The sequence below is a fragment of the Rhamphochromis longiceps genome, linkage group LG6 (genome assembly GCF_057381845.1).
Source record: "Rhamphochromis longiceps isolate RC_006_pf linkage group LG6, R_longiceps_female_GT1.1, whole genome shotgun sequence".
In the NCBI taxonomy this organism is placed as follows: domain Eukaryota; kingdom Metazoa; phylum Chordata; class Actinopteri; order Cichliformes; family Cichlidae; genus Rhamphochromis; species Rhamphochromis longiceps.
The window spans coordinates 25,169,712-25,313,890 of NC_140562.1; the positions used below are offsets into that span (position 1 = coordinate 25,169,712).

At 40.0% G+C, this 144,179-nt stretch overlaps 4 protein-coding genes and 1 long non-coding RNA gene across 5 annotated transcripts in view; 2 read left to right on the plus strand and 3 right to left on the minus strand.

Moving 5' to 3' along the window:
• Positions 1 to 8,979: 8,979 nt before the first annotated feature.
• LOC146668060 (uncharacterized) lies at positions 8,980 to 10,651 on the minus strand. Its single transcript, XR_014911982.1, has 3 exons — positions 10,490 to 10,651; positions 9,322 to 9,571; positions 8,980 to 9,245 (listed from the first exon to the last, which is right to left on the minus strand). It is a non-coding gene; the product is annotated as an uncharacterized LOC146668060 (long non-coding RNA).
• A 31,276-nt stretch (positions 10,652 to 41,927) lies between these two features.
• ugt8 (UDP glycosyltransferase 8) lies at positions 41,928 to 64,308 on the minus strand. The gene is made up of 6 exons (XM_085409854.1): positions 64,152 to 64,308; positions 58,814 to 59,646; positions 54,627 to 54,769; positions 48,434 to 48,510; positions 47,177 to 47,396; positions 41,928 to 46,106 (listed from the first exon to the last, which is right to left on the minus strand). Exons 2-6 carry the CDS (start codon positions 59,642 to 59,644, stop codon positions 45,728 to 45,730), a joined length of 1,650 nt encoding a protein of 549 aa, XP_085265980.1. The 5' UTR covers positions 59,645 to 59,646; positions 64,152 to 64,308; the 3' UTR covers positions 41,928 to 45,727.
• Positions 64,309 to 75,528: 11,220 nt separating this feature from the next.
• spock3 (SPARC (osteonectin), cwcv and kazal like domains proteoglycan 3) lies at positions 75,529 to 93,817 on the plus strand. Its single transcript, XM_085409855.1, has 11 exons — positions 75,529 to 75,666; positions 75,837 to 75,959; positions 85,482 to 85,521; positions 87,235 to 87,343; positions 88,062 to 88,170; positions 88,311 to 88,419; positions 88,648 to 88,761; positions 88,852 to 89,073; positions 89,884 to 89,946; positions 90,031 to 90,168; positions 91,204 to 93,817. The coding sequence occupies exons 2-11, from the start codon at positions 75,837 to 75,839 to the stop codon at positions 91,356 to 91,358; spliced, it is 1,182 nt and encodes a 393-aa protein (XP_085265981.1). The 5' UTR covers positions 75,529 to 75,666; the 3' UTR covers positions 91,359 to 93,817.
• Positions 93,818 to 101,746: 7,929 nt separating this feature from the next.
• On the minus strand, positions 101,747 to 113,601 carry slc44a1a (solute carrier family 44 member 1a). The gene is made up of 16 exons (XM_085409856.1): positions 113,362 to 113,601; positions 113,020 to 113,106; positions 112,121 to 112,263; positions 110,033 to 110,169; positions 109,816 to 109,912; positions 109,441 to 109,610; positions 107,778 to 107,867; positions 107,529 to 107,671; positions 105,560 to 105,746; positions 104,185 to 104,353; positions 103,927 to 104,083; positions 103,732 to 103,815; positions 103,506 to 103,643; positions 103,093 to 103,329; positions 102,325 to 102,399; positions 101,747 to 102,192 (listed from the first exon to the last, which is right to left on the minus strand). The coding sequence occupies exons 1-16, from the start codon at positions 113,383 to 113,385 to the stop codon at positions 102,172 to 102,174; spliced, it is 1,959 nt and encodes a 652-aa protein (XP_085265982.1). The 5' UTR covers positions 113,386 to 113,601; the 3' UTR covers positions 101,747 to 102,171.
• A 9,449-nt stretch (positions 113,602 to 123,050) lies between these two features.
• The window catches only part of dlc1 (DLC1 Rho GTPase activating protein), an 86,605-nt gene continuing 65,476 nt past the window's right edge, over positions 123,051 to 144,179 (plus strand). Inside the window, exons 1-4 of the mRNA XM_085409857.1 lie at positions 123,051 to 123,443; positions 124,374 to 126,291; positions 131,673 to 131,807; positions 131,925 to 132,053. Of these exons, the coding sequence (XP_085265983.1) occupies positions 124,438 to 126,291; positions 131,673 to 131,807; positions 131,925 to 132,053 (2,118 nt within the window). The 5' untranslated portion in view covers positions 123,051 to 123,443; positions 124,374 to 124,437. The remainder of the gene's footprint in view (positions 123,444 to 124,373; positions 126,292 to 131,672; positions 131,808 to 131,924; positions 132,054 to 144,179) is intronic.

The following is a 144,179-nucleotide window of genomic DNA, read 5'->3' on the forward strand; positions in this document are numbered from 1 at the left end:
AGGAATTTTGTCCCACTCTTCTTTCAATCAGGTTGAGGTCTGAGCCACTGCAGCTGCTTGGGATCATTATTCTGTTGCATCAGAGGCTGTAGCTGAAACTTAAGCTGTGCTGTCATATTCCTTGTAGAGAGAAGAGGCTTTTTCCTGGAAACCCTTCCAAACAAGCCAGATGTGTTTGTTCTTTTTTCTAATTATATTATCATGAACTTTAACATTGAATATGCTAACTGCAGCTTGTGGAGTGTGAGATGCAGCTCTTGTGTTTTTTGCCGCTTCTCTGAGCATTGCACGCTCTGACCTTAGCATGAATTTACCAGGACGTTCACTCCTGGGAAAACTTTAGAGTTCTGTTAAGACACACCTGAATGCTCCAGACCAACAATCTGCCAAAACCTCTGCTTTTACAGAGGTGTTTACACTTACTCGTGATTAATTAATAAAGTGCATTCGACTATCATTGGCTGGCTGGTGCTTAATTCCTATGGAAGCAGTAAAGCTGTACTTGGTTTTTCAAGGTTTAAGCCGATGTGCCATCTATTTTGGTTTGTCACTTTCTGAACTACACACTTTAAAGTGGTCTCAGCTTTCTGTTATATTAGTGTCAGGGTGTCCCTGCAGATGAGTTGTGTAACACATCTGGCCCATGGAAAATAGAGACTACTGAACAGAACTGGAAACTGGGTTGAAACATGCATGAAAAGAAGCGCTATGTCATACAGTGATGGAGCGAGTTCACCATGTGTTTAGCCTGTTTTAGGTGGTGTAAGTCACCTTAAACGTGAGTAGACAAAAATAAGCAACAGCTTTTATAGAGTTTTCAAAGTTGTCTGCTTCTTCATCTGAATTTCCAAGTGTTTTAGAAGCTACACAATGGCAGATTATGTTGTTTGTGTGTGTCCTCAGAGGAGTAAGATGGATTAGCCCCCAGTTTAGCCCATCCCGACGAAAACACAACCTGACAGCACGGCTCCCCGAGAGGAAGGAAGAGAAGAAGCCAGCTGGAGTTGAGCTGTATTATTGAAATCATATCTCATCTTAATATTGAAATTGTATCTACATTCTGAAAGCCATCATCTTCCATCTCTTCCCTCTTTGTCTCCCTCCCCCCTTTTCACCTTTTGGTTTCCCCAAAAACAGACTCAACAGATGAGCTAGAGCAGACGGTAAAGCATTTAGCGTTATGGTGGACGAGTCAAAGAAGTTAAGATGGAATGTAGGGAAAAAACTAGAGGGGGTGGAAGTGAAAATGAAATGAAATGAAGACCGAAATATGAAGAGCGAGGAGGAAAATCGCGCAAGTCTTTCTGCTCATCAGTCTCTGTGTATTCCACTCCTCGCCGCCCTCACGCCTCCCTCTTCGGTCCCTTTATTCTTCCCTTCCTTCTGAAGTGAGAAATCTCTAAGGAAGCTTGCTCATAAGGCCTAATTTATTTACCACTGCCACCCCAGCTCCATCACTTTGTCATTAATTTACCAGAGTCATATTTATGTGAGCAGTTGGACACCAGTCCATGCCATGCTGCAGCTACACAGAGCATACAGCACATGCAGAAAACCTCATCCATAAACATGCACTCTATTATTACTATTCCCTGCAGAGTTAAGGCACTTGGAATGAACCACTAATGAGCCCCGATCTGACCTATATATTTAAATCATTGATGTACTTCTACTATCAGCCATTCTAATGAATCTGTCTTGTTTTGCTTTTACACCCCTGCATGGGACAAATAGTTTTTTCCCCCCATTTGTTCAGCAGCTAACTAAGAACACTTTCCAGGGAATTTAAAAAACTAAAAATATAATCCTTAATGTGCTAGACTTTTTACAGTTTAAGTTTGCATTCTAAAAATGTACACAACTGCGAAGACCAGATTCAATCGCAGCGACCTTCGTGTCCTGAAAGTTATGTATGGAGACCCTGACAGCAACTGTGAGTGTAGGGGAGAGGGAAATGGAAAATGGGTATTTGAGAGGGCGGTTTTTAAATCTTCACAGCTCACGTTCCTGCTCAATATTCAGACTAGTATTACATTGATTTTGCATCACTTGAATATAGAAGTAAATTCTAATTAATTAAGCTACATCAAACACACAGATTTATGGTGAAAAAATGTATTAAAAACATGATGGATATGTTTCAATAATACAATGGCATAATGAAGCAATAGTTTTAAAGTCAGAAGGGCCCTCTACAAAATGTCAGAAGAACTTAATTTATTAATCAATAACCATGCAAAATTCATTCCTGGCTCCTTGCCTTGTTTTTGTAGAAGCAGAGGAGGAACACTCTGCCTGATTCTTAAAGAGGATTATGGAAGGGAGGAAAGTCACAGGGAAAAAGAACACAAAATGTGGCCGTGTAAGCGTAGTCAACAGGGATTAATGAGGTGAAACTGAAATAGCTTGTTGGCCCATTTCTGATGTAATAAGATATGCCTTGTGGACATTTGATATCTTAAAGTTGGACATGCATTTGATCTGCAGAAGTCAGTTTATGTTGTCTTATCAGGCTTGATGAGCTCATATGGTCTACTGATTATTTATTTTATCTATTTTTTATTTACATGCAGTACGTACTTGTAACATATTTATTAGACTGCTACCCAGTGCAAGGTTTATGCGACAGCTGCCCTAAATTAACAATACTGGTAATTACCAAAATCTTTTTTTAATGTTTCTGTAATGGTTAACACACCAGTATGCAAGTTCTTTCATTTCAAGTATAATTTTAATGCTTCTTTATAATTATTATTATTATCCATGCATTTTAAAATGTACTGTTTTACAAGAAGTAGAAAAAACAGTAAAGCACCTTATTGTTTTGTGAGTAGTAGTCACTGACTTGCATTTCTGAACCGAAGAAATCGTTCTAGTCGCAGAATTCAGTTTTCATTTTAATATTTCTGTTTCTTGGTTTTCTGACAGCTGTTCAAACAAATTTGTTTAGGCTGTTTCTTTTTTGCTTTTCACTTTTCTTTAAAAAAAAAAAGTCTCATTGGTTGGCTGGTACAGATGCCCTCTTTAAGCTTGGCTCCTCTGCAGAGACTTGTAAGCGGTATCTTAGCTGGTCCCAGGACTGCACTCATCTGGAGAGAGGTCTTGGATTAGCTTCTATTAATACTCGGTCCACATCTGTTCTGGTTGCCAGCTGCTGGTATTTGTCAGTCTTCTTTTGCTCCTTCTGTCTGATTTCACTGTCAGCTCTGATTGCCACATCTATTGCAACTGCCATCTTCTGCTCCTTGTCAACCAGCCTTGTGTCTGATAGGTTAACCAGAAGCCGTCTGTCTGTGCGCATCTTCAAGTCCCACAGTGTTTTATCCTGTTTGTTCTCAACAATTTTCAGTGATCAACCATCAGGACTTCTAATCCATACATAGTACAGTTCCTGTATTCCTTTCAGTGTATAGCGCCCCAAATTCTTATATCTATGTACCATGCAGTGGACTGTCTCAGGGGCACCTTTGTACAGCCTGTACCTTGGATCCTGTCTTCTGTGGTAGACTCCTGACTTTATGAATCTTAGGTCCTTTTTGCCACCATGATCAGAACCTCTGTGCTGTTCTTCAGGGGGAGGAATACTTGATATCTCCTCTGCCAGCTGATGACACATCCTATAGAGGGGCTTGGTCTTCCACAATACTTCCTTCTCTACACCATCTGTTTAAAACTGCCTAAGGCACGAAACAGTTGATCCCTGGTGTCCATTTCACTGATGTGTTCATGGATCCTCCTTGTTTCCTGGATGTTTCTGTTGCTCATAGAGTTTCAGGATGCTACACTTTGGGTCAAACCTTTAATGCCATCTATCTACTCCTAAACCACCAGGGTATATGAGCACTTTCAGGTCAACCATTTTGATGGTTTAGCACTTATTCCTACCTCTGGCTTCTCAGCACCTGTTTTACGATCTATGGCAACATATGGCCAGACTTATCAAGTCTGAGCAACTTTCAGATGGCCTGTGCAGAAAAGTCGTGGCGTAGTCCATAACCTTGGCATTTGCTGCACTTGATGGTAACTAGTGTGGAGACCTTGAAATTGGCTTCCGGTGTTTTTTCCCATTGCTGGACCGAGTTCTTGTTGCAGGTAACCATTGCATTGTTAGCCCTGTACAGTGTCAGGAAACCCAGTATTCTTGTGTAGGGTTGTGAGGGCTGGACTTGCAGACATATTACCATGACGCTGGTAACCCCATGCACTTTTTATGAGACATTTTCTTGATCTTAGTGTCCAATGCTTGTTTAACAGTGCACATACAAAAACATGCATGACAGTGCAACCTCGTAGTCTTTGTCTTCATATAACATACTTGATTTTTATTTACCATTTGTTGAAAATGTATTTACTGATTTCCAGTGGATACAATGAAAGCCTTAAAACTTTGGTCATTGACACTAGAGGCTAAGTCATCAGATGATAGATCAATGGAGTGTCACCTAATTAAGTTTGACATTATAAGCCAAATCCTCCTTAAGTTCTTGGGGGGGGGGGGGGGAACAAGTATGCAAACCAGAGCATGGTTAATGTTACTTCATTGTAAGGTTACAATGAAGTGCAGCATCCAGGCACCGAAGACAAAGACAATTAGTAACCTGGCTTGCTGGCATCTGAAAATAATTTGCAATGCTATGACTAAAGTAGCACAAAAAAGATGAAATGAAGATAAAATACTGAAAAGTTTTAACCCTGTAAAGCCTGGAACATGAAAAATAATATTTTTTTAAATATAGCGTTTATTGAACCTTCTTACAAATTAAAAATAAATATATTAGATATATGTGCCTTTTAATTTATATCAAATATGCTACATCTGACACTTAAAGGGCCCTTTCTGTGCCTACGGTCTTTCAGGGAAGATCACAGCGATGATGTACGGGTCCCATAAATTAATGTGTCACACATGACGCATACAGGGTTAACATACTCAGATCGGTTGATGAGGGATGCCACTCTGCATGACATCACATCTCTTTTTAGTTTTAGATCAACTGATACTTGTTTCAGTTCGCGTCGCCCTTGGAGGTCCAAGGGCTGTCATTTTTAAATGAAAATGATAAATACTCAAGTTACTGATAAGCAAACTCAAGTTAACTATTCAGTTACTATTCAGCTTAGTGCATAGCAGCAATCACAGTAACAAGCACGACTGAGAAGGACACTAATTTTGGAATACTTGAGCTTATGCAAGGTAGACTTTAGGAAATACCCCTTGTGTCATTCGTGAGCTGGTGCACGAATGGAAATGTGTTGAAGACCCCACTGTCCTAGTGTGGTGAGTTTGTCGATCCACTTGTCTCTAATGCTTTGTACACGCCACAATCTAAGACACATATTTTTACACCTTAATAAGTGTGGATACATTTTTTGGTGAACATAGTTTGGGTGCGTGGTTGTAATTATGCAAATTATGATGTTTTAAAGTATGTTATTAAAGAGTGAATGTGTAGTGTATAGATGTATTACTTCATAGGAATGCCTTCACCGGCTTTACTCTTGGAAATGTAAAGGTAACAGGGCTTATGATGCAATTTTGCTTATAATGTGGTCATAGCATGTCTGAGTGGAAGCACAACGACATTTAATCGACATGCAAATGTGCTCTCTTCTTTTCTTCTTTTTTTGTTGCAGCTCATGCTGGGATGGTGATCCTATTGTCAGTATTTATTTCTCAGTGTGTTATCTCTTAAAAATATATAAAAATTAAAGTAGTTCAGTTCAGTTCATTTTTATTTCAAACATTTCAAACATGTGCCTTCACAATCATTACAAAATATCATTCCATTATTTGTTTGAAAAGGAGTAGGCTGAAGTATTTACTTATTTGTCCCGACCCCCTCAAGTTTTACCTCTCATTCATTTAATTTTTTTTTTGTCTTAAATTAAACAAACAACATATGAAACATATAAACATATGAAGTAAAACAAAACATAACATACATAAATCAAAAACAAGAAATTAGCAAGCCCCACCACAGTATAGTTTCTTTCATATGAAAAATACAGAATGTGTATATTTGCAGATACACAAGTTATGGAAAAACAACAAAACAAAACAAAACAAAAAAACAAAAAAACAACCAAAAAAGAACCGCAACACCATTACCAGCAACATTACCATCCTGGGTTAACCCCGTTTTCTTCATTCTTATACTTATTTAAAATTAGGTTTTTATATTTTACTTTAAACTGTTTTATGTTTTGACTGTCTTTTATTTCTTCTGTTAGACTGTTCCATAATTTAACTCCTGCAATTGAGATTGACATAGTTCTTAAAGTTGTTCTAGCACTTTGTATTTTTAAATTCCATTTCCCTCTTAAGTTATACCCACCTTCTCTTTCTATGAACAATTTACAGATTTCTTTGGGAAGCAATTTATTTCTGACTTTATACATTATTTGCGCTGTTTTAAGCTTCACCAAGTCTTGGAATTTAATAGCTTGCATTTTGACAAAGAGTGCATTTGTATGGTCCCTGTACCCTACATTATTTATTAATCTAATGGCCCTTTTCTGTATTATAGTTATTGTTTGTGTGTTACTTTTGTATGTGTTTCCCCAGACCTCTACACAGTAGCTCATATATGGCAGTAGTAAAGCACAGTATAAAATGTGCAGTGCTTTCTGATCCAACATATGCTTTGCTTTTCCCAGGACGGCAATGCCCCGTGCCAATTTCCCCCGAACATAAGTAATGTGTGGCTTCCAACAGAGCTTGTGGTCAATGATCACCCCAAGAAATAAAATTTCTTGGGGTGTATATGTATGTGTGTGTGTGTGTGTGTGTGTGTGTGTGTGTGTGTGTGTGTGTGTGTGTGTGTGTGTGTGTATAAAGGTGAGGTATCACTTTGATATTCCATTACAAAATTACTTGGATTATTGCATTTACTTCACTTTAATGAGCTCACAACTGGGACCAGTGGAATTTATGAAGTAATAGCTGTGCAGCTTATTACATTAAAACAGAAAAGTGGCTTAGAGCGGACTTAGATGTTTAGTGGGTGCTTTTTAAAGAAAGGGGAAGAGAATGTGCTTTTGAGAGCAAGATGGGAGGGGTTAAATATTTCATTATTCTTACTATCCCCTGCAGTAAAGACCCTCTATTATGCATTACACTAGACGTTTGCAGTTTGTGCATGTTCATGTGTGAGGGTGGTATAAAGAAATATACCTGCTTATATTTTTTGCACTTGATTCTTGTATTAAATAAGCCAAAAAAAATACACACTCTGTTTTGTGTAGAGTGCCTAAAGGTATTTGATGTGTGATGTGACTCGAGGACAAAAAACCTCTCTTTGCTTTCCTGGATATCCTCATGCATGCCACACCTTTTAAGACTCCTTGCTAGTGTAGTCTAAGACTAATTAGACCACTGCAAAGGCACAGGTTTCATTCAGATGCCTGCCTGTTACTTGGATAGTCACAAATACAGTATGACAGTTTATTTGAAAGTTTATGCGCCTTTATTCCCAAGTTTATTAGAGGTCGCAAATGTTTTTGTGCTACAGTGGTTCTGTATTAAAAGCTCAACTGTAAAGGGAATGCTATCACTTCAGCCTGTTGTATTCACATCGTTTCGTATGCCTGTGGTGGTTCTCCTTGTCTTCGAGAACACTTTTTTTCCTGTTTTGTTTTTTTTTTTCTTTCTGTCTAATCTCAGGACAGTTCCCTTTCATTTGCCACTGTTAATTAATTCATTGTATCACTGTCCAAAGTAGACATTATAAATTGCCAGAGAGAATTTCCTGAAATACAACCCACTCAACTGCCTCAGGCTTTCCAAGTAAGACACCAGTCAATACAGCTGAGCGAGTGTTTGTGTGTCACCGAGGTGAAAATCTACATTTATACCAGAGAAGTGATTTTTAAGTGATGGTGAAGAAATGCCAAAAGCATTAACGCTGACAGTACACACGTATAAACAGAGAGCAAGTTTAAGCGCGCACACAACAAAATGCGTTTTATATTAAAATAATGCATTAAATTCGACCAGCAAATTCTTGCTTTCACCTTAATAAAATGTACACAGTGTTACTTAAGCTGGTTTAGTGTGAGTAATGCAGTGTGCCTGCTGACTTTTTTTGTTTGTGTATGTGTGTCTGTATATGTGTGGGCACTGATGTCACAGCAGCAGGCGGGGAGGTGTTGATAACTTATTTGGCATTTTGACAGCGATAAAGGACATTTGTTGCCCTTAGCAATGCAGAAAAAACACACACAGACATGCAAATACACATTCATGGCTAAATTTATGGCAGCCAGCTTTTAGAAAAAGTAGAGTGATACAAAAATATGTGAATAGTAACAAAAAGACAGTTTCTACCTCGCCCACGTCTCCGTGGTATATAATTTCAGTGGACACACAGCTCCATGACAGGCAGCAGCTACAGTTTGGACAATGAAGTAAAACCCCCCAAAAGCAACATTTTTTTCTCAGACTTGACTTTGTGGACTACAATAGCTTTTCTCTCTTCTTAGACGGGCTCATTTTGTACAAATACACCCATCCCCACAAATATTGACATGCACAAAGATAACCACTTAGGCATGTTGTAGCATGCATTATTACATCCTCGAGCCAACGCAACGATTAGACAGAAGGAAACGCTTCATAGATCACAGTTGTTCCTGTAGGGCTAAAAGATGGATGCAAATGAAGCTTTCCGGCATTGGGACGACATTTGTGTACATATTTGGGTGTCACTGTGAGCAAAAAGAAGGAATTAAAGTCTGTAGCTTCAAAGCATTAGGCGGCATGAAAAGCTGCACGCCCAGATGAAAGTGACATTGGTGACAATTGCACCACGGGGCACACAAATACACTATCTCACAGCCCACACAAAAACTGTACGTGTAACCTGGCGCATGTAATAAGAGTTTTTCATAGGCGGGGAGGGAATGTCTAAAACGCAAAGGAAATGTGGGACTGAGTATTAAAGGAAAGGATTAATAATAAAGAAAACATTAAATTAAATGTTAAATGCCACTCAAGAGCATGCAAAGAAATGGATATCAAAAGCAGTGGGAGTATTAAAACACCAGTCCCAAAATATTTACCCTCATCTCGGTGTTGGCCTGTTCCAGCAAAGACTGGTTCATTTCATTCTTGTTTGTTTTTATCGGGGCGAGCATTTCTCATTTCAGGCATTTCGGTGGGTTTGCTGTCCCACTTGTAGAGAATTATCACAGAGGGGGGACTGCTTAGTCAGATGCACACACACGAGGGCTCATTTTGTCCTTATCTGAAATGTCATACACAGGGTAAGCCCCCTCACGTTGAGTGTATTTTAGAAAAAGTCAAATGAATTATTCACTTACCATACGACAAGCAACATCAGCTTTGTTTTTTGTTTGGTTTTTGTCGCAGTCCTTGTGCACACATTTTTCGTGTTCTTGTTTTTTTTGTCTATTTCTTCTCCATCTTGCTTTTGATGGTTGGCTGCGAGCACGGTCCCTTATCCACACCCCTGTTGATTCTGATCTAAGATGAACCTTTATCCAATTGGATCTTTCTTGCTCCCAGGGGAGGGTCTGGAAATAGGCTTATCCTCTGATTGGATCGTTAGCCCTGAGGCAAGGGTACAAGAGAGGTCAAAAAGGAGGCATGTTATCTTTTGGCTAGGCCACACAGGGGTTCTGCATTAACACACACACTTTTGTACACACACATTAAACACTTCAAATGTCCAGGAAGATTACTGTGACATTTGGTGACCCCAAAGAGAGTATTGGAAAGACATAAGAGTGTAGCCCTCCACAGACACACCAAACCCGTTGGCCTCAACATGTTACCAGAAAAAAGTAACTAGCTAGGACTTATGAAGATCACTGAGCACCGTTCTGTATCAGAGACACTAAAGAAAGATACAGGACCTGCGACCCAGTATATGTTTTTTTGTTTGGTTTTATTTTGGTCACTTACACTTTCTAGGATTTTGCTCTTTTTTTTCTCTCAAAAGCAGCAACAGTGGTGTTAAACCTAGTTTCATGGTCATGTTAGGAACTGGGGATCACATAAATGGCAAGATGTGTATATTTTGTTATCATGTTTTAGTTTAATCCTTCATGTAACCCTGTTCACATTCAGCTGTGGCTGGACGCTCTGGATTTCCCCACAATGCCTTGACTATACGTCATTGTGGACATGGACAACGACAGCCTAAGATCTGACAATCTGTTTTACTTCTTTAAACTCATCTTGAACTCTGGAGAGATTTCCCAGTTGATGCATTGTAATGTAAATTGGACAAAATGTTTGTCACTGTCACTAGTGGACAGTTTAAATGGGAAATTATAGTTAAGCAGGGGTAGTGTGTAGGCAGTCCATGGGCAGCTTTGGACCACTCATCTTTCTGCAGAGATCATCTGCAGATGGGGCAGTGTCAAAAATATGTGCTGCAACCGGCCTGTTGGCTACTCTTACTGGTACTATTGTTGTGCTTCTCATGCTGTAGTCCTGATGTTTGATTGAGCTTTTTTTCCTCACCCATTCCTGGTGAACTCCACTGTTGCTTTCTTTCCTGTTCCGGCACACTTGGCAACCAATCATCATTTGACTGATGGTATCATTCATGTTCAGCACTATGCAGTTGGGATTTTGGAGGACTGCCTGGGAGCATGTTTGCAGTGGTTGAAAATGCCTCCCCATAGGCCTCTGCACACAGACACAACCACAGTAGCATTAATTATGCATAATTGACACGTAATGGCCGTGGACTGGGAAGTTTCTACTATTGTTAATGAAAAAAACAAAACATATTTCCTCTCTATATTTTAATGAATTTGAATCATATCAACACGTGGCAAGAAATGACGAATAAGGATGTGTCAGTTAAATATTTTAAGATATTTTGCCTTTTTTTTTTTTTACCTCAGCTGTTGTGTGAAAGGAGTTCAATGTGGCTTGATGAGTCAGTGAAGCTCACTTCAGGTGAGTTGTTGAGAATATCCTGAACTAAGGTGTTAGCTGCTGTTTGCTGGTGTTACTGAAATTGGATCTAACATTGTTAGAGTTGGCAATTAGCGAATTAACTCACTTACAGCATGAGAATGTGATCAAACGTCCTCAGAGGGAAAGTGTAATATGTAGTACATACACTTGGTCCTAAAATTATTTGGCAACATTAGCATACAAATACGTATAGAGTAGAGCTGGGCGATAGAACGATAACGATATGTATCGCGATATAACTTTTACTCGATAGAGAAATTAAGCTATCGCGATAGACCTCGCCGCTCTTGTCCTCAAAAAAAAAAAAAAAAAGGTCAGCCAATCCAAATTAAGTAGCGCAGAGCCGAACCAATCACAGCCGCAGCGTCACGTCGCGTGACTTGTTACGTACAGCACAAGTGCCAAGCCGCACGTGTGTTTGTTTGGGAAGCAGCCAGCGGGTAATGGAGCCAGCGCGTAATGGAGGAAATGAGTGTGCCGACTAGAAAAATCAACCGAGCGTGACCGAAAAGAAAACAGATGACGGTTCCAATGTCGGAGAGATTGTCGAACGGAAGAGCCATAGAAGTTCCGTAGTGTGAAGGTATTTCGGCTATTTCAAGTCTGACAAAAAACAGAGTAGCGCGCACTGTAAATTGTGCCGAAAGCAAGTCTGGAAATACAATAAACTGGAGCATGCGTCACACTGTGCGCCACGTTATTGTTTCGGTGAAATGGATTTCTACAATACTGTTACTGTTAATTCTACTCTCTGCAGTGTTTAAATGCTTACATATACACACAGTTACTGTCCCTCCACACATACGACTCTGTTCTGCTTCTATGCCGCAGCTTTGTTTACTTTTTCCCACCGAGGCTTCTAGACTTCTGATTGGCCAACATTTCTGCACGGTTAGGAATCTAGCGCCACCTGCTGCTTTGGCATGTTCATAGCAGCGTTTTCCTTCATTTCTGCCTTTATGTGTGGACAGGATTATTTTTTTAAAACGTAAACGGAAAATCTCCGTTTTCAAAAATACCCGTGTACGTGTGGACGTAGCCTCAGTCTTTGACTGGAAGCGCTAATTCGTCATTCGGCTTTTATCAGACTAAAGTAACTGTTAAAACTGTTTGAAAAGCTCAGCTATACAACAAGGAGAGATTGAGAATTTCCTTTTAGTTCTCAGTTTATTTGATACTGACAAAAGTTAGTCAGTTTTGTCTGTTCTTCTGTAAAACAAACTAAGATTTATTTTTAGAATTAATATTTTGTTTCTAAGTGGAATTGACAATTTAGTCTGTTTTGTTTGTTCTATTTTGAAACTTAAACGCTTTAGCGGCTGCCTTTTGTGTAGTTTGCAATATTTGTCTTTATTTATCTGAAAAAGTCTCATGTTCCTTAAGTACATCTACCCTGTTGAACTTATTATGGGAAATAAATATTTAAATAAAAACAAGCTGCTGATTATTTCACATTTTACTTGTGAGCAACGGCACATTTAAATCTTACAAATATAGTTATTTGGCTTATATCGTGATAGATATCGTTATCGCCTGAAATGAAAAAAACATATCGTGATATGAAAAAATCTCATATCGCCCAGCTCTAGTATAGAGAGAGAGCAAGACAAAGAGAGAGAGAGAGTAGGTTATCTATTAATTAGAAGATGTCTGATTCCATCCCTGGCTCCTCCAAACTGCATGTTAAAGTATCCTTGGCTAAGAACACTGTGTTGCATCAGTGTGTGACCGTTAGACTAAAGGCCTTTACACACCAAGCGCGTTGCTTCTTCCTCAAGAAACACACAGTGAAAGCACTCAAGTTGGCATCAAGTGACAATGAGCTAGTTCTGATGTTTCTAAACAAGAAAAGGAACAAACGGAGAGAGGAAGCAGCAGCAGAGAGAATTTCATGGTTTGATCCAGGACTTGAAGCTGTATCATGACTACTTTCGTACATATTTCAGGAGGTCAGTGGAGCAGTCTGAGTTCCTCTTGGCAGAGTAGGGACCACATCTGAGGAGGCAGAGAAACATTTTCAGACAGTTGATTGACCTGGAGCCGGTGAATGTTTTGAGCTACGACCACACTGGTAGATAAATGCAGCGGTATGATTGGGCCGACCTGATCTAAAAAAAAACAAAGAAAACAAAACGCTTGATCTGAAAAATTATACGGGGCTAATGGACATGCAGATTTCAGTCCACAAAAACATTTATCTGTATAATATTTACTCATGGAAAACAATATATTCTAATTTCAGTTCTATATACTGAACATGAAAGATACTGGTAATAGGGAACATCTAATGTAAGAGCAATCAATCTTAAATAACAATTTTTTTTTTAAAAAATACAAACTTCTGTGATAATTTTTGTTTTTTCACGATAACCTTTTACAATATACTGAACACAGTCACTTGGTACATTAAAATAAAGATTAAAGCATCTCTAAAGCAGTAGGGCTGTATAATATAAGTCTTGGAAATTGCTCATTTGATAATAAGAGAGTAATGGTTGCTTTTGCTATAATAAAATATACTTATATACTCGCTGGTAAGAAAACAAAAGTAGCAGGCTGGGGAATACATGCAGACACGAAGCGCTTCCAGCAGCTCAGATGGATACTTGTTAAAGCCATAGGTCAGTCTTCCTCCAACTAAGTATAGTTCTCACAATCATTAACAACAGGTCGCAAAAATACCTGAGGAACTTTATCTGCAGGACTCATGAATATTGGAGAAGAGCTGCAATTGCTGACCCCTCTCTTGCCCACACTGAAGGCCAGTATGGATAAACACGATGGGCTACTCTGGAGCTAAACTCTTGGGAAAAAACACAAGCCTTCTGAGTATCACAGGGTTATATAATCATAGCCTTAAATAATCTTAAATAGTTATTAAGTAGGGTTTTTTTCCTAATTTACATCTGATGGTGTCAGATGTGTCAGTTGTATGCATTGTTTTTATCTTGTGGCTTCATCTTCATATCAAAAATCTAAAATTAAATGAAATCTAAAGTTTCAGTAAATTTTTATAGAAACTAGCAATTCATAACAGTCAGCTCAAGCCAATTAACAGTGTAATGTGAAATGCTGGGCTATGTTAATTTGAACACTGTTGGTCAAGTTTAGACTAACCAGCTGTTGAGCACCAGCACATCTGCACAAATATCACAATTTTTTCCACACACATGTACAACTGGTGTATATGTAACACATGTCCACGAGGGGATAGAAATAGATCAAACCATGGCTTGTCATAGCGGCAGTTATTCTTAATAATAAGAGGTGTTAGAGCTGGAAGAGACGACAGGTGTAGAAGAGAGGCGACTACAGGAGAGGTATAAAAAACGCATAAGGGTTGTGACAGAGCATGTGGGAGGAACACGTTAAAAGATAAAGTCAAGAAACTTGGAGAAGAACTCGTTTGGCTCTGAGTGGAAAAATGAACTGAAGAACAGACAGCACTGAGCAGGAGAGAATTATGGTATATGATATATTTTTGTACGGCTTGAAAAGCGATGGATAATTGGTAGTTAAAATAAAATAAAATAAATGAATAAACAGATCATGCACATGCATGCATATTTGGAAAGGGTTTATATTTATTTGTTGGTTTGTTTCTAATTTATAATGATAGCGGAGTACCTGCAAAGATTGGACTGAATCTATGGACCCATCTATCTAGAGCAGGGGTGGGTAATCCATTTTCCCAATGGGGCCACATGAGAAACTGGGACTGTTGTGGAGGACCGCACCAGTAAGTTGAACTCAATTCTGCTCTATATTAATTTTACCTCTTTATAAGCTTGTGGCCCCTTGGGAAAATTAGCTGCCCACTACAATCTACAGAGATAGACAGACAGTGTAGTTGCTGATGCTTCAGACCAGTGCTGGATTCAGATGTTCTGGTTTGGTGGCAGTTTATAGATCTGTTCTGCTAATTAAGACTGTTAGCTAAAACTAGCATGGGTGCCCTAATCCTAAGTTATGTTACCGCTGCCTTTGTGCTGGCCTCAAGTCACAAACGCACCTAAGTCATATAATTAAAATGAAGGAACACATGGGCATGTAGAACATAACCTAACACATCTTCTTCCAAGGTTTCTTTTAAATGCAAGAAAGAAAAAAATGGCATGCATGCTTGTTAGCTAGTAAAGCTAGTAGTATTTTTTTAATGATTTAGATTTTTAAAAAAAACAGTGAATTTATTGCCACAGAGCTTTAAGTTTTAACCCAATTTTTTTAAATGAAAAAACTTCATCCCCAAACCCAGCAGACAACTTTTCAAGCTGATTTGCCTAGTCAGTTTGTTTACTTTGGGCTTTCTGTTCTCTTGCAAAATGTCTGCAGAGGATGTGTCAAGAAAGCCCCGGGCAGGCTGCCAGCTTACCTGCAGAAACTGTCTTCTTTTCCATAGAAATAAAAATAAATAGCCACCATGTCCACGTAAATGCATTGGTTTTGTGATGGATATCTCCCCCAGCTCCACTCTGTCGACCTTCGCACTTAACCTTAGCTTCTTCTGCTTTTTAGCATCCCAGCAAGAAAACCCATGCCAAGCTCAGCCACGCATATCAGCAACATTACAAACACACAGGCAAGGTGAACACACATGCACACTGTGGAAGCGCACGGGCATATGCATAAAAGACACACAGGAAACAAAGGTAGCCAAGCATGACAGATGCGCGACGACGGGTCTGACTTGATTTCTCTCTCTTGGACATGAAGCACTATATGGCACTGAAAAAAGAAACAGATACATGAATGTATTTAATAAGTTACACAGCCTTGTCTGACAACATCACGGCTGAAGGGAGGCAAAGAGGAACCACAACTGTTGAATATTTCACAAAGCAAAGTGTAAAAGTCAAAAAAGATAAAGACACGCCCAGCGAAGATTGGCATGACAGCAGAGTCTTGTATTTTTGAAATCGGTTAACTAAGCAAAATAGGGAGAGCAAATGAAAGACAGAGGGATGCGAGGCAGAGGGAGCTAGCACACGCTATTTGCTAACTTGGTGAAACAAAAGTCCACTTTTCAGGCCGATGACAGGAAATCGATGAGGAGAACAGGAGAAAATATGATAACATGACAGAACACAAAGAGAGCACATACTGAGGCTGGACACAGAGGTAATGAAATACACAAACACTTACATGGACACACAAACAGGCGCAGGCACACACACAAACACAGATTTTAAAGGTCATCAGCAAGTCTGACTACCCAGAAGACAGCTGACAATCAATAAAAGAAAAAAAGACAATGAAGCAATAAGCAAGAAGGCTGTTATTTGAATTCTCCCCCCCCCCCCCCCCCCCCCCCCCCCTTTTTTGGAGTATTTTGTTCCCTTAGAGACGAGAAAACTTGGTGGTTTCAGCTGACCTTCAAATGGCATCAACAGTACAAGTAAAATTGGATTGGAAGACATTTCATTACACTTTTTTTCATCTTTTGGTGCAAGCATGAAAGGATTGTCACAATGACATTAAAAGTATAAACTATCAGCACGGGAATCATAATTTTTTGCTTTGGATTTTCAAGTTTTGCACACTCGCGCGCCCCCCCCCCCCCCCCCCCCCCCCGAAATCCTGTAAAAATTGCATTTGGCATTATCTCCAGCTTCCCGTCGTCTGATCTAAGATTTTATCCCGAGTCCTGCAGCTGTGCTGACTTCTGAAGAACATTTAAATCTATTTGTCCTGAAGAAGATGTATCTCTCTCCACCGACGCTACTGTCAGCCTGAGAAATACCCAGAGTGTTTGTGCACGTGTGTGCTACTCTCCATGTTAAAGAGGCATTCATATCAAGTCTGGCAGCGCTCCGTGAAATGAGAGCTCTCATCCATTCTGAGTGATACTTAATGAAAGTAAAATGGGTTTACACAAGTGTGTGTTTTCCCATGAAAGTGTCTCTGTATGGGATTATGTACATGCGGGGATCAGCTGCTGTCACTAAACCCTAAACAGTGTATGTTCCCGTCGAATTAATGGGGTTTGCAGTTTGTAGTGTTTTGATGTGGTAATTTTGCTGGGCTGAACACACCTTTAATGCTTCCAAGATACAAAAAGGCCAAGAGGTATCCTGGGGAGTCTCTCAAGGACGCATCTCAAGGAAGCAGCACAGAAATATTATTAGTATGTAGCTGATATTTCACCCTGAGCGGCGAGGATAATGTAGGTATCTCCGAGGGATTAGAACCTTCTGCTACAGCTGGTGGCAAACTCTTTTCTACCTCAGGGCGAGAGGAAGACGACTTTGCAGGTGCCGGCAACGTCTTGTGCGTTTGGGGAATAAACGTGGCGAATGCTCGAAAGCGTGGTTTTATCTAATTGTATTCACACAGTTTACACAAACGCATACGCGTGTGTACGCGTAAAGAAAATAATAAATGAGTGTGCTTAACCTCTGCATTTCTGGGAACACATCCTCAGCCTCCTCGTCGAGGGTAGGCAACACAAACGATGGTGGCTCTAGTAGTCAAGCAGAAAATCACGCAGTTACTGGGGTGTCATAGTTATGTGCGCGCACACGCACACACACAGAGGAAGCAGGCTTTCTCTAGGGACAGTCACGTCTCTCCGCTTGTTAATCTATCTCCATTAGCCACAAGTGATAGGTTCTGATTAATAGGGCCACAGTCTATAAACGCACACACAAACAAACACTTGGAAATACTGACATAAAGTCTTATTAGCTCAGCGATGCCATCAACATTACAATCACGATGATGTATTATTGTTCTGTGACAAACTAAAATACTGTGTGTACAATATAGGTATGCGCTCATTATTATCATTACTACCTTTTTATCCCTGCAGTCACGTTTCGGTTGAATGAGAAGAAAAGTGAATTTACTGTAATTTTTTAAGGCATTTTATTCATTTTTTAATTTCTTTCATAATCTTTCCTGGAGCATTAAATAAATACAATTTATAAGTGGCGTGTAGATGCTTTTTGTGATTTTTAAACATTTTTTAGTTTTATTGAGCTCGTGTCTTACTGTTGCAGTCGATATACTATCATGAGCCCTCTTTTTTATAACAAATAACTAAATAAAAGTAAATGAATGACCAGGTGTGTAACACTATGTGACGGAACTGTGTGAGACAGCAATTTTAAGGTTGTTTACAACCCACGGGATAACTTGAAAAGAAACTCAAAACCCCTGATTGACTGCAAAAGACCTTCAGGAAGATATATCAGACTCTGTTCTTCTGTGCTGCAGCACTTGCACAAGCATAACCTTCAGGGGAGAATCATTAGAAGAAAACTTCACTGTGTCCTCAACACAAAATTCAGCCTTAGAGCAAATGAACATCTAAAATCACCCAATGCAACGCAGAAACAAGCTCTGTGAATGGATTAAAAGAAAACTGAAGTAAAAGAAAAACAAACTTTTGGTTTTTTGGTCACATTGAGCAAAGGCACAGTAGGTTTGGAGTAAAAAAAAAAAAGGGTGCACATTTTAATAAAAGAACACTTGTCCATCTGTTAAGCATGGGGGTGGATCGACCGTGGCTCGGACTTGCTTTGCAGCCAACGGCTCAGAGAACATTGCAGTGGTGGAGGAAATATTTAATTCAGTTAAATAGCACCAAATTTTTCAAGCAAACATCATATCAAAGATTTAAAAATAATAATAAAAGAAGAAGAAGAAGCGGAGAGGCTTCTTCAGCAGGATAAAGATCCAAAACACGCCTCAAAATCAACAATGGACTACTTCAATAGGTGGGAGCTAAAAGGCTTGCCCGTAGCCGTAACCGTCTTCTGACCTAAACTTCATTGAAAATCTGTGGATAGACTTCAAAAGAGCAGCGCACACAAGACAGCCCGAGAATCTCAGAGAACTAGAAACCTTCTGCAGGAGGAAAAATTGGTGAAATTCACCCAAACGAGAACTCAACGACTCTTAGATGACTACAAAAAATGCTTACAAGCTGTGATAGCTGTCAAATGCAGCGCTGACTTTTTTTTGCTGAGAGCACTTTTCTGTCTTTTTTTTATTATTATTTTGAAACTGTAAAAGATGTAAATTTTTAAAAAAAAAGGAGTCTTGCTTAAAATATTAAAGCAATGTGTCATCTTTAACATTTTGCCTTTTGGAAATCAGGTCATCTGTTACTCGCTTACCTATTCAGATTTTTCCATCTGGGGCACCATTGTGTACAGTGCGTGCATTTAAAAAAAAGTCACTTATAAATAATTACAAATATTCTACATCATGAGTTATGTTGACATAAGCAGGCCATGTGCTGTGACTATCTATCTATCTATCTATCTATCTATCTATCTATCTATCTATCTATCTATCTATCTATCTATCTATCTATCTATCTATCTATCTATCTATCTATCTATCTATCTATCTATCTATCTATCTATCTATCTATCTATCTATCTATCTATCTATCTATCTATCTATCTATCTATCTATCTATCCACTTCCCCCATCTCTCTCTCTTGCCCATATACTCAACAGCAGATCCAGCTAAGCCTGTCTCAGTCCACCTTTCATTATATAACCAGAAATAGATTTGAGTCAAGAGTTTTTCACTCAGAGAGCCCACAAACCGAGCTTCTCCACTCACTGTGACACAGCCTCAAGAAACAGCAATTTCCTTTCTGCTCATGTCCAGTTCCATTTAATCCACATTTGTTCCCCCAGTTGACTTGCATGTGCTATCCTATATGTGGCATGTGTTCGCACACGCGCTCAAGGACACAGATGGATGCGCAGGGACTAGCGCACCTACATGAGACATCAGCGTATCATTTCCCTCATGATTTTGAATGGCAGGGTTGAGTAGGAACATTGAACCAGATGCTCTTTAATCCTGTAATGAGAAAACCAGCCAACCACACATGCAGCAGGCATACACACGCATGCATACACACGCACGCGCAGAGTCAATAATCTGTTAGACACAATGCTGCTCTTTTAATCCCGATCCCTCTTTCCCGCATAACGACGATACCGAGACTCCCTCTCCTCTGTTGCATTTAATCATTTATCTGTTTATCTGACTACTCACACTGAGAAACACAGATTGCTTTGTGTAGCCGTCTGTTCCGTTCTAACAGGCCGAGAGCAGCACTGACAGGCTGGCGAGCAGAGAGACAGACAGATGTGCAGAAAGATGGAAGCGCACCAATCAGTGAGTCCAGTCATACTTAGCAGACAGGATTAAGTTTGGTTGAGGACATTTTACATTATGTGCATGTTTTTTTTTTTTAATTAAAAAAACAAAACACATGTACATCCTTACATGTATGGGTGTGTCTGCAACTGTAACCAAGAAAACTGCAACCTGACAAACAAACAGACTCTGGTAACCAGGCAACTGATTCACTTCTAAATCTTTTAAAACCTCAGACACCATTGTCGTTGTTTTAGAAAGTGCACACACACAAACACACACACACACACGTGTGGATGCACACTGACACACACACACACAAAGTGTGCAGTATACTTAGAATATAAACACACGTTTTCTGAGCCGCACAAACTTTGAAACGTATTCTTCCGAGATGTGCTGGCATCCAGAAATAGATGACAGCGAGAGCACATCACACGCTTTGTTTAGGCCTAACGATTGAGACGGGTGAGGCAGTGGAAGGATAGATAGATGGATAGACAGATACCGTGTATATTCTAAGCAAATGGGGGGACAGGGGGACAGAGGAAGGGGGTGAGAAAAGGGAGGTAATCACAGTTCCACCCAAACAGATCTTTTCTGTAACTGTGCCTCGGCTAAAAATCGATAGCTCTTCTGCTTCTCTCTCGCTCTCTGTCACCAGAGCTGCCCAGAACAAACTTCAACACGCATATACTTGCAAATTGTTGACAGAGACAGATAAGGCACACACACACATGCGTACACTGCAGATGATGCACAGATCACATTAACATGCTCACACACAGTCATGCCTGTGGGCCAGCCAACTGCCACCAGATAATATTAATAATATTAGTGTTTAAACCCGCCACACACTATCTTCTGGTTTCTTTTTTGTTTCCCCATCTTTTCCCCATCCTAAACACACACACATATAAACATTTATCATACATGTCTAAGGCTCACACATGCTTAGTTGTTCTGTTTGCACATGAATGCTTCACATCCAGAGGCAGTGGAGGGAGCCACTATGAAAATGAGTCATTTTGTTTTATGTTTCCCTAAACAATCATTTTTTATACACATTTATCAAAAAACAAAAAAAATGCACCTCTGTCTGTCTCTAGCTATTCCTTTGGACATACTCCAATGTGTATGTGTTGTGTATATGCGACAGGATAATGGCTTGTTTGTTTATTTGCCGTTTGACACCGGTCCGCCCTCTCCTATTGATTAGTGCTCCTGCCTCTCTCTTTAGATCTCCTCCCAGTTGGCTGGTTATGAAAACACTATTGTTGGAGAGACAAGTACTTTGCCTAAAGGCTTCAGATGCTCTGTGCTGTGATTTCACAGGTGGACATAGCAAGGCATATCCTATATCCACGGGTGGAATCGACCACTAAGCACCAATTGTGCCTCCGCTGAACCAGTGGTTAATGCCTCTTTGTCGCTAACATTAGCGAGCACTTTTTTAGTCTTTTATTGATGTGTCTGTTTCATTTTCATTCCCTTTATGTACGCGTTCCCATGTACATCCTGACAACCACTCAGAGAGATGTGGTGTTAAGTCTGATGTCTGTAGCCTGGTTGAGTAAGTGATATATTGCAACTTGTCTCATGAGTCTAAAACAAAGTACCCCCAGCGCTGCCAATAAATCTATGGAAACCATTAGCTGGTGGCTTGGGACTCAACCTCATCATTTTGAGACGTGCATACACTCTCTTTCTTCACGCGCTTTCTCCACACGCACACACACAAACACACACTTTCAACCCTGTACCGATTCCAGATTCTTCCATTGTACCTTATGTTACTCAAAGCCCTTGCTTTCAGCAATAGATTCTGGCTAATCTCTTTACAGCCTTAACTCTTTTTTATCTGTGCCCACCATATAAACCCAGGTATTCACACAGTGGAGCAGGTGAATCACAAATTTGGGAGATATTTATCCACCTTGTGTGTTACTTATTACTTCTATCTAGATGAAAATTTGAATGTAAATCTAATGAGAAATGCTGGATAAACAAGTCTTTACTTTCCTGTTTCATCCATTCACTCCTCCTTAATTCTATTTGCCCTCCACCCTAGCCTCTTCCAGTCTATAGCTGCTCTTGTTCTCTCACTCCTATCAGACACCCTTCCATCTATTTCCTCACAGCCCTTACCTCTCTAGTCCTGCTGCCTCCCTTCATCCATTGAGGAGAAAGATCCTATCTGTTCACCCCACCCCACCCCTGCATCCCTGTCCTCTTGACCCACGTGAAGGACAAAGCAGGCCAAGCCAGCAAACTTGGCTAAGGCCTAAATGCTTAAAAATAATCCCCTTTTGTTCTTTGTCCTTCCTTGAAACATGCCTGCACTAGACATTTTTTCCTGTCGCCTAAACTCTTTGTGCACCTCTGGGGTCTCATTTTTGCGAGTCATTAACATGTATTACTGTCTCCTTTGCCTCTAGCGTCTAGTCAAACTCATCCCCTGAACTCTATATCTATCTATCACAGCTCCATAAAAAAAAAAAAAAACAGCATCGTCAAACACTCTGCAGAGGGTCACTTTAACATAAAATGAGAGGGTAAAAATAAGTCCAAAGCTCACTAATTTTTGTGAGAGGAATAGGAAAAGGGATGAGGTAATGAGTGGAACAAGAGCAGTCATGACTGCAATTGGTGGAAACCAGCACTGATTGCATAGCTGGTAATGTTTTTACCTTGTGAATCTGTCTGTCTGTGTCACTGTGGAAAAATGTGTTGCACAAATCTACTATAGTTAGAACTGCAGCAAAGGCAGTTTTGAGTAGTTTGGTACAAATGTATCTATCTGTCATTGTCTGGATGGATTTTGCCAAGAGAACTGCACGACCACCGTGCAAGATTACAGTAATCATGTAGACCATTACAAAGGCTAAATTCAAACATGCATGTGTCTAAATCAAGTGGAAATCCTTGGGGCTGAAAAATTGAGCTAATGAGCAAGTTTCAAAAACTGCGGTTCCTCAAGTGGCCACTTGAGGCTGGCTCTAAAAGCGACCCAGTCCCCACAGAAACCCCATGCAGAGCAGAAATGAACAGCTTATCAAGCCAGGACAAAATTTGTTTGGGTCTCTGTGGCAAATGGTTTACTTTGCAACAACTGTACAGAGGTTTAAACTCTTTAGATCTAAATTATTTAAATTTCAAGACTTCTTAACATCTGTATCAGTGTGTGGTTGCCAGGTGAGTACAACTAGGCCAGTGGTTATCTGGGCACCTCAACTAATTCAAGTCAGTGAAGCAGAACTCTTGACTTAGTTTTGGAAGTTTGTGCAGTTTAATGAAATTATCTGATGAAAAATATGGCTCGCATTGTGGTTAATTGTAATCATAAATGAAACAATAGGTTTGTGCTCCATTTTTGTTTTTATTATTTGAATCTAAAGTACTGCAAAAAGTCTTGAGCCATGCGTCATGTTTTATTTCTGAGCTACCAGATAGTCTTGTAAATGTTTAAAATGATCTTAAGCAATACTTCTCCAGGATTTTTGGAGATTTCTTTGGGCACTGGCTGCTTTTTCACTCTTTCTACTGTACTTGAGCATTTACAGAGGAAACTTTTGTGTTTGTTTGTAAAGCCACTGATTTATGAATCATTCAAGTATAAAAAGGGCGGATAACTCAAGGGATGAACCAATGTTGTGTCAACACATAACAAACAACGCAGCAAATAAACAGTTTTGTCTTTAGGCACTTTGTTCTTTAGTTGAATCTAAAAAGTAATTTCTTTTTTCATTAACAAGGCTCTGAAAACGTGGCACACACCAGTGTGGTGTCCAGAATGTGCTTAGAAAAATGGCATTAAACTGGAAAAATGGAGGAAAAAGGAAGCTTTCTACCGCAGTTTAACCCTCTGGGGTCCAGGGTATAATTGGCCGTTTTTGACAACTTTTGATTTTACCTCTATATTTCACCTTTAAAATATGTTTTTCTTGCCTTGTTTGGTATCATTATTTTCAGCACAACCTCAAATATCTGAAATTTGAGTTATTTTTTCATTTTGGTATACTATATTAGCACAGTTGATCTAAATTCAGACAAAAAATTCAAAACCCGAGTAGAAAAAAGTTATATTTTTTACTGTAAAACCCACAAGCATGTTTAACGAATCATTTTCATAACTTGAAATGCAAATAGAAATTGTACATTTCTAAAAATTATGCACAAGTTTTGCAAACAACAAAGTTATATGGTACTATTTACCTAAAAATGCACCGGGGCTTCAGGTGTTTTTTATATAACCGTTTAAATCTATTTACAAAACAATCAGGTGTGCTGCATCAAATAAGAAGGCACACAAATTATTTGTGCCAGTCCAAAAAATTTAGTTTGTGTTCAGTATAAGACAGAGGAGAACACCACAGGCCTAAACCCTGCAGGTCTGACAGCAGGAGGTGCATGAGTCCAGTTTTCCATGTGGGAACAGCGTTTACACTGGAATCTGCCTTTGACGGCTTTTTTTGGAGAAAATGTGAAATTCAGCAGTCTAACTGGCACACAATACAAGACAATAACCACACAACCCACTAACTACAGCCTCCAAACACGCTAAACGTCACTAATGTCTCACATATGAAAACTCGCTCTCTCTCTCTCTGTCGCTCGCCCGCTTTCTGTCGCAGGTGTCACTCCTAAAAACTTCCCCTTCTCCCTAAACAACCAAATGTCACATGTTGCCATATCATTCTTTTTCATTGGCTGACATGGTAAAACCTAACACCAATAGGGAAGGGGTGTTTTTTCTTTTTCTTTTTTCACTCGCAAGCGGAGAGTGTTTGCTAGCGCTGTCTGTAGAAAACGCAGTTTTTCCCGTTCTTCCCACTGTAAACACCGGTGTTTTGTTCAGAAAAAAACATTGCGTGTATTTTTTATCATAACTCTGGTTTTACGTAGCCCATCGACACAATTCACAAACTGGTATATAGTCTGAAGTCTGCACTTTCGACCCAATTTGAAATGGAGAGTCTGACTTACTGCATCTTGTAGCTGTGTCGTCTTAAATTGGTCATGTGATTTTGACGCGCCGGCACGTCCGGCGACCCCAGAGGGCTAATAAGGAGAAATTATTTGGAAGAATTTGAATATGATTTATTGAGGTGGAGAAATTTATGTATTTATTGATTAGATGGCAGAATCCCAGAGGTAAATGAATTTGAGTCTAGACACTGGTAGTGGTGAAGATGAAGACTGAGGTTTGGATGGAGCTCTGACTGAGGTGTCTTTGAGGTGGAGATGCAGAGGAGGTGGGGAGTCTGAAAGGGAGAATGATGTGGAGGCTTATTGGCCCAAAGAAAGCAGGCAATAAGATGACTGGACTAGAGTAATGTTGACAGTATTGAGATTGACAGCGTGGGAAAGAGGTAGTGATGTAGAGAACAGAAAAGCAGCACTCAAGAAAGCAGGCAGATGAGTGATTACAGAGCTCCCTTACTGAACTTGCGCATAAGCTTGATATGAACAGTATCTGAAAGCTCTGATACAGGACCCGAGAGATGCATCTAGCCCTTCAGTTTATCCATGTGTTGCTCACTGAAGTTGCATCAGAAATGGGTGGCTCTCAAGAAGCCATTTTTAAGGAAGGGAAACGGTGAGAAAGGGCTGATTATTCCAAATTACACAAGAACTGGACTGAAAATAAGTGGGAACAGGTCTGATGGAATGAAGAATCCAAATTTGAAAATTTTTGGTTCAAATTGTTGTTAGTATATCATGAGAGGATGGTTTCCGGTTGACGGCATGTCGGAATAGTCGCTCTTCGCAGGGCTCCTACTTTTATCACAACTACTTAATAATTTTCTCACTACCTGCTACAAAGTGGGGACTTATATTGGTGGTATTGTTTGTCTGGTGTCATAATCTGCCAAGATGACCAGTAGAAACACCAGGAACCAGGAGCAAAAAAGAAATGAGCTCGGTGCAGCTAATGAGGCTATCATGGCTATGCTAAAGACCACGCTGGATGAGCACAAAGCCTCGCTTTCGGCAGAATTCAAGACATCCGTTCAGCGACTTGAAAACAAGCTGGACAGCATCCAAACAACTCTCAACAGCCATGACCAACGGATTACGGCTTTGGAAACCACGGCCACAGCTACAAATGCGGAGCTCCAGGATGTGGTGGCTAAGTTAGCGGTAGTGGTAGAGGATAGCGATAAGCTGAGAGCTAGGCTAATCGACATTGAAAGCAGAAGCCGCCGCAACAACATTCACCTCTTGGGGGTCCCTGAAAATATTGAGTGGCCCAGGCCAACTGTGTTCTTTTCTCAGATGCTTGTGGACATATTTGGAGTGGACGTTTTGAAAACGGCCCCGGAGTTGGATCGAGCCCACCAGGCGCTGGTAGCAAGACCAGGCCCCAACGTGAAACCTCGAGCGGTTGTTGTCTATTTCCATAGCGATCAGACCCATCAGCTCGTTGTGTGCAAAGCTCGGGAAATGCGGGGTAAACTGAAATATAAGGGCACCCCCATCCATATTGTCGAGGACTATTGCCCTGCGGTGCTGGAACAATGGTCCGCTTACCGCAGAGTTATGAAGGAGTTGTATGATCTTGGACTCAAGCCTCAGCTTCGCTACCTGGCCAAACTGCTCATTATGACTGACGAAGGGAACCGGAAGCGACTGGCGTCACCAGGCGACGCTCGGAGCTACATCGCCTCACACCAACCTCTGAGTTCTAACATTCTGGAGACCTGATCTGAAAACATGGTCATGGTTGGATCCTGCCACTTCCGTAGAAGGGCTCTTGACATTTTAGTTTGATGTTTGGTATCTAGAAGACAGCATGGTATGAGTGATTCTAACCTCATTCTTTTTCACTGTTCTTCTCTCATTTTCATTTACAATACCCCTGTTTATACTATTGTTCTAATGCCACTGTTGGCATGCTCACTAGTCTGCTACATACACATATATGTATATACTGTTTTACTTTATATAAACACATATTCTTTTATTATTATTACCTCTCCTACAGTTTGATTCCTGCCATGTACAAATGGAGGACAACAATACCTCAGCCTGCCCTTTGTTGTGCTTTTCTTCTGTCCATTTTTGTATAGTAAGATACATCCTAGTTCCTCAATTTTTCTAGACGAATATAGACAAGGTATATTTTCATAGTGAGACCTTGCCGCCAAAGGGAAGCCATTTGATAGAGTTGTGATGGCAAAGTCTTCGCAGGGGAATGTTTATACCCTGCTGTGCAATGGACACTTGCAAGTTTTGTTTTCAGGAGTTTCCAGGTCCAATTTATGTTGTTCAACGTGCATGTATGTATTGTCCTGTTTTATGTTTTTTCTGTTTTGTTTTTTTTCCCCTTTCCTGTTCACAGCCTATTACCTCAAGTACAGACACCAGTCTTCCCCTGGCCACTGTCAACTTGTCAAATCAAAGACCTGTCTGAATACAGTAAGGTATGTTGAACACAATCAGCGGTCTTAGAATTGTCTCCTGGAACGTGAGAGGTGTGAGGAATGCAACCAAAATTAACAAAGTTGTGGCGCATTTACAGCAGCTTAAAGGAAATGTGTTTTTTCTTCAAGAGACGCATCTCTGCAACAAAGAAGTGAGGCGACTCAAGAGAAACTGGATCGGCAATATATATCATTCCAAATTTAACGCCAAGGCTAGAGGGACAGCCATACTTATTCGTAATAATATTCTGTTTGAGTAACATAAAGTTATTGCTGATCCAGATGGCCGTTTCACATTTGTGTCAGGAAACTTGCAGGGCTCACTTGTAATACTGGCTAGCGTGTACGGGCCGAATTGGGACGATGACTCTTTTATAGCTAAACTTTTCTCTTCACTTCCAAATTTGGAAAACTATCATCTTATTATTGGAGGGGACTTTAACTTGGTTCAGGACACTCTGGTGGATAGATCGTCAACTAAGGCCTGTTCCTTAAGTAAATCTGCTAAAACCCTAGAATTTTTCAAAACTCAGCTGGGGATTGTGGATCTATGGCGACATGCAAATCCTACTACTAAGGCATTTTCTTTTTTCTCTCATCCCCACCATACATATACACGTATAGACTTTTTTCTTATCGATATTAGGTTTCTGTAAAATTAGCCATTGTGAGTATCATGTTATCGCCATTTCAGATCACTCACCAGTTTCTTTTGATGTGGTATTAGCGACCCCCTCTCGACCCATTAAACATTGGAGATTTAACTCTAGCCTGTTGATAAGGGATGACTACACAAAATTTTTGAGATCACAGTTCTCACTTTTCCTTGAATTGAATAACTCTACTGAAGTGTCAAGAGGTGTACTATGGGAAAGCCTACATGAGAGGCCAGCTTATAGGCTTTGTGTCAAATTTAAAGAAGGAAGAGCTATCTTACACGACCAGTTTATTGAATAAGATCAAAGATCTAGATGGCAGATATGCATCAAACCCAGATCCTAACCTCTATACAGAACATGTGAAAGATCAAGCCAGTCTCAATTTAACCACCACCGCAACAGCTATGGTTCAATTAATTGAGACAAAGCAACGCTTTTTTGAATCCGGTGATAAGGCAGGGGAACTTCTGGCCTATCAAGCCCGTGCCGAAGCAACCTCCAAACTAATTCCAAAGGTCAAGTCTGCTGCTGGTGACATAATATCAAACCCAGAGGGAATTAATGAAGTATTTGTTCGTTTCTATTCCAATCTGTACACTTCAAGTTCTCCCCCTCTATCAGAAGAAACTCTCCAAAATATAATTTTTCCAAGAATAGATAGAGATCTGACGAAGGGATTAGGGGGACCAATTACTGTAGTAGAGGTACAAGAAGCCATTAAATCCTTAAACACAGGTAAATCGCCGGGCCCTGACGGTTACTCTGCAGAATACTATAAAGCCAATTCTGATCTTATGCCACCATTGTTGAAAGATATGTATAATGAAGCCTTTTCAAAATGTCAATTACCCAAGACTTTGTCCGAAGCTACTATTTGTTTAATCTTGAAAAAAGACAAGGATCCTCTGTTCTGCAGCAGTTACAGACCAATTTCTCTTTTAAATATTGATTTTAAAATACTATCTAAAATTCTCCACACATCGTGCAACTCAATTCCAGAGGTTGTGGTATCTCTTGACGCGGAGAAAGCCTTCGACCACGTCGAGTGGAGCTTCCTCTATGAGGTGATGGATAGTTTTGGCTTAGGGGTTGACTTTATTCTCTGGGTTAAGCTACTATATTCTTCGCCATCCACCTGTATTCGTACTAACAACAACTTGTTTTCGCCTTTTCCACTTGAGAGGGGCACTAGGCAAGGGCACCCTCTCTCACCCCTCCTATTCGCCATTGCTATCGGGCCTCTTGTAATATGGCTGCGTTCAGAGGATAGATTTAAAGGCATTACAAGGTTCGGTGTGACCCACAAACTCTCCCTTTATGCAGGCGACTCCTGTACATTTCTGACCCTCTAAACTCATTCCCAGTGCTTTTTAACATACTGGACCAATATGGTACACTGTCAGGATATAAGCTCAATTATCAAAAAAGCGAGTTGCAACCCCTCAACTCCCTGGCCAGAGCTCTTCCCCACTCAATAGTGCCCTTTAAGTGGGCAGAAACCGGATTTAGATATCTGGGGGTTTTTATTTCCGCTTCTATACCTAAAATGATGAAGGAGAATTTTCTATCCCTACTAGACAATGTTGGGAAAGATTGTGACCGTTGGACTTCACTATCATTGTCAGTGGCAGGGAGAGTTAACCTGATAAAGATGAGTGTCCCCCCCAAATTCTTGTATCTTTTTCAACATGTCCCAAGTCTTCTTACTAAGGCATTCTTCGACAAGATAGAAAAAATTCTGTCACATATCATATGGGGAGGGAAACAAGCTAGAATTCGCAAGTCTATTCTTCAGTCCTGTAAAACTGACGTGGTCTTGGTCTGCCCAATTTTAGACACTACTATTGGGCAGCTAACATACAAAAACTCTTACATTGGGTTCACAACAACCCCCTGTACCAGCCTGGGTACAAATGGAAACTGCATCTAGCTGTTACTCATTATCATCAACACTCAGCTCACCACTCCCTTTCTCTCCAACCCTTGTTGGGGATAATCCAATAGCTAAGGAAGCGGTAACTATTTGGCGACAGTTCAGAAAATACTTTGGGCTACTTGGACTGTCTTTGCTAACACCTTTATTAAAAAATTGTAATTTTGCACCTTCAAACATTGATGCGGCCTTTAGAAGTTGGAAAGATAAAGGACTTAGGACTGTTAAGGACTTGTACAGTCAGGACACCTTTCTATCTTTTGCTGACCTATCGTCTAAATACGACCTGCCTAATTCCAATTTTTTTCGTTATCTTCAGGCTAGAGGTTTTGTAAAGACGCAGTTCCCTCACTTTCCCAATCTGCCTCCAGAAACAAATCTGGATATCATCCTGCAGACGAACCCTCATCAAAATAGACTGATATCAGCCTTGTATAAAATACTAGATACTTTGGTCCCCAAATCCATTTCTCATACTAAGTTGAGATGGGAGGAAGAGCTACAGACAACCCTGCCAGAACAGCAGTGGGTGTCATGCGGTGTAGTAGGACTCAGGCGCAGAGCAGAGTTCAGGGGAAAACAACATTTATTTACACAATCACCAGGTGCAGATATATACAGTGAGGGGAACGGGGGTCCTAGGTCCGAAAGGGAAGTCCGGGATTGGAGTCACTCACACGCTAGCTCTTCTTCTTTACAGTGGTTGAAACAACAGGTTAGTCACAGGTCCGGGGAAAACTGTGCACAGGGGAAAATAAGGTTACACAGAGATCGCAGCAAGTTTACAAAGCTTAAGGATTCGAGGCAGAGGTTCACTGACGTGTCTAGCATAATCATCCAGCAGTGAGGCTGTCTGCGTCCCGGCCGTAATCAGAGCCTGACGAGATGCAGGTGTGCGCCAAGGGCGGGAACCTGCAGTGAGCTCCGCCCTGGCGAGGAGGAGAGAGGAGAATGTACACCAAACACATGTGGCCTTGTGGAGCTGGCCGGGCAGACACGGGGACCATGACAGTGGGATTCTGCTTTGAAATTGATACACTCGTCCTCAATTTGTGCCTGTCATGCTTTGATTCAGTGCAAGGTGGTCTATAAAGTACATTATACAAACGCAAAATTATCTAAAATCTATCCAACCATTAGTGATCCCTGTAGCAGATGTGGACTATCACCTATGAACCATGTCCACATGTTTTGGTTTTCGACATATTCGACAAACTTAGCCAAGCATATGGCCAGACTGTCCCTCCTAATCCACTCTCCGCAATTTTTGGCATTCCTCCCGACTTGAACTTATCTGGCCCCCTCAAACAGGCCCTAGCCTTTACCACTTTACTAGCTCTGAGGCTTATTCTGTTGAAGTGGAAGCTTCCTCACCCCCCAACTCATAATCATTGGGTGAGAGATGTACTCTTTAACTTAAAGTTGGAAAAACTTAGATTCTCTCTAAAAGGTTCTATTAGGAAATTTAACATAATCTGGAAATCATCTCTCTTACTGGTGGAGTCTGAAGTGAACTGAGTGAAGCTACATTATAAAGTTTGGATTTTTTTATTTTATTTTATCTTATTTTTACTTTATTTATTTGTTTTTCCTTTGGTTTTGTTTGGTCCCTTTTTTGTTTTTTGTTTCTGTTTCTGTTTTTGTTTTATTTTGTTTTTTGTGTGTGTGTGTGGGGGGGGGGGTTGTTGTTGTTTTTTTGGGTTATGCTTGCTATGTGTATGGGTCTTGTGATATTCTTTTTTTGTGTGTGTGGGCAGAGACTGGCTCTCTGCGGTGTCTTGTCTAGTGTGGACCTGGTAGGGGGAGAATTCGTGATGGGGGGGTTGGAGGGGACAATGGACATACAACTGTTCTGAAATCAAGATCGACTTTGCTGTTGCTAACTTTGTATGTCATCGTTGAAATCAATAAAACAAAGTTGGAGTATATCATGAGAGAGGCACAACAGTGAATATCTACAGCCATCTACAGGCCCTGCCATGATTTGGGGCTGCATTTCAGTCAGTGGTGTTGATTCATTCCATCAAAATTGATGGCATGACAATAATCTCAAACACACTGTCAGTGCAGTATAAACACACACACAATGGAACATTAGCAGTCATGGATCGGCCTCTCCCCCACATAGCAAGGAGGTCTGGCCCAGATCTGGTATCAAGACGGCACTGCTGGCTGACTTCTGGCGTGATAAGGTGTATGTCATCCAGATATGGGCCAGGCCTGGCATAGATGGCACTGTCTATGTGATGGCATGCCATATCTGGCCCGATTGTGGTTTGGTTTATGTGGCCCAGGCCCATAGAAAACAGGTCTTCCCTGGATCCGGCATCAAGCTGGCACTTCTGACTGACTGCTGTCATGGCAGGGTGTATGTCTACCAGATGTGGGCCGGGTCTGGCAATGATGGCACTATTTATGTTCCTATTTTCCTATTTTAGTTAGAAGACCCAAATGCCATGTTGCAATACTATACTGCTATGGTAGCCAACGTTTCAAATGCAGGTTTGACAGGTTTGTGAGTGTACACTTTATCCAAAACCTAGTGACAGTTTACTCATCTTTGCCAGTGGGTGGCTGTAGCTCAGGAAGTAGAGCGGGTCACCTACGGATTAGAAGGTTAGTGGTTCGATCACTGGCTCCTCCAGTCTGCATATCAAGTGTGTGAATGTGTACGAATGTAGTTAGGAAGCACTCAGTTTAGAGAAAGTGGGTGAATGTGGCATGTTACATAGAGCACAATGAGCAATCCAGGAGACTAGAAAAGCGCTATATAAGAGTCAGTCCATTCACTGTCTGAGCAGAGTTTTGTCATGTTACTTTTGCATGTTGTGGCACATGTTGTTATTACATGGCTTGATTAAGATACACATTAGGCTGACATCTGGGGCCAGAGCTGAAACTGTTCTGGGCCAGCACAGGGCCAGCAGTGTGTCTGCAACTGGCCCGTGGCTGCACACAACTTACACATGGCCCACATACTGCAAAGAATGACGGCCCTTTGGTGGCCCAGATCAGGTTTGCCAGAGGTAATCCACACATGGGCCAGCACAGGACCACCAGTGTGTCTGCAACTGGCCTTGTGATCTGGCAAACCAAATCTGGGCCACCGAAAGGCCGTCATTCTTTGCGGTATGTGGGCCATGTGTAAGCACATTGTGTGGGCCAGATCTGGACCATACCAATTTTGCTATGTGGGCCTGAACTTGAAGTAATGGAACAAATGGCAGAAAGCATCATAAAGAAGACCTTTGAACATCCTTCAAGAAGCCTGGAGAAGTATTCCTACTTAAAGAAATAACCAGAAAGCTTGCCTAAGAGAGTTCAGGCTGTGTTGATGAATAAAGGCGGTCATGCCAAACGCTGACTTTCAGGTTCATTAGAATTATATTACAGCACTTGAAATCATGACGATAATAAAAATAATAATAATATATGAAGCATGGAATAATATATACTATTATCTGGCAGATCGTGGTCTGACAAACAAATAATATTGTATTAAAGGAATTTTTTTCATATGGTATTATATGAAAAATTTAATATGATATTAGGAGAAATCTGTGCCTGTGAGTGAAAGCTGCTAACCTTGCTAGTATGAGCTGATAGGTTACCACCCTATCGTCTTTACTTCAAACAGCTCTTCACAAACCAGCAGTTGACATGTCAACCTTTTACACATATACTGTATACATGTATCATAGTAGCATTAACTGCTGAGAAGCCATGGGCAGAAGATCATGATGGGCTATGCTATCCTCCCAAGATGCTCTCTAATTTCTATACTGCAAGAAAACAAGTATGCGTATTTGAATTCAAACTGATGAAACACAAAGTGATGGCTCATTAATTTTTTATATAATAATGGACAAAAACAAAGAAAATGGACACAGCCATCCAGTGTAAAAGAAACAAGTAAAGAAGCCAAAAAAACCCAAACAAACTACCCTTTTACTCACTGCTTTGGCTGTTATTGTTCCACATTGCTACTCCAATAATCCTTTTAGCCATTGTAGAGGCGCACCAAGATTTACACTAACTACTCACACTCCTCAGCACCAAATTAGACTCACGCGGAGGCAGTTTTCAAAGCAAGCAGGTTGTTTTGGCAAAAGCTGCAGCATAGACAGGTTGCTACTTTGTCAGCTGAGTAACAATCTGTGGGCAGTGTAGTTGTTAAACGAATAAACACATCACTGGCTGAATTACCTCAGCGCAACTCACTCTCATTCATACATGCATGTCTCAAAGGTCGGCCAAGCATTTGTCGCAGTCTCACAAAGCCTCGTCCCTCTTGCACTTGAACACAAAGGAAGGTAAACCAACATCAAAAGCACCTCTGTGAACATTTGGAGGCATGCACGCACACCCTTATAAACCATAAGAAAAGATATTAGGGCCATACCTCAACCTCTGACTACTGTAGGTCAACTGCATCTTTATTCCAGAAATCAGTCCTATTAATAATTCATGCAAAGCCATCAATATTTCAGTCATAAGCAGTCATATTTCTGTTCTGCCTGTAAAAATAAATCATTAATGGCCAGCGGAACTCTTAAAAACAACAGAGCAGAGAGGTGGCGTGCATTTACGTATGTGCGTGCGTGCGCGCGCGCCTGTGTGTCCACCTAGACATGCGAGCTGCTAACCCCCAAGCACATCAGCGCATTCATCATTTTATCTGACTCCTATCCTCGATGATTTGTGTGCAGCCATCCTTAAATCACTTCTGAAACAGTGATTTAACACTCTGTGTGGCACGGTCTATGCTCCTGATTAAAAGGAAATTAGTCTTTATTTTTAAACCGCATCATCAGTTGAGACTTATCTCCAGGCCCTCACTGGGAAGTACCGTGATCCCATGCTGAAATTGCTTTTTTTGTGTGTGGAAGTATCAACTATTCAAAGCAATTTTCTGGAAGTGTAATGGCTTTCACATTGTTGTGGAGTCCATATAGAATGCCAGGCTTGACTTAAGGCTGCAGTGACTAGGTGGGTTTGAAACAATAAACAACAAGCTGTTTCTAAGATGACTGTCCTTCTTGTATTTGAATCTGTGCATAAAAGCAACTCCCAAAAAAGATCAAAGTGAGTGCCTTGTGCAGCAAAAGTTTGAAACAAAAAAAGGGTGAGGACGTCACATATCATTAAAAAACACCTTCAGAGGTGAAAGTGGCAGAGAGCGCCGACACGCGAAAGTCATACCAGCGTCACTAACGCGAGAGCTTGCAAAATTTCTTCACAGCTCCCTGGTTTCACTGTCATCAGTATTCACTGACCAGAATGGATGAGAGTAATAGCTGGTAAAATGGCCTGACTGTCACAAAGCAAATTACTTTCATTTCAACCATCAAGTAGGGAAAGCCACTGACATGTAAATAGCAGACAAAAAAAAGAGAGAGAAAAAGAAACGAGAAAGGCACTTACGCAAAAGTCATTGACATGTAAATACCAACAGAGGGAGATGAAAGAGAAAAGAGGAAAGATGATAAGGGAGGGGTAGGGAAACAGAGCGGGTGAAAGAGGGAGAAAGACAGACTCAAAGCAACGTCAAGCTTTCGAGTTTCTGAAGAGCCGTAATGGTCCTCATTCTCATTCAGGTGTAATTTAAATGAATAGGTTGCCAATTTGATTGATAGAATCTTGGATGAGGCTTTCAGCTCTGAATGTAACCTATGAAGAAGGTAAATAACACTCTGCTCTTTCAAGTATCCCTCTCCCTATCTCTCCTCTCCAGCCAAGTGCAGTGCCACCCATGTGAGACAGAGTTGTACATGAGTCACATAATATCCTCTCTTTTGCACCGAAATGGCTTCCTCAGTGTGTCAAGCGCTGTGCTCCGGTGGCTGTCGCAGTTGCATCCCGGGCCCGTGCTGTATGAATGATGACAAGGAGCAACTGGCTTCCATTGGGATCTAATCAAATGTGAGGGCCCATGCGGCTGCAGCCTGATAGAGAGGCGCTTTAACAGAGCTGCTCAAGGGAGACTCATCCATCAACCTGCAACCAACCAAAGAGCACTGGGCTACCGCTGGCAGTGATGGAGAACTCAGTGACTGACTCAATGGAGGTGTGCAAGCGTCTGCCTGCACATGCGCGTGTATGCGTCGACGCATAGGGGGAACAGAATATGAGGGAACATAACCTCGTTATCCCCGGCTTTAACGCAGACTTTAAAACGAGTTATGTTTGAGAGCACGGATATGTGATATCTGATAGATGTGCTAACAGAGTTACATGACATCAGATGAGGCCTTCTTGAAAACGGCAGGCGGAAGAACCATTAAATTTCGTGTCAGTATCAGTCTTCTCAGCGCACGAATGTTATCAGTCATGACCTTGTGACGATATGGATCCACTGCTGTCTACTGTAAGCTACACCTTGTGAACCAAGTGCTTTTTAAAATCTGTAATCGGCTAACAGGCAGCAGCAATGTCTTTTTAGAAAACCAGCTAAAGAAATGTCTGAGATTACTCGAGTCGTGCAAGTTTACCCTGTTTGAACTTTTTTTTTTTTATCTTAAAGAAAACATTCTCAGCTGAGCAAATAAAAAAAGGCTAACTGTGTGAAGAGCACATTTGGAAAACAGATCATAGCACGATTATCTCCTCCCTTAGGTTTCAGTAGAACAGACGGAAAAGCGACAAGAGAAATGAAGTGAATGAACGCCGATAAGGATCGAATGATTCGCCGATTTCAAAATAAGGGATGGGTTAGCGTGTGTGCAGGTGGGTGCTTATGTGTGTGTGTTTGTCTTCCTTTATCAGTACAGACAGCAGGCCTGTGAGGTCAGTACCTAATCACAGTGAAGGTTAGATTTCTATCTTACTATTTTCCAAGTCCCTATCTTTCCATCTCACTACTGGCCTCTCTCTAATCTACTGCCAGAGATCCACAGCAGGGCAAAGGATTCAGATAATATTAGTGAAATGTTTCCAGGTATTAACGCACACAAACAGCTACAGAGAATGTGGTGTGTGTGTTTGCAGCGGGGTGAAAGTAAGCAAGCATGGGAGGTTTAGCAAGAGCAGCAGTAGGTGTTATATATCTAATCAAGCATGGTATTGACTTTATGTTTATTTTGTGCTTATTTATTGTTTTCTTAGTCACATTACTTCTGCGCTGTGTCCCCGCAGTGACACAGCTGTAATTTACTCCCATAATTAAATATCTGGCTGAAAACTCAAAAGCCTGATTTTCTCCAATTGAATTCCCAATTCCTCACAGATACGCTGCATCAGCTTACAGACTCACTGAGGCTCCGGGTTTGGACGATGTTTGGAGATGTGTAAACACAAAGAGAGAGAGAAAGAAAGAGATGCTGGAAAATATGGTGAGATGATATTGTAGAAGCAACGAGGGGAAAAAAGATGAAGAGAAGTTTGAGAGGAGGAATAGAAATTGAGGGTAGAAGGAGCTAGAGAGGATCAGTGAATAAATTAGACAGAGAGAGATTAGATCTGCGACAAGCTGAAAGATGTAGATTTTTTCGGTGCCAGGACAGCATTTGGCCAACCCTCTCCTTTTGGGCGTCGTCCAGGCACTTAGAGATGGGTGACACACACTGGCATCTGTTTGTTTGTGTGTCAGAGCAGTGTGTGTGTGTGTGAGAGAGAGTTTACATGTAGCCACTGGAGTTTAGAGATTACAGCGAGAGGTGAGGCCAAACTGACAACAGCTGCTGACATATAAACCACATGACATTGATTTATTTCTGATTCCGGCTTAATACCCCTTCCTTACCCCTTAACGTACAGACACTCGTAACACATACACGCACGCAGTTATAAGTCAGTGTGATTGATATAAAAGCTGTCATGCTCTCTCCTGTGCTGTCAGGCTTCTCTTATCTCCATGGTGACACGGTGACAGGGCTCCATCTATCCCAAAGCCTGTGACACACACATACACAAAGGCATGTGCACAAATGGAACCTATATAAAAACACATGTACATATATAAGGTCTGCATACACAAATATGGCATTTTGGGATTTGTATTATAAAACCACTGATGAGTGAATGATTAGAAATCCTTGGTGTTAATGTAGATCTAACTCTGACACAAACCACCCACCTAAACGTTGCTGAAAACCAACCGACCAACCCCGCTCCCGTTTCTCTGCATGGATCATTAAACTTTCATTTGAAATTGAGCACACACAGCATGCGAAGGCTTCTGATGCTAAAGGCTTCTTCTAACCTACTGGTGGCCAGATCTGTCATGCAGAGTTTAGGTCCAGATATTTTCAAAGGGGGACATTCAAAAGAACTAGAAGCTGTCTATATATATAAACTGAACTAGTGTTTCAATGTCAACCGGCAAAAATCAATAAATAAATTACAGATGCACGCAGCAGCTATTGCAAGATCAGAAACCCAAAGCTGAAAACTTCTGTCAACAGGTTGCTCAGCTGTTGGACAAAGCAGAGGAGCAGCAAAACAAAAAGACTGACAGGCAGAGAGGAAAAGAGAAGCACAAGCCAACTACAGTAGTTAGTTATGATATACTACTACCCTCTGCTGGACGTGAGGGTAACCTGCAGGATATTATCTTCTTTAATTCTCTCCTTTTTTTAACACTCAAATTCTCATTATGCTAGTTACATTGATCTTTTTTATTTTTTAATCTAGCAGACAAAGTCCTTGGATGTATTGACTTTCACCTTTAAATACACGAAACACCAGACTAATCCAGCTTGTCTACCTCTCTCTGGAATAAAAAATGACAAAGAAGATTAATCAAAAAAAGAGTATAAAAGAGAGCTTGAGAAAAGTATTGACTTATTGGATGTATGCTAAAGTGAGCCAAATACATTTTGTTTTAAGAGGAGATGAATCAATCACTGACAGCTTTCTTGGTAGCTATGGGCCTTTAGCAAGAGGATTGCATTAACTGTTAGTAGCTGTTGTGTTGCATCAGTTTTGTGGTTCTTGCGTCTGGGAATAATTTTCCTAAATCTGTATGATTTTATGATTTAGCTCATTCAAACTCAGGGTGAAGAAAACCTTAAAGCCTTCTATGAATGACCACATCGCTGCAGCTGGTTAAGGACCAACTTTTAAAGTTAGTTTCACTGAGGACCACACTATAAAATGAAGATAATAGCAAGAGCCCAAAAACCAGTATAAATACTGACAATATGGAACATTTAGTAAAATTAAATACATGCTTATGTAAAACCAAAGTAATTGCATATAGTTCCATAAGTCCTACAAGTCTTAACATAACAACTCAGTAGCTATCGAACCCAGTCATTCAGTTTTGTCTCTACAACGCAGACTAATCTTCTGCCTGCACATAAAAATGTACAAATACACTGAAGCTCAGTGCTTTTAAGATTTGGTTGAAAAAAACATTATCTGCTGTAGCCACGTCTCTTTTTAGCAGCAGCTACCCATTTATCTTTTCTGGTATGTGGACCCAAACATCAAACTGACACTTCAAATTATCTTCTTTGCAAAAGAAAAATATAAATGGTTATAAAGTTGTCTCATGGCAAAGAGATCCATGGATTGCTGTGCTATTCTCTGTTAGCTTGCTTGCTAGTTTGAAGCTGCAGTAGAGATTTGCCATCACAAGTGTAGCTTCAGCTGGGCATTGTATGGTCCCATTTCATCCACCAAACACTTCCAATCAGATAATGACCATCTGCTTTTTATGCAAAATCACATTTTGTAGGAAAACATAATTTTGCTTTTGTTTTGAAGGCAACTGCTATTTTTTAAAACTTACATATGTACATGTGTGCAAGTAGATGAGTCTTCATTGTAAATGTTTTGGTACTGCTGTTTATGAGAGATGTGTGCTGTGTTTTTGAAAGATGAATATAGACCGTTTTGTGGGTCTACAGGTTGAATTGCCATTACATAACTAAACAGAGAAAGGACCTCCAAACCTTTGCTAGCAAAGCTGCAAAGGCAGCAACTTCCTCCCACAGTACTCTTGAGTGATGGTGGAATCGAACCGTGGATTCGGACTGTTTTACTGTGAGACAACAGTGGTAATTGTCACTCAATGAAAGAGAGGTGGGGGGGTCACAGAGGTAACAGCATGCCTGGATAGGCTTGGGCCGAAATGGGCCAAAATATGAGTTTGCCCTTTGCAAAATCCTTTCCCAGGAGTCTATCCCACCTCTCTTATTGAAATCATTGAATTAGATCTCGCATTCATGTTTGGTGCCTTTTGAAGCTTTAGGTTTTCATACTTTCATATGAATAAATAAGATGGCTATCTTGCAGTTAACTGCAAAAACAGCCTTTCCAAGAAGTGTGGTTTCCATTACTGGTAAGTGAAACATTAGTAATTTATCACTTAACGCTAATTAGCTGGTATGTGTGTCTGTGCAGTGCACCAACATAGTGCTAGCAAGCTTTCTGTCCTCAGCTGATAACTTAACACTGCACTGCCCAGAAAGTCAACATGGAGGGAGAGTATGACATCACTGTCTTCCACGTGCTCCATCTGTGGTGTCGGCCATTAAAGGGATAAAATGAACCTCATTTCTGATGTGCAAAGGTCTCCAGCTTAACTATTTTCAATGAAATAATTCATCTTAATTACCTACTTTTTATTATGTCAAGGTCAGTTTAGCTGTTGGTAGTGGAAAAGTCTTTCAATCCTGTTAAATCATTTACAAAGAAATACTAATTGCTTCTTGGGCAGATCCATAGGGAGAGCTCTCAGAATAGGCTGTGAAGAAGATGAACATACAGTGACAGAAGGCCATCTTTCATTTACGCTCGTACAAGCTAAGTCAACAGTTTCCAAAAAGACACCCTTAACAGACTAATGCACACAGGAGAAGTCCAACATCTTCTTTCAGGTGCATCTCAGGTAAAGACTTAAGATGTCAGTGGACGTAAGATCACAGCACACCCTGTTCTCATACTATTGACAAATCCATCACACAGATATTGTGCAGAGAGGGAGGACTTTGCACTCAATATGGTAAGCCCACTTAGTCCATCACAAAGTGTTCAGTAGCTCCTGATGATTGCCCTTGGAGGCAAGATAATAGGCACTAGCAAGGTATAAAGAGGGAAATGTGGCTAAGAATGACTGGAGGGTGTCATGAATGATGCCCACTGTGTTTTTCTGCAACATCAGATTTCTGATCAGCACCCCCCCATACGTCTCAGTTAACAGAAGAGCGCCCACACAGGGCCACCAGCGACAACAAAACAACTTGAAGAATGTAAATTAAACATACCTGCAGATGCTTTTTTTTTTTTAAAAAACTGTGAGTCACTGTGTCTGTGTGCGTGGAAAGGGGGGGGGGGGGGGTGCATGCGGGGGGAGAAGTGGGGGTTGGTTGGTCTGCAGGCCCCAGCAGGCAGAGTGAATAATTAAGTAAGCGAAGCAGAGTACCAAGCTGGGTGTTTTGTTACCCCCACTCTCACTCAGCACAAGCATACAGCATTAGATAACCCCATCTATCCACGTGTGTGTGCGTGCATGTGCAGTTGGCTACTTTAGATGATTCGACCATTTGATACCTACAAAAGCCTCTTGCTGCTTGGTAACAATTCCAGACAGAAAGCCTATACATCCCCTATCACACTGAGACTGGCTGCATCAACTGCTGCAATCAGCATCAGCCTTGTCTGGGCTCAAAAACATGAATCGCATGCGCTCCTCTGTTCAATACTGCTGCACAGTGGCATCGAGGGCATGTAACAGTTTATAACGATATGATTTTGTTTTTCTTATTCTTGTATATTTTAGTTTGGCGAGAAATTATATGCGACACTGTAGGAAGCGTGGGAAAAAAGTTTCAGTCATCTCTGCAAACAAAATATGCTTTTTTTATTCAGCATTAGCATTTTGTTTACAATCTATTTACAACATGGACACACATGACAGAACAAGTGAGGACTTTTTTTTTTTTTTTGCCTAGATTTAAAATGAAAGTAAAATAATGTCGAACCAACTACAGTGAAGTGAGGACAGGTAAGGATGGCGCAAAAGACGGCAGAATACACAAGGAATTAAAGAGAAAGACAAAGATGTGGACAAAGGGAACAAGCTAGTACACTACAGAAAACAGAGCAATGATCAGTTATTCAAGCAGGTAAAATATAGACATCACGAGAACAGATACACTCGACTTTATATTTACTGAAACATAAAGTTGGGACATTTAAGTATGTAGGGTACAACATTATTAATACTGAAAAACTAAAAAAACTAAAAAAAACAAAAAAAACAACCATCTTTACAAACATTTCTCTTCAGATCCTGTTCATAGCTTGCGTAGCACTAGCAGGCCCATCAGCCATACCCACCATGGGCTGGGTTGGGCTGTGCAAGTGATGTTATAGCTCACAGAGAAAGGAAGGTCATAAAACTTCTCTGAAATATTTTAAAGTATTTGTGAACATTTTGTTCTTAACAACGTTGACTAGGTTAAATGTTCCGTTGCCATTACATTAAGGTTGTTGTTGTTGGTAAACAGTCCCTCTGCTATGATTCCATCCATTAAAAAAAAGGTAGAAGAACAAGAAGAAGCACAGTATGTGTAGCTTGGTAGTTTGATAAATCAACTAAAGATCCCACGTTCGTGATTTTTTTTTTCCTTCTCCTATGCCTACGAGCACCTTCTAAAATACAAATTAGAAGGATAATGAAACCCTGCAGACTCTAAAGATGATCTTCGACTGGCCTTGTACTTTGAACTCAGCAAAAGAGAATTTCCCCACAGGGACAGTTATCACTTTGACACATCATTATTCATTGTAAATGAGGGGTTTATTTCTATAGTTTGAACTATGTCAATCCTTTTTTCCCTTTTAAATACCTCTCTGTTACCTGTATTTACAATTAGCAGGCACAGTGGCAAAAATTAAGAGTAGAAATAGTGACAACAGTTAGGTCATATACAGTCATGGCCAGAGTTTTGGATAGTTTTGACTTGACTCTTCAAGATTCAGCTCAAGTGCAGTTATTGAATCATCAAAGGGTTAAACAAAAATACTGCATGAACAACTAAAGAATTAAAACCTTTTTTTCCAATGCAGTTTCTTATTTTCAAGATCTTAGATATAATTGAAAAGACCGGGTGAGTTTTTTTTTTTTTTGTTGTTCCCCTTCCCATAAATTTAGCAGGTAAAATAGATTTCAAGCATGGAATTTGCATTTGGAAATCATAGCTGTGAAATGAGGTCAAAAGGAATCTCAATAAAACTGAAACAGACCTCATTCAAGGTCCCAAAACAAAGCAAATTCATTAGATACACAAAGAAAAACCAGGGTTTTGGTGAAGAGGAAAATAAGCCTAGATGCTAAATGAAGGCAACAGGTGTATGATCCCAGGATCCTTTATACAATAAAAACACCAAAACCAGAAGAAACCAACCAAACTTCATAAAAGCTATTAGAAAAGTCAGACCACTTCTGGAATTGCACTCTTCAACAGGTTGAAACTTAGAGCGGACCATGTCCAGAATGATGGAAAGAAAAAAAAGATACACGATATTTGGGACAACTCACAATCAATAACATAACACGGTAAGGCCAATATAATGAATGGGCTTGAGTGGTTTCAAGTGGCTCTGGGTCACTAGTATTTACTGATGATGGGACAGTCTAAAGTCAACAGATCGATACTTTCTGCTCATATTTAGCCAAATGCAGCAAAGCTGACTGGGTAACTGTTCAGACGGACAATGACCGAAAGCATGTTGTGAAATGAACCCAGTTTTTGAAGTTAATGACCTGGAATATTGTGCAATCACTGAAGCGGCCCTCTGATCTCAACCTGATTAAGCTGCATTTCACTTCCAAAGCAAACCTAAAGACTGAAGACAATAACTGAAAAAAACCTTAGACATGTCCATGGGTTCTAGGCATCAGTAGTTACTGAGTGCAAGTAATTTTTAACCCTTTATTAAAAGAATGACTATTTTATTTACCAATTATATTTGAGCCCGAGAAAACAGGCTTAAACTGTTGTACTTCGACAGTTAATGCAGCGTTTTTGTTCGGACCCCTGAATTAAAACAAAGCCTCCACTTGAACTGATATTGATATTTTGATATTGTGAGTGCCACTGTTCAAACACCACACGTGAACCACATCTGTTGTGCTTCATTCATGCACCCATCCTAGTCCAGAACAACCACACACACGTATTCAAGCACACTGCGTACCCATAAATCTGTGTAACTGTGTACAGAATGTGAATAACTTACACTCAGAATTAATATAATTACAGAAGGTAAGTTTGCACATAAACCTCAACAGCATTTCTAAAAGATTTACAGAAGTGAAGCGCTGAGTGGAAATCTACCTGAACAGAATAATTTAAAAACATCTGTAACACATTAGAATTAAAACATTTATTAACAAATCATTAACAGCTGAATCATAGTTGAATGATGTACAAAGTGAAGTGTAGCACTGGAAATGACATCAAAAAATAGGAGAGAGAGATGAGGGCTGAAGAATTAAAATATGGGGCTGATGATGCAACTAATCATGAGTGTAAGTAATGCCCAGACTCCTCCCCTCACTACATGAGCTTAAGTAGCTTTCTGATTTTACTTTGCCTGTTCATAATATTGTAATATCGTTACTGCAGAAAAAAAAAAAAAAGAAAAAAAAAAACATGATCACCTTTTCACAAGGACAAGCCACATAGAGTTCGGCAGAGTCGCTCTCTACCACAACAAAAGTCAGTCAAGAGATAATGCAAAGACCGCACAGCTAAGTGCAGTCACAAGTTGGCACCACCTTGTGAAAAGGGAAAACAGTGCATGAACAAACTGGCCAGCCTGAAGACAACAGTACATTCTGTGGATAATGCAATTAAAGAACACGCAGACTGGGCCATACTCACGCTGACTGCTGCCATCAGCTGTTTCTTTGTTTGTCTGTTTCACGAGTATGAAGGACAAGGGTGGAGTGCAGATGTGGGCTAAGGATTCGGAGTGTACATGGTGCTGTCACACCGACCGAGATATGAAATAAATTAAAAATAAGACGCGTTAAAAAGTCTGATCATTAAAATGCATTTGTACAGTAATAAATAGTTTTACCCTCTATTTACAGTTCACCAAACACTTCTGCAGTTAAAAACATTTAATGCTAAATCTTTCAAAAGCCATCTTAATTTGTTTTGTTTTGATTTTTCGAGGATGAGAGGGTTGGCGCTCAAGATTCCCCCTCTTCATCATCCTTCCACTGGTAAGGAAGGCAGGAAGACAGAGAACAGGCAGGAAAGAAGACGCACGGGTAGAAATAATGTCCCCAAATATGTCTTTCCTGTGTTTCATCCTCAAAGAATTCACAAATTTAATGATGTATTGCTGCACCTGCTGTTGTGGTTGTTAAAGTTTTTGTTAAATATACCTCATTACACACACACACACACACACACACACACACACACACATTCACCCATATTCACACACACACACAGATTTTGAGCACCCGATGTCTTGCTCTGTCCTCACACGACGCATTGTGTATCCTTTCCACAGCCTCTTGCTTGTTCTGAGTAGCAGTTGCCACTAGACGCAGACCTAAGAACAGCCTTCTTTCCAAACTTTCATAAAACCAGTGAACCAAAAGCTAGAGCTGAGTCTGTAGGGCAACTTCTTCCTCATCCCTCCTAACCTTTCGAAGCATCAATTGATCTTCTTTTCATTTTTCAAGGAGCCGTTGCGTTTGTGTTTCCCATTGGCCATGTTCTCATTATGGCAATGTCCATTGGCCATGCTGCCATCATCTCTGACGTTATCGCCTCTGCTGTGGTCCCTGGACCTGCCCCTCAGCAATCGTGCCAACCGGCGTAGGGCAAAGACCGCAAGAGCCATGGCAGCCCCTACAGTAATGACCACATCCAGCAGGAAATACTGGTAGAGGGACACCTCATATACAGCTGAGCGCAGGTGGCTCGCACCGTTGTGACGGAGAATATAGCCGATCCAGTAAACAGCCCTGCTCACAGGGTGGCCTGGTTGATCTTTGTGAATATTGGAGAGATAACGGGCTTGCTGGCGGTACCTAGGTTGGTAGGTAGAGGAAAAGTGAGATGGCATAAAAAATGAGGAAGGAGATTTGTTGAACAAACACTGCAGTCACAACCAAATCAACATATAGCTTAAAATATGAAATATTATAGACACCCTAAATCACAATGACCTGATATCATGAAAGGTCACCAGGGGGTGTGCTACGACGCTAAGAAAAGCTCGAAGTCAGAGTTCCCTGTGTGGCTTTCTTTATCTTGCTAAATCACCATAGTAACTACTGTTGAACACATAACCTAGTCAGGAGGTTAGGTTCACCGAAAGAATCACCAATTCTCTCTTTTATTGCATGTTTTAAGAGCAATGTAAACTCTCTGCAGGGAGAATGCGTGTGCAGGTTGTTAAAACATACTTTATGAAAAACACTAAATGAACTGTAGGTAGCAATGCCAGAATGTACATGTGCAGAAAATATATAAATGTTTTTGTATTGTAGCTATTTTTGAATTGCAGCCACTAAAATACACACCAAGAATATCTGTTCAATCAATAAAGTTAACTGGCAACTAACTAAAGTGATTTCCACGCCTCCGATATTAGGCAGTAACATTTAATGTTTAAACGTATCCAATTAAAAGTTTCAGAGCTCTAATGTGTGGCTGTCATCTTAAAAATAAACAGCAGCACAGAGCGCTGTTGACAGTAATTAAACTGAATTAAAATGTTTATTTTACCACAGTGTGTTAAATCACCAGATTAACCGTTTTCTGCAGCATTAATCTCGTCTTAAATCGCAACAATTGCATTTTACTGTTATTTTTTTAATGTTAATTAAAGATTTTTGTCAGGTTTTTTTAATCATCATCGGCACCATCAGATAACATTCACTCAGAGGGATCATTTTGTGCAGAACAGCAGTCACATGATCTGTGAAAAACGCCTTTTTATATGAATGGAGTCTCAAGCATAGAGCCCAGCCTACTTCATAATACCCGTTATCTCTGACTTGGGTTTTAGGTTTTAGGTAAGCTAAAACCTAAAAGCCTTTTATCAGATCTCACTGATAAAAGCAATAATACACAAAGCAGTACAAGACAAACTAACCTGGTGTCTGTGATGACGCTGCTCAGGGCTGTAAAGAGGTCTTCCTCTGTCATGTATTTCCAGTGCAACATGATTCCCATTCCTTTGGCTGCTACGCGCGTCATAGTATCATAATGGTCACCAAAAAGAGGTACACCCACCACCGGCACACCATGATACATGGCCTCATAGATGCTATTCAAGCCCCCATGGCTCAGGAACGCTCTTGTGTTAGCGTGACCTAGATGACAAGAAACAACAGGTGGTTTTTTGTATGTTATGCATAAAGTTTTTGACGGGGCTGTTTTGCTAAGGTTAGAAACAGTTTAGAGAAAGTGAAACAGCAGCACATCAGGCATCATTCAAAAAGAAAACCAAAAAAAAAAAAAAAAAAGGAAAACATTTTATGACCATGGCTTAGAGCAGTGGGTAACCATAACACCACAGAAAAACATACATTGTTATTTTTAATTTTATAATGCTTACTGTCCTAGTGTGTGTCCTGCAGGTAAAATGGCATTACATCGTCGCATAATCAAGTCCTTGCTGTCAGACTTTGAATGTGGCATATTCCTCATCCCTGTCAGGCACAATGAACCTGTGTGTATTCTTTCTAGTGAGGTTAATAAGTATGTGAAGAAGGGATCCATACTACACAAAACCTAGTGAGCCACACCCACAGGGTGAAACCAACAACTCCTGAGGGATGTGTAAAAACTTGTCATCAAGCAGTAGTACAAAAAATTAACGTTCTTACTTTTTTCAAGGTAAATATAATAACAGAAGAGTTCCTACAGTTTTTTAAAATCTTGTTTTTATTTTCTTTGAGTTTAGTTTCATTTAGTTTTCAGTGTGAGTTTACATCTTTCAGACTCATTTCTGTAATTTTAATGTTTTATATTTGATATTGTGAATTATTGTAATGGGGGCTCTTCATCAGATTAGAATTTAAGAAGGTCTGAACGGGTATTATAACACAAACGACACTTTGTGGAAACGGTTAACTCACATACATGTTAGTGTTACCGTTTCTAGGAAATGCACTGAGGTCTGCTCATATTTGTTAAATTTGACTAATCTTGCAAAGACAAGATCAAAATTACATGGTCTATATATTTTTAATTTATTTCTCGATGAACATGAACAATGATTTTTTTAACTACATGTATTTTGATTTGCAGTTTTAGTTAACTAGAATCACCTCGATCTGAGTCGCAAACAAAATATGTTGATAAAAGAACTGGATGCTACGTTTTTTTAATGATCTCATGTCCTTACCTAATAAGTCATTCTGAGGCATCCAATCAACAAGCTTGGTGTTGTTGCCAAGGTTACTGGGTGGCACGCCAGAGAATCTGAGGAGGAGGAAACAATGCAGAGGACAAACATTGAAGCAATTTATTTTAGTTTTGAGAAGAAAATCTTAAATTTAAGCCAATTGAGAAAAAAAAAAAAATCTTGAGGTGCTTTAAGCAAAGTAACAATTTATTAGATTGAATAACGCACTTGCTAACACCTTGATAAAGTGTGACATTATTTTAAAGTGCTACCCAGACTTTACCAGTAAAAATCAAGTAAGAAAGTCCAAGTTTCTTCATACTACACAAGTGTTTGCATGTCACACTGTCTCTTGATTGCAGTTTTCAAATGCTAAATGAGGTCAGTAATATAGAGCACGGTTGGTAGAGCGTGGGGCCAGAAATAGTCTGTTTCCAACCACAGTGACTAACTCCGCACTGTGGTGCAGTGGCAAACAGTGTCGGTTGTGTAGCTCAAGCAGTCTAGTGCCACATCTACTAATTGCGATTCTTTCTGCTACAATGTATAATTTCTTAACACTTCTAAGACACTGGGGGGGGAAATAATTAAAATTATGAAAATATAAAAGAACAAAAGGGGACTACTGAGTGTACAACGACACTCACTGCACAGGTTTTCACCTTGATTGCTAATGAACACTTAGTGATTAGTGTGAATTTCCACAATAATGTGCTCAGTCAAATTCTTTTTTTTTTTAAACAATGTAGTGTTTTAACACAAAGATTTGGATGTTTAGTCCTAAGAGATCAGAAGTTATCCATAAAGATTATGCGAGTTGTGTTCATCCCTCACATTATTGCGAGGATTAGTCTGCCAGACAAATCACAGTGACTAACTTTAAAAAACGATATAACCGACAAACTAAAGAGACAGTCTGGTCAATGCATTTTTTTAGCTGCTAAGAGCTGTGATATATGTAAATGAGGATAATAGTAAATGCCAGCCAGACAAGGTCATTTCGAAACTGTAAGAAAACGTATACACAAAATGAATCATGCACAAAATATAGAAAATCGTATCTTTTGAAAAATGAGACCGATACTACGGCAACAGTGAATCTACACTGACCTATATTAACAAATTTAGTTGTTACAATCCACCTGCCAACACCTTTAGCAGCACATGGTAACATTATCTTATTTCTGTTTTTTCCCACCCCTTTTTGTCCAGCCTCAAAAACCTTTTTGTTTACTTCGTCTTGGTTTACATTCTTTTACTGATAATCTTTTTCTCTTTGGCTTAATGTGTAACTTCCCCTGGATAATGAAACGGCCCAGTCTTTGTTAATTTTGTTAAATGGTGCGAGTCCTATCGTCAGTTAACCATATCTAAGACAGAAGTACGCATACACAAGAGGTCACATTGTCTAAGGGTCAGATAGTGGAATGTATTTGTTCTCAAAAATATCTCGCAACAGTCACTGACTCTAAACTGAACTTTGAAGCAAACTGTGAAGCTGTGTGCACAAAAAGAGGCTATCATGTTTGAGGAAGCTCTGTCATCTCCACATTGATAAAACCCACTGATGATTTTATCATGCTTCTTTTGAATGTCTTTTGTCCTTTTCCTTGGTATCATATCTGTAATGAACAGAAACTCACTCAAATTGTTAAATTGTCTGATCTGTGAGCCACAGCTGAGCCCAGCACCCCTCTATACCCTGTATTTCCTCAGTATTTTGTATTATGCTTATCTGTTAGCTATGGTCCATGTTTGTATTGAAAAATGGAGAACAGAATACAAACACACACCTTTAATATCACGAAAAAACTCTAGGACTGACTCTCAGGTAATAAATCTACATCGTTTACCTCTATGCAAGTTTCTGTGTGCAAAGTGTAGAAGTAAATTACTGGTCACTAAAACACTTGTCAAGTGGTTTCTGGCTCTCTGTGATATCGCCAACTGATCAGGGGAGACATATTGCTTAACCAAATGGTGATGCCAAAACGACATGAAATACACCAGTGATTTATTTATTCTGAACTTCTCTTTCACACTCGTGCTTCTTTGGGCCTCAATCAACTACTTTGTTGATAATGTTCGATCTAAAATTTCAAGTGTTGCCGATGCAGTTGCTTACATCATGGTAAAAAATCTAAATGTAGATACGCTTATTATGAGTTTTATAAATGCCTTTGGTTATCGTATATCAGGGAAAAAAAAAAAAAACACACACACTTCAGAAAATTTTTAACATACTTCTAGACTGACTGGAAATGTGGGTGTGTCTTTCTGGCACAGTACTGAACTGGTTTGAATCTAAGTAACAGGGAGAAGTTGTGTCAACTGGCAGTAGCACTTCAGTACAGACAAAAATGACATTACGATCCACAGCATGCTACTTCAAACTTAAATCATGGGAACCAAAAATTAATAAATAAAAGGAAAATTAAAAAGAAACAAGTTTGTAAAAAATTTCTTACTGTAATTATGCAACTTAAACACAAATCTGCAAACCATATCTCCAGGGGACTTTAAGCCATTACATAAACTTAATCAATGTTTACATGTGCAAAACAATATTTCTTAATTCAATGACAAAAACTAGCTATATGGATTACACCAGCTCGCAGTGGTTTTAAATCAGTGCCCCCCAAATCTGCAGTTGTGACAGGGATGTTAACTGGGCTTTTTTGTTCTGCACATTGTGCAACTTAAAAAGTAAATGTTAAAAAAACTAAAAAAAACAACACAACGTACAGTTGTACTTACTCTTGATCTATTGTTTTATGCAAAGCATTTAGAATTACCTTGAGGTTGAAAGCACCTAGACAAATGAACTTGATTTGCATCAACAAAAGCTGAAAAGCAAAAGTGCTTTTGTACTCACAGGTGTTTAAGTTCTTCTAAATGCCTGTGTATGTCTGCATGTAAGCGTCAATAGAAATTTTTTTATATACTTTTTTTTTTTTTATGTCTTTGACATTGAAAATGTTAAGTGGTGGAAGCAAAACATTAAAATTAATTACCGGTACATATTTTTTCTGACTGACATTTCTGGCAAGAATCCCTTTGACTGTCTACAGCGCCCGAGACATAGAACAGTGATACATAAATTTTTTGTTGCAAAATTACATAAGCATTGCAAGTACCTATAGAGCTTCAAAGAACATCACCATCATTGATCGGGTGGAATTCCTTGCGGTTGTGCCACGTGACTTACTGCTTGGAACAGTATGTTTACTTAAATAACAAAAGTCTTTCCAATAAGCTGACATTTTCCTAGAGCCACAAGACATGCAAAGTTTACCGAGCAAGCCTACCTGAATTTTGCCACCACTTTATATGTACACAGCACATTTTAAAGGTAGTGTTTACAAACTAAAAACTGAAGCAAAACTCATTAACTTAATCATCTTAGGTCTCATGTTTATTTCTGGGGCACCCTGACCTCCAAGACAGAAAAAAAATAATACTTAGAATTTCTTGGTTCATTTTAAATATATCAAAAATAAAACAATTCCATTGCATTTTATTTTGAATTTAAAATTCATTACTTAAATACCATTTTCAATTCTCTTCTTGGTCGGCAATAAAGAAAATAATGCACTCGACTCAAAAATATGCAGATCATGCCACTGACTAAATACTCGTGTGTTTTTTGTGTGGGGAGGCATTTCCGCAAATTCAGCATATGCATGCTACATTATGACTCCCATCTGTCCATCTCTGTCTGCTTCCCTCCCCAGCCCAAACTCTTTCATCTGTCTTTAACAAAGCACCAATTCACCGTCCTGCCCATCAAAGCCTACATTCATGGAGCCAATTATCAATGACACAATTCATTTGGCTGGCTCCCTGATACCGTCATCAGCCTTCTTCCTTTTTAACCTCTTAGTTTAGAAGGGAAACTAAAAGCTGCATTAACATACAATATCGCATAACTGTTGCCCTTTAAAAGAGGATCTTGTTTGTTCTCTACTGTGATGAGATTCCTGTATAAAAAGCCTGATTATCATACCATGAAAAATTAGGGAAGTGAAAATAGGGAATGTGTTTCATTTTACTATACGCAACAAAAGAGATGAATCCGTATCATAAAATGTTGCACACATAAACACAACCCGCATTTTTTTTTTTTTTTTTTAAATAGTCATCAAGGTAATATTGCAACCACAATGGAATCATCTGAGGTCCCTCCACCCAGTTTTTACAACAGTCAATTCTTGCAGTTTAACATTGCATGGGTAAGTTCACTTGTTCCTCTTTACCACCTCTCTCACCAAAACTAAATAAAAGACGTCACGCATATGTACGATGGCCTCATTTTACTAAGACACAGAAGGTCAGTAAGCTAACACGAATAAACTGGCACACGGCAAGAACAAAGGAGTCCTATTTCGCCTTGAGCTTTAGCGATCTGTTTAATCTGTATTTTCCAAAAGAAAAGAAAACAATCCCAATAAGATAATCAGTAAAGTCAGCACAGAGGTCTTTTTTTTAAATTATTTATTTATTTATTAGTGACTCTGAAATTTATCCTTGCACTTCTTGCCTTTTCTTTTTCACCACGTGTGGGATTTAAACGTGTGATGATAGTATACAAAGGCCAACTCGAGAGAAAAGGAATGGCACAATGTGGTATTATCTCTTTTTAAGACTTAAGTGTTACAATAAAATGAAGACTGATCACTGAAATATCTGTACTTGCAGTCCGAACACAAAAAACATGACAAGAAAACCTAAATCTCTGACCTAAAACCTAATAAAGACAGCATGCAGTGACATACCTGCATTTACACAGAGGAAAACATAATGGAAGGTTAACAGTTCACTTGCATGACATCACTGGAAACTGTGTAGTCAGGCCTCTACAAACTAGCTGCCAACCCTCTACATGCAGGTGCCTGTTCTGCATTATATACCCATCAGTGTAATGTTAAGTGTATCTACTGCAAATCAGTACTTTGCTCCTGGATTCACATTACACAAAAAAAAAGTATTATTATGTGATAAAATTTCCTTAAACCAAATAGTTATCCTTTATCCCATATTTAGTTAAAATATCCATAGAAATGTGGGTCAATGTGGTAAATGAATGGCAAGCTTTTCAAATATACCTGTTAATGATTAAAAGGTTGATGGATGGTTTTAATGTAACATTAAACTACTACCTCTCGTTATTAATTAATCCTGAAAGCAGTAAACAGAACTGAATATGCTGCAAATGCAGTTCTGCGGCTAAAAGTGAAGTAGCTCCTGTCGTGTCACATGGTCATATATTGTCTGCACCTCATTCACATATGCAAAAGTGTGTTTATCAGAGCAGTACTCGGGCTGAATTACTTGTGGCTAAATTTAGAAAGGAAAAAAAATTGCAAAGGTACTTCCATCCTTAAACTATAAAGTCACTGTCAACTGATCAAGTTTTAATGTGGCACGAACAAGTTTCAGCATTCATGGCGCAATTTTATTTGATCTACCAGATGACCTCTAGTAAAAAATGTTATGTCTCTTTCTTATGGTGGAGTAATGGCCACTGACCTTAACAGAGGCAAGTGAGGCCTAAAGTTCTTTGGATGTTGTTCTGGGGTCTTTTGTGACCTCTTAGATGAGTCGTTGCTCCGTTCTTGTAATTTTGGTCGGCCTGAGAAGGTTCACCATTGTTCCATGTTTCCACCATTTGTGGATAATGACTCTCACTGTGGTTTGCTGGAGTCCCACAGCTTTAGAAATGGCTTCATAACCTTTTCCAGACTGAGAGATCCCAATTACTTTGTTTCCCATTTGTTCCTGAATTAACCTTTGAGAATGTTTTGGTCTACTCCACTTTATCAGGCAGGTTTTATTTAAATCATTTCGAGATTATCGAGAACAGGTGTGGCTTTCCGAACATGTGATACACAGCAGTTAATTTATATCATAACACCTTTATTTAGAAACTACGTTAACTTGCGTTATCTTTGTCTAATATTTAAATTTGGTTGATGATCTGAAGCATTTAAGTGAGACAAACATACAGAAACACAGAAAATCAGGAAGAGCGCATACACGTTTTACCACCACTGCAGGTTTCTCCATAAAACACAACAAACAACCAAAAAAAGAAACAGAAAAGAAAAAAAAAATGCCTAGTGGAAGACTGTTGTTAATTTTAGGTTTTAGAAAGTTCTATTCACATCTTTTAAATTGAAAGTAGATTCTTTACCTCCAGATAACACGTTGGGGCAGTCTGGCAAGGGCACCTGCTAGTTTGTGAGCAATGTCACTGGAAAGGTACTTTACGCCGGCTCCAAATGACACAACTACAAAGCCGTGCTCTTCTGTGTCTTTCACCCAGTCTTCAAAACCCTGTAGGAACATGAGAAAAAAAGACCAGGGAGGGATAAAGTACAGCTTTAAAAAAAAGAAAGAAAAAAAAACATGTATTTCATATTTGAAAGTGCTTCAATTTACAATTTAACTCAGGATTTTCTTTTAGAGCCTTAAGAACAAATACATGACATCAGCGTCAATAAAGCATGACTAAGTCACATAAACTCTAAACACTGTTTTAGTTATCTGCGAAGGTTTGCAGTCACGCCTATGTGACGATAGCATTTATTGTACTGACATAGCAGAGTTTATTGTGCACATCCATTTTGACAGGTTTGCATATAAATGTAGGATGACAGTATAAGACTGAATAAATGCTACAATCTAACTTTAATATGAAAACGCAGTACACTAAACTACTTTTTTAATAATGTTAGAACAACCGGTAATCATGTCTGAAGGCTGATAAGTACAGAGGCTCTAAAACCCAATAACATATTCCAGCCTGAAAACTCTGTAGAGATGCATCTAAGCTCAGATCCTTTGATTTTTAGAATGAAATTATATGTTAATTAACAAAAAACGTAATACTCTACAACCTCAACCATTTAGTATCAACTTTGTACTACTGTCAGATTTTTCTGTGTATGAGCTGTTGATATAGGTGCAATCAAAAAACATTAGTCATTCCTGATCATCAGCAACCAAGCCCAGAAAAACTGACGCTAAATAACATTCAATATGTACACAAGTCTTTTATAACACATTTTCACCTATTCAAAATATAAACTCACATAGATGGTAATATACGTAAAGGCCAGTTAGCAACCACAGGCAATCACCAATTGCAAGGAACAAATGTATATTCCTAAATGGTCAGGAGGGTTGCTGCCTGTCACGGTGAAAATGATAACTGCTAAATCTCCAAAGAGACAGAATCAGTTACCACCTGACAACCACGGGTCAGTGGGAGAAAAAAACAAAAGTGGATTCTCCAACTGGTTGGCAAGTAGATGCTAAAGCAGGCTTACATTTTAGTTTGAAATTCTAAGGTTTGATATATTTAAAGTTTCTAAGAAAAACAGGACTTCTTGTTGCTCGAAGAAAACTCAGCAGAGGCCTCTATCAAGAAGCAATGTCACAGATCCCTTTCAAGAGATCCCTTCATTTGAATTGCCTTTACTGGAAGCAACCCTGGTGCCTACAGTTGGCCATGTAGGAGAGTGAAATCACCAGGGTAACAATAAATTTGAGTATAGTTATCCATAATGGTGGACTGGAGCAGACGTCATTAACCCATGAATGTTTGTTTTTGAGCACTTCTGTATTATTTAAAGCCAAGTTGGGTATTTCTGTGCTCCAAGTTATAATTACTAATTGAATGTTTAACAGTCTTTGCAAGTTTGAGGCTGGCAAGGTATAGTATTATTTCTATGAGTTACAACAAGGTTAAAACATTACCTTTTATGGTATCATTTTCCAAGTAAAGCCTTTTTACAAAAAAACAAAGCAAAAAAAACAACAACTTTTGAGTACTATTGATGTGTTGAACCTAAGATTCTAGCTATCCTAATTAGAGACCATCCAATACCTTAAATGCTCGCTCTATTCAAATAAAAGATGTAAAACTATCAGCACAACAACTGAAATAACAGAACTCACGGGTTCCTACAAACTACACTAAGCAAATTATAACCACAAATCTACATATAAATCCAATACCATACGCTTTTAAAGCACTCTTCCTGTAAAAAACGAGGAGTCGTCCATGAGCAAACCTGCAACATGGAACACTCTGCCATGTGGTGCTGTTTTTTGGGGGGTGTTTTTCTTTTTTTAGTAACAGCCTGCCATTACTTGGACTACAGTGCTTCTCAACAGGCACTTGAAAGAAGAAATCATGACAAACAGTCATTTGAGTTTGGGTTTGCTAGGGTTGGATGACTGGACTAATCTATGTTGGCTGTTTGCAGTTGTTTTTTTGTCTGTGATTGTTGTCATTTTATTTTGCTAATTTAGTTGTCTGAGAATTTCAGTTGGTAGGTAATTAATTTTAAAAAGATGTGAAGTCTCCTTTTAGGTTGTGTTGAGCTAGAGCTGAGAGTTGACAGTTATTGAGATTCTTAGCAATATTATAAGGAAAAGTCATACAAGAAGACCTTAAATGTCAACAAGTCTGTGTACTTTAGCATCATATGTTATGCCCAGCTTTTTATTAATTTACAGGCATTTACACATCTCTAAAAATATATTTGCTCTTACAGGTTGTTGAAAGGACAACAGGCAGTTGGATATTAACCCAACCCTGGGGCGTGTCCTGATGTGCACTTAAGAAACCATTAGTTTGTCCAATAGTAAAATATATTTTTGTAAAAGTGAGGATGGACTGACTAACAGTGGTTGGGGACCGATCAGGGAGCAGCCATGTTGGAGAGACAGGATTGCCGGACAAGTAGGGAGAGAGGGAGGCTAACGGTCCAGCTGCAGGAGCTAAGGCTGCCCTGGCACAGAGCAGCTTCACGGGCACACTGGGCTCTGTGTCCCAGCAGCATACCCCCTACTGTCCCTACAACACGGCCTTAGTGACCCCATAAAAGAGTCTCAGTGTCCCCAGAGTTAGGGTTAGAACAATGACCTCGTTCTCCCTCCACTTCCATTATAACCCTCCACACAACACTGCACAATACTCCCTATTGGCTGGTGTGGCATTCCTAAAACCCTCCGCAGCAGATACCGACAGCCCGCGCTCGCAATGTCCAAACGCTGGACTAACCCCCCCATCACTACCCGCCTCTCCTCAACACCCTTCCCCCTTTTGCTCAAAATCTGCCGTGTACATTGAACCTAAACCAATCATCACACCAGACTTTTCTAGAAAGGGTCACTTTGTAGCACATTGTGATTAGAAAATATCACAAGTGATAAAAAACAATAGATAATGGAAACTAGCTAGTGTGAATAACAGCAAACTGTGAAGACATAAAGACGAAGTCGTTTCAAGAGATAAAAGTGCAGAAAAACAATTCATTAACTAGAGATGTGTGAATTTGATTAAAATTCAAGAGGAACGTTGCAGCCAAGCTTTTGCAAGTTCCCAAAGGGTTGTTTTTCAACAAGTGGTTAATTACTCGGCAACTATTTTGGAAAAAAAAAAAAAAGCCAACATTTTATTGGCTCCAAATTCTCGTGTGACGATTTCATTTTTATCTTATGACTGGCTATAAGAAACATGGATTAGCCATTATTTTCTACTTAATGATACTACAGTTTAACAGATTAAGGCCTTTTCTGAAAAAGGGCTGCATCTTTGATTAACTCTGAATAATTCAGTGACAAAAGAGAAACAGTTTGCAGAATGGATTTAGGCTAAAGAATGGAAAAAAATAAGGAGTATGTCCTTTCTCATGCCTTTATAATACCTCTCATAACTCTTCAGGGTTCTCAAACACAGACCACACCCATAACAAAATTTACTGTATTAATCTAATTATACTAATATACTAATATTAGTATAATACTTAGAAAAACAATGCAGCTTCCCATTCTGACCAATAAAGACACATATTTGCATAATGACCTGTTTCAACTCTGTTCCCATGAGCCAGCTGTACTACAGTGCTTCTGTCACCAGTGCATAAGAGCGCTCATTTTATGCTCAGGCTCCTATAGAGGCCTCTGTGAGCACTAGATGCAGATGCATTCATGAAATGTAGGCTCCATTGTTCAGATCTTGAAATGAATAAGCCTATCTCAAATACAAGTTTAGCATTGGGCCTGAGTACAAGAGAATAGGACATGTAAAGGCGTGAGGTGACACACCTGAAAATTTGAATGCAATAATTGTTGGATTTTTAACATTTGCTGCTTTCTTATGATACTGTCAGCAGTGTTTCATATGAAGGATAAGGACTGATTCAAGACTATGGTCACATTTGTATCAATGTATCAAAATACCTTGCTGTGCGAGCTGTTTAAATGCTGCATTAGCCAAAAGGAGACTGCACAAGTTCTCTTGGACATGACAAAATAGAACAACCCTCATAATAAGCTCGTCAGCTTTGTGTCCCTTTTGGTACTGACCTGTGGCAGTGGGCTGGGAGGCTTGGTGAGGATGCCACCTATGTACACCACATGTGGAAGGGTGGGTCTGGGGAATTCCAGAGCCATGTCAGTGCACAGCATCCACAGCCGGCTTCCCTGCACCAAGTCAGCCATGGCCACTTGAGGCTTTACTCCGTGTTTCTTCATAATCCGGTCATACTTGGGCAGTGCGATGTAATGGACTCCAAAGCGCTGTACGAGGTAAACAGCTGTGTTTGCAATCCTCTGCATCAAGGACATGTGGTCGGTCAGCAGCGAGTTGAATTCCGGTACGTATGATAACGGGGCCGGGGCTCCAACCTCTGCAGGGTACCACAGGCCAGTGCTGAAAACAGCATATTGCACACCCAGGATATGAGCAATCACAAAACCGCACATTTCATTGGGGTCCACTAGCAGCAGGTCAAACTTGGCCTCTTTCAGCCGATTCATTACTTCAGTATTGCCAACGACAGCATCGCAGTTCTGAGAGTAGTGGTCAAGAATGTCAAACAGTTCGAGAAATGTCAGGCGGCCTGAGAAGATGTTGGTGACTTTGGATTGGAGAAAATTGTCAGCTGTGGTGCTGTTAAAGATCCCTTGATAGCGCTGTAAATGGTAGTGAGGAGAGGGCGGGACCTCACGACCCTCTGAAACTAGAAAATGGGTCTCGTGGCCCTCCTTGTGTAGAGCTGTTGCCAGCGTTTTGAAGATGTAGAGGTGCGATTCAAACATGATGGGTGGGACCACAATCACTTTAGCGGCTCTTGTCGTACTGGGACTCCATGTGAGGAGGCCCAGGAGGAGTAGGAGTGATGAGGGTAGTAGCATGGCTGAAACAATAATAATAATAAAAAGAGCAATATTAGGATTACAGCTGCAAAATACACAGTACAGACATTCCAATGCAATATTATAATACAGATACAGATCACCGTTTATCCAAAAGCAATGCATCATAAAACTTTGTTTACTAGGAGTTACTTGTCTGTGTGCTTTGCACCTTCAAGGAGGAGGCTGATGGAAAATTACTAATTAGACGAGTTTATTTAGTTGAGATAAACCTTTATCTCTATCAGCAGAGCATGATTCAGAGAGTTGAAACTCTTATTTCCTGTTCATTGAACTTCAAGCCTGGAAATGAATTCTGCTGTATAAATTTTCTTTCAGTTCTCTCATACATACAAATCCATATGAAGAAATTACAAGGTCTCAGCTTTTGTGCCGTTTCATTTTTCTGGCATCAAAACATTACATTTCCTTATCAACTTCTTCTTTCTTCTGACGTACTTCGATTCCACCGCTCCATTTCTAATCACCCTGTGTGCAACTGTCGCTGACATGGTGTGGGTAGCACCAACGTCATTCTGAACCTCCAGCCGCCCTATTCACAAATACAAACACAAAGAACTATTATTGAGCCTCCATTTCATAGCCTGTGCCCTATATGCCTACACCCATTCTCTTGCTCTCTCTCTCGGCCCCTCTCATTTGGATTAATGATTAACAGTGAAAGCCTTTTTATGGAGGGTCGTCCACTACGCGGGTTACATTTATCTACAGTGCCTAACCCATAAGTTGCTACAGTTAGCTGTGTGGTGATGACATCCAACGGAAATGTATGGGTGCTATTTAAATACCTATAGATGAATATAGAAAGTTGTATGTTGGTCTGGAAGCCTTTCAAGGGTGAGCCATTTATGATATCCTCTCTGCCCCACAATACATCTCCTACATTTTGTTTTGTCATGGCACAAGTAATATCTCCCGATTGTATTACAATTGCACCTGTTGATTCTGCTCGCCTTATAGCATTCAATCATAATAGGAAGACACTTGTTTAATCACAATATGGAGTTTCTCTCTTCAAGGCAAGGTATGAAGAGGACTAAAGGATGTCACCATTTTGCATTAAAATAGCCTCAGCATGTTGTTACAGACACTTCTCAGCACAGACTGTTGATGGTAACTATAGAAACCAGCCAATGTCTACTGAGGACTAAGATGCGTCATGACTTAGGTTACCAACAATGGAGTCTGGTTACCGTGTGTGCAGGGACAGCTGAGGAAGTGATCTGGATTCAGAGAATTGAAGGATATAATATTATGGGATTATATGGATGGAGACAAAATGAGATGGGGAAGATTAGAGCAAACCTTGGGAAGACAGCTATTGTAGTTTGTAAGATAATAGTCAGCAGGGGAATGCTGGGAGATAAATCAGTGTAATGTTGATACTTTTGATATTGTGCGATTCATCTTACGAGCTAAGCCGCTGTTAAAATATACAAAGGTAATCAGACAAATGTGATGTAGGCAGTAATGGCTGCATTTTCCAAATCTACAATTAACGTCTTAGTCTGCCCATGCAGGATACTGATTTCCTTTAGATTTACATGATAATTAACAATGATTAATAAACTATTAAGCTTAACGAGATAAACTTTGTACAGTGTTTAACAAGTTTATTAGTCCACCACCCAATGTAAGGCTTATGCCACAGCTGCTCTAAATTAACAGTATTGGTCATTTAAAGAAAAATCTAAATTTAATGTATCTGCAACAGTTAATCTTCCACAACGCACCACCTCTTTAATCAAAAAGATAGAGACTCCGTTTTTTGTTTTGATGAAGATGCTAAATTACAGTTATTTAACAGGAAAAAAATGGTTTCAGTCGTTGAATATGATGCATGATCAATATCTGACAGCTCAGACATACAAAATATTTCTTAAAACAAAAAAAAACTAAGCATAACAACTCTTCTGCACAATAATTTGTATTTTTTTTATTCAAAATCAACACAAAAGTAACTGAGAAAGAAAGTATTTAATAGTTTTTGAGGGGGGGACTTTAACTATGTGATTATCTTAAAATTAGTCTTCCATTCAGGTTCCCTGTTTTGTAGCATTTTCTGCACACATAATGTCTTATGCATTACTAAAAATCAAACCAAGTATAGTTTTGGCAGGAAGCACTTTTATCCAATCAGTGCCACAATGTGGTAATTATACCGTGATTAACACTCTCTAATGCAGACTAACGTTTTCGGGATGTAACACAGCAGGAGGCCCCTTGCTGTTTCCACAGTGGGGGCTCATTAGTTCAATTCACCCTGGTGAGAGCGGAGAAGTGACGTCCAAGAGCTGATATTAAGTCAAACACAAGTCAGCCTTTAGCTATTTATTTTTGGCTCATATCTCTCAAGTGAAGCAAGATAAACTGGTCTTAGGTTTATTTGCTGCAAAAAAAAAAAAAAGAACCCAGCTGAGGACCTTGAAGGGCAAGACTGGCTAGCCTGAGGTAATAACGCTTGAATTTTAGAAAAATCAAAGAAAAAACAATCTAAAAGATTAAATGGGTTCAGACATCCAGATGATGGTAGCTTTGAAGTCCTATTGCTCGGCTAGCTGGTGACTACTGGCGGAAGACGGCTTCGTAATCTGCTGAAAGGTGTGATGCAATCCTTTTCTTTTAAATCATGCCCGAGGTTAAACCCTCATAATGAAATTTGACATAGCAACACGTATCTGGGCCTAGTGGCTGCATACAAGTGTCATCAGCAAAAAAAATGCAAGTGCACATATGTGTGAAAAGTTATAACAGGTCGAGTATATAAAAGGTTAGTTGAAATTCTGTGATATCTGGAAACAATACTTTGTACTGTTAACTCTAAGATGGAAGGTGATGCAAGAGCACTTCACAAATAAGTAAAGGTCAAGAGCCTTTAGATCTGCTCAGGGACAACGTGTTCTCCACTGACAAAGGGAAAAATCACAGCTTTTTGTCCAGTATAAGGTATTTTCCCCTCACCTTTACCTTGATTCTGAACACGCGACTACCCTTACTGCTCCCTCCCTTTCATCATGATTATGGCACTGCTACACGAGAACAGGTCAGACAGGCTCCGTCTTTTAAAACATTATGTCAGCAAATAAACAAAGACAGAGCGAATGAGTTTACAGTGATGGTATCTCATTAATGTGAACTACAGATAAGGAAGCACCAATCAATGTGGTCAGACATGGTCTGTCTTTTTCAAGAGATAAACATTGTGTCAGGAAATAAAGAAGGATAAAATAAAAAGGAGACTGGGATAAAGCCAATGTGTTCCAGCAACCGAGGTGAACCAGAAATAAGAAAGAAGTGATGAATGTGATAGTGATGGTATTAAATTCCCCTATTTGCTTAAAAATATTATCAATGGGGAAACAAAATAGGATTGGCCCTAAGTAAGTGGGAACACAGTTTGTTAAGTAAGGCAGGCTGTCACAGTCTAGGAGGGATATCCTTTTATCCCTTATAATAAGGGTAAGATTTGAGCAAAGGCACACGTCATAACACAAACCAACAGTCTGACTGTTAAATCAATACCGCAAAGAATTTCTGAGGACGAAATTCATCCCAATCGAAATTCAAGTTGGACTTACTTTGGTCTGTTTAGCAGTGACTGTCACACACGCACGAGTGACATAACTACCTCTGGCCTGACAGAGACTGAGCAGTCAAGAAAAAGAAAAATGTCAGGTGATCACTTTGCGTCGGAGGAACAGGACTGGCTTAACAGGTGCTCTGATGTTGACCCTCCCACAAGGAAAAAAAAAAGTCACAGAGAATCGCCGTCTTTACGCCTGGTATTGAAATACCTTAGCTTAAGGTCATATAAGACAGTCCACTGGACACGTGATATTAAACTGTAAACTCTAAACATCTGTAATGGAACGTAAAAGTCCGGCCAACAGATTTGATATCATGTGTGATAAGTAAGCTAACTAAAAAAAAACCCCCCAAAAAAAACAAAACACCAATGTAGTAGTGGTCGTGTTTGCCTATTTCTACAGGTCTTTATATGTTTTATAGCTCTCTCTATATATATATCGATCATAGCTTAAGTCATGGGTGAAAAGGTTAATCCTTCAAGTCAAGAAGGGCAAAAATCCAGGGACCAAAAATTATATTTTTATGAGGAAAAATATATGAATAAAGCTGCGCACGCACACACACACACATATATATATCCAACTCTGCAAAATGGATCAGCTTTTAAATTTAAGGAAAAAATGCGAAACAATGATTCTCGGCTAAAGAAAGACATTTTCGGCGTGGATATTTCGCAAGGGACGTGAACACAGCATAAGATAGCAACCTGACTACACCTGCACCTCGAGGGGGATGGGGACAGCCGGCTGAGCTTTAAAAGAAAAGGTAAGAAAGTAGCCTGTAACCTGTCATCTTCATCAATATCAGCCACCTGTATGAAAAAATAAAACTGCCAAGTTTTATGGGCGAACCAGGTAAAAGCACCTGTTGACTAAAAGTTCGCCTGGGTTGGCCTTACCTGGGGACTTCAGTGTAGTTCGGGAGAAATTAAAGGTGAAACTGCAGCAGTCTCGATTTTCCTGAAGAGAATTTTACGCGTCGTGTAGAAACAACGCAAAAGGTAGTCAGTAAAACACGTCCCCCGGCAACCGAGAAGGAGCGGAGGGAGCATTAAACTCAGAGTCCCACACAGGAGTGGCCGAAAGGCGGGGCTATCTGTGTTGCAGGATGGAAGTGAAGGGAGTGGCAGAAAGAAGGGAAAAAACACGACGGAGCGGTGGAGTATAACAGCCCATACAGGTAAGCCTACATGCTAGGTGACTTAGTTTGTGTTGACACAATCGTTTTGGGTTTTTGTATTGTTTTTTGGGGGGTTTTTTAAATGAGCGTAGCGATCGAAGGTAAGGTAGAAAAGGAGGCGCCATGTTAAGTCTTTTAAATTCAAATCGATTAAATCAAGCAGAAAATTAAATTATATTCACTTTTATTTACTGTTATTTGTAGCCACAATCAGTAAGTTTGGACTTGTGTAATGACCGGATATTATGAGGTCTCGTAGTATCACTTCATAAGGCACCCTTTACAAAAGATTTCTTTATTTCTCTCACCTTTTATGTGGGTGTGCTTCTAATTAGTTCCTGATGGTGCCGGTGTTCAACACTCGGCCCACCGAAACTCATAAACGCTTCTAAATGTTGGGTGTGAACAACTTCAATACGCCGTCTGTTCCACCGCTTTGTAAGTTTGTTTTAACAGTAAGAAGAATTATAATGGATAATCAAACGATATCAGCTGATGACAGTGTGAATAAAATATATATTTTCCCAGATCATCTATTTACAGGAATACAGCACTATATGCACACTATACCCGATATTAGCTGCTTTGCTGTTATTGCTTTTGGGAAAGTGGGCTTGCTTAACTCCCCACCTACAAAAAGGTATGAATAAGGGAGAGATTCTTATCAGACAGCAAAGAGGTAGGAATAAAGAATTTAAAGGGGGGTGATTGCAATAAATGCTGACGGTGTAAGTTGTAACTGGTGTTACACAAAGAAGCAGGTCTGTTTACACAGCAAGCACAGAAATATAGGTGGGAATGCAACGTAATTTGGATGGTGGGGTTGAGGGATACTGGAGAGCAGGACCATAATGTGTGTTGCTAAAGACAAATGGATGGTTCTTCTCTAACTCACAGTGATCCATTTGTTTATAGCCTGCCCTCCACACAAAGACCCCCCCCTACATTCAGTGCCCTCTCCATCCCATTTCCTCAGCTATGCCCTGAGTCATCACAATATGCAATTCAGCTACTGGCTGCTGGGCCTGAGCATCCACTCAGTCCGCCAATCCAAAGGGGGGCCTGTATGTGGATTTACAGCGTATGCAACCATGTACTTGTTATTTGTCTGTGAGCTGGCCTTCAGCCTTCACTCTCCCATCATTATATGTCTCTATCCTACTCTACCCCTGGACACTATTTCTCTCTGTTTCACTCTCTCTTTTCCACCCCCCTCACTCTTCCGATGCTATTGTCTTTCTCCCCCACCCCCCAGATATCAGGTGCGTTACCTGAGCCCCATATCAATAGTTAATCACCCTGGGACACTCAATCTACAGCTCGCTGGCGAGGTCTCCCATTGAGAGTGGCGGCATTCGTGGTGTGCATCTTCATCTGTGTTTGAGAACAGAAAGCCTGCAAAGACTTTTATATTGTAACAGAAGCTGCTGTGTGTGCTGGGAAGGAGAATGGGCAAGGAAACAAGAAAAATAGAAGAGAGCTAGAGAGATTAGTAAAAGAAGTGTAGACACAGAGGGAATGGGGTAATAAAAATCACACTGCACATGTGTGCATGTACCGGAGATTAGCAAATCTGACAAATAAGTGCTTGTGTGGAATTTTAGTTTGCGCTTCTTTGTGTATTCAGGGAATATAAAACTGACATGGTCGGGGAGCAGTCCTCATCAAAAAAATGACTGGGGGGTAGTTGGAGGACAACGAATGCTGAAATGTTTGATTCATTTGTGTTTGTCTTGTAAACTGGACCAAAATAAAAAAATTTAAATGGGGCACTGTGCTTCATGTCCTGTGCTATCCCCTAGTGGAGAAACAATAGTATTACAATTTAGTGTGAAGCTGCCTGTGCTAACATGTTTAAAATAAAGGTGTGTTGTTGAAACAAGGGCACTGATGACCTTTTAAAGAAAGTTCCCATTTCAATTCCTGTAATTAAAATGGATAGAATCAGCTTTATTGTCATAGTACATGTACAACGAAATTGTGGGTGCACCACATCAACTGTGCTGGAATAAAATATAAGTAGTAGACAGCAGGAATAAAGAGCAAACAAGTGAAACGTGCAAAAATAAGAGAAAGGAACACATTAGAGAACAAATTGCAAAGTGGTTGGAAGTACTGCAAAGAAAGGACTTGGTCTGAATAGAGTCCGTGTGTGAGTGGCCTGAGTGATGAGCGTTACTCAGTCCATGATACTCAGTTCAGATTAGTGAGGTGGGTGGTCATCAGTGGGGTGTAGGGGGATAGTGTTTATTAACAGTCCAAATGGGCCCACGGGAGGAAGCTGTTTGTGAGTCTGGAGGTGTGGGACCTAACTGACCCAGAGGGCAGCAGGTCAAACAGGTGGTCATTTGTGATGGCCCAGGTTTTCCTGAGACAAGAGGATCAGGCGATGGCCTCTAGGAGTGGCAGAGGGCAGCCAATTATTTTTCTGGGCAGCGTTAATTACCCTCTGCACAGCCTTCCCCGTTCACAGTTGTGGCCCCTGCGTACCAAACACCCAGGCAGAGTGCGCTCTCCACTGAGGAGTGGTAGAAGGCCAGCAGTAGCTTCTGGTCCAGGTTATTTCTTCTCAGGACATGGAGGAAGTGCATCCACTGCTGGGCCTTCTTTACTAGGGCGACGGTGTTGTGGCTCCAGGTCAGACCGGCAAAGCTATGGGTGCCCAGATGGATGGATGGGATGTTGACCAGTTACTCATTTCATTAGACAGGCTGGCTTTGTAAGAAGCTGAATAAACCAAGGAATAATTTAATCGGGTACAACAGAATCTTTGTGACAATTTTCAAAGCTAAAAGTAATGATGTCGCATTTGAGTGCAGCTCATTGTAAAGTATGAAAATTGTAAGGTATGAAAATGGTGGCTGGCAAAACATTAGAAACATTAGAAACCTGCTAATGTTTCTAAGTCGTTTCAACAAGACTCCTTTAAATGTGAGCAGAGCTGCATATTAAAACTGGGTAACAGTTGTTTTTGTTGCAGGGTAACCAATGAATTGCATTGTACTAGAGGTGCAGCCAGTTCATTGGTTACAAATGGGTCAAATTTAAATGTTTTGCAGGATTCTGCTGTAATACAATCATATATATTTTGAAGAATGAAAAGAATTATGACCAGAAAGGCTGTTCTTATGAAGACCGTCACTATGTTCTGCTCGAAGTATATTTCAGTAACTGATTAGCTGATTCCAGGTGATTAGTTGGCTTACACCTCTTTTTTTGATGTCATGTAATATGTAATGATCACCACAAGGGGGAGAACAAACACCATGACCAAAAAGCCTGTATTAATCTCTGTAAGTTGGCCACTAAGTGATAAATGAATCAGCCTTTCTGTCAGCAACCTTTCTCCTTTACATTTTAAAGCTTATTTCTCACGCTAAGTAGGAATACATACACATATACCTGTCTTTTCTTTACATTTTGCTTCCAAGGAACCAGACTTTCTTATCCCATGATTAAGACCAAGTGGTATTGCGCAATAGTTCTGAGAGTTTTCCTTTGCACATTGGCTATTTAAAAAAAAAAAAAAAAATCAAATCATTTTCAGTCCAGTCTATTTTTAGAAGAAAGGTTGCTTTGGGAGGGGGGATTGTTCTTGTTTAGCAGAGAACGAATTCAAAACCAGTTCTCTGCCTTAGGTTACATAATTTGTTCCAATTTCTTTAATTTGACAGTTTAACAGGTATAAAATGGTACTTTTGCAACAACACAATGATTTCCAAGCTTTCCAAGTTAACTGACAACCTGGCATATCTCACCATGATGCGCAGTGTGGTGTTCAAGTAAATTTGAAGAACCTGGAGGACAAAAGTGGAGGACAAAAGTGGAGGACAAAAGAAGAAGTGGAAGGTAAAGGAGGTACAGGAGAGAGATACAACAGTAAGTGTTTACAGCCATCTGTGAAACATGGTGGAGTCTTTGCCATGAATTGGAGCGGTTGGGAATCATGTAAAAATGAATGGAAATATAAATGCAGACAAGCAGCATCAGATTTTAACCACCATGCAATACCATTGAGAAAGCAACCAACTGGTAACATCGTCCACTTTTTTTTTTCTGCTAGAAAAACACAAAATAAAACACTATCAGTCATGGAATGGCCTCCCCAGAGCCTGGATTGCTACATTATTACAGCACGGGATCATCCTGACAGAAAATAAAACAAACAGCAGTCAGGATCCAAAAAAGAGCTTTGTAGGAACTCTGTTTTTGCCTTTTATGTATCTATAGTTTCAGGCATGTTTGCATGTTCATACTATAATGACTGTAGCTTCTGTTTGTATGTTCCTCCTAGAGGAAGAGTTCTTCCTCCTAGACAAGTGCATCAATCTTGACGAAATTTTGCAAAAACATTGCCTAGGGTACTGTTAATGCAACATCTATGTAAATATTTTATACAAACTGTCGTATATAATTGTACATGTGATGGCTCAGTTTAACTAAATAATAACCTTACAAGGCATTCACTGTGTGCTACGCACAGGTCTTTGTATTTATAAAAAATGCAATTTTTTTATACATCCAAGTTTACTGTGACTTATGTCATTTTTAGATTAGCGATCTCCTGTCAAATCTCCCAACTTGAAAACTGAGTGGACCGATAGTGGGACAGGGATGCAATAGTATATGGAAACACTGCAGGTGGATTCACTTGATTCATTTGGATAGTCAAAAAAGTGTGTTTCATTATGTCATTCATGTCCCATACGACTGAATATAAGCGACAAAGTGATAGATGCTGAATTTTGTCCTTTGTAAGTCATGGATGTTAAACGATTACCTTGTCAGATAGTCATTCAATCATTTTAATGTGAGTCACAGAAATACAGCAGACAAGCACCCATAATTTTTTTAACCCTCCTGCCATCCTTTAAAAAACTCACACCCATCACCCTAGGGACCATTCTCAGCCACGCCATAAAAAGACCATATATCCATATTTTATTCCACTTTAAATTAGCCAACCTTGTAAAACTACTTCTCCCTGAAATATTCATGTAAAGTTTTAATTATATTTTCGTTGTTTTAACCCTTCAAATCCCAGTGTTATTACATGAGCGCCCTGTGTTATAAGCCCCAAAAACCAAAAAACGAAACTAAATATTTCCACAAAAAACCAGTTGAAGTAATATGTGATTGTCATTATAAGTAGGCCTTTAGATGGACCAAAGATTGGCACCAACATACATTTTGACCTGCCATTATTTTTTTTGCATTTTTTTTGCAATTTAAAAATTAAAACTTCAAGGCCCTGAGTCTTCATTGACATCCAAGAAAAGAAGAAAAAATAAAATCATATGATGATAATTTGGGGTTGAAAAATAGCGTTTATAATGGAAGTCAATGGGCAGAAAATGGTCCCCAGGGTGATGGGTGTGGGGATTTCTGCTGCTCAGCCATTTTAGGCTGATTTAAGGAATTCACACTGGAATATTAACATTGACAGGTAAAAACTATCCTGTGGCAAGTTTGGTTATATTCCACTGAACACAGTGGAAATGGCAGCCATTTAACACATAGCAGTGGCACAAAAAGGTCCCAAGAAGGCAGGAGGGTTAATATCCCTAACGTTGTTCTTTCTGTCTCCTCCTCAGTTTTCTCTCTTCCTCTTTCTAATGCTAGCACAGTAGCTCTGCAATCAGCCTTCTCAGCGATCAGCATTTTGTTTTCGTCCACCTTATCTCCTGTTTGCAGTTCCCTCTCTGTCATTATTGTGCTATTAGTTTGTTATCCTGGGGCTAAAACATTGACCTTAAAGTCACTGCTATGCTCAAAACATGGTTTCCAAGATAGCTTTTTCCTCACCCCACATCTGAGAGTTGTCCCTATATCTTTCTCTCTCAATACATGAACACACACACACACACAGAGACACACACACACAGAGACACGTACATATACAGTTCCAGTTTAAATTCACTGTATATACTTGCGAAGACAAAGTTATGCACATTCATTTGGATCCAGTTCTAAACTCTGCTCATAAACACGACATCACTGTTTCCTTTTTGAATAAATGGCATAAGAGTGTCGCAGAACTAAAAACCCATTTGTTTTATTACACTGAAGCAAGAAAGGAGATTGTGTGGAATCCAATTAAAGATTTCAGCACACCTGAGTCTCACTCACGACCTTTTTATTTTCCTGTCCTGTCATGGTGGAAGAAGACCGAGGGAGAGTGTTATTTTTATATCATTGTATTATTTCAATCATAATGCTTTCATTCTTTTCAATCGTCATTCAAAAAAGATGAGATGCTGCGTAAAATGTAAATAACAACATTATTGTTTTAAATATTTATGTTGTATTTTTAAGTTAAACTTGTGCAAAAACATCAAATGTTAAAGATTCAGAGAATCCAGAGAAATCTTTGTTTGTAATAGTGCAATAATGCTGTTATTAATGACTTTAACCCACACTGCAATAATAAAGCTAAAGCAGTTTTGTGCTGTAGTGTCAATTCTTGGGCTCAGAAGCACTTACCACTGTATCTTACCATGCATTTTAAAATCATGAACTTTAGCATTAAAAATAAAGGGAACTACTGGATTGTTGTGACCACAGAGTTCAAAATTCAGAATTGGTGTGCGTTAGTGCACATGCATCATTAATGATGAACAATGTATACGAGCATGCTGCCATTCTCAATATATTCTATTTTAGTACTGGTCTGTCTGCAGCATCCAGTCCTGTCAATCATTGTAAACAAATTGATTTTATGGAGCAAATAATGTAACAATGGAGGACCGAAACTGAGAAGGTGAAACCCAGTAATAAGCAAAAAAAACTTTGCATTTGGTATCTAAGGTTCACTAACATGTCATCTCATTAGATACCTCATAACACAGTTATATGTTACATTCTTGCCTAGACTTTATTTTTTATTTTGCTGGCTCCAAATTTAAGTCACTTCAACTGGATCCTGTACCAGCTGCCATAGGATGAGAGGCAGGGTGCACCCTGGACAAGTATTCAGTCTGTCACAGACATCTCTCCGGACTCACACTGACACATAAGTCAAAGGGGAGTGGGAAAGAACCCACACAAGCGTGGAGAGAACAGGCAAACTCCACACAGAAAGGCCCTAGTTGGCTGGTGGATTTCAATTCATGACCCTCTTGCTGTGAGGCAATAGGGCTAACCACTGTACCACTGTGCAGAGTCCTTTTACTTTTCCTAATGCGCTATTTGGCATAAAGGACTCGTAAATCATTGTAATATACAGCTTTACTAAAAGTATTGTGTGACACATATAAAAATAGAGTATATAAAGTTGCATTGGTGTAGCACGCAAAAGATGCTATCTTATGTGTGCAACTGCATACACAGATTAACCTCTGTGCATTTCTAGTTTGGGGATGTTTTCCATGACTTTGACCAGTTAAGAGAACTAATGATCTACTGATATTGTTACTAATAAATTAAATGTGAGCATTATTTTATTAGAAATGGTTACAATTGCTTTTTATATACAACACAGTGTGACAGTAGGAAGCTTGCAAAATACCAGAAAAAAGTGGAGCATTTAGAGCGCTGTCAGTGCTTTGAGGATGACTTGGGACTCAGAGCTAGGCTTCATGGTTCAACCCTCTGGTGGCTGAAAGTGGGAAAATCCCTCCAGGTAGATTTGGGAAGGTTTTCCACAATATTCAAGAGAGTCGAGGCTATAGTAATGCCCTTTGTCCCCAGTCTTTCAAATAAATTATTTATATATATATATATATATATATATATATATATATAAAATACAGTATTAATAAAATAGTTTTTGGGGGGAGTGGGTATGTAGGTGTTCTTCAATAAAAGACCAGTATCATGGTACTTCACAGCATGCCTCTGTGCACTTTTTAAAAAAATAATAATAATACCGTATACACTAAACTCCATGATGTGCTTAGCCTGGCTCTCTCAATAAAATTCAACTCTCTTTTACCTCAAACCTCCTCACCTTGCCACTTTTTTTCCTTCTCATTTTCTCCCTCCCACCGCCTCAGCGAGCAGGTGCACAGTGACAGAGTCACTGAGCTGTGAAATCTCTGCTCCTTGAGACACATTTCATGCCCCTCCCATCCAAATGCGCACAGAGCCCCGCACACTCACACATTATGTTGTTTTTGTCCTATTTTCCAGCCCATCCTTTTCTCCGTCTCTCCTCTCGCGTGTTTCTCTCACTGCCTGCGCAAAGACTGAGGCAACAATGTGAGATCTTTATTAATTTTACTCTGTGGATAAAAAGAGGAATCAAACTGCAGAGCAGTGAAAAATGTTTGCAGAGTTTCAATTAGGCAGCAACATATTTGCGTGCATTGCTATGCTTGTCTGTGTGCGAGTGTTCCCTGTGTCTCTCCTGCATATGTCTCTGACCACATCTACATCTTTAATGTCTGAGACTGAATAATGTATGAACCTCCTGGCCTTTGAAACACACACACACACACACACACACACACACACACACACACACACACACACACACACACCTCTTTTGCAGCTTCCTATTGCACAAATTTCATAAAGCACAAAGGAATGGCAAGCCATGAAAAATACAAATAAAATAAAATGTCATAACCAAGATTAAATCACTTTTTGTTGATCAACAGTTCAGAGTAGACCAACACTTCCTGCTCCTACAACCACCATGGTTTTTTCTACTATCGGCTTCCTGTTTACATGTTGCAAACTTCCTGTTGGAACAAACACAGAGTGCACTTCAAACATTTTCTTTGGGTTGTCTACATCTAGTTGTACTTATGCGGTTGACCATTTATCTTCCAAGTTGTGCACGGCCGCATGGTGCACTCTTGTGTGTCTTCCCGATGCAGTCATGCATGCCTCATAGTTCTAATTTGACTTTCAGATGTCGGTACTCTGTCATCCTTTTCACATGCCCACACACACTCTCCTGTAGATGTGAAGCTGAGGTCAAGGTTGGTTTCTACAGCAACTGTGCATTATAATGCCATGACCCACCTGACCACCAGGACTCTCTCCTCTCAGACTGGTAATAATCGGCTTTAACTTGGTCATCCATAAGTGGTTACAAGGCTTTTGCTCTTTTTCTTTTTAAATCATCATCTTTTGCGTCAGGTTGACAAATTAAAGGTAATATCTGGATAAACACATCCTCACTGTGTCACTGGACGGTATATGGAGGAAGAAAATGAAGTGATATTCTTAATTTTTGAAAAATTAAGAATATCACTTTTGAAAAACTGTGTTTCATCTTCCAGAATGTGGGAGGGCATGGTGTTGGAGTGGTTAACGGGGTTTTCTCACCTCAAGAAGGGTTTGAAGCTGCTGGTCAGCTGAAGCCTCTCAGCGTGACGTTTGAGTGTGTGTGTGTGTGTGTGTCCTGTGGTTTAGATAAATAGGTTGATTGGGTTTTCTAAATTGGCTACTTTTGTAGATATATGAGTGTTTGGTTGCCCGTCTCTCTGTGATGCCATTATGATGGACTGGCGATGAGCCAAAGGTAACACTGGAATAACTGTCAGTTAAATAATGTATATATTATTATAAACAATATTGCTTCAGTCATTTCAGTCACATGGAGCATTTCTCAAAGAGCCATCCTGCAGAGGATAGTTAACTCAACAACTGTATAGTTTTTTGCTGGTTCCTTTTGTCCCTTTAAATGTGCCACCCATCAGGCTACTTTCAGCTGCTCCCGTGTCACAAAGGTTCACCACAGCAGGATGCCCCTCCTCACACAATCCCTGGAAGTGAACCAGCAACCTTTCTCTTGTCAAGCTAATGTGTTAACCACTACACTATGGAGGCAAGGTATGAGCCATCATATAGCTGTAAACCATAACAATAAAGCCACAATGTGGTCCTGAGATGTTCTTTGAAAACCAAAAGTACTGCCCCACACAGAGAGCCACTGTGAGGAAGATCTTGGACTTTGCATGTTCAAAATTGGGGTTAACCTAACAGAGAGTGGCTCCACCCATACCCACAGATTATGCAGAGTGGTTCATTTGGGGGGAATTTCTGACCTTTCAGCTGACCTTGGAGTGAAACTCTCTCACACATCACTCCTGGGCAAACAGCACTGATGAGACTGATTTATTTGGGAGAAAACACTTTTCTCTTTTTCTTTGAATTCATTTTTGATCATATTTTAATTCGAATAATTACTTTTATTATCCTTTTTACAAAATATAAAATGTCTCTGCAACCTTCCTTTATGATTAGATTACTTAACGCACACTGTAAATGAAATCTGTATTTTAACAGGATTTTAATTTTAAAAAATTTACAGAATGTTCCCATTATTTTAAATACATGGAATATCAATATAATTACCTAAATTAGTCTGTGAGCTAACTTGTCTAATGTAAAATAACATGAAAAAATTGTGCCTAATAAACATGATTTTTGCATATTTTTTTAAAAGAAAATTTATTTCTTTTTACAACCAAAAAAACACAGTCACAATTTTACTAAAATTTCACATATATTACTTTAAAAAAAAAGAAGAAAAAAGATTGTTGTTAAATTCTCCTTTTATCTCGTGCTATTAGCCTAATATTAATCCCATTAATATACAGCACCAGATAGAGTTTATGCTCATACATGACATTTTCTGAAAAATACAGTTTTACTTTATTAAATTAGGGTTTTTTAAAGACATGTTTGGGATTTCATTTTTAAAACTCTTTGTGGGAACAACTGAATATGAATATTATAATCTACATTTTTAAAAGCCATCATTACCCTCTAAAAACATGCAAAGCGAAGTTTGCGGTAGGCCTTATTTGACTGCTGGAACAGTCCAAATCAGAACTGCACATGAACTGCTCTTCCCAAGAGATCTTTTTTTAAATGTGTTTGTTTTTACCTCCTTTTGTGTATTTAATTGAAAAAGTATACAAGAAAATGTACATCATAGATACTGACAGTAATTTATTGTTGGAGTGCGAATTACAATAGATTCTTGCACAAAACTGTAAATACTGAAGACCAGCGCTACAGTTTTCGTAAGCGGTAATCACTGGAAATCGCTTTAGCTGATAGCAGCACCACATCCAACAATCAGGAGCGTCTGCTACGCGCGGATACAAAAAAACAGAAAAAGACACAGAGCTCGTGCACGCATCCGAGCGCGTTCCCGTTTTCTGCTGCGCACAGACAGCCGGTGCGGAGAGACGGTGAGGGAGGAGAGGCTGCTATTACTAGTGACAGGAACGGCAGCGAGCACATACAGTCTGGAGAGCAGCTGATGCGACAAGGTAGGAAAAAACCACCAGAAAGCTCCGTGTTGATATTTACCGAGCTGACGCTCAGCGTTCGTCGCAGATGCGACGCAGATTGAACTGCTTCTGTTTCAGCGCGATTGCGGTGTCCTACAGCCGGACCCAATGTCCTCTCTCTATCTGTGTGTGCTGTTGTGTGTCCGCAGATGCTGAGCGTCGCCTTGCTGTGTGTGTACGCCGTCGCCTTTGGACACGTCTCCGCTCGCTCCGAGAGCGGCAATTTTCTGGATGATAAGTGGCTCACGGGGAAATGGGATAAATTCAGAGATGTAAGTAACATTTCAGGCTTATATTATTATCGCCCCCACCACCCCAACTCCACATTATCTCATTTACGCCCCGCTCCAGCCCCCCTCTTTTCTCTCCCTCTAGCCACCCTCATTGGTTTGTGATCACGCGCTCCTCGTTTTGTCGTTGTGTCCAAGCGCCGCGTCACGGGGCCCGTTGTGCCGTTTGTCACACGTTCATCAGCCGCTCCGCTGAGACAGTAAATACACTAATAGCGATGCTGGGATGATCCTTGCCTGTGAGTGTGTTTCCGCGATAGCAGTCCCTGCTTAGCAGAGATAGCCGAGGCCTGTGCGAATCACAAAGGCGCAGAGCAGTCTGTGAGGCACCACAGAGTCCCCCCAAAAAGGGGCCTAATTATAATAAGCAGGTATGAGGAGAGAGTCAGCAGCAGCAAGGCCTAGATGAACAATGTAGAGCGAGTCCACTTTAAACCCACACACCGTGGGTCCCTGTGGGAATATTAAAGGAATATAACGCGATGTGTTGTGCGCCTTTTGGTCTCCTCTTTTAACAGCTTCTTAACTAGCTGACTTCAAGAAGGTGCTGTCAGCCACGATTAACCTGACGTGGGTATTTAGGGCCACTTAGTGAAGTTAATGCCGCCACTGATTGTCATGGCACATACCAGTAGCCTCTGACCATGTGGTCCTGCTGCCAGGCTGCATGCATATGTCCCATAAACAACTGTCATTCTTTACAGTAATGGAAATACTTTTTTTTTTTTACCTTGAGCAATACTTAAAGATTTTTTAGCTTGTAATTAAAGGCATAACATCTGTATTATACAGATAAAAAACTGGAAATAGTCCAATAGAGTTTAGGTGGTGTGTATTTGCTAAAAAAAAACACGTCTTCCCTCTAGGCACAGATTAAATGGCTCCACACCAGGACTGATTTGTGCAGGCTTGAACTTGTTCTCACTCACAAGATGGGATATATGAAAATAAGCATGTCTGCACATAACAGTCTTTATGTACTGTACCTCAGTGACTGAAAAACAAACAGATTTAACATGATAGAAAAAATGTACTCCAGCTCTGAGTGGTTTTACCACACTGCTGAACAAATGCACTGGGAATTGTTACCTGAAGGTCCTTGACGTGTTTGATATCCGACAGAGAGGCAGAGCAACAAAAGCGCAAGTGAAATGTATTTATTTTATTTTTTTTTAAAGCTAAGAGAAAGTGCTGTTTTTTATACACGACTTTCTATGTAACTTGTACTTATTTGTCTCACTTTCTCTGCCAGTCACACTTGTGTGAGATCCCATCAGCTCAGGTGGAGCCATGTGATACATTCAGGTCCAACTATTGAACAGGATTTGGATTATCCAAATAGAGTGTCAGAACCAAGAAGAGAGGAAATGTGATTAACTGCGCACCGTGTGCTATTTAGGATGATCTGACATCCTGAGCTACAAGAAGGCGGTAGAAAGAAAGTTAGCAGAGCTTTGTTACTGTGTTAATGCATAAGAATTGATAGATAGATGGACAGATAGACAGGTGAGAAGAAGCGGCAGAGTAATGAGAGTGGAAAGGAAACATGAAAGCATGTAGAATGATTGTCGGTGAGCTGAAAGCTTCGTGTGCATTCACATCTGTGTGATTTAACCTTGAGGCTCAGCAGGCATTAGAGTTAGAGGTGGAGTGCAAAAGTACTGAATGCTCTGTATATACATGTGTGCCTTTCATTTCCCGTTTTAAGGTTGTGTCCCAAATTGTCTGTCTGTGTGGTTTTGTTGTTTGTTTTTTTTTCTTTTTTGCACTGTTGCACGCAGTAATGTATCTGTGCATTTTATAAAGCAGCTATGTTCAATCTATTCATCTTTCCTTTCGGATATTTTGTATGCATTTCAACACTGTGGTTGAAATCCAACAATCCAAATATAGGTCCATTAAAATCGAAGTTTTTAAAAAAAGAAATAAAATCATATTCAGTGCACCTATCTGGAACTAGATGAAACACATGTGTTGTTAGGCTTGCTGTGTTTGTAGATCATTAACACCTGTGCAGTGCTTCTGGAGTCTAATTTCCGATTCTGTTTCTGTGCTAATGATGATGCACTATAGTTAGAGGTGATGGCAATTTGACTGATATAGTCATGCATTAAGGAACACAATCACTTCAGCAGCGTCACGCTGCTGTCACATACTGTGTGCACTCGCTGTACAGAGGTTAGAGCTCGAGGGGCCAGCAAGCAGCACAGGAAAGCTGCAACCGACTGTCACAAGACATCGAGCACAACTTGTGAATACATATGAACTTTGTTTTGGAGACATGGCCTACATAATGTTTCTATACAGGAAGTGGTTACATCAGCTTTTTTTAAAGTTGGGGTTTCCCCTGCAGGGATTCAAAGACTATTTAATTAAAGTCATGTGATTGCAATGCATGAAGTTGTCTTTTAACTGTTCCATAGCTGTCAAAGATTCACAAAGGACCACAAATGAAAAAATATTCCCATAAGACTTTGTCAAATGACCAAATAGCAGGCTAGGTTATCTTAAACATTTTCTCTAACTTTAAATGTTGTGAGTGTTACAAATCCTTGTGTGCATCTGCAGTTACGCAAAAGCCACCCCGCGTTTCTTTACATTGTGCTACCAAGGATCCAGGCTTTCTTGGTTTTGGTTTTTTTAATGGTCTTGACTAATAGTTCTTCAGTCTTTCTGGTCTTTCAAAGTTTTTCATTGGACATTGGCTGCTTTTTCACTCATTTTCAACCTAGTCCCTGTAACTGTAAAATGTTTATATTTTATTTGTTAGTTTGTTTGTTAACACTGACCTATGAGTCAATCAATTATACAAAAAAGCACCTAACTCGAGGTTTGAGCCAGTTGTATCTACAAAGCAAACGACTTAGCAAAGAACCAATTTTCAATTGTATGTTTAAGCACTTTGTTAGTAGCAGCCTGTCGTAAAAACAGAGAATTTGCTCCTGTTTCTTTAGTTGAATTTATGAAAAATGCCAAAGATAACTTAATTTGACAGATATAAAATTGTATTTTTGCACCAACAAGGTGAATTCCAAAGAGACACTAGCCGACAACTTGGTGTGTCACAACAGGTGTGCAGTGTGTACTTAAATAAATTTGAGGAAACTGTGGAAGACAAATGAAGACGTGGCAAGCCTTAAAAAGAATCTACAGCAGATGAACAGTATCTAAAAGTTATGAGAGATACATCTGGCCCTGCAGTTGATCCATCTGTGTGGGATCATCTTGAAAAATAAAGCTGGTCATACCACACAATGACTTTCAAGCACGTTAGAATTGTACAAATTATTTTTCCTTTTCACTTGTAAGTTTACCTATTTCAGTAAATCTCTGCACCAATTTCCATAAAAATGAAAGGTGATAAGAGGTGGCTGAAGTTAATAGCAATAAAAACAAATGGAACAAAGTTGAAAATAGTTTAAAACAAATTAAAAGCTAAAAAGGATTTTTTTTAAATAGTGAAACATACACAGTTCTTCCACCAGTGCACTGGGATTCTGTGCACAACTTTTTTTTCCTGTGATTTTCATTTTATATGTCAGGCCTGTATTTTTTAAAAATTTTTTTATTGTTTTTACATCTTTCAGCAAGAGCCATAAGTGGGTTTCATGCTAAGTGCGCTATATGGGATTTTGGCCACTGGTTAACTGTTAAGTCCTGTTAGGGTGGCTGTGGAGGCCTGGGGCTGTCTTATTCAGCACTGGTGCCATCTCAGTTTTTAGATATTCTGCTTCTCTTGCTGGACCTTGGCCTGCTTGCAGCACTGGCACAGAGCGAAGAGACTGTTAACAATTGGAGGAAAAACACGATGAGTGATGCGTGATGACATTCACGCCAATTTATTGTGCGGTATATTATAGGAGGAAAATAACATCCTGTGTAGGCCACTCTCATAAGAGCAGATTATACCTTTTTGTAGTCGCTCCTGTCTCTGTGTTTTCTCTGTGTGTGTGTGTGTGTGTGTGTGTGTGTGTGTGTGTGTGTGTGTGTGTGTGTGTGTGTGTGTGTGTGTGTGTGTGTGTGTGTGTGTGTGTGTGTGTGTGTGTGTGAGAGAGAGAGAGTCCTACACTGTTTGTGTGTAGGAAAGGTACAGAGCTTCAGGCGTTTTCCGCTTCAAAGCACCTCAGTGTAGATTTGTATGTGTTTGCGAGTGCATGCATGCGACAAGCTTGAGCAAGACGAGCAGAGCTGGCACAGTGAAAAAAATGTACATATTTCTCCTGTTAGACATCAGAAGGAAGGTAACAAGGACAGGAAAGGAGGTCATTAGGATGCAATTAGAAGCACCGAAATCAGATCTGGGAAAATGTGAAGTAAAGGTGAGAAAAGCGGTTGTCGGAAGCAAGATAGTCACTAGGAAATGTTTCTACAGGCATCCGGATAAAACCGCATCAAATCGATACCCACAGCAGCAAATTAGGGTATTAGCCACACACTGTTGTGTTTGCATGATTTGGTGCACATGAGGAAAAAAAGGCTGTTAGAACCATGAGGGAGAGCAAAGAATAGAGGTGGAAACAAATGGAGAGATAAATTGAAAAGTTGCCATTTTCGAGCACACTCAGGAGACCTTTAGGTCTATTGTTGAATTTTAGGTTTTCTGTGTTTTTTAGGAAAGTGGGTGGCGGGTTGCATGTGCACTGAAGTGCATTCTTCCAGTTATTTGATGTTTTGTAGTGCTGACAGATTCTGACACTGCAGTCAGGGCTGTGGTGATAAGTATGTTTGTTTGCAGAGCTGTCTGTACATGGACGTGCGCTCATGTGTGCGTGTGTGTGAGTCCGTGCTTGTGTGCGTGCGTCTGTTGATTCCATTAAGGAATCAGACCGCAAGCACTTTTGTTGTCTTGACTGGTCCAGAGGGCCTGGCCCTATAATGCAATGTTCTCATTATTCAGTCTCCACAGTTTGCACTGCTGGAAGGGGCACATCCTGAACAGAAACAAATACCTCACTATATGGCTTCATCTCTGCTCTGTGTGTTTTCCTAATGCTAAGGAAGACCTCAGATTGTGTGTGTAACTCTAAGCAAGAGAAGCAGATGCTCACCTTTACCACAGCGTTTTTTATTATTATTTGAAGCTAGAGACACACGATGTGAAGAGTACCAAAGAGTCTGTAGTGAAGGTCAGAAGGATTAACAATAAAGGACAAGATGGAGAAATTAATTAGAGCTAAGAAAGAGCAAGAGTTGACCCTATTCCTCCACACAGCAGGCAAGGAAGCGAGACACAGGGAGACACTCTTGACAGTTGAAGTCGTGTTTTTTCATAATGGGGATGTTGGGGTAAACAGCTTCAGTTCAACAGTGTAAATAATTCTACATCATTGTCACTTATAGACTACAAAAAAAGTAAAATAGAAGCATTTGCTTTGCCTTCATACATTTAGTATAATTGGTTTAAGTCAAGATACAACATTTAGTCATATACTGCAGGTCAGCAACTCTGTCGCTGTGAGCAGTTCTTTCATTGGTCCAAATACAAGCAAGCAAGCAAGCAATTTATTTATATAGCGCTTTCAGATCAGCCACCAGCTGAACACAAAGTGCTGTACACTTGACATGCCAAACATGATACATTGAGCATGTTAAAAAAATGAGAAAAATAGTAATAATAATATAAGATAAGTAAAACATATATATATAAAAAAAAACACACACATTTAAAACAATAAAATCAGCACATTAGATTAAAACAATAAAATCAGGGTCAGACTGTGTCATAAGCCAAAGGGTAAAAATGAGTTTTAAGACGTGTTTTAAAAGTGGACAGTGAAGGGGCCTCTCTAATAGAATAGAATAGAATAGAATAGAATAGAATAGCCTTTATTGTCATTGTACAGAGTACAACGAAATTGGAGTGCCACTCCCTTGGTGCAAGTTTCAATAATAAATATAAATGTAAAATATAAAAAGTACAAAAAAAACAATCGTAAGTACTCAAACAATAGTATGTACAATATATACAGGATAGCAGCATTAATATAATGACAGTATGAATAGCAGCATAATATAATGACATATATGATATAATGTGCTGGGAAAGATTGTTCCACAGATTAGGAGCAGCAATAGAGAAGGCCCTGTCCCCTCTGAGCTTTCTCTTGGACCTGGGTACCTCCAGGAGCAGCTTGTCAGCTGACTTGAGAGACCTGGGGGGTGAGTAAGGATGCAGAAGCTCAGAGAGGTAAGTTGGGGCAAGACCATTTAAACATTTAAACACAAACATGAGAATTTTAAAATGAACTCTAAGATATACAGGCAGCCAATGGAGTGAAGCCAGGACGGGAGTTATGTGCTCTCTTTTACGAGTTCTGGTTAAAAGTCGTGCAGCAGAATTTTGGACCAGCTGCAGACGAGAGAGAAGATGCTGACTAACTCCACAATATAGTGCATTACAGTAATTTAAACGACATGAAATAAAAGCATGGATTACCGTTTCAAGATGCGGCCTGGATAAAATAGGTCTTATCTTTGCCAAGCGCCTTAGATGATAAAAACTGGACTTGACAGTACCCCTAATTTGACTATCTAATTTAAAATCACTGTCCATCTTAAAACCCAGGTTTGTAACAACAGATACAAGCCGTCTGCAGTACTGTGTGCTATGATTGCTAAAAATCTTAAACAAAACTTAAGATAATCTTAAGTGAATCTATACAAGTGAACTGGAGTAAGATGTTAGAAAAACAGTGCAAACTTGTCAAGCACATCCAAAGTAGATAATTTGGAATAGCACACTGCAGTACTTCATATTTGTAAAAGTACACTCATATTCCCAAACGTCCTGCCATGCCAGAGCTGTAAAGCTCAACTTGGCTGTCTTCTTCTTCTTCTTCTTCTTCTTCTTCTTCTTCTTCTTCTTCTTTTTAAACTTCCTTTCATCTTCATTTAAGTTTTTAACGTGTGTTTGGTGGAGCACATTTGTCTTTGCTGTTGTGTAGTTTCTCACTGTGGCCCAAGCAATAACTGCTTCATAACTGTAGTTACTCTGGCCTTCCGCTGTCATTGCTTTTTCACAATTCATCTCTCGCCCGTCCAAACCACTGCACCACATCGCATTTCTCCATGTACAAAGTGATGTATGGCCAAAATATATCACAGCAGCACAATTAATCTGCTCTGTACGAGGGAGAACGAGAGGAAACTGTGTCCATAGAAATCAGAGGCCACTAAAAAAAATGTTTCTTTGAAGCCATATACTCATACCTAAACTTATTTATGTATTCTAAGTGAAATTATGAGTAATAGAAGTAAAGACACATGGCTTGTTATTTTCGTTTTCATTCATGTATTAATGTGCAGCAGACTGATGCGCGAGCTAGTTCACATTCATAATGTCTAATACTGCAAACGTCATGCTGTAACTTCTTCTAGAGAGACACTTAGCAAACCCATTTCAGAAAAGTGGCCTCCAATCACAGTCACATGCTGAAGAGTACTGCACAAAGCAAGCACGGCTTCACTGTTTTGCATTTGAGTACGCAGAGGAAGGTCATCATTAAGGAAGGCATCTCCATCAGTACTGTGGGAGTTTTTCACTTTGTGCTTTTAGACTTCAGCTTTTGAAATCTGTGGGATGGGTTTTTTCTGTTTGTCCAGCTGTGGCCACAACAGCACAGGGTCAGGGTTTTTTCCAGAAGCAACTTCTGTTTTCCAAGTTAAAAATTTGACATTATGGGGGGTTTTGGGGGGCAGAGGTTTTTCCTACTTTGGAAGTCAAGTTGAGCCCATTGATGTATGAGGCGCTCTCATAGGTCCTGGGACAGTTTCTGATGTATTCACAGGTGGTTTTGTCATTCTTGTGTTGTGGTTCTGCTTTAAATGACTCCAGTCATAAATAGAACATGAACGACTTCCTAATCATTCCTCATCCCATATTTAGAGAAGAAGAAGAGCCTAAGGAACTCCACAGAACTGAACCATCAGTGCATGATTTATGAATTTCCAACTACAATTTATCACTAAATTCACAAGGAGAGTTTTTGGTCTTTGTGCATTGTAGTTGTGCTGAAATGAGTCGTTCTTATAAGATCTTTAAACTATCTTTCTGATCTGTGGCATGGAGGTCAGTGGTTGCTTTTTAGACTTTAGAGTCATTCGAAAAAAGGACTTGGGTGAATAATTGGATTTGAAATTGTCTCTGTGTTTTCAGCTGCATTGCCATTATGTTTAAAACACAAATCCCTTGTCATAATTGTATTTTGTCATTAAAACTCTGAAATTAGCTCTAACTGCTAACAGTAAATTTAGTTTCATTTGTTGCTTTTGTTCTTTCTGGAAAGTTTGTAGTTTGTAATGATTGCACTGGAAACTCTAAATATGACAGTTTTATAAATGAGTTGTGTTTTTTGATTACTGTATGCAAACATCATGTATGACTAAAAGGTTCAGTGCTAGTACACACATATGAGAAAAAACATTAATCTTTTGGATTTTTGGTTTATTCCTTGTAACGGATGTAATCTCCAGTAATGTGTGTGAGTGTGACTGAACGTGGACGATAAACACAACAGAAAGCAGGCAGGTGAGACGACAACAACGGGTTACCATTGTGACAGAATCCGAGAGACCGCGGTGCGGTGTTGGGTTTGAATGGATGCCCAGAGACAGAGGGAGAGACCAGACAGTGAGATCTTTGACCTCAGCAAAACAACACAGAGCTCACAAGTTCTTAAGCTCCTTTTACACTTGCATCATAAGCCAGCGCCCGCTGGGTGTGTCTCCATCTTGGCCTTCTATTAAAAGCTGGCAAATTGCTCACCTCTGCGAATTCCTTTTTTAGACTGTGGGAACATTTTCACAGGCAATGAACCGACTCATTGAACTACACCGAGGAAGATTTTAATAGAGCAGAGCATTTTGTAGGATGTTAAATATAAAAATGAATCACAAAAAACTTATATTTTCGGGTTATATATTTTTATCTCTGTAAGGCTTCTCCTTATGCAGAGAACATAAAAAAGATCTCTTAGTTTGCAAATTTTTATAGAGGTGCTCTTATGATACCACAATTTAGCTTATTTGTTAATCATCCTTTTTATTTCAATCATATCCAGTTACTAACAGCAATTTTACACAACTTAAATGGTGCAAAGCTTCACCAGCTGCACCACTATTGCACTGTCGTGTAGAAGCATGTGTTGCATGAAACAAATTTCTCTTTTCAGTGATATGAAGAAGTATAAAGCACATGCACTGACACACAGTGAGACAAGGACATCTTTTATCCACGGAGAGCTACTTTCATAACATCGATATTATCGTGACAAAATCAAAGCATGCTCAATGATACCGGATGACACTGTATGCTTGTGTGTGTGTGTCTCCAAGTGCTAAACCTAATCAGAATTAATTCCTGCCTCTCTGTTTCCGTAATGCTTTCTCATAAAGGAAGTTGAGGTTTGTATGACTCTTTAATCTGTAGTCTGTGTACGGTGATCATGTGTAGTGAAATATTTGCTTAATATGTGATCTGAGCAGTATTTTCATGATATGTTTCAGGAGCCTGGAACATGGACTCCATCCAAGCCCTTTGATCAAGGTGGGTGTGATTGAGAAAGAGTCAGAACTGAAGTGGCTGTGTTAGTCCTAAAATAATCAAAATAAGAGCACGGAATAGTCATAGCTATATATTTACAACTTGGCCCATGTGTTCTTTGTGATTAGGAAATATAGGAGGTAATGTCAGGCAGGTTAAGCTTGTAGAGACTCATTTGATGAACATTTAGCATCTTCGTCAGTCTGCAGACATATGGTCAGATTTGCTAAATGTGATCAAAATAACACGTGAGTGCAATCCCAAATACAAAAGTTGTGCTGTTTCCTAAACACAGGCACATTCAGTTCACTTCGATATGAAGTGCAAAAAATAACATAAGAATAAAAACATTCCACATTAAATGTTGATGCAATTAGAAGTAAATTGTGTGTCACAAAAGTTAGTAAATCAGGTTTTGTACTTGATTTAAAATATCTTCCTATATTTTTGCACCTTGAGAAAAGAACTTCTAGAAATACATATGCAACACAGACAGTCGCAAAAAGTTCGCACGTCTAACACACACGATCGTGTCACTGCACCTTCTTTTTAAAGTGCATTAGTAAGTCGGACCCTTGATGTATGCATCGATCTGCAGACGTAGTGTAATATGAACTGGTCAAAGCAGGAAAAAAAAGATTAATACACTTTCAACAGTTTCCTGTTCTTATAGAAGTTGTCACTCTGTTTGGCATCCACCAGCTTGTTGTGCAGGTTGATACAAGCCATGCTCATATCCAGTGTATAAATATCATCATGGTGGCTCTTTCTTATAAAACGAGATTTTGAAGGTTTTACTTGTAAGCCATCCCCAATTATTTTAACCTCAGCACCCAGCTGAAAAAAACAGGATGATTTCCTGTTCTTTTATCTTCTAATGTCCCATTGTATTACTGACAGTGCTAAGCTCTTACACACATCGAGGCACGTCAGGACATGAACTCTCACTTATCGCTGTATCCTCAAACGCATCCACACACACAGACATGTCAGGCAAACAATAGCATTAGATAGTGTGTTGGTGGGTGGAGGCAGGATAATCTTCCAAAGCTGCTCAGGGATTACAGTAAGGTTCTTTAGCGCAAAGGTCATTCACAGACTGTTCTGGGAACAGCTAAGGGCCTTAGGTTTTGCTCATAGGTGACTCGCTGAAAGCTGACACAGGGTCAGAAGCAGCTAGCTTGTCTTTACTGGCAGGGATCATACCGTCTGCTTCAGATTCAGATCCAAAATCAGCCCCCACCTTTAGTGCCATATGCCTCTCTGCCTGTGTGATCTGACAGTAAATCAGTTTGAGGATCTCCACAAGAGCACACATATAAATGACACTCAACGGATGCTGATGTAAGATCAGAAGTAGCTTCTAAAACCATTTCCATCTGTTTTTAGCTGCAAGGATACTTAACGGCATTATGGCTCTGAGTTTAGTGTGGGAGACACGTGGCCAGTGTACTCTGTGAATAAATACCGACTCAAATAAACACACGCAAATGCACTTCAGCTTTAAACAACTTTTCACGTCACTGAGATGTGAAAGTGAAAAGAAGCACTTCGTTTAACTATGAACCATTGATCTAGATTTTGAAACAACAAAAAGGAAAAGCTAACCGTTGCTCGTAGTATTACGAATTATTGGAAACTGTAAATAGAGAGGCTATAAATGTTGCATACACATGTTAAAAAGCATGTTTGTGTATGTCTCTTCTGTATTTTTAGGCCTTGATCCAGCCAAAGACCCTTGTCTGAAAATCAAATGCAGTCGCCACAAGGTGTGTGTGGCTGAGGATTTTAAGACTGCCACTTGTGTCAGCCAGAGGCGAGTTAGGTAAGAGTGCACACACACACACACGCTTGATATTTTAACAAGCCTGTGTGTCCAGCTGCCCCTTATTTTTCTTTTCAGATGTTTCTGTTATGAAGTGGAACATGAATGAGAGAGAATTTTGGAAAAAAATAAAAGCAGAGTTTTGTGTTTTGCTTTTTTTTTTTTGTTCTTTTAATGTATGGGGCATAATAAGTAGCAGCACCAGAGGGGCTGCTGTTCTCCTTCTCTTCCAGCTGGTTTACTGGTTTTCCAGTCTCTCTTGCGACTGTTGTGTGACATTACAGTTTGGTCCAATTACCCGCAGCACTGGTGCTTTCTTACAATGGACCCAAAGTCCTGCCAAGTGATATGAATGGGCTTTGTACGTGTGTGTGTTTTTCTGTCTAGGACACTGCAGACTGGGCAGAGGACAGTAACATCATACTGACCCCATTTCCCATTCTTAGCAACAACACAATTCCCACTACAGTGTGCAAGCAAATCAGAAAATAATCACACACAAATCCTAAATCCTCGTCTCATTTTTTTGAACAAGACAATCCAGCACAGATCCAAAATGCTTAGAAAAGATTTAGATTTAAAGGAAACTGGGAGGGTGGGCCCGACGAGGCACTGTGATGAAGGCATCATTGTTAAATGGGACTTCATTTGACATGTTTTAACACTCAGATATTCAGTGATTGTGAAAAACAACAAGTCTTTTCAATCTTCTCTCCAGCTTTAAAGATGCCAATCTGTACCAGAGTCCAGGGTCAAAGTGCACACCGTGCCCCGTGGTTCACCCCTCGCCCGTATGTGGAAGTGATGGCCACACCTACTCCACCAAGGTGCCTGCACACACAAACACATAATCTAATCACCTCTCACCCATAAGTCGCACTTTTTTCATTTCCCCCTGATGAGACATGCATCCTGATTCTGCTTCCTCTTCTGCCTCGTCCCTTCTGTCTCTGTCGCTCTCAATCAGTGTAAGTTAGACTACCAAGCATGCATCACGGGAAAGAAGATTACTGTGAAGTGCCCTGGCATGTGTCCTTGTCCCTCTCAGCTTGAACAGAGCTCCGCAGAGAAGAAAGGTACACAGTTTTGCACACTTGAATGCACACGCTGCAAGCCTGGGTGGGGTTTGCCACGGTGTTCAGCCCCATCTTTATTATAAAACTCCTGCCCTGGTGAAGGGTCGTTGCGATAGCTTAGAGTTTCTGTGCCATAGCTGACTCTTAACTCCTGGTGTCCATGAGGAGGCAGGAGGACATTAAAGTGTCACTTTCCTGTCATTAATCTTTAGTGTCACTATTCTGCAGTGTGCAGCGAGTCGGAGCTGAAGGAGGTGGTGAGCCGCCTGAGAGACTGGTTCAGAGTGCTGCATGAGAATGGCAACCACAAGAGGGTCAAGATCCAGAAGCCAGAGAAGAACAGTGAGTAGGCTGGCTTTAGTGACACACTCAGTCATAAACAAAAACTCTTAATATAGCCACCCACTCTTTTTGATCTCCCCCCACCCACAGAGTTTGAAGTTGGGACATCAGCTATTTGTAAGGACCCCCTGGGTTGGATGTTCTCCCGGCTGGACACTAACTTTGACCTACAGCTGGACCAATCAGAGATCAGGAGCCTCTATCTGGACAGGAATGAGCCCTGCTCAGATGCTTTCTTCAAATCTTGCGATATAAACGCAGACAAATTTATAACCAGCTCTGAGTGGTGCACAGGCTTCCAGAGGTACACAGGTAAGGACACACCTGTTTTCTTTACTGTAACACTGTTTGCACTGAATAATGTGCTGAGATCTTAGTGGAAGAAACACAAGGACCCAGTCATATTAGTTTGCCGAGCTTTATTTGGAAAAGACATTTACATTAAATTAGTAAAATGATGACCTCAGCTGTCCGCTATTGCAAACATGGTAAAGATTCAATTTGGTGTTCATGCTCACTTTTTCTTTACAGAGACAAATTATTAGCAACCTTTGAAATGCATTTTAAATTTTACCACCTAAATAAAGTGGTTTATATTATTTAACCTAGCCGTTTGCTTATGAACCTGCCTGATGGACTGATTTGTGATGTCTGTCCTGCTGCGTCTTTATCGCTTTAATGTAGCAGTTTTACTTTGCTATTCAGTCTCTTCTGTCACTTTAGCAAGCCATAATCAACTGAAATTGTGCAAAGGTTTGAAAACAAGATCTAAGTTTTCAGTCTCAAACTTCTACAGATATAATAATAAGAGAGACCTTGTATTCAGTCGCAGCAGCCTTTTTTTCTCAGCACTGGATATTATTGTAGTCTGTACAGCACAATAAAATGCAAAACAGTGTCATACAAAAAAAATGCATGAAAAACACATTTGTATGAAACCAGGGATGAAAACTTGTTTTGGGGTAATAAAGGGAGACTATTTACCCACGAGTCACAGGAGGTACACAAACAAGCATCGATATGAAAGCACAAAAGCAGACAAAGGAAGGAAGATTTACGCATTCCCAGAAAAGCAGACTTCTGCAGTCTGTCAACAGTGTGTCCCTTGTCGGTCTCTTTCAGATTCCCCATGCAAAGCAGAGCTGTCCATTATCAACAAAAAGCAAGCAGGCAAGAAGTTACTCGGTGAGACGCACGCAGAATCACAAATACGCGCACAAACGCTGTGCGGCCTGAACTCATGGTGTGTGTTTTGGCTCGCTCCTGTAGGTCAGTATTTGCCATCTTGTGATGAGGAAGGTTACTATCGGACCCACCAGTGTCACAGCAGCAGCGGCCAGTGCTGGTGTGTGGATCGCTATGGCAACGAGGTGGCTGGCTCACGCACTCATGGCCCTGCAGACTGCGGTAGGCAAGACATCCAAGCGTGTCAAGTGTGTGTGTTTAAGAAAATGAGAGACACACAGCATGATGGGAAAAATTAAGGGAGAGGAAATAAATCACAGATATCAATGTAAGCTCATGAAGCCTGTCATCTGTTTCTGTTCATCAATTTGCTGGAGGCTGGATAAGAAGATCGTTGCCACTGCCATAGTATTTAGCTACATCCACCAGCTAGGTAGTTTAGCTTAGCACAGCAACTGAAAAGAGGGGAAACCTAGCGAGTGCAGCTCTTTCAAAGGCAACAAAATCCTCATGCTGTTTGTCCCGAAGCTCGATTTTTCTCACCTAAGCTTATCTCCACACTATTGCTTTAAGTGTAAGGCCAAATGAAATCTGTTTTGGGCAGTCATGGTGATATCTTTGGCTTTGACTCCAAATGTGTGGCTGCATCACACAGGGAGAGAGGTTCTGGTCCATAATATTATGGTGCAGGCAAAGATAGTCCACTGAACCAAATTTCTATCAGAGTCAGTGGAATACATTCACTATGTGACTGTAAATAACAGACAGAAGTAGCCATAGTGAGGTCACACATTGGTTAATGAGTGTTTTTGCTCTCACAGTAATAGCTTTTTGAAGCCAGACAACTCGAGCACAGGGCAGCTCTGTCTGCAGCTAATCAGATTAATTGTGAACATGTCAGTCACACAATTGGGTATAAAAAGAGGATCTTAAAGAGGCGTAGTTTCTTGGAAGTAAACATAGGCAGATGTTCACTCAAAAAATGCTTAAGAACTGATGCAGCATTGCAAAGAATAGTGGTATAAAATTCTTCCACAAAGATGTGAGAGACAAAGTCATACAGAAAGCATTTACTTTAAGTTACTGTTGCTAAAGGTAGTTCTACAAGCTGCTGAATCACTGGATGTACTTTGTTTTTCTCAGGGGTGCGTAGAGTCCTAGGAAAGCTTTCATTTTCATGACTGTATAGATTACATTTTTCCTATAAAAGTATCAGACTTTATTAGATACAAAACTGGGTTTCCTTCCTGTTTCCAGGTGTGATTTTGGAATCTTCCGGAGACCTTGGCAGTGGAGACTCGCTGTTCACTGATGACGATGAAGACTCGTTTGTCCTCAATGACCAGACCGGTATGGATGATGAGGACATTGAAGATGAGGATGATGATGACGACGACGAATACCTGTCATAAATTTAAAAAACAAGAAAAAAAAGAAAAAAAAAAGAGAAAACTGTTTGTTTGGTCAAACTGCACGTTTCTAGGTGACTCCCCGGGCAGATACTTAATCGTAATAACAGCCTATGGACTATTCTCTGTGTATTGTTTGTTCATAAGTTAGAAAAAAAATCAGTATTCCTGGAAAAAAGTTTATGATTTCTGTTCCTGTTTAAGTATAAAATATGAGTGGTTCATGGCACTTGTTCACTTGTGTGTCAGCCAACCAGAGAATATTATAAGGACTAATCGATAACCAATCCACTGCGTTGGATTTGGTCACATGTGCAAAGACCTTTCCCTTCATTGGACAGTCCGTGTCCTCCAGTCTGTGTCCTGTCTTTGTGCACCACTCCGATGCCCGAGTGTGTTGATGCCAAAGGCACAATGTTAAAGAGATTCCCCCCCCCCCCCCCCCCCCTTCTTCATTCCTCCATCTTCTCCCCTGCACCCACCTCTTTAATCCTTATCAAATGTTCCTGTTGTATAGGTGGGATGTTGATGATGTAGATAAGAGAATATTGCACTCTTTAGGTTTCTTTTGATCTTGATTTGTAACTGTGACTGTAACTGTGTGGAAAAACAAGATAAGAGTTAGACATGCTTCATTAGGAGAATTAAGGCAAAAAATAAAACCAACAAAAAATGCCAGTTGGATAACAATCAGAAGCGACGTGCTAGCTGTTTTCAATGAGACACAAATCAAATGCTCAGCAACAAGGAAAGACAAATTACTATGTGGCCGGTGGTGGTGTTGGTGGGGTATTACTGTTATCTGGTTTCTGATCCACTTTAGGATGAATACAGAAGATGAAGCAGATTTGTCTTAGCATGTCCAATACTGCGTGATGTTGTTTTTATTGAACCCGAGGCCAAACCTTTGAGGAATTCAAAAAAAGTTGTAAAGTGGTTCAGCCACAAATCCATGTAATTAAAACATGTTTATTGACCTTTAATGGGTTGATGAGCACAAAGAAAACTGCTGAAAAATTCTTTAAAAGATAGCGTGCAGTTGATGTTTTTGCATTTTCAGATACGAGTCTCTGACTTAACGTGTTAGCACACAGAGTAACAGAACAAGTCTCCTGCACAGCAGTAACAACGTAGATCCATGCAGGTCTGATGACATGATATGTTGGGCGAAGGTTAAAGGGGAAAGGTGTGCCTTGTAGTGGTGGTCGAAGTCGGGGAAGCATGCTTTCTGGACTGACTTAAACGCACCGTTACACTGCATAAGAGCGGCTTCACTGTTAAGCCTGTATACTACTTGGACTTTGGTCTGGCATGTGTTTTGGGTCTCTCTTATGATGGTGTTACTTAGGCCATACTTCAGATTTTCTGATTTGTTACATAGGATAGCTAGAATGTAGATAAGCACAGAGATGCTTAGCAGTTAAGGCGTAAAAACACTTAGATTCTGCTGGTTTTGAAAATGTTTTATATATTATACACTGGCTAGAGGAAGCTTTGGTTTAGACAGCTTTATATGAGAAGACAATGTTCATCTTACAGTGTTTGCTTTTACTTTGTTTCAAAAGCTTAATTTGTATCTGATCTGCTCTAAACTACTTATTGTGTGTCAGGGTTGAAAACTGAATCTGATCCCAGATGTGTATTGTCGATAAGTCACGTGACTGTCTATGCAGACCCGGGATCACCTAAGCTCCTATGTTAATTTTTATTGATTAGTCTGCCATTTGGCTTCATTTTGGATCAAATATCTGTTGAAATTCCATGTTAACACATTAAAAGTGCCATGTAACTGTTTTTTTTTTCTCCATCTCTAACTTTTGTTTTTTGCTCTCCTCATTCGCTCTAACATGGAATTTCAATTCACTTTATGAACCTGGAAAGCATTTCGGTCTTAAAGTGTGCCGTTTCATGAGTGTAACAACGTGCAAATCATTTTGATGACCTCAGACACTGTAGACACTCTCAACCAATCACACACTGTCATCACAGCTCTGATAGTGTTTAAAGGTTATGATACAGATGCATTTTTTTACAGTCTATGTATGATTTGCTGAAATAAAAACTATATTGACCAATTTTGTCATCATCACAAGTGTTGCAGGACAAGAATCTGCGCAGAAAAGCTCTTGTTTCTTTTTGAGAGCGTTTCTGTTCTCTATTTCTGTTCTCATATTTGGGAAAAGAACGATACTGCTGAGGCTTGTATGTGTGCAGGAGGATTGGGGCCACTAAAAACAAAAGGGTAGCATAAGAACTGAAACAGAGAACAGAAACATTGTCAGGAATAAAGAAGTTGTGGTGGGGTTTTGTTTTGTTTGTTTGCATATTTGTTTTTACAGTTCTGACATCATCTTAGCTTTTCTAGCACACTCACAGAATTCTGGAAAACAGACCATAGGATAAGGTTCGGGAAAAGCCCGAATATATTGAATAAACCTGGAATATATTGAATCAACCTCAAATATATGAAATAAAAGTCTGAATATATTTTCTGTCCTGCGACAAAGAAATGGCTCTATATCGAAATTACTTTGGTGTGACTCCCCATCATGCATCAGGTTTTTTGACCTTTTCCTTAGATTAAAAAAACACAAAACCAAAAAAAAGTTTTAAAAAATTCTGAAAAAACTGGACAAGGGCAGTTTCAAACTGAAAGAACATACCATATCTTCCCCATTTCTGTTCTTAAATTTAGGAAAAGAAATGTGTTGCTGAAGATTGTGTGACGTTAGCGCAAGTCAAGTGAAACACCCAGTTGTTGAGCAATCTTTTCTGCAAAATATGTCCTGTTCTGCATTTTTCCTCATCATTATTCAGAGCAAAACTCCTTTTAAATTACTGTATGACTTCAGCTCAGTACATGGACACTAGGGAACACGCAACACACTGGAGTTGGTCTTCCTGTTAATTTAGTCAAGGTTGTAAGGATCTAGAAAGAAAACAAAATTAAAAAGCAAAAAAAAAAAGAGATTCATTACCCATTTATTACAAAATACTGGCTGCGCTTCACACACACACACACACACACACACACACACACACACACACACACACATATATGTATGTACATTGATCAGGGTGCCCATGCTGACTCGTGTCTACCACTAAAAGCACCAACAATGGGCTTGTCAGTATCAAAACTGGACCACGGATCAATGGAAGGTGACCTGGTCTGATGAATGACGTTCATCGTAACATAATTTACCTGGGGAACACTTGGTACCAGGATGCACTATGGGAAGAAGGCTAGTCAGCAGAGGCAGTGTGATGCCTTGGGCAATGGTCTGCAAGGGAACCTTTGGTCCTTTACTTTGACACGTACCGCCTACCTAAGTATTGATGCAGACTATGTTCACCCTTTCATGGAAATGGTTATCTATCGATCGATCGATCGAGAGGGTTCATGTTTTTAAAGGGGAGATTATGCTCGAGGATTTTTTGAGAATTTGTTTTTTTTTCTCAGAATTCTGACATTAAATTCAGAATTGTGCCGCAGAATTATTTTTTCTCGGTAAGCTACGACCACGGTGAGCTACGACTTTTCTCAGAGTTATGAAAAAAAAAAAAAAGCCTGAACCAAATTGTTTTTTGTCCCCCCAGTAGCTTTAATCCTCCCTTGTAAGTGTGGTAAAAAACACACCGCATTCATTCATTCACCAGTTCATTATTTCTCCACATTTTAAGCAGCACAGCTACTTTTGGATGATGTCATAAACAATAAAAGGACACAACATGTGCCATAAAGTGTTTATCCAGGACATGAGAGAGAGCCAACAGCTGTCAAGAGTGACACACACAATGCAGTACTGCATTATGTAGGAGAGAAACAGGTGAATGTTTCATGAGTCACATCACACCCACATTATGCACACATGCATACATGCAGAACATAAAACAAATAAACATGTAGAGAGGAGTGTGTAGAATAAATGGAGCTGAAATTTGAAACTATTGATCTGTAAAAGTTAGTTTCACTGGTTGTGCTCTGAGAATAATTGTCCATATTTTATTCAATGCAGCTCAGTGTACACAGGCCGGAGTAACTTACGATGGGTAATAGTGTGCGTGTGTGTGTGTATGTGTTGGCACAGGGCCTGTCAGCAGCTCCAGACAGGAAAGTCACTGGGTAAATATCAAATGTTCATTTTCACACACTCTCCGTGCTTTTATGTGCTGACCATAGAAATGCGGCGAGATACCATCTCTGTGGTCCACTTCCTTACACTAGAGTCTGCGGTTGGAGAAGGTCCAACAATAAAAAGTGGACTGCCTGTGTGTGGGGAGACAGGATGACTGAGAGCTGACGGGAAAAGCCTCAAATTGCAGGAAGCACTTTTGATGTTCGGAAATCAGGTTTCTTGGATAAGTAATACTCTGTAACATTTTTTTTGTGATGAGCTATTGTTATTGTGCAAATTATAATCACCCACCAGGGTTATATTGGTTATATCTCAATTTTATAACCATTTTAGGTTATGTGGAGGTCTTTTAACCTATCAGTTGAGCAAGTTGCAAAATCCTGTAAATTTCTTAGACTAAGGAAGGACTTCTCTTTATTACTGTAAATGAATGATTTGCAGGGTTTGCTTTATTTTACAGTCTTTCAGTGGCTTGAATGAAATCACACCTCCAGGATCTAAAGTTACATCTTTTTCCAAGTTGGAAACTCAAATGGGATTAATTTTGAAGGGGACATTGTGCTCATCTCCATATTGCATGATTCGCAGCCTTACCTTGTAAGGTTTATTTTTGAAGTGTTTATTTTAGGCAGCCATATAAGGCATTGCCTCTCACTGACATCACACATAGCCAAGAGTGGAAAAAATGCTCTGAAACTGAGAGAGCAGTCTGAAAGCAGGGCTTTTGGTTCATAGCAATTATGTAAAGCTCCTGCATAAAACTACATATATGAATAAGTTCAAATAAATAATAAGGTAGTTAAGTGTGATATGTCAATGATGGTTATGATCTTTTGCTCTCTGTATGTTTTTTAATAGTCCTACTCTGTGTTCATTTCTACAGTGGTATTGTAGGGTACTCTTCTTTGTTTGCATACGAAATGGGATCAACTGGAAATACCTGAGTTGAGCTTTCAGGGCAAGCTGCTGAGGAGGCAGTATAGCTCAGCTTAATGGTTAAATCACTGTTGTTCATCACATACTCTGGAAGACACACACACACACACGTATATACTGTGCCTGAGTCAGTGTCCACATCAGAGAGGAGCAATACAAGTTTAATCTTATCTTGACAAGACACAAATGAACAACTACAGGCCGATCTCAAATCTCCCGTTTTTAAGTAAGATCATTGAAAAAGCAGTTTCCCAACAGCTCAGTTACTTCTTAAAACAGAATAATTGCTACGATGCCTTCCAGTCAGGTTTTAGACAGAACCACAGCACTGAAACCGCTCTGACCAAAGTGTTTAATGACATATGTCTGAATACAGACAGTGGAAAAATGTCAGTCCTAGTTTTACTGGATCTCAGTGCAGCATTTGATACAGTTGACCACAACATATTACTCAAACGACTGGAGAACTGGACAGGTCTTTCAGGAACTGTACTAAACTGGTTCAAAACATACGTAGAAAACAGGAAATACTTTGTATCAATAGGTAACTTCACATCTGAGCAGACAAGTATCACATGTGGAGTTCCCCAAGGTTCCATCTTGGGACCCCTTCTGTTTAACATCTACATGCTCCCACTGGCACAGATTATAAACAACAACAAAATAAACTATCACAGCTATGCAGATGACACACAAATATATATCACAATGTCACCAGGAGACCGAGGCCCTGTACAGGCTCTTGGTAAATGCATTGAGGAAATCAATGACTGGTTGTGCCACAATTTTCTCCAGCTAAACAAAAACAAAACTGAGGTAATAGTCTTTGGCGCCAAAGAAAAACGATTACAGGTCACCAGAGAACTTCAATCTATACATCTAAAAACCACAAACCAGGCGAGAAATTTGGGTGTAGTGATGGATGCAGACCTAAACTTAGAAAAACACATTAAGACAATAACAAAGTCAGCTTACTATCACCTCAAGAATATATCAAGGATAAAAGATCTGATGTCTCAACAGGACCTGGAAAAACTAGTCCATGCATTCATCTTTAGTAGGCTTGATTACTGTAACAGCATCTTTACAGGTCTACCTAAAAAATCAGTCAGACAACTACAGCTCATTCAGAACTCTGCTGCTCGAGTCCTCACTAAGACCAAAAAAGTGGACCACATCAGTCCAGCTCTGAGGTCCTTACACTGGCTGCCTGTCCGTCAGAGGATAGACTTTAAAGTTCTGATGCTGGCCTATAAAGCTCTGAATGGTTTAGGACCAAAATACATCAATGACCTCCTGACCCAGTATGAACCATCCAGATCCCTCAGGTCATCTGGATCCGGTCTTTTATCAGTTCCCAGAGTCAGAACCAGACACGGAGAAGCTGCATTCAGCTTTTATGCTCCTTATATCTGGAACAAACTCCCAGAAAGCCTCAGATCAGCTGAAACACTCAGTTTATTTAAATCCAGGTTGAAGACTCACCTGTTCTCAGCTGCATTTGAATAAAGCACCAAATCCACACTTTAAGCTTAAATTTCAAAACTTACATTTAACTACTGATTTTATCTACTGTTCTGATTTTATCTGTTTTGATTTTATATACTGTTGTTTGTTTGTTTGTTAATTAGTTAGTTAGTTTATTTGCTTGTTTTATTCAATTTTAAATCATGCTTTTTATTTGTTCTTGTTTCTAATGTCTCTGTAAAGCACTTTGAATCACCTTGTTGTTGAATTGTGCTATACAAATAAACTTGCCTTGCCTTGCCTTGCCCTTAATGATTATAAACCATTCACTTTAGGTTTTGAATCAAGATCAAGAGGCAAGTAATTATTTCTTGCATTCAATACTGCAGTCAATACTGGGAGCACTGCAGTTTCTTTACAGTAAGCACCTTTTTATTCATGGTGAGTATAAGTGAAAAACACAAAAAATAATGTGTGTAAATCATATCAGTCATCATATCATCGTATCAGTAAAACCTATCTTCTTAGATCAAGTGAAAAGCGACTGATTTGGATCAATGCACAGAATGACAATTTTTCGATAATTCCAAACCAGAAACGCCAATAATAATAAGAAAATCTATTAGGGGTGGGTTTTTATAATCGATCCATCGATTAAAATCGATTCTGGCTTGGATAACGTAAAATCGATTCATTAAAATCCTGAATCGATTTTTTAATATAAATTTATTTTGTCCGAAATGCCAGAATCTCTGGTGACATCTCACAAAATTTCAAGAACCACCAAACAGTAAATGAGAGCAGGTACAGGGATTCTGCACATAGACTTAAACACACAGCGCGACCCGCGGATCAGAATCAGTTAGATGTCGCCTTTCTCACAGTCGGGGCTGAAAGCCGACAGCTCGCTGATCCGGGTCCGCGCTTTGTGTTCACGCCCTTTATGCGCTGATTCTAAAGCTGTTAGTTTGATCTCTCTCCAAACAATATTGACCGAACCAGCAGCAAAAGAAGATCCAAACGCTTCACATAAACATCGTCATGAATTCTTTTACTGTTTTGCTTCCATTGCGATGCGCAGCTCTCTCTCTCCCTCTCTCCCTCTCCCTCTCTCTCTCTCTCGAACAGTTTTGCTTTCTTCATTATTCGCTTGCTTGTTACACAAGTCTACTGTTGTTTACAGGCTGTCAGCCGCTGTTTTTTCCCCTTTTACATTCTTCCGAAAAGAAAACCTCATTTCTGCTGTTCAATACTGAACAAATTTAAACTTTTTAAAATTATTCAAAATGCAAAATGCTTAGCCGTGTCTCTAATAAAACCGCTGTAACGTCAGAGGTAATGTTCATTAATTAATGGTTTTCTTTCGTTTTTGATGTACTGCAGAATATTTTTTATAAAATCCCAGGCCAGGAAAATCACCTTCATGTTTTTTTGTGTTTTATCTTCAGCTACTTTGACACAAAGGCATCTGCTGTGATGCTCACAGCTTGGATAAAGTCTTGCGTGTGTCAGCTTCCTTTTTATAGATACAAAAATATGTAAATGTACTGATCTGAATTATATTTCTGACTGTCAAAATTTCCCAGATTTAAATTGAATCGAATCGAATCGAATTAAATCGAATCGTGGATCGAATCGATTCGGGACCTTGTGAATCGGAATTGAATCGATTCTAGAAATCAGTGACGATACCCAGCCCTAAAATCTATCCAGGCTTTTTTCTATCCTGCAACAAAAAGCTTCTGGGAATGGCTCTATACAGAAATCACTTCAGTGTGACTCACCACCATGCATCGAGCTGTTTTCCTCTGGATTCCTGCATTTTATAGAGGTGGACAGCAATGCGCAGAAAGAGCTTTCTCATCAATAACTTCTAACTGCTTAGTGGTTTGATTCTTGGCTGTTCAGCACTCAATTGGAGGACATGTAATCTATACATCAATAGGAGGAGGACTAATAAGCAGATTTATGGCAGGATAGTCTGCTTCCATGGTGATCACAAATATTTCTAATCAACAAAGTGTCATAATTTACCTGCAAAGTTAAAAATCTGGGATAAAAAAAAAATCTAATTGGCTACTCATTTTAAACTACATTTTGATACATGAACATGTAGAAATACATAAATTATAATACAAAATACAATAAATAGTGACACATGATTAGTTACAGATTAGTAACAAATTAAATATGTTTAATTTAAAGTTACTAAATATTTTATCACTTTATGAGAAATCAAAATATTAATCTTTTTTTCTCTAAGTGGATCTGAGGACACCTAACACTGACCAATAAATCATTCAAGCAAACAAGGTCCCCTAACACAAGGCATCAACCAGTGATGAAAACGTGTCATATCTCTGTATGGTACGCAGTGTCGTCAAAAAAATGAGGAAACTGGACAAGTGGAGGCCAAAGAAGCAGCAGGCCTGAAAACAAATACCTAGAGCAGACGAACAGTGCCTGAAAGTCATGTCCTTAAGAAAGTGGGGGCTGACAGCAAAGACCTGACACAGGACCCGATGTATCAGGTCAGATGTATCTGACCCTTTAGTTGATCCATCTGCTTGGTTGGTCTCAGTGGAAGCATGGCTGTCAAGAAGCTGATCTTACGAAGTAAAACAAGGAGAAAAGACTCAGGTGTGCCAAATTACACAAGTCTTATGGAGTGATCAATCCAAACTTGATTTGATTGATGACTGGTTTGATTCCGTCTGTAGAGACAAAGTCAGGACAGAGGTGAAACAGTGAGTGTGTACTATCTGTAAAACCTGGTGGAGGCTCTGTCATGGTTTGGATTTCAGCCAGGGGTGTTGGGGATTTTGTCAAAATCCATTGAACTATTCCTGAAGACATGAGATGAAATTACAAGAAGCTTGCCTGAGAGTTAAAGGCTATGTTACAGAATAGTCATACAAATACTGATGTTCAATTTTTTTAGAACTGTACAAACCATTTTTCCCTCATATACTGTATTTCTGTGTATATTTGTATAATTGCTTCAATAAACTGCTGCACCTAATTTACATTTTCCTTGTAAAATATGAAAAAATAAGGGGTAGTTCAAGAATTTTGTCTCAGTAGTGTAATTTTCCTATATTAGGAGGGTTATGGTAGCATCTTACACTGTATTTACAACTGAGATGCAATCATTTTAAGAAATTTGCTGCCCTCTGGTGATGAAAGTTAGAAACTACAGCTGATTGTTTGGCCCTTTGTTAGCGGTTCGTTACTGTTTTATAGAATACTCTTTAATTGATGGAACTGCAAATGTTGACAACAGAAGGTAAATGAGTAAAACTGTATAAATTGTGTTTTCTTTTAAAGCCCAAATATAAAATTAATACAAATAAGAAATCTTTTATTTAACACTTGAATGAACTTGTCACCTTTTTTTTGTCCGTCTGGAACATTCTTGTACATGAACAGCCAACACCAGGAGTGTTCAAGATTTGGGAAAATGAATGTGATAGTCTGACACGATTTTTAAACATGGATCGACGCTAACTATTCCATAGTACAGAATTTGGACTTACTGTGACAGCTCCCGATATCTATGAGCATTATTAAGTGCTATTTCCTAAATGTTTCCCATGATGCCATCTATTGATAACACTCATTTACAACCACAACAAATGAGCTCTCCTCTAAAGGACAAGTTTAAAATTGATCATCTTCATTTGTTACTTCTTTTCACTTGAACTGACTGATTAAGCTGACAATCACAAAGGTTGCCTGCAAGTGATTGTGGCTGATGAGCTGATCAACATTTGATTTAGTCCTGTGGTTGTGGGCAACAAAAAAAACAATAAATAAACAGATAAAATAGATAAATAAAACTCTGCTGTGTTATTTTGGTATAAAATTTAATAAGTCACAAACATCATGAACAGTTTATGCATTGTAACATAGTTAGCCACCAGTTTAAAAAGGTACACTCAAACATCCAAATGGTAGCTGTTTTTTATCAAACACGTTAAACCATCATATTACTTAAAATTCCACAAGGGAAACCCACATATGTGAGGGAAAAAAGCCATCCTATTATTAATAACAAAAACATAAACCCAAATAAACATGTTACATTAGAGGCAAACTTTACATTCTCATACAATCTTTTTGAAAAATAAACATTAAGAAACATCTTCTGCAAAACTATGTAAAACTTCTGTACAAAGTCAGTTGTTATCTATCTGGTGGATGTCCCTGCAGTGTGACGCTGGCAACCTCTGAGTTAAAAATTGGAGATGTGGTTTTAGATGTTTGACACAGTATCAAGCTGAAGTCCCACGTGCCTGCAAGAAAAGCAAACAAAAACACTCCACTTTTACATCATCTGGCATGCAAAACCCAAACCTACAGCAGTGGTTAGCTTATTTACTTATTGGATCTTTCGTTCCAGGATTGTAAACAAATTTTCAGCTCACCATGGGCTTCATCTCACGACCATCTCCATCATCTGGCTTTTTCCAACCCATTTTTTTACTGTTTTCAACAAATTCCTGAAAAGGGGAACAAAGAGTTATACAAAAATGATTTAACTCTTAGGTCAAAATAATCTTCTTGCAAGGTTAAAAAGCAAATGAGAAAACATTTGTGCAAACACTGCGACTCAAAGCCAAAAAGTTATAAATTTAAAAGAAAATGTCTAAGAAATCAATATTAGTAATTAGAAGTTTTTAATCTTATTCACATATTCAAGTAAAACAATATAGTAATTTTTACAAAACGCCATGTAGGGTTAGAGGGATTAAGTGGCAGGAGAAATGTCTTTCCATGGAGTCCAGGAGTAGAAGGCCAGTTTTGTTTGGGGGGTTGTTAAGTGTTTTGGGTAAACAGTATCTGAACTGCCAATATCAATCAAAGATACTTTTTTTCTTTTTTAGAAAAGTTATTTTGTGGATTGCATGTTCTCCCCATGCCTTGGTTCTCTCTGGACGCTCCGGCTTCCTCCCACAGTCCAAAGACAAACATGTTGGTTTAACTGGTGGGTCTAAATTGGTCGTAGGTGTGAATATAAGCATGATTGGCTACCTGTCTATTTTAGAGAGACAGAACAATTGCAAAGGTTTGCTATACACCTTAACCTCCTGCCTATTTTGACATGAGCACAGAATGTCTCCAGTCTTCTGTTACTTCATATTCTCAAATAAAATAAAAAAGGACCTCAGATAAAGGACAATCCCTCATCTCACCATTAACGCCTTGTCCATGTAGTACTCTCGCCCAGGGCTGCCATCATTATACTTTGTGTCCACAGCGAAGCACAGAAATAGGACATCGACCACATTTTCAAACACAGAAAGGAAGCAATGGGCCACCAGGAAGGCAAAGACACAGACGATGAGAAGAGGCAGCACCCACACCGTGTAGTCCCTCTGGTAGTTCAGAGCCAGAACGCCGGCAAAAGCTGTGCAGGAGACGATAAGAATCTGAGAATGAAGACACACAGCTGGTTAGAAAACACACCTCAACAAGTATTAAAGTGGACCAAAAATGTACGTCTAGGCAACGTGGGGGCGGAGCAAACAAGTTATGAAAACACAGACATGTTGACATGTGTTGATAACGTCAGCTTTCAAACTTAGTTATTTGATACATTTGGTACCTTTCCCAAGAAGAGGACAAAGTCGCCGACAGTGTTAATGGCGGCTACTCTGAGTGCGTTCTCCACCAGGATAAGGAAAGCTTCACGAGCTGAGGTGCAAAAACTTGTGCTGTTGATGGCTGTGGCTGTGTAAGCGTTCTGAAATCATTTGATATTGAAATGCAGACGGTAAATACTTGGGATAATCTACACACAACATACAGTTCATTAAAATGTGAGTTCTTACTTGATTCAAGTATGCTAAACACTTCTCAAGGCACCACAGACAGCAGACACAGGCTTTTACCATGCAACGGGCACAGGCATTTTCCTATTAAAAAACAGACAAAAACAAAATGCAATCCATGTACAAAGATGAAAAGTTTTAGAATATGTATTATAATATAATTTAAGAGCTTTAAACATGACTTTTAAAGCTCACCTTTCCTTTGAGCTGACTGTGGATGTATGTCAGGATTAGACGAGGGATCTTAACAAGTGTGATGATGAAGGAGCCTTTGGCCAAAGTACCCAGGTGGTAGCGGATAGTACGTGCCATAGAGGAAATGATAGGAGTTGCTGGCATCTGGGACTTGTTCCTTAAGTTAAACAAATACAGAAGAACCTTACAATCAGCTAATGCAGCATTAAGCATCTAGTGAGATTAAACCCAAAGTGCTGTCTGTTACTTCTTTTGTACCTTGTGAAATAGTAGGTGACCACAGCTCCAGCAATAGTCATCTGCTGGAAGGCAAGGATGAACTCACTGATCCAGATGAGACCCACGACGTGATACCACACCAGGAACTGGAGAGGCCCTTGCATTTCATACCCAACCACACCTGTAGAGTTGTTTTTTACTGGTGTTCCTATGAGGGGAAAACAAAAACAAAAACCCAGCATGACTTTCAGTTGCTTTAATATGAATGTTGCAGTTTTTTCATTCATTTTGCTGCCAGCCAATCACTGGAGTTTAATAAGATGCAGGTTTGATTCAATGATATGCATATGAAATGCTAGTAACTACAACAGAAATGAAAGCCACACAGTGATGTCATGCATGTAACAGCCTACTTTACTGTAAAAGACACAAAGCCACTGAGCAGCTGCAATTAAAACCACAGGAATTAGATTTTAGCATTAAGAATTTCATTTTGATTAAAGAGCTTGAGACTATTGGTGGATTATCCCCAACGGAAACATAGGCAATGATTTTGGTAATTGCCAAATAAAACAAATAAACAATTCAAGACTTCACCGTTTTACCGCACAGCTACGTTCTTACTTGCTTGTCAAGTGTCACATCATTCTTTCCCTAAATTCCTTACTTCCAGAGATCTAGTTTCTAGATTTTTTTTCTAGAAGATTTAAGAGTCCTAAATTATAAACTGTTTCCCTCTGATTTATTAAAAACACATTCCACTTAAAAGTTACAAGCAGTATTTAAAATACTTTGTAACCACTTTTAAAACATCATTCATAGAGATGTGTCTCATTTCTGCTGGACAGCTATGAACCCATGTGTACCAACTAATGCTCCTTTATTAATGTACACTTACTGAGGATCATTCACAAAACTTTTGTACTCCTAGTTTGACATTACTAGGAGTACAAAAGACTTTCAGATAAAGCCACTGGATTATTTTATTACTCCTTCACAGTATGTTATTTGTCTTGTGTGTGTACTTTTAAATTGTGCAAACTGAAATCAACTGAATTGCTGCTCTTGTGCTGACCTTTCATTTAAATACTATTTAAAATCCGCTGTGAAAAAGAGAATGAGGAGAAGGAAGAAGTGGTTCTTTCTTTGTCCGTTCTCCCACATCACGAGACTTGCACAAGACTCCGAATGTGGGAGTGCAGTCATGCCACAAAACAAAGACAAAATGTCACAATGCGACAATTAATATTCCGCTTGCTTGAACTCATCTGACGCTAGAAAAAAAAAAACTGGTGCATTGCAATGTCAATACACAAACTGAAGCAAACAGCAACTCAAAGAATTCTCAATAATGACAAACAGACACATAAAAAAGAAACTAAAACTGTGGTCTCCGATAGGCCTTTCTTCTAACCTGTTGTCCCGAGGAAGAGAAGCACACCAATCCAGTAGATCCAGAAGAGTATGAGGCAAAGGAAAGTCCAGAAAGGCTGCAGGACCAGCAGGGGAAGATGGATGAACACCTTACCCGCCACATGGAACAGGGAGATGGTGAGAGCCACACGCTTCCTCATGAAGAACATCACCAGCAGGAGAACAACCTGAAGCGTTTCACAAGTTCAGTGGAGGTGTTCAGTTTGATGATAATTGTGATTTTTTTCTCTCTAATACCAGCAGAAACATGTTACAATGTTACATGTACAGTGGGGCAAAAAAGTATTTAGTCAGCCACCGATTGTGCAAGTTCCCCCACCTAAAATGATGACAGAGGTCAGTAATTTGCACCAGAGGTACACTTCAACTGTGAGAGACAGAATGTGAAAAAAAAAATCCATGAATCCACATGGTAGGATTTGTAAAGAATTTATTCGTAAATCAGGGTGGAAAATAAGTATTTGGTCAATAACAAAAATACAACTCAATACTTTGTAACATAACCTTTGTTGGCAATAACAGAGGTCAAACGTTTACTATAGGTCTTTACCAGGTTTGCACACACAGTAGCTGGTATTTTGGCCCATTCCTCCATGCAGATCTTCTCGAGAGCAGTGATGTTTTGGGGCTGTCGCCGAGCAACACGGACTTTCAACTCCCGCCACAGATTTTCTATGGGGTTGAGGTCTGGAGACTGGCTAGGCCACTCCAGGACTTTCAAATGCTTCTTACGGAGCCACTCCTTTGTTGCCCGGGCGGTGTGTTTTGGATCATTGTCATGTTGGAAGACCCAGCCTCGTTTCATCTTCAAAGTTCTCACTGATGGAAGGAGGTTCTGGCTCAAAATCTCACGATACATGGCCCCATTCATTCTGTCCTTAACACGGATCAGTCGTCCTGTCCCCTTGGCAGAAAAACAGCCCCATAGCATGATGTTTCCACCCCCATGCTTCACAGTAGGTATGGTGTTCTTGGGATGCAACTCAGTATTCTTCTTCCTCCAAACACGACGAGTTGAGTTTATACCAAAAAGTTCTACTTTGGTTTCATCTGACCACATGACATTCTCCCAATCCTCTGCTGTATCATCCATGTGCTCTCTGGCAAACTTCAGACGGGCCTGGACATGCACTGGCTTCAGCAGCGGAACACGTCTGGCACTGCGGGATTTGATTCCCTGCCGTTGTAGTGTGTTACTGATGGTGACCTTTGTTACTTTGGTCCCAGCTCTCTGCAGGTCATTCACCAGCTCCCCCCGTGTGGTTCTGGGATCTTTGCTCACCGTTCTCATGATCATTTTGACCCCACGGGATGAGATCTTGCGTGGAACCCCAGATCGAGGGAGATTATCAGTGGTCTTGTATGTCTTCCATTTTCTGATGATTGCTCCCACAGTTGATTTTTTCACACCAAGCTGCTTGCCTATTGTAGATTCACTCTTCCCAGTCTGGTGCAGGTCTACAATACTTTTCCTGGTGTCCTTCGAAAGCTCTTTGGTCTTGGCCATGGCGGAGTTTGGAGTCTGACTGTTTGAGGCTGTGGACAGGTGTCTTTTATACAGATGATGAGTTCAAACAGGTGCCATTCATACAGGTAACGAGTGGGGGACAGGAAAGCTTCTTACAGAAGACGTTACAGGTCTGTGAGAGCCAGAGATTTTCCTTGTTTGAGGTGACCAAATACTTATTTTCCACCCTAATTTACGAATAAATTCTTTACAAATCCTACCATGTGGATTCATGGATTTTTTTTTCACATTCTGTCTCTCACAGTTGAAGTGTACCTCTGGTGCAAATTACTGACCTCTGTCATCATTTTAAGTGGGGAACTTGCACAATCGGTGGCTGACTAAATACTTTTTTGCCCCACTGTATATATTTCATTCTTCTGAATCACTGCATTTCTTAAACTGTAAATATATAGCAAAGCATCCACGTATGTGTACCTACCGTGAAAATAGTAGCACCAATGGCATAGAAAAGCAAAGCCTTAACATTATCCGATGCCACTTCTTTTCCAAACACTGATGTGGTGTTACTGTTGAGAGCCTTTCTGTGGTCTACGTAGAACCACCACAGAACGCCCGTCCCACCTGTAAAAGATCATACCCACGTAAATGTTGCTTCTTTTTTTTTTAAAGCAGATAAACTATAATGTTCTGTTGCTGTGACTCAGAGCGTCGGATTAAAAGATGTTACCTGTGGAGCCGATGATCACCAGAACTGTGAGAATCCACACCAGCAATTGGGAGATGTAACGAATGACGACCATCATGATCAAAGAGAGAACTGCATCAGAGAAATAACAGACGACATCACGTGAGTACAGAAAACAATGTTAACAAGAGAAATGCCTAAATATCTGCAGCCTAACTAACACGGAAATGCAGCATGTATAGTTTTATAATACAAAAAAACTTTTTTTTTAGTTGTTTGGGATATTGCTGGTCACGGTTCAGACACATGGCATATCAAAAACATTTTTCCCTCCATGTTATAAACCATAAACCAAGCATGAGAAAATTAGGTTGAACAAAAACAAACATTTTGTATTTTATCTCTTCTGAAAAAAGACACGACATAATTTTAAAAAAGCTATTTAACCTAACTAATGAAAACTTATAATTTTAAAACACAAACCAAACTGAAAGTTAAACTAAATGTAAAACAACATAAACATAGCTACTGGCTATAGAGGAATAAGGAGCACTGTGATAGACAGCAGAGGCATGGTTATCAGGAGCATCACAGGCCAAAGTGAATAGTTCTCCAGGGTTCTTAGAGGATATTCAAAGCTGTTCCTTTGAATGTTGGCTGCTTTTTGCTCCCTTTTCTTTCTATACTATTTTATATCTGTCAGACTTTGTTATATGTGGCATTTTTCTTTGATTCAACTAAAGAAACAGGAACAAATTGCGTATTTCTGCAACAAGCTGATCGGTGCACCTGTGGCTCATGGGACAGACAGGGTCATCCACAAGTCAGAAGGTCAGTGGTTTTAAAGCTACAGTTAGAAAATTGGTTTTGTATGTGTAGACACAACACTGGAAAGCCCTTGAGTTAGGTGCTGCTTTTGCACTGGAATGATTTGTAGGTCAGTTTTAAGCAGCTCACCAAAAAGAAAATATTACTGAAAATGGTCAGGTACAAGAGCTGGAGTGAAAATGTGGGAAAAAGCAGCCAATGTCCAAAGAAAAGCTTTGGGAAAAAAAAAACCCCCAGAAAGCCTGGAGAACCACTGCTCAAGATCACTTAAAAAAATACAAGGAGGTCTGGAAGCAAAATATAAAGAAATTAGGCTTAAGACTCAAATGTTAATCACAGCCTTAGCAATGTGGCTACATCCACTCTACATACTATTGCAAATCACTGTTTTTCCTTCTGTATCTGTTGTTTTTTTTAAATCTGTAAGTTTCAAATATTTGTCCAACTGTTACAAAACTATTTGAGGGCTATTTGTCAGGAATCATTATTATTATTATTATTATTATTATTATTATTATTGTAGAGAAAGTCGCTCTGAATCTGAATCACATGAAAAAGTCTGTCCTGTAGCACTGAAAACCAAAACCCCAGAACGAGGCACATCAAATAACTGAGATGAAAGACGTCTGAAGCTGACATGAGATCAGCTCTGTCTCATGGGGATGAGTTAAAGCAGACCTTAAATTAAAGCTTGCGGGCAGAACTTGAGTGGATACGACGACTGTAACCGCTCAAACATTTCCTGTTTTTTCAGGACAAAAATAGCATCCCTTCCAATGGTTTCCTTCCTACTGAATCCTCGTTAGAAATTCGAGCTGTGCAAGAGGGGCAGCAGAAATCATAAAAGCAAATCTCATACTGCAAGCTGGAGTTATACCTAAAGCCAGAATGCAAAGTCCTATGATGATCTCTTTGCTGGCCATCACCCCAGAGATGACACGCTGCAACACAGTGTTGTCGCTGACAAATGTCATAAAAGCTTTGGCGAACTGAGTGTAGCAGCTGATATCCGTAGGAATACAACGCCGGAAAAGCAGGACAGATTTACTGCAAAGAGCAAAAAGACACAGAACACAGATTTTTATTCATTTCTAATGACTAGGTCTCCAAGAAATAAATGATAAATTGTGGAAAACCATTTTTCTGTTGGTCCTGGAATGTATTTAAGCTAATAAGAGTACAGGAGAATTAATGAATTAATTTAAAACTAATGAAAGAACTATATCTCTAGATAGATAGATAGATAGATAACCTTGGTGGAACAGGCAGCTTTGGACACTTGGTTGATTTTTCTGATGAATAGCTTGTGTATCTTGTAGGAGTAAGATCATAGGAGCAGAGATTCGAGCCTAACAGAAAGAAAAAAATATATCACATGTTCAACTTGGCAAAATGCTTCAACATACAATTATAAGGATGTTGGTGAGCAATCTTTTCTGTAAAATACTTGCACTTCTGAAATTTCTCACCATTATTCAACGCAAACTGCTTTAAATCAGAGTATGTCGTCAGCTCAGTAGATGGACACTTGGAAACACACAAAGCAATGGACTTGATCTTCCTGTTTATTAAGTCAATGTTGCAAGGATCGAGAAAGAAAACAAACCTAAAAAAGGAAGAACAATTTGATTTATTGCCCATCTGATACCAAATACTTCCTGCCCTTTACTTCAAAACGACAAAAAAATATCACCCTATCTGTTAAGATGAGGACAGAAATATTAGCCCCACTATGAAATTTTCCTTTTTAAAACATTTCCCATGAGCTGTTGAACGGAGCAAGGAATTTTTAAACTACTTTTTTGAACATCCTACTTTCATTTTAGATTTTTAAATGATTTTGCTTTACACATAGGAACACAATTATTTCACAAAAATGAAACTAACTAAATAAGAAAGTAACTAACTAAGAGTCAAAATGCTAATAGATGCTAATAGTCGGTTGTGTGTCCTTTCCTGCAGATCATAGTCATAGTTTTCGACACTCTCACACGTCTCCTGAGCAATCCCAGCCCATTCTTCTTTGGCAAATCTCTCAATCCCTCCAGATTTGATGGAGGTAGGACTTCAGTTCATTCCACTGATTTGGAATGGGATTAAAGTCAGAGCTTTGTACAGCTAGTCCATAACTTTCACTTTCGTCTGGAGGTAGTTCTTCATCAGGAGCAACGTACGTTTTGGGTTGTTGTTGTGCTGAAAGCATTCCACAGCATTTGGGTTTAATGCCTCTTTCTCCTTTCTCCAAACATAAGGAGAGTTTTTATAACCAAAGAGCTCTAGTTTCATCTCATCTGACCAAAGGACCCACTTCTAGTATGCTTAATCTTTCACTGGGTTGTCTTTAATGTGCTTCAATCTGGCTTAAAGGCGTCTCTTCTGCAGACATTTTTCTTGGTCTGCAGCCTTGCAGGCCAGAGTTCTGGAGATTGTCTTCTTTGAGGCTACGATTCCCAGCTTGGCCAAGTCATTCAGTGTCTTGGCAGTTGTTCTGGGGTCTTTAGACACAGCTCTCAATGGTTTTCTTTCCAGAGTCTTTGAAAGCTTTTGTTTTCTTACCTTTGCCAGGTTTCTTCAGTACTGTGTGGCTCTCTCTCAATTTCTTGATGATCCTTTTCACTCCAGTTCTTTACACTTGGAAAAACTGTGATAACTTTGTATATCCATCTCCTGCTCCTTTAGTATCAATTCTTCTTCTACAGTCTAAATTGATTTTATTTGTTTTTAGCATATTTTCTCAAGTGCCAGCTCAAATCCTTGGTTAGGTTGTGTACTGTTCATAAATCATGATTTTCTCTTAGAACTTGATTTTACAAATTTGCGCTTTATAAAGTTAAAGCACATCATTGCACAGCAATAGTTTGTGCTATACGTCAATAAATAGATGGAGGACTAAATATTGACCGTGGTCATTTTGGTTTTTTTTCCTGGCACAACACTGTTATTTTGTGCAAATACAGATCATTAATGCATTCTAAATAAAACTAGTGTGTTTAGAAACGCTATGTTGAAAATCCCTTGGTCTGTTTAAAAAACAGCGACTTGGAAAATCTTGAGGCAGGCTAGTAATTTTGTCCTCATCTGTATATCATGTTTGGTTATTATTATGCCAGTTGGGAGTTCTCTGTCTGGTGAGAAAATGAAAGATGGTGACATTTGCTACTCTGTCAGACAGATCCTTCTTTGTAGCAGAAACGCCTTTTATTCAAAGCCTCCATGGGCAATCAGCCCATCAATAAAGCATGACCCATTGTTTCAGTAAAATGTGGCCCACGGGCTGCATGCTGATGGAAAACTACACCCCAAAACGCGAAATATAATCAAAGACTTCAAAGACAAATCGTGATTTTAAAAAAATCTCATTAACTAAGACTTTCTTTGGGCAAATTATACAGAAAGAAGGTATGCTAATAAACTACACTATTCATCAAGGAATGCAAAGAGCTTAAGAATTAGACTGTTGCAACAAAGGGTCTGCATAGCTGAAAATGATGAGTACAGTGTAAAAACACTCTAAACCTATGCCGCATGCAAAGTCATATGTAACCAATCAGACTCACTTGTTTTCCGTCATGTCCCGGCCACTAAGAGGAACTCCCTCAATTTTGGTGTTATTCTTACCACAGGTATTGCCATAGCTGTCATATCCGAAAACAAGTCTGGCGGCACCTCCGGTGGCAATAGGATAGCCACAAATACATGCCTGCAGGTGACACGGATCAAAGATGATATCATCATGAGATTAGTATAGAATTTATTAATGGTACGCCCACATTAAATAAAACTAATCTAATCTGTAATAAATGCTAATGATGGCAAACCTTTATGTTTTTTATTGAAGAATGCTGATTCAACTTTTTGAAAATGTTCTAAATTTACAACAGAGTTTTTTTTACATATTCAGATCTGACCAACATAGCCACAAAATTTATACGAGTGAGTGTTTATTAAATGTTAAAAATCCCTCTTACGGCACAGTTCAACAACACGACAAACCTCAGCCCCAAAAGCCATCATCGTATCACTGAATCTCAAGCTCGCAAAAACTGTTTTTGCCAAACTGGATATACAGCAGTGCTGTTACTGCAAAGGTTAGCAGCTATTTGATGAAAGGCAGCAACTTCACTGCTGTCTAACTCACTAACTGGCCAGCACAACAAAGAAGGGACATGAGTTAATGCAGAAGACCTGCAATGAACCCTGCACTCATTAAGTTTCTTACTGATGTTGCTTTTAGATGAGTTGCTGCTGACCTGTTAAGTATTGGAGAAGTACAATTACACAGCTACACAGCAGGCTCCGTAAAGGACCGCGAAGTGTGATCAACACCTCATAAAATAGTTTTAGATAAAAAAAAACAAGGAGATATCACAACTTTCTCAAAGGTAGCATTGGCGTGTGGCTAAAATATCAGCAGAATCACCCACACGCCTATGCTCTCATTCACCTAAAGACTTACCATGCCAATGCAAAAGAGTGTAAATATGATGAGCCATGGGATATCCGTGCAGCTGTGCTCCTCCAGCGGTTTCCATTCACGTTTACTCTGCCAAGGCATAAATAACAGTTATCCTAAAACTCCGTTTCTGTGGAGAGCGCCCAGAAGTACCTGCCTCACTGCCCTCCCAAAAATCTGCAAACTAGCGACTTCGTTGGTACCAGACGAAGTAACAAAAACAAAGAGCTGCTTCTGCTGCTCAAAGAGTGACGTTAACGCTGCGCACGAGCTTTAAACGAGCTTTGCTGTTCGGCTTTTCAAACTAAAAGCGGCCATAGCGCCCTTAGGTTTAGCTTAACTTACCTCTGTGCTCCCGCAACACCCCATCGTCGAACTACGAGTACACAACTTCAACAGAAAAAACTTTGAAGTGCCTAAACTTTATTAAATTTCTTAACTCCTTCGGCTCATGTTCAGTTCTCTTTAAACACTAATTCACTCTAACCACCTCAATGAAGCAAATTCACGAATTTGTTTGCAGGATTTTCCTTCCTTTGGCTAACACCCACTTACGCCCTTCCACTTACAGGTAAACACGGAAGAAGACAACTTTTTGTATGCGACGTTTAGGGGCTACTGTAAATACTCCAAATACTGAGCTAGCAATGCAGCAACAATGAAAGGTGTCCTTGACGCTTTTGAGCTTTTGCACGACATTTTTGTAGACGAGTCCCTACACTTGAACTTGTCCAAGCCTGAATTTTCAATTTCTATTCTTTTTTTTGATCCGTTGACCAAACATTCACAGCCATGAAACATGAATCACCACCAAGCACACTCTTCTGAAAGACCACTGACTACTTATCCAGGAACACTTTAAGCTGGGGACCCCCGGACCTTATAAAATATTAGCCACAACACATTGATCTAGTAAAACTAACGAATGCTAAATAGGTATTTTATTAACAAAAAATCCTTAAAAATATCTATATTTGTCGGATTGTCCCTGAACGCAGCACATCGGCTTGCACGCCAGCGGCTTGTGTGGAATTTGGCGCCGTTTGCTGGAGTAAAGACGTAACTGCTGTTTGTGGTCGTGATTAATAGTGGATGAAAGTAGCTTAATAGCAGCAAATAACGCGTGCTTCCTAGTGGTACAAAATATATCTTTGAAATGAGTGCTGAGGCTTAATGAAGAATAAAATTAAGCTTACGCGGGTGTGTTTCCGGTCTGGTAAGTGTGCCACCTCTGTGGTTGGTATTTAGCCTCCAAAGGTAGTTAATGTTCAGGTGATAAAAATGAGTGATTTACTGATAAAGCTGTTCTTTGACTGTATAAAAATGAGTGAGCTTGTATAGCACTTGAAACGTTTACTTATCCCACTGCACGTCGTGTGCGCAGTTTCACTCTGACGGGGAAGGGAGGGAGTGTCTGTACAGCTGGCGAATGGACCTCACAATCTCGCTCGACTCGGTAAATTCGCTCACTTTTGTGCTCTGAATCAAGTAGCATGTGTATGTAACATATTGAGGAAATGCAAAGGTCATCCCATTAAGACCATCAACTTGTATTTACCTGATTAATTACAGGCAAACACCTGCAGTCCTTCTGTTTGAGTACTCCAGCGCTTGAATTTTGGCCTCAGCTTAAATGTGAGGATAGGGTGTTTGTAGACCTTCTAGCTCATGACTACTCAGATTGAATCACTGTACACTGTACTGGGTTAGCCAAACTCTTACCCTAACCCTTGGACTAAATTAGCATCCCAGATGCACGCTAATTTAGTCCAAGTAAGGGCAAGGTGTAGTTCAGTAGAGTCTGAGGTGTTTTGTTTCACTACTTTTGTAGTCCTGAAAATCTGCCCCTTTGTGAGTCATATTTTTGTTTTCTTTGAACTTTTTTGCATATTGTAAGCTGATAACCAAACAGCTTACAATATGCCCAAGTTCACAATAACATAGTTTAATGTATTACCCAAAAGGTTTCCTGTCTTAATGTGAAGGTTTGAAGACACGACTTCCAAGTGGACTGAACACACACAATATCATGATGAAGAAATGCTTTGCTTCTGATTTTGCAATAAACACACTAGGTGGGAGACTGTAAGGAAAAGTAACTGTGAGTAGGAGTAGTCTTTCTTAAATGACAAATTCAACATTCCTGCAAAGTAAAATTTCACACATAAAGATATTTTAGTAACTCTGAAGTCCATATGAACACAGGGGCAAATCTTCATTCTCAGTAAAAATCAGCATATAATAAAAGCAAGCTAATTCAGATCCTGCAGAACACCCGAATAGCAGTTTCAAGTGTATGTAAGAGCACCGGTGCAGATGCAGGGAGGTTTCGCTTGGAACTGAAACACAAATGAACACGGAGCGGAAACATAGCTGCTCAGAGGTCTCGCTCATCATATGATGAAACGACTCCTGGCCCCTCATTTTCTGACTCTTGGTCTGAAGTATTTCCTGCTGATGCTGCTGTGGCAACAGTGTCCAAGGACAACACGTTTTTTCTGGTTCTCAGCTGGATGAATTAATGCCAGTGCTGCATATGTTCAGCAGAATTCTGGGTGGGAGGGTGTAGTACCTCACTAACTTGGACTGCACGGGGTCTGGTCCAGCATGCAGAGTAATTCCTCATGAACAACAAGACTTCAGGATAAATATTCAGTTTCTCACTTCGCAGACACTGTCCAGTTTGGGATTGTGTAAGGAATCCTGCAAGGTTGGTGCATTTTACTACGCGTTGATAAATTGCTTACATTTCAAAATGTCTTCCAAGACGAGTAAAGTAATTCTATCACTTGTCTGTATCTTGTTTAAATAAATATGATTCAAGAACAGACAGATTTACTTTTATTTTATAAATCTGGTAAACTTTAGCAAGTCCTCATGACCGTGTGTTTGCAGAACCGTATAAGCTTGTGTATGTGTAAGAATTCATCTTTCTTTGTGCTACTTTAAGGCTACAGAGGTGTTACAATATGCTGAGGTGCAGACGCTTATACGCTTCTGAGGCATGTGTTTGAGCCAGAGTGTACCGATCAAATCCAGCTGTCATCACCACCTTACCAGGCTTTGATCCATAAAGTTGAGATCCAAAATTTTGGGGGCCAGTGACTTTTTTAAGGGGAGAGAAATTTACAAGACCTCTCTGCTGCCTCATAATACTAACACCAATTTGACAGGTAATCTGGCTGAAAGTTCCGACTTCAAAACAGAGCTGTGCAGCGCGGGGCCTGATCCATTCCTCTCTGACAGGGGGGAACCTAACTGTATTGCCTCACTGAAAGAACGTCTTGGGTTTGGATTCACTACCTGGCTGAAACCTTTCTGTGGGGATTTTGCATGTTTACCCCATGCTTGTATGGCTTCTCTCGTTAGTTGTTTTGGGATCCTTTTACAGTATTAATTGTCAATTCTAAATTGTACTTAGGTATGATTGTGAGCATGAACGGTTGTCGACCTGTCCAGGGTATACCCTGCTTTGTGCCTTGTGTTAGGTGGAATGAATGGCGCCCTAGTGATGGACAAGTGCAAGAAAACCGATGAATAGATGCTATGCAGACCCACTAGCTGTGGTTCAGGAACCTCTGGGTAATTTTAGAACCACTGGAATAGTCTGCCTTTACTTAAAAAGTTGTATCCCAGAAAGTTGGTTCTTTTCATCTGGACATTGTTTTTTCAGTGGGAGAAACATTTTGTCAGTCATTCACTTCTACAGCCTCTTCTTCAGTCTTCTTTAGTGACTGAAGAGCTCACTTGGATGAGTGATGAAACGTTTCTCCCACTCAAAACGCAGAGCACAAGTGAACAGAATCAACTTTCTGTGATTTCTTTACCTGGGCCATCAAGCATCAAGATAAAAAGTTGTATCTTATTTTTTGTCCTTCCTTAGATGAAAAAGTTACTGCCTAAACAGGATGTTTGAAATTCACATTCCTAACTGTAAACAACATCAGCTTTAGTAGAGAAAGGCTGTTTTTTAGAAGGAGTGTCAAGTAACTCTCATACGGTCACAATCAGAAGTAACAGTTTCATAAAGGTCTCTGTGGAGATTACAATTCCTTCTTTAAGTCCTTTATTTGGATAGTTTAGGACTTCCCCTCATAAAATAAAAAAAACTGAAATGGCTTTCTTGGCTGCTGTTTTTGTTTACAGTATGCCTGCTTCTCCAGAATGAGGTCACCAATAAAAGTTTGCTGTTTTTTTAGGAGGGGACTTTCTGGGAAATGGAAGATGCCAGTTTGTGATGCTGTCACTATCTTGTTTTGAATAAGTTGTTTGCATTTGTAGTCATTTGTAGTCAGGGAGCAGCTGAAAGTGGCTTTATATAAAGACTGCGAGTTGTGAAAGTAAAGAAAAAAAGAAATTCAGCATTCGCTGTGGTTACATATACTCTGAAGCTAGATAGAGCATTTATTGTTTCTGCCAATGTAAGGTTTATAGAATAATTGTAAACAATTATAATTAGGAACTTAAATATAACTGTAGCTTTTTAAGAATACAATCACCCATAGCAAACATAGCAATACATGCAAGACTCAAATCCCCCTTCCAGGTAGTCCTATTTGGCCAGATGTGCCATAACTCCAGTATTTATATATTATTATATATTTAATATTTTGAAAATATGTGTTGTTTAAAAGAATTGGGGCTAAATAAATATTCCACTATGGTACGGTAGCACACATTGCAGGTTCCTGCTTTTGAATGATGCAGTGAATGACAGTCAGAGTCAAATTTATTTATTTATGTATTTACACAGGAGTGTGTGTCTGCTCTCCATCAGCCTGGTTTTGCACAGTGAGACAAAGCCAACACACCATAACCAGCATGACTGAATGAGTGACTGAGTGAGTGACTGAGTGAGTGACTGTGCAATTCACTTCAATTCAGCTCAGAAAAATTCTGATAAATTCAATTGAATTTTATTCATATAGCAGCAAATCACAACAACAGTCATCAAGATGCTTTATATCATAAGGTAAAGGTCCTACAATACCATCCATCCATCCATTTTCTTCTGGTTATCCAGTGCCAGGTTTGGGGCAGCAGCCTAAGCAGAGAAGCGCAGACCTCCCTTTCCCAAGCCACCTCCTTCAGCCTTTCCGGGGAACACCAAGGTGTTCCCAGGCCAGCTGAGAGATATAATCTCTCCAGAGTGTCTTGGGCCTGCCCCGGGGCCTCCTCCCAGCGGGACATACCCTCACACACCTCACCCAGGAGACGCCCAGGAGGCATCCTGGTAAGATGACTGAACCATCTCAACTGGTTCCTTTCTATGTGGAGGAGCAGCGGCTCTTCTCCGAGCCCCTCCTAGATGGCTGAACTCTTCACCCTGTCTCTAAGGGAGAGGCTAGCCACCCTTCGGCGAAAGCTCATTTCCACTGCTTGTATCCGTGATCTCGTTCTTTTGGTCACTAACCAAAGATCGTGACCATAGGTGAGGGTAGGAAAGTAGACTAAACAGTAAATTGAGAGCTACGCTTTTACGCTCAGCTTTCTCTTCACCACCCCTACAACAATACAGAGAACACTTCAATAATCAGACCTCCTATGAGCAAGCACTTGGTGACAGTGGGAAGGGAAAAAGTCCCTTTTAACAGGAAGAAACATCCAGGAAGACCAGATTCAGGAAGGGGCAGCCATCTGCTGGGACCTCTTTAAGGTGGGGGGGGTGCCTTCTTAATGAGACTTCTGAAATGGCAATACAATGCTGGCTGTCCAAGCTCTTTAACCATGCAAGAGACCAAAAAAAGAAAGGCCGGATGGTCCACTGTGAACACTGGTGGGACTTTTATGAGTGTGTGAGGATTTTGTTTCCACTGTTGTCATACAAATGTAAAGCCCATCATTTGATTTGAAAAACAAATGTAGTCTATTACAGTTGCATACATCCACACCGTATATAACTGCCATCATGCACAGTTATAATGTCCTTCAGTTGCATCATTTACACACACAGACACAGAGCCCCTTCCCTAGGAAGATTAGATTATTTTAGCCTATTATGGTCTGTATTCTTAATAACTTGTACTTCCTGTTCCCACGGTTGGAGTCACACTATGACCTGTGATCAGTGGGCCTCTGGGTTTCTCCCACAACATTGTCTTTGAGGTTAGACCCACATAAACAAAGCAAGTCAAAATCAAAAAATGAACAAAAGCAGTTTTTAAAATCAAAACATCAAGGCAAACCTCTTAAGTTGCATCATATTCATTGAGATATTTCATTCAAGAATACTGTGACTGCTCAAGTTCCCACCCAGCCCTCAAACACGGTTATTTAGACTAGCATGACTGTAGACAAAAAGAGTTGTTAACCACAGGGCATAGCAAGTGACAGGAAAGATTTGCAAAGAGCTCGGTGTGGTTTGCAGATGTTATATTTAGATCATCTGATGAGAAACTTTGTTTTGTTGTATTTTTAGTGTTAATAAACCTAAGATCAATTTTCACAACTTCTCATAACTACCAGGCAAGTACAGTGTTTTTTTTTTTTTTAAAGTTATTTAAAGAAACCCTAAAAAAGAGCAACAAGATCTACTCAAAGCCGTCTTTGTATATGAAAGCACTGAAAATGACTCAGTTATGGGCGGGACAGTATTTTTCTTCTCTGCAAACGTCACCTAGATTTTCCTACATGGGCAAACACTGTTCTTCAATGCACATGATTTAGACTGACTTATTTTTCCAATAATAAACTATATCAGTGAGGAATGTGGGGTTGTTTCCTCTGGGCCCTCGCTGCTCCACTTAAGAATCTGACGGGTTGAACAGTGGGGGATTATAGGGTGAATCATGAATGGTCCTTTCTTATCCATGTATGTGACTGATCCAGACTTGTGACCCGCACTATTGCATGCCTATAAAAATGGTCATGCTCATCCTTTCTTGTGTGGGACTTTGAGTTTGACTTGCAACAGTGACTCCTAAGGCAAATACATGTTCCCATAAAAAACACGACTTATGGCATGACTTAATGGATGGCAGATTTGTTGGTAAAGCCAGACTGAAATATTGCAGAATCCTTTGGATAAATCCGCTGTGCCCATATAAATGAAGAAAGTCCAATTAAAAAACCCTGAAATATCTCATATCCTTTTTGTGCTTCCTGCTAAAGATCAGTTAAAAACAAATGATCTGTCCTGGTATTGTCATAGATTTGTGTCATAATCTTGTCTCTATTTATGTAGTTGAATGCTAAACTGGCTTTGTGATTTATGACCAAATATCTACACAATGATACAAAAAAGAATCATCTAATTTCAGAGTGCTTGGAGGGAGAGGGAGACCTAAAAAGAAACAAATGTCTGCAGCAGATGAACAGCATCTAAAAGTCACTGGAAAAACTCCAGCAAAGACCAGACATGGGACATGAGAGATACATCTGGCCCTTCAGCTGATTCATCTACTGTTTGCCAAAACTTCATCAGAAATGGTCTCAGTGGAAGGTTGGATGTCAGGAAGCCATTCTTAAGGAAGACAAACAGGGAGAAAAGACTGGGGTATTCTAAATCACATAAGAACTGGATTGAAAATCAGTGGGTCTTATCGAGTGATTAATCAATTTTTGTTTTTTCAAATTCTCGTCAATATATATGTAGCTGGTCAGGGGAGACTGTCAGGAGAGACTGTCAGCTGTGGGTGCCTGGGTGTAAAACAGTGGAGGCTCTGTCATGTACTGGGGCTGTATTTCAGCAAATGAAGCTACAGTTCTTGATGGAATTGTGAATACAGTAAAGCACTGTCAGATTTTGATCCACCTGCAATATTATCTAGAAAGCTTCTGATTGGCAATGGCTTCATTTGTTCAGCACAATAATGATCCCAAACACACTGCCAATGCAGTAAAAGCATATCTGGATAGAAGGACATTATCAGGCCTGACTAGAGCCCAGAATTTATTGAAGAAGTACGGGATCATCTTGATAGGGAAGAGAACAAACAGCAGCCAAAAGCCAAAGAAGAGCTTTGAAGGTCTTTCACAGAAGCCTGTAGAATTACTCCTGAAGACTTCTCAAAGAAATTAGAAGAAAGCCTGCCTAAAACAACTGTGTTGAAGAATAAAGGTCGTCATACCAAATATTGGCTTTCAAGCGTGTTAGAAATGTAGAAATGTTTTTATATACTGTATTTTCATGTATGTTTTGCAAAGTACATCATTTAAATCTGCCTACTTGTATTTTGTGTTCAGTGTTAAATATTAATTGGTGGCATGCTGGCAAGCTTTGTCTTCATGAATGGAGAACATTCCTAACAGTTTCCTAGCTGAAGGTCAGCATACATATTGTTACGTCATGGTTGGTATGTTCACATTCTTGTATTTAGTCCCTCCCTGAACTTCCACAGTAGTTGTAGATCTGTACTCACATCAAAGCTACATTTTGCTTTAACCTCCCACATTTAGTGCTTCGCTGCTCTTCCAGTTCACACACAACTGCACACACAGAAACATTGCTGATGGGCATCTTCTCTTGCACATGTTGTTGCCTAAATATGTGTTTTCACAGTATCACTGGTGTATCAGATTGTGACGTACACCAGTTGCCCTGAGGACAAGCAAGATGGTGTGATTGGCAGGGGAAGGCATAGCCTTTTAAATTATAGAGCAGCATTGGACGTCCGCAGGAGATAATGAGTGGATAGCCTGAGTCATGCTCTGTGTCGGGCTCCGCACTTCAAACACCAACTGTATCCACATGGAAGCTTCTGTAACCGAAAAAAAATCTGCATTTCATTACATGGCACTTGGTGTAAGAGTGCAGAGTGCATCATGTGACATGCAACAGCAGAGTCTTGTTGTACTTGGATGGCTTGCCCTTGAGTTCGACCATCTGTGTCCCCGGAGAGGCAACATTTATGGTAGTGCACAGTTTCCCAGTGCAGCCCCTAAGAAAAGACTCATCCAAAGCTTCAACTCACATCTGGATGACCCAGAGGTTAGAGGCTGGGGTTAGAGAGATAGTTGGAGGGGGCTTCATTCCAGTTTTCTCTTGTGCTTGGACTGTCCCTGTTGGTATGCAGCTGATCCAACTGAAACAAAAAAAAAAAAAACCCAACACAAAAAACACTCATTATAAATCTGATCATAGCTGAACTTTTAGTGAAATTAGGAGATTACTTACGTTTTGAGGTTTTCAACTGGTCCGGGCTTTCCAAATGAAATATTCAGCTTGTGCTATGATCCTAATTTCACTATGGGTTTAAAAACAAATTATGTCAGTTGGTCTTTGTGATATGAAGAGCAGTCATTGCCAGCTTTGCCCTTTCTTTCTGCAAAGTGCTTCACAGAGAAATTACTATATTAGGAAATGAATTGCTGGTATTTTGGTCCTAAATATTTTTTTTTCTTCCCACTTAATCTCCTTGAAAAGAAAATTGTCAGGTTCGTAGCACTTTTAAAGCCGTCTCCATTATTATAAAGTATGTTTTAATGCTGAAATATGATTTACCATTTTAGTGTATTTTTAAATACCTCTCCCCAACCAGATTAACTATAAAGATATCTTGCCTTGTATTTTTTTCACGAGTGCCAGTATTTTTTATCTAAGAATACTTGTAGTTACAAGATGACAAATTTGCTGCAGATATGACTGCCAAAACATTAGAGCAATCTCAGTTGGCTCGCAGCCCGAAGTCTTACGAAGCAGCCTGTCTGTTACTAATCAAAGCCAACTCCTCCTTCCCAGCTCGGTGAAATAGGGAGCTAAAGAAGAATGAAGAAAATGTCTCCTGAAAAGAGAAGCAATATTTCTGAAATAGCGAGTAGTGAGTGTACAGTAGAGGAGGGTGGAGTGTATGGTGTGCTTCGAGAGCTGTGAGACGGGGGATGGGGCTCCTGAGATGTGACTCAGACTCACTGTCAAAACCAGCGGGGAGGGGACCTGATGAGAAAAAAGGATAGAGCGGAGGAGAGAAGGGAGGGCCGGGAGAAAAGAAAACCCAGCCCCTCTTACACCACCCCGACTCTTGAGCGTTCAGCGTCAGCAAAAACCATAATGTGATCAAGATGGAAGTTGTCCATGGACTTTTCACTGCTTCCCGGCTTTCTGCCTTCCTCTGGGGGCTTCACTGCCTGTCCAACAGTTTTACTGCGAAGATACTGACTCGAGTCTAGAAAAAGGCTCGTATAGCTTAAAGTAAGGACTTCTTGCTTGGAAAGAGTGAAGTAAAATTTCCCAAACGTGGACAGATTTCTTTTGATGGATGAATGAAAAGTCAGCTTGAGTAACATCTCTTGGCAAACTGCATTTCAGGAACTAATTGATCTGCAATCTTTGGTTTGGATTATATATTCCACTTCTGGATTTCCACAAAAGCTTTCAGATTATGTTGCTAAACAATGTGTCATCACTGGAGTATTTATGAGAAGTAAACATCAGTGTTCCTCCACTGTAGAATGTGGAGTTCGGCTGTCAGCTGTTCGTTGGAGTGCAAGTAAGAGGAGCGACTGCTTTTTGGATCTTTCCCTTATTTTACATATAACCAAATCTGGTACATGTTTGTGCCAAAGGGTGCAAATGGCAGTTAGAACCACCATCCTTATGACTTAAAATGAATATTTGGGAAAAGAAACTCTTCAAGCAGGTCTTCCATTTTTAAAATACTTTCAATACACTTAAAAAAAATCAGATTCTTTGTCACAGACTACTTAAGGTGGCTATGCTATGTTGTTTTGAATTGTGTTATTTACATAGTACAGAATGGTTCTCTTTAATCAAAATATTTTATTTGTCTGTCTCGACACATAGCAGATTTACGGAGTAGTGTAAATCTTCCATGATTTACACTATGTTTCTTCACATCTATAAATTGAAATCAACCACAAAAGGAAGAAAAAACACAGAGCAGTGTAATGCAGTATATCTTACTTTGAATTCTGTGATAAGACTTGCATTTGGTTCTGTGATAGTGTTGGATTCTGTTCCAGTTTTACTTCAATCTACTTCAGTCTCTTATTTTTGTAGGTGAATGGGTGCAGAAAGACTGTTAACTAACACCCAGCACTTTTTCAGACTCTTTTTTTTTTCACTGTTAAAATGGTGCAAATCTGACAAACTGCTTTGTTTACAGTTTCCTGTTTGTGATAAGATAAACAATCGGAGGGATGTCTACATTAATCTCAACGATTTAAACTTTCTCCGTCTTAAAAAATTAAACAATTGTTAGAGATCAGAGTAGTTTACTTGTAGTTGCCAAGCTGAAATATGGAAAAACTTCAAAAGAAATCGGTTTCCTGGGTTAAATTAATACACTTGGATTGCTTACTTGAAAGTTGAAGCATTATTTGTACGTTCAGCTCCTGCAAAGTGAAAACTTTGCAACACTGGCTATTTCTTATCTCCTTTTCTCCTCTTGTTGCACCAGATCTGGCCCTTCTATTTAACCTGGCATCAAAAGCAGCTTTATGGGATAGCATTGGCTGCCCATCATGCCAGTTGCCATACGTAAAAGAAGCTGGGAGGAGCATGTGACTCACCCGTCAGGATTACAGTACAGCTATGATGATCTGGATCTCGTCTGCTGTCATGGGGTCGAAGGCGATGGGCTATGGATGGCTTCTGCGGGTTCGAAACAAGGTAGACGGGCAAGGTGTTCCTCTATGCCAGAGGGATGCCACCAGCTGCCTATAGATGACCCTGCTCAGACTTGTGAAGGGGGAGCTTCTGTGATGAATGATGATACTGAACCGGAACACTTAAAACTAATGGAAAACAATGGAAAGGATTTACAGGAGTCAGTGGATCGGTCTTATGAGTTGGTGGGTGCTGGCATACTCCCAAAGACTGACTCTGACTCAGAGGATCTCCAAACCGCAAGCCCTGGGAATTTTGGAGAGTTTTGTAATTCAAACAGTGGTATGTCTAGTGCAAATATTTCTTGTGCAACTGATAGCAGTGATAAAACTATCGATAATAAAAGTGATTTGGGCACAGAAAGTTGCCAGAATCACAGCATGTGCGATGACAGGGTCTTTAAAAGTACACATATCTCTCACCAACAATACGTCTCTATCTCTTCCAACAATGTGCCTCCATTGTCTGAATGTGCTGGTGAGCAACCTGGCAAAGTTCCAAACCATCAGGATACAAAGGGGAGCCATAGAGAGGGTTACAGCAGACCTCCTGAAATCACTGGGGCCACAGTAAACTGTTGCTCTGCTGGCGAACAGGAACCTCAAACCGATCTCCCAGATGTTGAGGAAAGCAAGACTGTCATCTCTGACCAGCCTGGTATGAATGCTCTGCTAAGCTCAGCAAATATGGAGGGTGGTGAAGCACTGGCGCTAATCAACAAAACTGTGGAATCATTAGTAGCAGATGGAGAATGTGACAAAGGAATATCTGAGAGCCGGAGTGCATGTTCTGCTGACAAGCAAGATGGATTGAGTGACCTAGGAACTCTAAATGAAAATACAGGACTGAGCTGTCTCTCAAGAGTCACTATAGGAGAAGAGCGGGACCATGAAGACTGTGCTGGACCGTTGGATAAGGATCATGGTTGGGAAATATCCAACCAGACATTGTTGGAGCAGCACAATGTTGAAATGTTAGCGGAGAGCAGGCCCCAGAGAGTGAAAAGTGCACAAGCAGAAAGCAGCGAGAAAAAAGGACACGTCAGACCTATTGAATCATCTGATGTTAGTGTCATAAATCAGTGCTGCTCTTTAATGGCAGACAGCAACGTGTCATCTAAACAAATGAATTCTGGACATGCAGGAGATGCCATTGGGACAAACACGACACAGTGTGCAGATAAGGATGTGAAAGGTTCTGTAAGTCAGTCACTGGGAAATACTGACCAAAGTTTAGTGCCTGTTAGTGAGGATCTCGCCATTCCTCATCAGACAGAATATAGTTGTTCAAAACTGGACACTATACCAGAGATCAGCCCTGTGGAGGCAAAAGACAGCTCTCTACTTCATGCTCAAAAGAATAATGATGTTAACAGTACCCCAAATCCAGCTGCTGAGCGCTGCTGTTTGGATGATAAACACGAGGTTGTTGAACAACACACGCAAAACCTGCCACCATGCTCTACAGAGGTCAACGAGGGACTCCATGGTAACCGAGCCTCAGGTCCTCACTTCAGTGAGTCACCTGCCTCTGAGGTGGCAGATGGTCACAGAGAACACCACCAGCCAGGAGCCACAATGGAGGCGTCAAGGGAAGACATACGTTCAGTTATATACAACGATACACAAGACGGCAGTTCGGCTTTAGATGGAACATATGAGCATGCAGATCAGAAGGAAGACAACGTGTTCAAAGTGCGGCTGAGAAAGGTAAGAATAAATATGATACAGAAGTGTAATGGATGTACAATTACTACATGTACTACATGTATACTAGTTTAGATCAGTTTTGCAAGTTCTGTCTTTGTAATTCTGCGACCTGAATGCTTCTAATGAACAGACACTTACTGGGCACACATAATTTTGGTCCCACACTCTGGCAAGTGTCTCGGAAAACACTGACTTCACTCTCACATGCTTACAGATCTGTGAGGGGGCTGTGTGGAAGGGGGGGGGGGGGTCTGTGAAATGTTGTACTTTTTCTCAACCGCTCATTGCAAAACAAGGTCCTATAAGGGCATGGAGACCATGAACGCAGAGGGGTTGGAAGCTCAAAGTAATCTCTAGGGTGAAATGCTTAAACTGTTTTCTCTAGCAAATACTGTATCTTGTGCTGTTTTCACACTGTTAGCAGTAGGGCTGCTCGATTATGGCAAAAATGATAATCACGATTATTTTCACTGAAATTGAGATCACGATTATTTGACGATATTTATTTAACCCTTTAAGACCTACTATAGAACCAAGTCCACCAGAGCTTATATTATTTTTTTACATGCTGTAGTGCCATTTGTGGGAGCATTTCAAGTTGCTATACATCAATACAACTGTTATAGCCCATATTTTAATAATATGTATGCATTAAGTCCATAGTAATTACATAAATTGCAAAAAAGTGCAATAAACTACAAAAAAAATTGAAAATCGCTTTTGTTTTGTTTACATATATTTCTACTTGGAGAAATTTAAGAGGTTTATCCCTCAAAACTTTAAATACAATAAAGTTGCAAAAAATAGTTTACAACAACAGGAAATTTATTTTGAGTGTGTTCATAGTTTTATTTTGGAGATACAGCAATTTTTATATACTGCAGGAAAAACAAAAAACAATCCTATGATGCAAATTTGCAAAGAAAACAGCATGTGCATCATTTCACTGTGGGAAGTGTTACGAACAGCTGATGGATCGGCAAAACGTGTTTCTGGAATATTATGTTTTTGTTCCTGCAAGCGCTTTTTATGCAATTTTTGCAAAGCTATATGTGGAACGAAACCGTGACCGAGGACAAGCTGATGGCATCAGATGTAAGTACAACTCCTCCGGTTTCATATGCAAAACAAATTATTGCGCTAGCTTACGTGGTTCAGGTTCTACAGGGATTTAACAATAGTTACGCAAAACGGAGCGTGCTGCTCTGACCGGCTTTAAAGGGTTAACAATGACTTTAAAAAAATAATATAAAATAGTGTGCAACACCACTGAAGTTTTTTTTTAAACTCTCTTTTCAACCAACGGCAGTCACTCTCCAAATAACTTCTGCTTAGCTTTCCGAGCTTCCCTCGGGTCCTCTTAATCAGCGGTCTCCACCCTTTTTTGCGCCACGGACCGGTTTATGCCCGACAATATTTTCACGGACCGGCCTTTAAGGTGTCGCGGATAAATGAGGGAGGGGCTAATAATCGGCTCAGTCATTTTTAATGATCGTTGAAAGCCCAGATCGTAATCGTGATTAAAATTCGATTAATTGAGCAGCCCTAGTTAGCAGCATGCTTATGTGGTGCAAAAATATACCAAAAATCTTAGAAGCAGTTCGTGGATTTGGGATCAGTGAAGCAAAGCAACAATCAGACAATTGAAACTGTATTCGCTAATAAGTTGCTGTAGTTTCAGTCCTTTTAAAATAACAGTAAGAAGCCCATTAATTTCAACTCAGGGCCCATTAAGAAGGCATGTTGTTTGGACAAGAAACGTATTGTGAGAAGTTAAATTCTTGTGTGACATTCAAGATCAAATTGATCACACTCTTGTAAACAGTGACACATCTGAGTTTGTTTTATTATAAAAACTCGTGGAACGTTTCATATTCATATTAATTCACCTATTTTGCATTAATCAGAAGTATAGATATTTATAGTAACACCATTTATAAGAATGCCAAGGTAACTGCAAAGAGCCACACAGATATTTCCTGATAGAGACTCACTGATATAGGATTTTTAAGGCTCATACCAGTGTTTGGTGATTTAAATATCTGATATGCCAATTGATATTTATTCGTTGAGAGATACAAAGCATAAATAGATTTCCCTAACACCTGTTGTGTGTAGTTATTGATGGGTCCCTACTAAGATAATATGACATTTTTTCCGTCACAAGTTGTGGATTATTCGTTCACTCTTGACTCTGCTCTAATCCACTGGCTCTTGTGTTTGTGATGTCCCCAGATACATGCTGCCATAAGTGAAGTTAAGAGTGGTGGGCAAAGTTTGCTGCATTATTACCCATAACATGGTTGAAGAGTATTTCTCCTGAATCTTCTTTACTTTTTACATGTATCGCCTGTTATAAATGTTGAAATGAATGTATCAGCAAATAGCCAATATCAGCTGGTATTGGCATGGCTGATATATCGGTTGGGTTCTATTTTTGAATATACCGTATTGTTAGCAATTATAATTTCTCATGTGATGACATAAGTTATGTTATTACAACTCATTCATTATTTGTTGAAACAAAAGGAGTCCATGTGCAACTGTGTAGTGTGTGGTTAACTATAGCTTGTTGGCTATAGTTTACATAATGTGAAAATAGTGCTGATTATTGTGCTATTGTTTGGTCATATTCAGTTGTTTTGTATATAAATCTATTGATGTGTGCTGCCATGACCCTAATAATATACCACAACCCCTTCCTAATAGTAGAATAAAATGCAGGCATACAATAAAAAAAAATATTTGGCTTGTAGTCTAGAATAGAAACCATAAAATCAGCTGGTGCTGAGTGGTTTATGTGTCATATATTGACACTCTGGTTATAGCTGTGTTCCTGAAAAGCCTATGGGTTGTGTAATCCTAAAGATTATCATAGCATTATTTCCACATAAATTTTTTAGAAACTTTGGAGCCACTTTTAGCCATGACTAATGTTGAAGTCAGTCCACCAACTGCCAAAAACAATAGGTCATACTCCAACAGGGAGACATGGAAAACCAGTGCCACATTTTCCCCTGGCTCTAATTTCAAACTTAGGATGACTTTAAATACCCCACCAAAAAAGCAGGATTTTGGAACTTGAAAAGAGCAGTTAAGCCAGTGGAAGAAGCCAACAATTCATCTACCATATGGTGATGGCTTGCCTCATCTTTGACAGCAACGTGATTTGTGTGTCCAGTTTAGCGCAGGAATTGTGCCGTATAGAAGACCATGCTGATAAAATATAAGTTAAAAATGTAAAGCTTTATCCCACGGGACATAAAAAATGGAGAAGAGTGTTTTCAATATCACGAAGAGAATTACTGAGCTTATGTTAGTTTCTTTAGTGGATAATGACAGAAGCAGCCTGGAATGATCTCTGACAAGATATTGTACTGACTAATGATTGCATCCCCCAGTAGACCAAGTTTTTGTTACAGATTCAGCTTGTAAAACAAACCCATCTGGTTTGCATAACAGCTTGAGATTAAGCTGATATTGGGCTTTGTTACTGTGTTTATTTGTTTTAGCAACAAGGCCTTATCCTGACCCCAAGGCCAAACTGGCTCAACAGTCAGCAGACAACTTGGCAGCATCACCCTCAGTGCTCTCTCTTTTCCTTTTTGGCCACTTTGTCTGTATTAATTAAGAGAGCCCACTCAATGCAGAGGTCTGAGAAATGGGATGCAGACTGGCTGTAAGACAGGCGACTGAGGGGTCTTGAAAAAAGAACAAGTTAAGGGGAAGGAGGGATCTAAGAGTTCAAACAGTGTGGGAAACATCTCCCATCTCAAAAAAACAGGAAGTTAAGTGGAATGTGACAGAAACCTCAAACAAGGGAAAGACAGCAAAGAAACCTTCTGAGAACACCCAAACCACCAGAATGCCCCTAAAAACGTTGCCTCCGAGGCAACTGAAGTTTACGCTTGCACTTGTTTTTCACTCTGCCGTTTTGTGGTTGTTTTTGCCATCCCGAGCCAGATGCTTTTGTTCATTCAGCGAGGCCTCGTAAAGATGTCATTGTTTTACAACGGTACAATGTTTCATTGTGATACTTTGCCAAGAAGATGGGACCGTAGCGCTGCGCTCTGCCACGAGCTGCGCGCTGCCACGAGCTGCGCGCTGCCACGAGCTAGAAATGTCAGTGAATGCATCAGTGTGAAGCGCATTTCCCCGACACACACGGCATGTCTATTTGCGCTCTCAGCAAACCGATAGGATCTGACTTTGACAGCCAAATTGGGCACTAACTGGAAAATAAATGTAGAAGCAGTCATAAGACATTATTAGGGTTGGAGCTGGAAGCCAGACGCAGGGATGAGGCTACCTTTAGTATCCTGACTCTATTAGCACATTTATGATTAAACCATGCTGACCATTTCAGCAGACACATTTATGATCTGTAAAAAGTGCATAACCCAAAGATTCCTCTTCAAGGTACTGCATGTAGAGACAAACCAGGCATGAAAGCCAGCCTCACATCCACTAGTTTTTGTAGCTTTGCGTAAGCATACAGTCACAGTGGCTGTGTGTGTGCCATGAGCTTCACTCTCATTAAGAGTTTAACAGCATCTGTTAGCGGGGATTGTAACAAGGTTTGTTTGCGGGTAATGGGCCAGCCATGAAATTTCCTCGGGTTCTTCTCAAGGGTAAAGCTCAGGCAGGGAGCCACACCCGGTGCCAAGATAAGACAGGCAGAGGGAAATGAAAACATACTGCTTTAAGCAGTGAAGAAAAGGATATTACACGTTTTACTCCTGCTCAAATTGCATGAAAACAACATAGAGCTTAAGGTTAGCAGAGGACAGAGTGGTAGGTGGAGTGTGATGCAATGCTGGATTGTAGCATGTCGGTCTGCTTGTCTTGCACAAGTCAAACCACCTGAGGTCAGTATGAGACTTGTTATCACAGCCCTAAGATGGATAAATTAGCACAGCATATTAAAGGGCAAATAAGTGGAGTGTTAAAGTAATGACAGAGGCGAAACAAAAGAGATAGCCATTAAATGGCCACAATGTGTAAATCAGCTATTTTAATTGGCTGAAGTGGAAGGTTGCTGGGGAACATAGAGGGACAAAGAACAAAGGAACAATTAGATATATTTTGTACTTTAAATCATGCTTAAAAGTTATAAGCCTTTAAAACAAAGTCACCGACTCTGTGAATAGTTCTGATCTTACTGTATAGTACTGACTTTTTGCTTTTCCGGTCACATTTCTAATTACGTTTCACATATATATTTCATGTTTCTGTTCTCTTCCTGATCATCTGGTCAGAGATCACAGATGACACTGGAGAAAAAAGTTTCCTTAGAGAAGTGGAACAAATTGATTTCGGCACATTTAATGCTGGTCTTAATAGTTTTGTGAGTTTGACTGTTCTCCACTGATCTGTCTCAGCGTGGGCATGCTCGCTTGGACTCGATGGTGCTGCTGCTGATGAAGTTGGACCAGCTAGATCAGGAAATTGAGAATGCCCTCAGTGCTACTTCCTCCATGGACAGCACAGCCACCTTCCATCGACGGCATCACCCGGTACCCGCACAACTGAGTTATCTAGCTGGATGTGACAGCAGTTTTTTCTATATTTGAAACTGTGCAGCAGTTCGGCGTTCTCAGTGAACTATATTGTTTGTTTTTTTACTTGTGCAGGAGTTTGATTTAGGATCCTCTTCAGCAACGTCACAACCACCCACGCATCCACATGCTGCTGTTGTTGCTGCTGCTGCTGCTTTGTCTTCAGGATCTCCACAAGCCCTTGGAGCAAAGCCTAAGAGTGGGGTAAGTCAGCACCCGAATGTATATAGAAATCAAAACAATGTTCCAGATTCCAACTGACTGATCACATTTTCTGGCAAAATGTCACTGACATGACTAAAACACGTGGGCAGTTAAAATATGAAAATATTTTTAAAAAAGGACTAAAAAGCCAGAAAATAGAATAGACAAAAACAGCAAAAAATAAACTGACATTAACATTTAAACTTAAAAAGCAGTGACAATAAAACACCTAATTTTTCAAGGTGAAAGATCAAATAAATGTTAATGAAATATAAAGAATATCCTGCATATAAAAAGGTACATTTCTAACATAAAATAGTTTTTTTCTTTCACAGTATGCCCAAAAAAAAAAAACTGTAACAGGAAATAGTCTTCGCGTTTAGCTTAAGTGTTCGAACTAATCACTTTACAATGTGAGTCACCCGTTCACATGCCAGTTGTAATGGAGCTGCCACAGAAGGCGCCCGCCTGATCTCGATCAGCTTACAGTCTGGTGATCTGCTCGATGATACTTGGGCAATAAGTCGATAACCTGCTTGTGCCTCTATAGCCACAACAGCACACTACAAATCAGGCACTACTCTTAACTTCCGAAACACTGGCTAAACTGGGCCCCTGATGCCAGATTTTAGTCCTGAGGCCTATTTCGCAAGACATGAGCTGACACGGGTGTTTCATTGTAAAATGTCAAGGACACAAATATGCCTATCATATGACTAAAGTGGTATAGTGGTTAAGTTACTCAGTGGTGCTAGAATAGATGAGACAGCTACTAAGAATCCCAATCTCAGGCATGTAATTCAAGACATAAAGACCTGATGCAGTTAACATCCTCTGCAGGTGTGAAACAGAATGGCATGGTGGAGAAATACCCAATGCAAGTATTTGGCAAAGAGGAAGGGTCTTGGGTTATCTTTTTGCTTGGGTGTGAAGACTTTTTTTTTGCTTCCACTGAGATGTATGATGAGATAATGGTCTGATAGTGGGCAGGAAGCTTTGGAAAGAGAGGAGGGGAGGACACACAGTAAATGTCCCCGGGCATATTTGAACCTGGACCTCTGGAATAGCCTAACAGTATATTGGTCACCTGCTTCATCCGGTGAACACCCGTGAAGGCTCTAGGTTTTAACATTTAGCAAAAAAAAAGTAAAGGTTGCCAAACTGAGTGCACTTACTGTCTTTCCAATCAAGTGGCTGGAGATTGGTTGCAACTCTATAGATAAAACATGGTAAATGGCCTGTATTTGTATAGTGCTTTACTAGTCCCTAAGGACCCCAAAGCGCTTTACACAACCAGTCATCCACCCATTCACACACACATTCACACACATAACAGTGTTGCAACCTGATCTTTGAGAATCACTGAGTTGGACACTCAGTTAGGCTCCCAGTTCACACACGCACACCAAGTGTACAACTTTTTCCTCTTACTCTATACATGCCATTTAATATTTATAGGCCGTGCAACAAAACCTTAGTTTGCATTAGTCTGGGTAAGACTTGCACAGAAACTAGACCTGTGTCACAATCTGTCTCCATTCAGAGGTCCACTTCTATCATATCATACTAGAAAAATACATTCAATATTTTTTGATGAACAGCAGCAAAAAAAGAGACATGTTTTCCTATTCTGGGGCTTTCACTGGTTTTCCTTTACTTTACTGCCACCAGAATGATGTAACTATGACCTCCACTCCAAATTGGTCCATAATCTTACTGAGTAAACAGATTTAGGTCCCCACAACACTAGTAATATCTGGACCACACAGACACACATACTCCAATTGTAGGAATGTCCCTCAGCTCTCAGGGCTTAGCAAAGCAGACGTTAAAACTCTCTAATTGGCTGGTTCCAAAGATCTAGATCCCTTCACCCCATCAAAAGGGTCAGAAGGGGGGGTCTGGGAGGTGAAAAGCCAGGGCAAGAGGGAGCAGTGGGGGACACGCTTCGAGTGAGACGTGTGTCTAAAACCCTTGCATGCTCACTTAATGATTTTGTCAGCCTTGCATAGCCATTGCCTACATTCAAGCAAGCCTTTCTATGTCAAAACTGGTTAAAATGACATAGAGTATAACTTTGTAACCTTACAGAAGTGTCTGAGTTACTTTAAAATATATATATATATTAATTTCACGATTTATCTGTTGCAATGCCACAGTTGACATTGCTGTGTGCTGTTTATCTTCCCTGCCGTCAAAAAACATAAGAACAGTTCTTGGTTCATTTAAAGGGTACATATCAACATCCTCAGTGATGTGTGATTTATTATGTCTGTAGCCAGCAGTTTCCACAACCTCCATTCCTACAGTAACCCAAGGTAACTCACTAGGCTTGGGTAAACACAGCTTTCACTGTGCCTAATAGAAGGCCTTTTACAGTGGTGGCCCTGTGGAGTGATTGATTGAGGCCAAAGAGATGAAGACTTGGTGAAGGGGATCTCAGTAGTTCATAGTTGCAGGGGTCCTTTCAGACATAAAATGTTGTGACACCCACTTAATCTTTTTACCTACACAATACAAATCCACTGGCCTTTCCTAAAAGAAAACAGGAAAGGCAATCTGGCAACCTATTGGCTATTTCTGGTGGGTTCAGCCTCTGGAGAGGACAGGGGTTCTGATATAGCCAGCAGATATCTGTGCCAAGACTGTTTGATTATTTTTATTTATTTTAAATGCTTCAGTTCAGCTTAGACTCATTTTTTTAACACTGACAGGTTGTTGGTATTTGTCAGGTCTGTAGACTTTATCAAAGATGAACAAAGCTTCTGGGTGGAAAAATGAAGCCAGTGAAGAAGGGTTAAACCTGCATTCTATCTCAGGGCCACCAGATGGTGATGGCTGTGGCTGCAAAAAGACTTCAAGTATTAAAGAAGTGTATAGATAAACAGATTTCTGATTTGACCTTTGGGAACACTTTCCTGTTGGGTTTATGGCCTTAGACACATTTTGAGTCATAGTAGATAAAAAATAAAGCCTGTTTTGTAAATCTTGGTTACGATATTTTTTAAAACGAAGGATTATAAGTGCTTACTCTTTGGCTAACAACTTTGGCTAACATTTTATTTTTATTTTATTTAGTAAAAACTGGTTTTAACTGTGGGGCAGCATGGAGGCACGGTAGTTAGCAATGTCACCTCACTGCAAGTTTGAATCCACCACCTGGCCAGGGCCTCTCTGTGTGGAGTTTGCATGTTCTCCTCATGTTTTCGTGGGTTCTCTCTGAGTACTTTGGCTTCCTCCCACAGTCCAAAGACATGAAGTTAATATGGGTAGGTAAATTTATGATTCTAAATTGCCCATAGATGTGAATGGTTGCCTGTCTCTCTGTGTTAGACTTGCAATATTCTGGCGACCCGTCCAGGGTGGGCCCATTGTAGCTAGCATAGTGCTCCAGCCTCTCGATGCCCCTAATAAGGATAAGTGGAAGAGAATGAATGGATGGATGGATGGATGGATAGTTTTAATTGTTATTTTATCTTTAGTTACGTATAATAACTTTGGTTAACTGGTAGTTTTGAGATTGCACTTGAGATGTTACTTTTCCACTCCTTACCAGGACATGCAACCAGTGTTTGCTCTAATATAAATTCAGACTGCAAAACAACCTTCTACTATCAACAGTCTTGTCACTTACCTGTAGACATGAACACACATGCAACTCTAAATAGAGATTACAGGAAAGGCAGTACGAGGCAACTGTCTAAGATTTATTTTTCTTTTGTGTGGGTGTAATCTCAGGTTATAATAGGAAATAGCTTAATCCTAATTCCTAGTATTAACTTTTATTCTGTACTAATGACAGCTTTTATAGATTGTACATGTGTTGACTGAATTGCCAGAAGTACAAATGCATCATCACAAAAGGCATCTAAATCGTAATCAGGTTTAATTACCACCCCTCTGACACACTGTCGCCAATATCTAAGCATTACAATAGAATAATAGGATTTATTGAAAAGCCTCTGAATTATATACAGTTAGGAGGTACCTGTACTTTAGTTGCCCAATACACAGTAAATTGACATATCCAAACAATCAGGTCATACCCATAAAACAAGCCTTGTATTGTCTCACTACAAAAATGTTGAAACAACCAAAATCTCAGATAGGCCTGCTGTAAAATTAAAAGGGAAAAAAATAACCCTATTAGGAAATCTCTCGCCCTTTTCTGCATCGCTTTTTCACCAACATTTGTACATGTTGCCGTGAGCATCTCTTGACATCAGTCAGGAAGGTATTTGCAAGTTTACACAGGACAGAGCAAACAACATATCTCTTTAGCAAACCGGGGGGTGAGCGCAGGCTGACTGAAGGTAAAACGCTACCATGCACGCTTTTGTAATTTACGAGAGAGAGGAGCCAAGCTGAAGCAATTAGAGCACAGTCTGGACCATCTGAGAAAGTAAAATATGGGCATAGTATGATTTGAAATAACTGTCTAACTGCAGTTCTAATTCTTTCTGAATTCTCTGTGATTCCCACATGTACATCAAAGCATCAGGAAAGCTGTGGTGAAAAAGAGTGACACTCTCATCGCTGACATGCATGCGTTTCTGCGTGTGTATGTTTGTGCAGGATGTGCTAAAAGTAAAGTGTTTATCATTTTTGCATTAACATTCCTTCCATTTCTTCAGCTGGATTATGCAAGATGTGTCTGGTGTTTGTGCTGACACTATCCCCATGACACCTCCATAAACACAGTGCAACACTCGGGTGTAAACACACCGCATCTACTGAAGCACTGTCTCATGCTGTCCCGACCTTTACGTAACCACGCTAAAGGTGATATGGGGTTGTAACTGTTTGTGATGAGTGGACATTCACTTGGCATGCGCAGTATCATTCCTTTGCTGCTGTGGATAAGGTATTGGGTTCATGCGAATGCATTCTTGGCTGGTTGCAAGTTTAGACGGTGGGTATTGTTAGCCTCCAGCAGGTGGCTGTTATTCTTGCATAGAATGTGAGCCGAACACTTAGCGGATGTTGTGCTGCAGCAGGTGTTTGTTCTTATGCTGGAACTGCTATTCTTTACTCTGAGTGTTTTTGTTGGCAGGTTTATATTACTTGCTTAGTGTGGCAGGTGTCTTGAACTGTTGGTTAGCTTGCATTATTGTGTTGCAACAGGTGGGTTTTATTTGGTTTATAGACTAGTGGGTACACTGATTCAAATGTATATTGTATTCATGGCTGTAAATAATGATTATTTTTGTTTTTTGGTTTGATGATTATGCACTGATTACATTACAAGTTGGTTTCATCAACTGTTTTCTAAAAGTCACAAGAGCATTCATTTTACATTATAAAGGACTAGAACAGTAAAAAGTATAAAATTATTCATGCTTGACCATCTTAAACCAGTAAACAGGTGTAATAATTTTCAACTAATACAATCCTAGTATAAAAATGAGTATTTATTTGTCCAAAATTAGAGTAGATAAGCACTCTGTAGTGACATTACTGCACCATCCGCAGTGCAAGAAGTATTTGTTATGAGACTATTTTTAGGGCTCTGCCGCTGCAAAGGATGTGCCAAGTCACAGAGGCAGGCGGAGCCTGCTGACCCTTATCCACCTGCCTTTTAATTTTTTAGTCGGAAACAACATATCAGTCACCTTGGGCAGCGACAGTTCCCATGAGTAAGGCATGTAACACAGAAGCTGCTGAACAAATCGCATAACTGCCCATTAAATTTAGCACAGGGGTGTTTCCCATGTCATGCACACGATGACAGGGAAGGTGCTGGCGGGCACCACCTCTCATCCGTCTTCGGTGAACATTCCATGGAGCGGTGACCTTTGACCGTATGTTTGGATCTGTATTCTATCTCCATAGCAACAGTATTCAATTTTACCTCTGGTTTCACTGCCAGTGAATTTAGAAAGTAAAAGTTTCCATATCTGGGTTCATGGGATTGTTTTGTTTTTTTCTGGGAGGGATGATTGATTGAGAGATATTTCTATTTCAGAATGACGGAAAGACTCTACTCCCTGTCAGTAGGTTATGTATGAACATGGCTCTTTATCTGTCTGGTGGACAATAGAAGTGCTGTGGTTTGCGTGCTAAGGTCACTGGCAGATCTCTGCTCTGTCCTTCCTCCATGTTCCGGTTTGGCAGCCTCGCAGTCCCCAAACATCCTACATCCAGACCACACCTTCTCCGCGTCCCAGGCAGATAAAAGTCTGAGTATTTTGCTACTTTCACTGCCTTTTATTTATCTTTACATTTACTCCCACTCTCTCCCACTCCTGTCTGTGGTCAATAGTCGACACAATGGGCAACAGGCGTAATTATGTTTGCCTACATTCCACCCACGTATTGGCTTAAAGGCTGTAGTAGGCCATAATGAGTCAGGGAGCTATGAAACCAGTCACCATTCAGTCTGTCAAGGGCTGCCAGCAGTGGCTCTGGCCATGGCCATGCTAGCAGCTTTGTGTAGTGTCATTGTCCTCAAGGTCACTTCTCTGCTGAGCACAGCTGTAACAAGGAGACAAACAGGGACCTGCTGTGGTTTCCAAAAAGAGGGTAAGAAAAAAGAAAAGGCTTATGTTTGGAACAGGATGTGGAAAATGAATTTCTCCTCATGCCCCATAAGGAAATTCCTGTTGAATCAAGGCTAAAGGCAGTGCATAAAGTACTCCAAGGGAATTGATTCAGTGCCTAATAAATGTATTAGACTACCTGTCACAAAAACAAGAAAGCAACTGTCGAAAACATATTTAAAACTCATAAAAATGTATCATTATTTATCATTTATCAATCTGAACTCGTTTATATCCAAATTTGAGCCAGCACCTTGGACTCAGTAAGAAATGAATTGTGCATAACATTCAACCACTAAAATTCTATTTTTAAGTAAACAACTGTAATTTGGCATTGTAATAAAAATATATTAACTGTGTGTAACTATTTTTTTCTGCTCTTTTGTAAAACGGGGCAGCATGGTGGCACGGTGATTAGCACTGTTGCCTCACAGCAAGAAGGTCCTGGCAAGATGCCTTTCAGTGAGGAGTCTGCATGTTCTCCCCGTGTTTGCGTGGGTTCTCTCTGGGTAAACACTCTGGCTTCCTCCTACAGTCCAAAGACATGGAATTACGGGGGTTAGGTTAGTTGGTAATTCTAAATTATCCATAGGTGTGAATGTGAGTGTGAATGGTTGTCTGTCTCTATGTGTTAGTCCTGAAAGAGACTGGCCTCCTGTCCAGGGTGGACCCTGCCTCTTGCCCTATGGTAGCTGGTCCAGCCCCGCCCCGCCCCCCAATTCAACAGCAATGATTGATATTTTAGCATTAAAAATATAATTTTGATTAAAGAGATTATACAAACTAAAGGATTAATTCTTACAGAAACGTAAGTGCTTTCTATCCAATGTTCACTATCCATCACAAATCAACTTGGGGTTAGGATCTTACCCAAGGACATTTTGCAGACTGGAGTAGCCAGGCATCAAACCACCAACCTTACGATTAGTAGATGACCTGCTCTATCTCCTGAGCTGCAGCCACCCCATAATATCATATTAATATAATCACAAGTGAAACTCTAATAGAAAGCACAACACATGGTGTATTTTAGAGATATTGGTATTGTCCACATACATGAGCCTGACGCATTTGATGTGTTTAACTCTTTAACAGAAGGAGTGCTCTGTTTCAGCAGTGTCATGAATGTCAAATATCACATGATTCTTAGTGTTTACACACTCAGCTCAACGGCAACTCTCTGTTTTTATAATAACATGTCGTGGCACCGCCCCCAAATCACACCAGCCCAATCATCAATGCGATTTACTGCCTCCATATGGATATCGCTGCTTTTTTTTTTTTTTTTTTACTTAAATGAATCATACTTTTTCATCCATAATTACATTTAAAAAATCGCTTCACTATTGGTATCGTGGAACGCACTGAGTCAGTGAATTGAAGCGTGAATCGATTTCATAGAGGACACTGCAGAACGTGTAGCAAATATTTGCAAGATGATGGTACTTGTTGACACTAAATCATGAGGATGACTGTAAAATGCAGGCATCTGGAAATACCCCTACAGATACACAGATAATGAAGTGCAGTAAATCACAGAACAAATAAACAGCGTCTCAGGAACACAGACGCACACATGAACCCACTGTAAAACCAGGTGCAATTCAAGATACACTCACTGGGGCGTGCGGTTTGAGGTTTTAATTGGGACGTTTAAGTCAAGCGTGTGTTTGCATTTTTTTGTTTTCCATCCGTATTTGCCTTGAAGTTAGATTACCTCAGTCAAGAGATACTTGAACCTCTTGCTCAATTCTTCAGCTTTCCTTAATATCTTAAGGAAGGAATGCAGCCCACTGGTGTTTTGTGTTTATAGCTAGATGTGCTTGTGGCATTTGAAGTTGTACAGGTGAGGGGTTTACAGTTAGGTCATGCAAGAGAAGAGACTTGAGTGACCTTCTTTGACTGGATGTAGTGCCCTGAAAAGCGAATGGTTAAACCTAAAGTAGATGTTACAAAACCGTGACCCCCGCGATCGAGTAGCTGTTTTTGCCACAGCACAGGGCCACCATAATCTTGTGCAGAGGATATTCTAATCCCCCTTGTTAACCTACTCTCAGCTTTGTCCTTAAAAATGTCAGCACCTAATCCTGTGGGCAGCATTGTTGTTGCAGTTGGGATCTTAGCTTATCCCTATTAACTCTGGTCCATAACCCACAAATGTGACCTGGTGAGAAGAAGCAGGTGACACATTTAGTGCCTTAATGAGCGTAGTGACACTGTAGAGATGTAAAACTAAAATTATAAAACTAGTTTGTGTGGCTTAATCAGTGGTTTCCGAACTTTTTATCCCACTTTTTTCACATTGCCCTTTGTGGAGCTACTTTAGAGTACAATCCAAAAAGCAATAACTAGGCTTACAGAGTGATTAATTAGTTTTAGATATGATTGTGCGTATGCCTCGATCTGGTGCCAACCATTCTGTTTTGAAAGAACCAAAAAATGGAGGGAAAAGAGCTGCATCAGTATATGCTCTGCATGTTCAAACATATGCCTAAGGTGTGGTTATTTGTTCTACTTGTCAAAACATATACATTAGACTGCCTGCTTTCATAGCACCTTATCGGTTTCTTTATTCGTAAAAATTAAAACTTTTAAAATCATATTTCTCACTTTGCACATTTTCAGCTCAGATTCTTTTTGGCACCTGCTTGCTCTGGTTCTGCTGCTCTCATTAGGCTTGGTCATACAACAAGCATGAAAAGGATTATTGTCCCTTAAGATGCATAAAGTGGTTTCCTTAATGCTTTACTCATATGAGGTAAAGCAATGGCATTATTCAAAGAGAGAAAAATAAAACATTTTCCTTTTGGGAGAAAAACGGTCCTGGTCGGACAAGTGAAGAGTTATTGTCTTGTCTGGTGATGGAATCCAAGGGCCACTGAACAGTTCACAGTTTACGCTCCACCACTAAACCCTTCCACAACAGCGCCTGAAACCAGAAGTCCGTTGCTTTGGCTTACGTGTGTAAACAGAGTCAGATGTATGGGGCTGTCTGCGTTTGTGCACATCTCACCCTCTCTTACTCCCTTTCAGTGGACATCAGCACGTACAGAACATAACTCATGACTCAAGGTAGGGCGAGGGAACAAAGTCTCAGCTGGCAGTCTCGTGCATGTGTGTGAATGTGAGTAAGTGCACAGGTTGTACGGTGAAATCATTAACCTCGTCACACAGCTAAAGACTGAAAGTGCACCCATTCGTGCTGTAGGTTTTACTTGAGCTTTTTACTGCATTAAAAGATCACAGTAAACGTCACAGAGACATTTTCAAGCATCACCTCGTTTTGCGAGGTCACTGTTAAATCCAACATCTGGACGCTACTATACTTTTTCTACAAGAAATGTTCCAGTGGATCATTAAACCAAGTCATCGCATCACTTCCTGTTGACACATTCTAAGTGTGACATATGGAGACTATTAAAATGAGGGAAGGGGATGCAGGGGAGAAAGGAGAAAATGTGTGGGGTGGATAACTGTGTGTGTGGGAGGGGGGCTTTTCTGGAAAGGAGAAGGTTAAATGAAATTGTTTCCCACGTTTCCCTGCACACATGGAGTCTTGGGCTCTGAATAAATTCCTTTGTAAATGCAGGGCAAAAAGAGCACATGAATGCCAGTCAAAATACAGTGAGTTCCAGATAACATCTCCAATGTTCCTAGGAAAGCACGCACACACAGTCAGATGCATTTCTCTTTCCTCTGTCAGACACACACCTTAAGCATCTAGTGCTGGAGACTCAAGCTTACCTGGGCATAAGCCATCTGCACCGATTTAGCCATTCGCGTTAAGTGGCTGAGAAAAAAGTTTGGGTTTGCCTGAGCCCCCTAATCCTTGGCCAGCACAAACCATGGGTGGTCACACACACTCGCACATCCACACAAACACACACACACACACTCATACACACACTGCAGCTGCAGTGCTGGAGGGGGGTGGGGATGAGAGGTTGGCGGTGGGGTTGGAACAGGCCTGGTGGACTGCTTGGGTTTGTTGTGCAAGAGCCACATGCCAGTGGCTTGCTTAACAACTCTGACTACCTCACTCACACAGAAAGGCATGCCACACACAATGAGGGGCCATTACTAAGAGACAAAATAATATTTGTTACTAGGACTGAGTATTGAAAGTCTTTACTTATTTGTCTATAAGCTGTCATGTTTCCATAGTACAAGATAAATTAACCTTTCAGTTACTGAACCCAGGCTTTGAACGTCTCTTCAGCAGGCAGCAGACCATCTGTGAGGAAGCATCGGCCATGCTTCAAAGCCTCTTTAAAGATAGCATTCATTTTTCTCAAGTGGTCAGTCTGTTACACAAGTAACACATTATTTGACTCATCTAGCCATTTTTTTTCCTTGAAAATAGGTTGACAGGTTGGTGTCTGATGCTGATTAACACACCTATTACTGGTTGTTCGTTCGTATGTCCTTAGCATCTTACCTTTCATACCTCTTCCCATTCACTTGTCTAGTTGTACATTTTCTCACATTGGCTGTTGTGGATGTCCCAGTGTAACTGCAGTTGTTATCATCTAAATTCTAACTCTTAAATATCAGACAAGCTATATATTATTGAGAACGCTCCAATGAGTCTGCGAGCATTCCAGGAGGGTTAAGAGTGGTTTTGTAATCCCCTCTCATTACCAGAAAATCTGGGCAAGTACGGACCGACGTCCCAAACCAGATGAATGTCAGAAGCAGGGCTGATGTCACAATACCAGAAATGTAGTAGTTGGTAACAGCACCAAACCCATGTACTTTAACGTAAACTCCTGTATTAAAAAGTAATTTTTTATCACCAGCATTGTTGTAGCAGACCATTTATTTAACACTTATTTACATTGAAGGTTTGTAATTAACATATTCATATAACATGTGAATGTTCAAATTCAAATTTTATTTATCACACACACAACCATGCAAAGTATGACATGAGGTAAAATGCTTGTAGCTGTGCAGTGCCCTGTTTCAAGTGAGAGAGGGTCGCCTCGGGAATGGCGTCTGGTGTTAAAAATCTGCCAAATCAAACCTGCGGGATTCATCCGTTGTAGCGACCCCTGGTGAATAGGACCTCCCATATTTCCATTATACAAGGATGGTCCAGCAGAGGTAACATGCATGTAACTCTGCTCCAGCTTGCAAAGCTCTGTTGTCAGATGGAGAGAGTGTACAAAGTAAGTGCTACAACCGGCCTTGGGCCATGCTTGCTTGTGCTGTTGTTGGTCAGTCAGTTGCAGAAATGACTGACCAACAACTCCACACTGGGGAACTTCACTTGTTACACCAGCACAAAGGACAGGAAGAAAGAGTGAAGGGTGAAGTTCTAACATTACAAAAAGCTGAGGTGAAAACAAGTGTTAAAAGCAATGAAAAGTGTCCACTGCATCTTTCTCTGCTCTCATGCTATATTTGTTTAATCTTTGGAGTTTTTTACTCAGTTCTCCTGTTCCCAGTGAACTCCACTATTGCTTCCTCCTACTACAAGAACAAATTCTGTTGTGTTTTCATCATGTTTCCAGAATTTTGATATCAAAGGGTGTCACAAGCATCTGTTCTGGGGACATATACTACAAATAGTTAGATAAATATT

Coding starts and splice junctions, on each gene's coding strand:
- ugt8 (XM_085409854.1), bottom strand. CDS start 59,644: ATGCTACTACCCTCATCACTCCTACTCCTCCTGGGCCTCCTCACATGG. Junction 48,511..54,626: donor CCCCAACGTGTTATCTGGAG/GTAAAGAATCTA, acceptor CCTCCTCCTCAG/ATTCTCTGGCGTGCCACCCA. Junction 47,397..48,433: donor GCCTCAGAATGACTTATTAG/GTAAGGACATGA, acceptor CTTGTCATCTAG/GTCACGCTAACACAAGAGCG.
- spock3 (XM_085409855.1), top strand. CDS start 75,837: ATGCTGAGCGTCGCCTTGCTGTGTGTGTACGCCGTCGCCTTTGGACAC. Junction 88,171..88,310: donor GCCACACCTACTCCACCAAG/GTGCCTGCACAC, acceptor GCTCTCAATCAG/TGTAAGTTAGACTACCAAGC. Junction 88,762..88,851: donor CCAGAAGCCAGAGAAGAACA/GTGAGTAGGCTG, acceptor CCCCACCCACAG/AGTTTGAAGTTGGGACATCA.
- slc44a1a (XM_085409856.1), bottom strand. CDS start 113,385: ATGGGGTGTTGCGGGAGCACAGAG. Junction 113,107..113,361: donor GGTGTTGCGGGAGCACAGAG/GTAAGTTAAGCT, acceptor ATGCCTTGGCAG/AGTAAACGTGAATGGAAACC. Junction 103,816..103,926: donor ACAGTCAGCTCAAAGGAAAG/GTGAGCTTTAAA, acceptor GTTTTTTAATAG/GAAAATGCCTGTGCCCGTTG.